The following is a 144,179-nucleotide window of genomic DNA, read 5'->3' on the forward strand; positions in this document are numbered from 1 at the left end:
AGTGATGTTGCTTGTGTAGCCATTCGGGAGTGAAAGATGTTAGGTGCACTTGGCGAGTTTGATTTGCTTCTGGGCGAATCCGTTGAGGCTGCGGCCTTGTTTTCTGTTGCTGCGCAGCCTACACTTATGACTCGAGTGTTAGAGGCATAGAGAGGTGACCTTGAGGTAGAATCCCTTCGAGAGAAGATCTCCAGTGGGAAGGCTGAGAAGGGTTTGACTGTGTATCCCGACCTGAGTGTGAGATACCAAGACCGTCTATTTGTGCTAAAGTCTTGACGAGAGGACGTACTCCGAGAGTTTCACCATTCGCGCCTTGCGGTACATCCGGGAGGCACCAAAATGTATCGTGATCTAGGTCGTCAGTTTTGGTGGCGGCGTATGAAGAAGGATGTGGTTGTTTTCGTGTCTAAGTGCCTTACTTGTCAGCAAGTGAAGGCCGAGCATCAGAAGTCAGCGGGTTTTTTGCAACCCTTGCCTATTGCCGAGTGGAAGTGAGAGCATGTCACTATGGACTTCGTTGTAGGTCTTCCGAGGACTCAGCGGGGTAGTGATGATATTTGGGTGGTTGTGGACCGGTTGACTAAGTCAGCGCACTTTATTCCTATGCGCGTGAGAGATTCGGTAGATCATCTTGCCGACTTGTATATTCGGGACATAGTGAGATTGGACGGGGTCCCAGTGTTGATTGTCTCTGATAGAGATCCTCATTTTACTGCTAGGTTGTGGCAGAGTTTGCAGAGTGCCTTGGGCACTAAACTGACCCTTAGCACAGCTTTCCATTCTCAGACTGACGGACAGTCCGAACGTACTATTAAGATCCTTGAGGATATGCTTCAAGGTTGTGTCCTTGACTTTAGTGGGACGTGGGAGAGGCACTTGCCCTTGGTGAAGTTTCCCTACAACAACAGCTTTCAGTCTAGTATCGGTATGGCGCCGTTTGAGGCCTTGTATGGCCGACCGTGTAGGTCTCCAGTTTGTTAGGCCGAGGTGGGTGATGCACCTTTGTTGGGCCCGAAGTTGGTGAGGGAAACGATGGAGAAAGTTGAGCTTATCCATAAGAGGCTTGTTACAGCCCAGAGTCGCCAAAAGAGTTATGCCGACCGTAGGAGGAGGCCTTTGGCATTTGAGACGGGTGATCACGTTTTCTTGAAAATATCACCTAGGCAGGGTTTGATGAGGTTTGGGAAGAGTGGAAAGTTGTCGCCTTGATTTATCGGTCCCTTTGAGATCCTTGAGAGGATTAGGGAGGTTGCTTACCGTTTAGCTTTGCCACTGCAGTTGTCCGGAGTGCATGATGTGTTTCATGTTATTATGCTATGGAAGTACAAGCTGGATTCATCGCACGTGTTGGATTGGACCGACTTAGAAGTAGATGAGGATGCCTCATATGAGGAGAGACCGGTACGGGTCTTGGATAGGCGGGATCAAGTCTTACAAGGCAAGACCATTCCCTTGATAAAGGTTTTGTGGAAACATCACGAAGTGGAGGAAGCCACTTGGGAACGTGAGGTGGATGTCCGTGAGAAATATCTGGACTTGTTTGTAAATGTTTAACCATGTATTGGGATTTTGTAATATTAATGAACTTTAAGAGCATTAAATATGTCTTAAGTTGTAAAACATTGTGAATGTTTTGGTTTATGGGAATATTGTGGAACTTGCCTTGTAATGGAAGTTTATTTTAACATTGCATATGTTAACTCTGTTTTAGAAATGCAAATATAATTTTGGCATTGAATTTGTTTTATGATGCATGTTGATAATGCATGTGGGAGATTATGTTGGAAGTTTATTTTTTGAATAGAGGTGGAATGACCGGTAATGGGTCAAGTTGTTGAATTTTACATTGTAATAATGCTGGTAATTGAGAAAACATGTTTTTGAAAAACTTGTACTTAATTTCGGGGTCGAAATTCTTTAAGGGGGGAGGTTATAGCGATCCCGGTTTCTCTTCCCTTGATTGTTGTATTCCGGACTTAGGTTCCGTGGAGTTGGTGGTTGTATATCTTGTTGTTGTCCTTTAATTCCGTGTGTTTGAGTTTTAGGATGTATTGGGCGTGTTTCGAACAGGTTGGTTGAGCTTTAGTCCCATTCCTTGTTGTCCATATTTTTGGTGGTATGCTCGAGCGAGTCTCTTTGCGCTCGAGCGGAGTTTGATTTTTGGTCGTTCGCTCGAGCGGGTCTTCTTGCGCTCAAGCGGGGTTTACACACTCTCAGCATTTCGTGCCTCTGCAAAACTTCTGTAGGTGTGTTTTTCACGCTCGAGCAGTTTTCCTTACGCTCGAGCGGGTAGCGCTCGAGCGGGTATCTTGGTGCTCGAGCGGGTAGTTCATTGTCTGTAAAAATTCTAGAAGGGGGAAATCTACGCTCGAGCGACTTTCCCTTTGCGCTCAAGCGGGTGTGTTTTGCAGTTGTGTCTTGGCGCTCGAGCGGGTATCTTTGCACTCGAGCGTGTCCAGTTTTTGTGTCTGACGCTCGAACGTCCTATTATACGCTCGAGTGGGTCATACGTATATCAGTAGACAGCAGCGGGATTACACTTCACTTTTTCATCTCTCTCTTTTCAAAAACCCTAGATTTGAGCTCTCTCTCTCTCTAAACAACTTCTCTCTAGGGATTGATCTACTTCTAGTGAGTTTCCAACCTAGGCTCTTTGTAAGAAAGATAGAGAGTGTTGAGGGCTTCCTTGTAATCTGAAAAATCTTAGATTTGGAGCACTTTGGATTTTGGTCATCTCCTCCATTTGAGCTCTTCAATTTGAAGTAGGGATAACTACTTATTTCTATGGTCTTTGACATAAACTATTGGTCATTTTGATGTAATGTTGAGTTTGGGTGATTTTGGGTGTTAGGGTTTCAAAATGTATAAAAGAGAGGTTTTGTATATTTGAGCCTATACATGTATATTTGAGCCTAGAGATGAGAATATTGGTGTTGTTGATAATATTTGGACCTTTGGGTCAATATTGAGATTAAAAGGAAAAATGTCATATTTGGGTATATTTGGGTCATTAGTGTAATTAATGACATTGGTTATGAAATTGAGTTGGGGATAATGAAACTTGCTAATTATGAGATAGAATGGTGGAGTTGGATTTATAAATCGCTCACTTTTGAAAATGTCAATTATATATTTGTTGAGGCATTTATTATCTGTTTAGAAATAATTGCTTTGGGCTATCGGTGGAGGATAGTCTTGATTGTTGTAGACATTGCATATGATTAGGTGAATTGAAACTAATCAAGTTGTGTATTTGAATACATGGGTGTCGAATCCTACGGATGGAATTTCTGTAAAATGGCCATTTGAATACAATTATACATGGGTGCCAAATCCCGCGGACGCAATTTCCATAAAATGGCAATCCGAATATATCTATACATGGGTGTCGAGTCCCGCAGATGAAATATCTGTAAAATGGCCATAAGAGAATGAAAATACATGGGTGCCGGATCCCGCGGACGCAATTTTCGTAAAATGGCAGTTTGTAGTATTGTTGGCATGAGATGTAGTTTTACTTCAGTTATTTGGCCAGGTTCTGAGCCATGTTTATAAGTTGAATTTTGTTAAGTTAAACATTTATCAAGTGCTAATGTTTTAGTTATTGCCTATAATATGTTTAGCATATCTCTACTAGGCATTGGCTCACCCTATATGGGACATCATTTTTAGGTATAGGCGTTATGCCACCTCCAAGGAAATAGCTTGGGAGGCTTGAGGCCGTAGACTCTTTTTATGTTGTTTTTGTTGTATTACATGTATACCAAGCCAAGGGCTTATTTGTGTAGAGTTAGTACTCTCTTTTGTAACCAAGTGTTGACTTGGAAAGTTGTAAGCCTATAGGGCGTTTACTTTTATTGTCAACATGTAATACCTTTTGTAAGAATACTCTGATGATTATAATATGAGAACTCTTTTATTTATCGTGAATGTATGGGCGTTACAACTATCTATCTAAATCCACAATGTCCATCAGGACTTACATCCTTCACATGCTTAATGTATGGCCTTATACACTGTGGGAATGCATTAATGTATGAAGAATGTTGTACTTGTCTTGTTTGGTACACCTACAGAAAAATGTCATTAATTACATTTGACCAAGTAAATAATATTGAACTTATATTGTATTACAATACCATAAATTCATAAACCTTTTCTTTGGTAGCTTGTTTTTTTTTTTTTTTTTTGTCCATTGATAGAATCTTGTGTACCTTTTCTGTGAATATGATTGTGTGGAGGCACTACCATGTCTAGATTCAACCAATTCAAAAGGACATGGGTTACGTCGAGTGGATACATTAACCTTTCGATGACCACGAGGTCTTGGATTAGGCTTTAACTTTGGTTCAGTGAGAAATGTGCTATCCGAACTCACAATCTCTCTTAATTTCTTCAAAATCTCAAGTCTCACACTAGTTAGATAAAAACTTCTTAATAACCAACTCTATTTCTAGAATACAAGTTAACTCCAATTTATCTTTGTTAGGCAATTTGACAATATCAAGTGTCCTTCAATGTGCATGTATTGTCTCAAGTGGAATAGGAAGTAATTTCTGATGTAATAAGCAATCTCATGTGCACAAAGCAAACCATGGGTATTTCGAATGACACAACCACATGCTGAAGAATCAATTCCAATGGATTTTGCTCTCGTCTTCTCTGCTAATATATGTTCCAAAGCACATATGGATGCATTACCCCGAAGCTGGACAAATTTAGAAGGAGTAAAATTGTGTTGGACAACTGTCAAACTCTTCTAGAATGAAGCCTTGATGGCAGTGTGTTGTAACTCAAGCAAATTATGTATCTTACTCTAACAAGTTTCAAAACTCCCTTGACTAGATTCAAGTTGTTTCTTCAGTGATGAATGTGCACTCTCAACCCTAATCAAATAAAAGTTTTAAAAATCATCAAGTTCATATACAAATAAGTACAAATTGAGTTTACGTAATTGCTAAATTATTTACCTATTCGTTGTAGCATTCCCGTAGTGCATGAATGAATTTGTCCACGATGCAACAAATTTCTCCTTGTATTGCTTCAACCATGTCTGAGTAACATAATCAAGTGCCTTTGGATATGCACTAAACTCTTTGTGTAGTGTGCTAAGGTGTTCACGGTATTCATCTTCAGAAGAAGAGAAGATTAACAAATTCCATGAAGCGTTAAACTTCATGTCTTTACTCTTAAACATCTTCTTACACTTAGTCAACACATTCTCATTTATATGGCATCGACACAACAAGTGTTTGGAACTAGAAAATACCACATCAATGGCATTCATCAATGCAAGCTCTCTATCTGTGACAATAACCTTAGGAAAAATATTCTCATCCATGAGACTACGTAATATATTCAAAGCCCATACATAGTTATCGGTACGCTCAAACTGTAAATATGCTAAAGCTATTAAAAATGTCATATCTGTGGAAGTCACACCTACAATCTCAAGCAAGAGAAGACCATACCTATTGGTCTTATACGTACAGTCCATAATCAAGACACGTGGAAATGCACGAAACAAATCCAAATTGAATGGATGAGCCTAAAGAAGATCAGTGACAACCATGGTATTTTGTTCACATATATGCCATTCAATTTATTCATGCTCTGCTAACTTCCCCAACAGTTGTTGCATCTGTGATCTTCTGGCCTTCTCTTTTACTTTAAATCTGTGACGCACATTATAAATTGTCTTCATTGTCGTTATATTCAACGGATTCCTCTGTTTCAAAGTAACTAAAATATCTTTTGGTCTCAACATACTCTTAGACATATCCACCAACAATTCATATTCTTGGTGTGATAATCTCCCAAAATATGAATGCCCCTTAAGATGATCCGTAGCTGGATGATTATGCACTCCAAATACTACATGCAACATCCAATCGTTGTTAGTGCTTAACTTCTTACCCTTTAGCAAGAATGGACAATCACACTTTTTGGTCCCGGTCATCCTAGCATTTTCATCATGAGAATAAACTTTCACCTTATTTTTTTGTCTATACTTTCCACTCCTCTTACACACTAGTTTAATTCTTGGTGTCCAACGACCGCCACCAGAATCTGAATATTTCACAATTATAACAAAACCATTTTTCTTGCCAACATCACGTGCCCAATCAATCATTGTTTCTCTGCTTTTAAATATCTACATTAAACATATTAGCTTATAGTTAGTACAAATATAAATATAAAGATTGATAAAAGAAGTAATTGGAAATAGTAATCCTACCTCATATGTGGTAAATTCACTAGTGTAGTTTAACACGCATTCAGCATGCTCCACATTCTCCAAAATGGAATTCTATATGAAACCAACAAAGGAACAAAGTTATATTGTTTGGACATACAAGGTCAAAAAAAGGAAAAAAAGTCATATTTTACTCATATTGTTCGGACATACAAAGATGAATAAAGTCACAATGTTTGGATATACAAAGCTGAACATTGTCATGTTGTTCGGCAGTGTACAATTGAACAAATTGTATTTGTTTGGACTTTCATAACCAAATAATAATGACCAAAAATAAGTTGAATATTCACTTTTATGTAAAAAATAAAAAATAAAAAAAATTGATAAAATGAAACCAAATATTAAAATAATAATTACAAACTAATATATAAATTTGAATGCAACAAAAATTGATAGATAAACTTAGTCTCAATGGAAATTATGAGAAAATAGATGTAAATTTTTTTTTAACCTTAACCATTGAAATCCAAAAGGTTGGCAACATATGGAAATGTGTTGTAGCAAAAAATTATCTCAGAAAAAAAAGAGTAACAGGACAGAAAAAAATAAAAAATAAATAAAAATTATTAAAAGGTGCCGCAGCATATAGAATCTCCTATTATATATTTGATCGAAATACCAACCTAGGCTGTTTGGTTTTCATATTGAAATTGAATGCATCTGTTGCGACTTAGAGAAGCTGTAATGCTATTTATACAATTTTGAAAATTGAAAGATTTAACATCGTAATGGGACATGTGAAAAAATATAGAAATTAATAATTATATTTTGATTTTTACATGAATCCTTACCTCGTCTTTGAAGGGTTGCTTCAAAATATTATCGTGATTATCACTTTCGTCCATTGTTTGATTGTTCAAACTTTTTTTTAGGGTTTAGAGTTTCAAAATAATAAAAAACAATGATGTTAATGAGAATGGTGAGTTTTGGTAAGGTGGATTGGAGTTTTAAAGTGAGAAAAAAGAAGAAGAAGAAGACAAACTAACTTTGATCTCTTAAGGAAGAAGATACAGAGATTTGAATAGGAATAATGGATTAGGGTGTACCATGAAAACAAAAAAAAAAATATTTTAGGGTTTAATATGGGTTGTCCTTATTAGTAAATTCACATTAGGATATAATAAGAATTAAAATTTATAAATTTAAATATGGTGATTCTACTTACACAATTAGTTAACCTCTTTGCACCCTCCATCTCATTACACCACTAAAAAAAATGTAATTCTCATTACACCCCCAATATATTACCAAAACTAACCCTAAATTAACTATTTCATCTCTTTACACCACTAATTTTGGTAACACGGTGCTAAACAATTTACATTAGTCCGGTGTTAGGTTACCAAACCAAAACAAACCAAGCCTTAAGTCCCATCAAATGAGGTCGGCTACATGAATCATTCTTCTCCACGCGGCCCTATCAAAGGCCATTTCATTAGTCAAATTAAGTAGATTCATATATCTATTTATAACGCTAGTCAACGTTAATCTAGGCCTACCCCGTCCCCTAACATTTCCATCTACCGTTACAGCATCGCATCTCTTCACTACTACTTCTGTTGGTCTCCACTGAATATGACCAAACCATCTCAAACGATTCTCTCTCAACTTATCTTCTATTGGTGCTACTCCTACCCATTCCCGAATACACTCATTTCTAATCCTGTCCTGTCCAGTCTTACCACACATCCACCTTAGCATCCTCATCTCAGCCACACTCATCTTATCCACATGTTGTTTCTTGGTAGCCCAACACTTCGTCCCATACAACACAGATGGTCTAATAGCCGTTCTATAAAACTTACCTTTTAGTCTAGTGGGTATTCGTTTATCGCACAATACCCCAGACGCACTTCTCCACTTACACTATCCGGCCTTAATCCTATGGGCCACATCTGCATTAATCTCTCCTGCTGTTGTGATAATCAACCCTAAATAACGAAAATGTTCACTCTTAGGCAGTTCTTGGTTCTCAATCTTCACTTCTCCTCTGCTTTCATTGTTACTGTTACTAAATTTACACTCCATGTACTCTGTCTTAGTTCTGCTTATCCGTAATCCTTAAGATTCAAGAGCTTTTCTCCAAATCTCCAACTTTGTGTTAACTCCTTCTCTAGTCTCATCCATTAACACAATATCGTCTGCAAAAAGCATACACCATGGCACGTCATCCTGAATATTTATTGTCAACTCGTCCATAACTAAAGCAAAAAGATAATGACTTAAGGTAGATCCTCGGTGTAACCCTACAGTGATAGGAAATTCATTTGTGTCTCCAGCTGGCGATCTAATAGTGGTCACCACCCCTTCATACATGTCCCTAATCACGTCAATGTAGTCCGGTATTAGGTTGCTAGAAAAAATAGATCTCTCCAGCATTTTGTTGCTGTACATTTACAGAGACACTTTCTTCCAAACATTGATTTTTTAATTTGTGGTGGGCATGTTCAGTAATACAACACTAATTAATTTGAATTACTCCAGTGCCATGTTACCAGACAAATTAAAAAAATGAAATTGAAAATACATAGTAATGAGAAGCCGAACAAATTAAACAAATTCGGTTTGGGGTTACCAGAAATGTGTCTTTTATTCGGTAGTCAGTTACCAGACTTATATTTTTTGTTCAGCAATGTGATGCCGGACTATTTTATTTTGTTCGATTTCGAACCATCGAACGAAAGTCGAACACCAGTCCAGAAAAAACGAAATAAAAACCTACCAAATAAATAAAAAAACTCACAATTTCACTTTTTTATATGGTTCTTCACCACCGTTTCTTCATCCATTGCTTTCTTTAATGATCAAAATACTATGATTCTCACTTTTTGAAAAGAGATGTGTAAGAGAAAAAAACAATTAAGAAAGGAAAAAGAGGAGTAGGGATTGAAGACCAAGGGGTGTAAGGAGATAACAAAATATATTTAATTTTAGTGTTTGGTCCTTAAAGGTAATTTCACGCATGGATAAAATTAGGGAAAAAAAAAACTCATATGGAGGGTGTAAAAAGGTAAAGTAGTGGTGTAAGTAGAATGCTATTAGCACCCTGTGAATTATTTTGAACCCCTCAATTTTTAGCTTTTTTTTTATTACAATAATAACCTCAAATAAAATTACTAAAAAGGACATCATTAATTTTGGGACACACCATCTCACAATTAAACCCACACACCACTACATCATGAATTAAGATTTATGAGAGCACCCACCTCCATCACCACCCATCCATCTTCCCCAAATCTCACATTCAAAACTTACTCACCCTCAAAACCTTGAAAACCCTTTGGCTGCAATATTCTGGCGATAACCGTAGCAACCATTTGATTATCTACACTTCTCCGACAATGATAATGAGCGGAAGTTTTTTCAGTAACCACAACTCCATAAGACGAGAGGAGTATAACAATAAAAGTTTAGAGAAAGCTCATAATTTTAATGGTGTTCTTAGCTTAGAGGAGATTGACCTTGCAAGAGTAAGTTTCTTAAAAAAAAAGGCAAAAATAATAAAATCTGTTTGTCATTTTTTCGGGACTGAACTCCGAAACATATGACCAAAATTCGGAAACTCAGGCCCGAACATTGTTTATTTGTTCGGAAACTGGTAATCGAACATTTATTATTTGTTTGGAAACCGTTAACTAAATATTAAGCACCGAAGAAAAGGATGAACTGAGAAAGAGAGAGAGAGGGGCAGTAATCACACTTAACTCTTCTTTTTCTTCTTTGTGGGTTTTGTTAGGGTTTTTAAAAGAGAAGTTTTTTTAGGGTGTGAGGGGTGTGCATTCAATTGAATGGGTGGAATGTTTTCACAAGGATAATTTTGGTATTATTTGGGGGAAGAAAATAAATTTTATAGGTTTCAAAATTTATAAGTAGGGGTCCAAAAAAATAAAAGATCCAAAATAATAGATGAGTGTTAATAACACCACTCATTTAAATTGAGCTTACTGAGATATTTTTTGGATTCAGATAGTATGCCCCTATAATTTGGCAACGAGTTTGTAACTTTCCTATTTAAAAATCAAATAAAGGCAGTGTTTGGCATTTTTTTTTGGATTAAAATTGTCAATAAAAATAAAAAATAGTATAATGATAAATAAAATAAAATATCAAATTTTATCCATTAATTAATAATTTTTTCTTTCATAATCATCTATTCAAGTATACTTTTTTTTTTATAAATTATTTTAAATAATAATTTTTTATGTTATAAAACAACTAAAAAAAAAAACCAATTAAAAGGGTAAATTACACTGACACCTTCTGAGGTTTGGTTCAATTACATTTCACCCTTTACGTTTTGGAAATTATATTCCCATCTCTGTGGTTAATAATTTCATTTTACAAAGCTCTCTTTATATAAAAGGTAACAAATCTTCATAAAAAATAAAAGAAATTACATTGCAAAAAAAAAAAAAAATGTAAAGAACAGAAAAAAATAGAGAAAATAAAGGAAAATAAGAAAAAAGAGAATGTATAAATTTAATATTTTTATTCTATTTAGTGTAATTACCTAAAGGTCAATGGTGATATACATTAAGCCTATAAGTGTAATTTACCCCAAGTAAAACAATGAAGTTCCAAACAGGCCAAAACGCTCTTCCAAAAAGTACGACAACCGAAACCCCAGAGAGAGAGAGAGAGAGAGAGAGAGGTGAGAAGAAGTGAGAACAAAAATAGAGAAAGCAAAAGCAATGGAAGTAGTACAGGGCGACGGCAATGGCAACTACGACGATGGAAACTACAACAACAATAATGACAACAAAAGCAAAAACTTTTCATGGAGCTCCGCAACAGACTGGACTGTCGTTGGTGGCTCTCTCGACACTTCCGTCGCCTTCGAGACTTCGGACTCTCCAATCGACTCCGAAACCCTTTATTCCAAGGGAAGACCTCCTCTTATTCTGAAACCCCCCTCATCTGATTGTGGCCCGTGCGAGATCAAGTGTGAGTTTTATTCCTCCAATTAAAGTTCAGTTCAATAATTGATCCTTTTTCAAGTGTTGAATTTCATTGAATTAGATTAGGCTCTCTGGGTTACGAATAATTGTGAATATTTAATATGTATTGGTATTTGTGTACGTTTAGGTCTCGATATATATACAGTGGTGCTCCACACACCAATTGCTATAGTGTACCAACATAGTTAAGACATTGTCATTTTAAAACTATGATCCTACCCATTACAAAAACTCAACCTCTCAAATCATGCTACATCATCCGTTAATACACTAATACAATGTTTGTTTGGGTGGACATTTGCTTGGGATTACACTAATATTTCAATAAAATTATTAATCTGATGTTTGGTTTAAAAATTGAAGTAAAGACTAATAATCTATCTAGATATGGTGTCCCACATACTAATAATCTATCCAGATATGGGCCCCGTTTGGTAGAGCTGTGGGAAAGTGATTATAACTTATAGCCTAACAGCTTATAGCCTATAACTGTGAACATAAGCTGATTTTTGACTTATTAATTAAGTTTCTTCTCCCCCACTCAAAGAATAAGTTAATTTTTGACTTACAAAAAGCTATAAGCTGTATTGTTAAGCTGAACCAAACACATCAAAATAGCTTAAATTAAGCTAAAAGCTAAAATAAGCTGGAAATAAGCTGAAAATAAGCCTTACCAAACAGGGCCATGGTGTCCCACATACGATGAACTATTCAATCCCATAGAGGGGGTAGGATATAAATTGGGAGACTAAGCCAAAGTGTGAACTAACTTATCAAATTGATCAAATTAACCCCGACTATATATATATATTTGAAGAAGTTTGATTTTGGCGGAGCTTCGTTTCTACCTTCTCTCATGTGCTATTGTTGTCTTGGGAAATCATAACTAATAGATTTCGTTTTTTACCTCATTTAAATATTTGAAATATTTTAAAAAAAATTCAATAAAATATGTTTTTAATTTGTAAATATTTTAAAAAATTAAGAAATTTTTTAAATATTTAAAATAAAAACCCAAAACAATTTCAAAATGCAACTAAGAATATGATATTGACATATTCTTTGCTGGAGATGATCTAAGAACAATAATATTATTATTTATAACAATTATGAATGGTAGTAATCATTAATGGACACGATAGACTTTTAATTCAACATGTCTACAATTGGTAATTTGTATGTATCTTCTCATAAATATATTTTCTCCACTTTCTATATTTTCTGATATCATTATTTTTCTAAATAGTTATATTTCATAGTTGAATTATTTTTGATATTTTTTTGTTTGAAAAAAAAAGAGTTAAATTTTGTTTAAATAAATGTCTTTTTGAATTTGGGCAGCGAATAGTTGGATGATTAAAATAGTAGTGCATATTTTTTAACGGTTGCTTGTGTATATAAATTTTATAGTTAAATGATTTTTGATGTTTTCTATTAAAAAAAAGGGGTTACATTTTGATCAAATGAATACTTTTTTGAACTTGGGCAATGAATGATTAAAATAGCAGTGCATATTTTTTAATGGTTGCTTGTGTATATATAAATTTTATAGTTGAATGATTTTTGATTTTTCCTATTAAAAAAAAGTGGGGGTTAAATTTTGTTCAAATAAATACTTTTTTTGAATTTGGGGCAATGAATGGTTAGATGATTAAAATAGCAGTGTATTTTTTTAATGGTTGCTTATGTATATATAAATTTTATAGGTGAATGATTTTTGATTTTTTCTATTAAAAAAAGGTGGGTTAAATTTTGTTCAAATAAATCAAATGGGTGTGGAGCAATAATAGGGAAATTTGCTTTTTAAAAATTATAACACATGCTAGTGCAAAGTTTTACAATAATTATAATAGGGTATTATGGTCAATATATTGGATTTCCCATATCCTTTCATGTCTTATCCATTCCAATCCTCTTAAACAAACATCGGATTGGATAATGTGGGTGTTTGGGAATTTGTTATTTTAGTAGGTGAAAATATTTGTGTTTGGGAAGATGGCTAGATTTATTTGTAGTTGGATGTGATGTTTGTGAGAGAAAAAGCGAAATGATTATGAGTTTGATGTGACATTTTGTCTTATTGGCTAGTTTAGCCTATTTTGTTTTTTTGTGTATTTTAGCCTATTTTGTTTTTTTGTGTATTTTAGCCCAAAAAGCAAAAAATAGCCTTTGCCAAACAAGGCCAATATTTTATTCCTCCTTATAATCCTAAGTTAATCCAAACATAAGATATGATACACAATCCAAATAGATTCGTAGTCTTAGGACTATTAGTCATGGGAATGCTAATCCAACTTAATTCAGCCCGCCCAAACAAACATGGCCTAATTGATATGCCAATTGTTGCATATAGTATTATATGTATATATATGTGGTTAATCGAGCTTTTTACTTAAATTTATGCTTAAATCTGAGGTTATTTATTAGATTGTTTCTTATCAAATTAAGTTTTTATTCAAAATTTTACTCAAATGCTAGCAAATGTGTACTGTACTAGTTCCCGTCTGCGTAGTTTGGTATAGAAGGAAAAGTCTACTTGGTGTTCTTCAATATGCCTCTTGCCAAAAGGATTTGTAGCTTTGTAGATCCTTGCTGGCATTTTATTGGTTATTGGTTTGTTCTTCATGGTTTTCACTTCTGAAATATAGAATGAGGATGGTTAGATTTGGGAAGCTTCTAAATGCACACCACAAATTCTCTAATACTGAGTTTGGTTGGGGGATTTGAGGAGAGATTTGGAAAGGGAAATGAAAAAGGTAGGTGAAATGTGAATAAAATATACTTATATTTCACCTAGTTTCACACGCTTTTTCCCTTTCCCTTTTTAAATCTCTCCCCAAATCCTCCAGTCAAACATAGCGCAAGTACACACCATTGTCTCACTTCACACCAAACACAATTTAAACCTTTTGTTTTTTTCTCTCTGATCTTGTGATGGCGGCAGTGCGACTGGGCTAGAAACGGAAAGGGATAAGAGATTCACTACACTTGATCCCATTTATAATCCATGGGAATATATACTTGTGGTGTTCCAGGAAATATACAAGGAAATGTGACTAGAATGGTCACCAGCCAAATCTTTGAACCTGCACATGAGGGGTTGAGTGATCTACCAAGACCAACACATGTCTTTTTTGGAAGGAATAACCAAGTAGAGCCACATGGAGTGGAACCAGTTCCAGTGGCTTCTCTTTTGGGGCCATCAGTTGGTCAAATGGCTATGCCCCCAACACAACGACAACCTGTACAACCAATGGCACAAATGCCTCAAGGCTAGGGGCAAAACCCTCTAATAGAACCTCCGGTGGTGGCCCAGCCTACAGTAGAACTAGTCTCAAAGGACCAAATGAGTCCATTGAGCGGTGCTTACATGACAAATTTCATAAATAACTTAAACTTCATTCATCATTCATAATAATATTTACAACAAACTTGAACTTCGACTTCCATAACATACATAACACATGTTCATCAAGTAACAAAACAAAAGACCAAACAAAAGGTTGACAAAAGCTTGTCTCTGCTGGAGACCAAGCTATGCCCCATCACGGAGGCACTTCTTGTTCAGCTTCTCAAAGGGTGGACTCCCAAAGCAACTCTAAGCTTGTCGATCCACATGCTCACCTACATATATATAAGGGAGAGGAGTGAGCTGGAGCTCACTGAGTAACGTCAATATAAAGGATTTAATGAGTGAAGTCCAACATTTCATAAAACATATCTTTTCAATATCCAAAACAATTCGTATAAACAATCATATATCAAATTCATATCAATCATCTATTTTAACAATATCCAATGCAATTCATTATATGTGGTAACATCCAATAGAGTAACAATAAATCAATATGCCAAAGCCAATAGGACTATTAAGGTCAATTCAATGGGACCACAACGGGTCATTCAATAAAACCACAATGAGTAATTCAATGTGGACAATTAATAAAACCACAATGGGTAATTCAATGTGGACCACTAGGGCCTTAACATCAGAAATCTCTGTGTTTCAATTAATTCATGGGCCATGGTATTATGTCCCCAATGCAAGGGCTTCACTAAAGGATGTCACAAATACATTTTCAAAAAGGGCATTCATTCATAGATACAAAATAAGATTTCATAAACTTCTCTATTAAACAATTTCAAAATACATCTGAACATATCTTTGTAGAGATATTACTTATAGTGGGCTTGAACAAACGCTAGACTTCCGGTGTCCAACCTACACAAAACACATAACAAAAATACCATGTAACATCTACAAACAAACATCTTTGATCTAATACAATTCCAATTCAATTCGATTATAATCTTTAGATGGTTTTCTAACTTATTACTTTCTTAATGAAGCCTTTACAATGCCTAAGAATGCTCAAAAGAACATGGAAGTGAAAATATGCACATGAAAGTGTATTTTGAAAGTTGCTAAAAACAGAGTGTTCGCTTGAGCGGTCCTTTGGTGGCTCGAGCGGTTTGGTTGGTCTGTAAAAGTAGTGGATGGTCGAAATCTATGCTCGATGGTTGCTCGATCCAAGTGTATTAAACGCTGAGGTTGCTCGAATGGACATTTGGTCGCTCGACCGGTATGCAAGACTCTGCAAAACTACTGGATGCTCGCTATGTGCGCTCGAGTGACGACTTCATCGCTTCAGTGATGAGGTCGAATGCTGGGTTTTCCAAAACATAATTTAAGTTCCAAAACACAAGTTCAAAGTTCAAAAGCTTGCATGGCTGGACCAAATGTATGGAAACTCTTTGGAAAACATATAAACATAACCAATTTGTAACCATTTGCTCAAATCATTGTCAATTCCCCAAAATCAAGCTCAAAACTTCATAATCCAACCGTGAATGCAAAGAATTCAACTCTTTTCTTTCACAATGTTTACATATGAAATATCGAGTGTAAATTCATAAAGAACCCTTAAAAATAACAAGTATGAACCTCATGCATGTAAAAATTTTGATAACCAAACTAAAAAATGATGAATTGATGCATGCATGTCTATAACAAACCAATTCCCACCATCTTCAAGTTAATTCTACAATTCCCTTATCAAGTACTGAGATTCATCCTAATTACTTCATTACTTCAACTCTTAAATGAATTATCTACTAGAATTAAGGGTCAATTACTTACCTAGAGCTTGGTTTTGAAGAATTCTAACACAAATTCCTTCAATTCTCTTCCTTTCTTCACAATCCTTCTCAATTCCTCTTCTCTCTCTTTGCCTTCCCTCTCTCTCTAAAATCTCAGCCAAAGTGTTGATTATGAACTTAATTCCCTTCATAAATCATATATATATATATATATATACCTAGGATTAGCTTATGCTAATTAAGTGCACTTAAGGCTAATTAAACAAGCTTAAGGGGTGCCAATTCTACCCAATTTTAATTGTTTAATCCTAATTAATTTTATCTGAATCAAATTTTAATTATACTCCTCAAATGGTTCTAAATATTCCAATAAGCTTATTGAACTTGTTAATTTCTGTTTTTGAATTCGTTAAGACTTTGAATTTCTGATTCAAAGTAAGCATTCTAACAGATATTTCATAATCAAACAGATATAAGCAAAATTAAGCACAGAAACATGCAAATTCACATAATAGCTCAATATGCAATAATGTTATGTTTGTCGGGGTCGTCACATTGTTAGAAGAGGAGCAAGATAGAAACAATTCATCTTACAAGACTCGTTATAGAGATCCTAATTTGGAAATTGATGTTGCAAAAATTATAGGCAAAGAGTCTTATACTTGCACTGTATTGATTGAAAGAAAACAACCATAGACCCGTAGACCATTGACCATCAATTTAAAAGAAAAGGATTTCGTAGAAAGTATTCTTTGATGTGTCTAAGTCACATACAATTTTTGATCATGTTTTAGCAACACAATTGTTGAAGTTGCCCAAGGGGGTTAATGTCCCAACTCCAGAGCAGACTAAAAGGGCAAAGTTTATTGTAAATGGCACAATTATTTGTCTTATGCAACCAAAAATTGTATTATTTTTGAAGTCAAGATTCAAGAGCAAATCAAGAAAGGGAGGTTGCTGTTCCTAGCCAAGGTAGAGAAAGTTATGGGGATTGACGAAGACCCATTCCCTGAGGTGAATGAGGTAGAAGTAAATGTCAGTATGCCAGATTCAATCATTTGAACCATTGAGACAGGCTTGTCTTTGAGAGAAACGGATGTTGATGAGGTGCAGATGAGTGAAATAAAACACAAAATAACACAGAACAAAGCTTTGAAAGCTTAGCAGCGTGTGGAGAATGGCAAGAAGGATGGCCTGGAGCATAGCCAAGGTTCCATTGCTAGGTCCTTGTATGGAGATTCTTTGGAAGCTGCAATCCTTCATAAGATGTGCTCAAAATCTAGGTTGGGATATAAGTGGTTGAAAGGTATCCCAGAGAAGGAGAAGCAATTATATGCTGAGAATCAAGAAAGTAGAAGGGTTGCTAAGAGGACACGAAGGGGTTATGCACCTTACACTTCACTATATCCATCAAGGACAAAGAGAAGCATGGAAGGGGCTCCTTAGCTCTGGTGGTTATGGTCAACATAGACCCTTGACTGCTAGAAGAGAAGCTCTAACTAACAGAAGGCCAGATGTTGGTCTTTTGAGGGTGAATTTGATTAGGTTTTCTGATAGATCTTTTTACGCTTGGGTTCCAAGTGTGCCGGAGTAGTTTGTCATGCAAACAAACCCATGATGATTTCTACTAGTGCAAAGAGGTTGACATCCCATAAAAATAAAAAATGATCAAGCCTCCCTAGGTGTCTTCTAATCATTGGGTCCTATTGAAGGATTCAAAGACAAGGCAACCAGACATGGTTCCAATCTTATCTAGGTCTCAAATCCATGTGATACTGTTAAGTATTATTGTATAAGGGTAGTTAAGGATAGTTATGTCTTTTGTTCCTTTAGTCTTTTATTATAAGTATGTGTAACCCTAATAGGTTTATGAGAGTGAATAATATACAGTTCTCTTCCTTTTCTTTCTTTTATGCAAATCTAACATGGTATCAGAGCATCCTCTTCCTTCTTGAAGATTCGTTTCTTTTTCTTGTTTCTTTCGTTCTTCCTTGTACACAAAAAAAAAAAAAAAAAAAAAAAAAAATCGAAAAAAAAAAAAAAAAATCCTTTATGGTCGAAATTTGATGGGTTTTCACCCTAGATTTTTATTTTAATTTTTTGATGAGTTTTTGAGTGTTTTTCCAATTTTTGTTGATTTTTGGAAAAAACGATTGATTTTTTGGAAGCCCCTGCTGCGGCCTGTTTTTGGCTGTTTTTTCCCTTCCTCCCTCTACCTTGGGAGCCGACTGGGACTGATCTAGGGTTGGGAGGACTGGTTTTGATGATTTGGCAAGCTTTCACTCTATTTTTGTCAATTTTCCTCAGTTTCAGCACGTTTTCTCTCAGTTTCTGACTGGTTTTGGTCTCTCCAGCCCCTGTTTCGGCTCTGTTTTTGTCTCTAGAGGTAACTATTGTCCCTAAGTTGAGTTGGTGGATTGCCTCTGTTGGTTTTTGCTGTTTTTCGACTGGTATTTGCTTTTTTCCTATTGTGGGCATTTAATTTTCAATGGCTGAGGGTGAGACTAAGGATACAATTAGTGATGAGGGTGGCCTCCGTCGTGTTATGACTCTTACCGACAATCCCTCTCTTCAAATTAGTCCTGTTAAATTGGATGGTTCCAACTATTTGATTTGGTCCCGCTCATGTGGTCTTGCTATTGCTGCTCGCCGTTTGACTGGCTACATTACTGGTTCTCTTCCCCTACCGGATGGTGATGCCTCACTCCATACTCAATGGATTTCTGAAAATGCTCTTGTTATGACTTGGCTCATCAACTCTATGCAGCCCACTATTAGTCGGAGTTTCCTTTTATTAGATACTGCTCATAAGATTTGGACAGCTGCAGCCCAAATGTACTCCCAACAAGGTAATGATGCACAGGCGTATGAGTTGAGGAAGAAGCTTCGGAGCTTAGATCAGAAAGATAGATCACTCGCAGTCTACTATGCTGAGTTGAGTAGTTTGTGGCAGGAACTAGACTATTACCAAAGCTTCCAGGCTGTTTGTTCTCAGGATGCCACGTTGTTTCAACAAACCGTTGAGAAAGAGCGTGTGTATGACTTCCTTGCTGGCTTGAACTTGGAGTATGATCAGATTCGCGTCCAGGTGTTGGGTCGTTCACCTTTTCCCACCCTACGCGAGGCTTATGCCCTTGTCCAGCAAGAGGAGAGTCGCCGTAGTGCTATGGTACATTCCTCTATTCAGGATCGTTCTGCTTTAGCTGTTGCTCCTCCTCCTCGGGCTCCTCGGCCTAGTCCAGTTCAGTCTGGGAGTCAGGGTACACTGGTTGATCGAGATCGCTTGAAATGTGATTATTGTGGGAAAGACAGACATGATCGAGAGCATTGTTGGAAACTGAATGGTCGCCCTACTCGGGGTCGAGGTCGTGGTAGTACAGCTCGACCCCAAGCACATGTGTCCGAGATTGCTGTGAGTCCTTCTGAGCCCAACACTCTTTCCCAGGATGAGTTACACACTCTCAGACGTTTGATGGCTCGACTTGACTCTCCTTCTACCACAGTTTCTTCTACTTCTGCTTCTTCCAATTTTGCCAACACAGGTATTCCTGCTAGTGCTCTTAGTACCTTATCATCGCCTTCTTGGATTATTGATTCCGGTGCCACCGATCACATGACAGGTGCCTCTAGTCTTTTCTATTCTTATTCTCCTTGTTCCGGCCGAGACAAGGTTCGAGTGGCTGATGGCACTTTATCCTCTGTCTCTGGCAAGGGTTCAGTTCATTGTTCATCTTTGCTTTCTCTTTCCTCTGTGCTTCATGTTCCTACTTTTTCCACTAATCTGCTTTCTGTTAGTAGTCTTACTACCTCTCTAAATTGCTCAGTGACATTTTTTCCTACTCATTGTGTCTTTCAGGACCTGGCTACGGGGAAAACGATTGGCAATGGTAGAGCACAAGGTGGGCTGTACTTTCTGGATGCCGTTCCTCCTGTCGTCCCATCTCAAGCTCTCAAGTGCACTATTGGCTCCTCTCTTTCTCTCCTTCATCAGTGGCATCGCCGTTTGGGTCATCCTTCCTTTAATGTTTTAGAGAAACTTTTTCCTTCTTTAGTTCGTGATTGTCCTAGGAGTATTTTTGGTTGTGATGCTTGTGAACTTGTAAAGCATAAACGTACTTGTTACCCTTCAATTAATAAAAGAAGTACTTTTCCTTTTATGCTTATTCATACTGATGTGTGGGGCCCTTCCCCTGTGGTTTCTACTTCTGGGTATCGATGGTTTGTTACTTTTATTGATTGTTTTTCCCGTGTGACTTGGATTTACTTGCTTCGAACTAAGAGTGAAGTTTTTTCTTGTTTCCAAACTTTTCATAAAATGATGACCAATCTTTTTAATGCTCAAATCAAAATTCTTCGTAGTGATAATGGGACTGAGTATGTTGATGGAGTTTTTCGGGCATATTTAGAGGAGCATGGCATTCTTTATCAGACTAGTTGTGTTGGTACTCCTCAACAGAATGGGGTTGCCGAACGCAAGAATGGCCATCTTCTTGAAGTTGCTCGCTCTCTCTTGTTTACCATGAATGTCCCTAAGTCTTTTTGGGGTGATGCTGTTCTTACCGCTGCTTACCTTATCAACCGTATGCCTTCCAGTGTCCTCCAATTCCAGATTCCTCTTCAACTGCTTCCTGTCGCATATCCCACCTCATCTCTTCCTCCTCGGGTGTTTGGGTGTGTCTGTTTTGTTCATTTGCAACCTCGTACTCGTGGGAAACTCGATCCTAAGGCTGTGCGTTGTGTCTTTATTGGTTATTCTGCTACTCAGAAGGGTTACAAATGTTATGATCCTCACACTCGCAAAGTGTATGTCAGTATGGATGTCACTTTCCGTGAAGCTGTGTCCTTCTTTCCTTCTCCTCCGCCATCTCCTCTGGGGGAGAGTAGTGGTATGGATGAGATTGCAGATGAGGAGATGGCCTATCAACACGAGTTGTCTTTTTTCCTTCCTAGTCAGCGGACTATTATTTGTGGTGAGGGGGAGCCTAATAGTTCTCTTGATGTGGAGCCTGACATTAGTGGTCGTTTGGACAGGGCTGATTTTAAGACTTATTCTCGACGTCCGAAAGAGCAAGCATCTCTTGTGCCACCAAACCCATCATCATCCCTCATGCCAGTTCCAGGTAATGCATCTCAGTCTATCCCTCTACCTGTAGTTGAGAGTCCTGTTGTCAATGATTCGAGTCTTCCTATTGCTCTTAGAAAGGGGGTTAGGGCATGTACTCAACACCCCATTTCTAAATTTGTGTCATACGATTCATTGTCTTCTACATATCGTGCTTTTGTTTCGTCTTTGTCTTCTGCATGTATTCCCCAGGGTTGGACAGAAGCTATCAATGATCCTAAGTGGAAAGTAGCTATGGTAGAAGAGATGCAAGCTCTAAGCAAGAATAACACTTGGGAGTTGGTTTCTCTTCCTAGTGGAAAAAAGCCTGTAGGGTGTAAATGGGTGTTCACCATCAAGCAGAAAGCAGATGGAACAATTGAACGGTACAAAGCACGGTTAGTGGCCAAGGGATTTACTCAGACATATGGAATTGATTACCAAGAAACCTTTGCTCCTGTGGCGAAGATGAATTCCATTCGAGCTATTCTCTCATGTGCAGCTAATTTGGGATGGCCTTTACAGCAGTTAGACGTGAAGAATGCATTTCTCCATGGTGATTTGGAGGAGGAGGTATATATGGATATACCACCAGGATTCTCATCTCAGTCTACAGTTGGGAAAGTTTGTAGGTTGAAAAAGGCGTTATATGGTTTAAAACAATCTCCTCGGGCTTGGTTTGACAGATTCCTAAAGGCTATGTTGAGGTTCGGGTATAAGCAAAGCAATGCAGATCACACAATGTTTGTCAAACGTCACGCAAATAAGGTAACTGTGCTTATAGTGTATGTGGATGACATAGTTGTGACAGGTAATGATGAGGAAGAAGTGACACATCTTAAGATGCTGTTGGCCAAGGAATTTGAGATCAAAGACCTTGGTTCATTGCGGTACTTTCTTGGGATTGAAGTTGCCAGATCTGACAAAGGCATCTTTCTTTCTCAGCGAAAGTATATTCTAGATCTTCTTGAGGAAACTGGCATGTTAGGCTGCCGACCTGCTGATTCTCCAATTGAGGCTAATCACCATCTTTGTAGTGGTGTTGGTGATCTTGTGGAGAAGGAAAGGTACCAGCGACTTGTTGGAAGACTTATATATTTATCCCACACTCGTCCAGATATTGCCTATGCGGTTGGGATAGTGAGTCAATTTATGCATGAGCCTCGTGCCCCTCATTTGGATGCAGTGTATCGTATTTTGAGGTATCTTAAATCTGCTCCTGGAAAAGGGATTTTATTTTCCAATCATGGTCACTTGAGGTTGGAGGCATTCACAGATGCTGATTGGGCTGGTTCTATAGATGACAGGCGATCTACCTCCGGTTATTGTGCATTTGTGGGGGGAAATTTAGTGACATGGCGTAGTAAGAAACAAACAGTGGTGTCCAGATCTAGTGCAGAGGCAGAATACAGGGCTATGGCGCATGGTACATGTGAATTGATGTGGCTCCAGTCCTTGTTGAATGATATTGGGTTTGTTTGTAGTGAACCATTGACACTGTACTGTGACAACAAAGCTGCCATTAGTATTGCTCACAATCCTGTTCAGCATGATAGAACCAAGCATATTGAGATTGACAGACATTTCATCAAGGAGAAATTGAATAAGGGTTTCATATGTATGCCTTTTGTGAAGTCTGCAAATCAATTGGCTGATGTCTTTACTAAGGGTCTTAGTAGTAAAGTTTTCCATCCTATTTGCTGCAAGTTGGGCATGAGAGATATCTTTGCACCAACTTGAGGGGGAGTGTTAAGTATTATTGTATAAGGGTAGTTAAGGATAGTTATGTCTTTTGTTCCTTTAGTCTTTTATTATAAGTATGTGTAACCCTAATAGGTTTATGAGAGTGAATAATATACAGTTCTCTTCCTTTTCTTTCTTTTATGCAAATCTAACAGATACCCTTGGCCAAGTATGCTAATGGCCAAGGAGAGAAGGATGCTTCAAAACCCAATCCTATGTTCAATTGAGCCAGGTAAAGAGGGAATAGTTGTTGAGATTCATGCTAAATTGAAAGCCATAGAACTTAGAAGAATGTAGCATGGCAAGGTTCGAACAAGCTTTGCTAGAAAGTGATGAAGCTGAAGAAGATTCATTTGCAAGCCAGATAGAAGGGTTGGCTGAAATGAAGGAGGGTTTGTTCGAAGCTATGATGGCTGAGCAAACTACCCGTGAGTTTGGAACCAATTGTTCTAATGGAGTAGGATGAAAGACAAGAAAAACACACCTGAAGCTTCCATGGAGTCTTAGAAGGAGATGGAGCAAGAGGAGCTTGTAATGATCCAGCTTTGGATCTTTGCCATTAATATGGTGTTTGTCTTACCTCAAAAATTCCAGGCAAACCCACAAAACCAAGTTGGCCAAGGAGATGAGACAGTGGAAATATTCAATAGGGAATCTGAAGCAAGTGTGATCCATGATAATGATTCTGGCAATGATTCGGCACATTGTATATCGAGGCTTATTTTGATGGAGTACTAATGAACAGGGTGCTAGTGGAGAATCGGGCAATAGTAAATTTGTTGCCAAAGTCATCTCTAAGGAAATTGGGGAAAAAAAAAGAAGATCTAAGCTCATCCCAATCAGTGCTACCATAGCAGGGTTCACAAGTGAGAAGTAGATGGCGCAGGGAATTTTGCCAATCAACCTAAGTGTAGGATCCAAAAATTGTTTGGTTGCGTTCTTTTTAGTAGTTAGTAATGCCAAGTACAATGCCTTACTTGGTAGATATTGGATTCCCAGCCAAAAGTGTGGCAACTGGAAATTTGTTGCCAAAGTCATCTTTGAGGAAATTGGAAAAAAAGAAATCCGAAACTCATCCCAACCAGTGATGAGGTCGAATGCTGGGTCATGAGTGTACAATAAAATGGGTTAAGATAATAACCCAATAGTCTCTTTCTCCTTCAATAGAGAACTTGCGATGCGCTAGGCTTCTTGGTTGCTGCAACAAAAGGAGATGAAAGGGTTGGTTGCTCGGTGACTAAGGCGCCAGTGATGATGGTTGGTTTGCAACAATATTGGGTTGGGACAAAGGGATAGTCGGAGGGGCAAATGCTACTGTTGATGTTGGAGGGATGCGACTCAATTGATTGCAATTGGAAGATTTTCGATTTGCAACAGTGACGGTTTCACGAAGGGAACAAAGTTTGATTGGAGCTCTTTCGATGCTACCAAAATGATGAACATAATATGAGGACAGGAAAGAAACTCACATGGCAATAGCCTTAAAAAAAATCTCAGTATCATTAATCAAAGTTGTTCAGTACGAGCTTAAAGCCTACATATATAGGCTAAGAAGCACGGACATGTGACATGATACGAACACGCGAACATTTGAATTTTCAAAAAATGCAAGACACGACACGTTGAGACACGTGTAAAACATATAATTTTATATATTTATCATATGTCATATTTTTAAATATTTGATATATCTTATGTCAAATATTTAATTTTATCAAATTTTTTAACTTTAGGTATGTTATTTTAGTAAAAAATTAAAAATTTTATTTTTTATTGAAAAAAAATCCTCAGCGTGTCCCTACGTGTTTGTAGCATGTCCATAGTGTGTCCTAAGTGTCCTAGCATGTCTGACTCTTTTTAGCATGTCTGGAGCGTGTCCTATGCGTGTCTGTGTTCGACACATGTTAGATAGTCGTACATGACCTTTGGAGATGTGTCAAGACCTTCATAGGATATAGGCCAAAACCTTAAAATGAATTAGTCAAACAAATCCTATAGTATTTGGAAACATAACAAAATAACTAACTAATAATTATTTAATTCTTAACTAAATAATAATAATAATAATAATAAACTACCAAGGACATTTATTGGGCCAAAAATTCTTTGGACCCACAAGCTTCACTTTGGATTTCCAAATCCGATGATTGGCTTCCAACCAATCTATGGCTGTGCCATGATCTTGTTTTGCTATTTAATATTTGTTTGAAAGCTTTAATTCATTGTTGTGGCCATGATATCTTTATATAATGGTTTATGGTCCTTGCTCTCATTCATTTCCTCCAACTCTTCATGACGATTAAAGCAAGTATTTGGTTTTTGGGTGTTAACAAACATATTTTGGAATAATTTTCCTTTTCGTTGGCTTTGTAGGTTTCTTTCATCCAAATTCTCGTCCTTGTAATTTGAGCTTGTAGAAGAGATTAAACTTATATTTTTGTTATTAGCTGCATCCATTTTTTGATGACAATAATGTTAGGATGACCATCTTCTCTTTACCATATTTTGCATGCGAACATCTATGGCGCACACATACTTGTTGAAAACATTAGGTCCCACATAAATGTCATTAGTATTTAACTAGTGTGAGTGGGCCACATAAGGTGGTATGCAAAATATGGTAAAAAGAGAGCCATTCTAGCATTATTGTTTTGATGAAAGTTTGTTTGTTTGTTATTTATTTTTTCTTTTGTTTCTTTCTTTTTTCCCTCGTTACATATTTATGAATTCTTAGAATAGGAAATTAAGTTGATAAGAGGGAATACATATTTGAAGTTGGTTCTTTCTGTTTCTACAACAAATTCAACACATAGGTTTATAAATATATGGTTAAATTACACCCCATGTTTCTACAACAAATTCAACACATAGGTTTATAAATATATGGTTAAATTACACCCCATGAGATTTGCTTTCAATGCACCCTACCTAATGATTCTGTCTTCTCAAAATCATGCAACGGATTTTGTGCTCAAAAGTGGCACGAAAATGCGTTTCAGAAACATGCTCCTCATTTCTGACAGGATAGAAGTAGACCCTAAGAAACACTCAAATGCGAAACCCGATGTGCATCTAGTGATTCAATTTTCTCAAAATCGTGTGACGAAACTTGTGCTCAAAAGTGCCATGAAAACTTGTTCTAGAAACATGCGCCCCATTTGTTACAAGATGTAGACCCTGAGAAACCCCCAAATGACAAAGATGAGGTGCATTTAGTTATTCAATCTCCACAAAATGATGCAACAAAACACAATGGACATCTGGTGATTCAATCTCTTAGCATAGATTACCTCCTCACGCCCTGGGGATTACATTGACACCCCTTGTTAGTGTTTGTCAATAACGAGGTCAACAAAAATAGTTGAATGAGGCCTTTTAACCTTTTTATCATTTACCTATTTTCCTCCTCCTTCTCACCTTTGAACTCATATTTACGTTGATGGTTAAAACCAACTGTAGTGGTGCCCAATGAGAAATTTGATTAACGTACACATTTTTATACTTGGAAACCACAATTGGCAGATGGATGCCTAATCTCCTCGACTCTGAAAGTTGCAAGCCCACTTTGATTCAATCAAATTCAACAAAAAAAAAAAAAAAAAGAAGAAAAAGAAAAAAAGAAAAAAAAGGAAAAGAAAAACAGATTTAATCACACTTCAATTTATCTGAAGTCTTCGAGGGGAATGGTAGATTTTTTTTACATCCCCGGATTAATCCAAAACTCCCAAATAAATCACAAATCAAAATGAGCCACTGCCCTCGATAACATATTTAATCATACTACAATTCATCTGGAGTATCCCTTTGTGATTCAAATCACCCATCACTCAATAAATCGCAAAATCAAAGTTACTCCCCACATCACCATCAACCACTACTAGCAAATTATCACCTTTCATCAACCAAAACTCTCAAATCCCATATATATACACATAGTACAGACATATATATAGATAAACCAAACCAAGCCTTAAGTCCCACCAAATGGGTTGGTTTGGTTTATCTATATATATGTCTGTACTATGTGTATATATAGATGTATACATATAAATTTTTATGTAATGAAATAACAAGACCCTCATGACATCCAATTTGGAAGGTAGAGGGAGGGGACTTGGTGGTGATAAGACCATTGTATGGATTTCAAAAGCCCAAAACAGAACAGAGGTGGAAGGTATCGTTTCCCAAATCTCATCAATTAATGATTCAGTAAGTACAAAAAAAAAAAAAAAAATTTCCAATGGAATGCGAAGATATGTAGCGATAGAGAGACAAGCTCGCTTGCTTGAACTGGTGTTGGGACCAAACAGTGAAGGGGCTGATCAGGTTGCCTTTACGAAACTTATTACAAACCAGTGGTGGTGGTATCCAGAGAGTCAATGATGCTATAATGATGGAGTTAGGGTTAAAATAAGCATTTTAGAAAATGTAACTGCTAAGGTTGGGCTAATTTGTTGGTTGACCAAAAAGTTGACTAGTGGAGGGGGAAAATTGTAATGCAAATGTAGATCATAGGGAGGGGAACATAATTTCCAAAACCTCAGGGTACTAAATCTCAGGGGAGGTTAGTGTAATTTATCCTAAAAATATATATACACATGTATATATTTTAAGAAACTTGGGCTTAAAGGTAGTTTGGATTCTTTGCAAATTTAGAACTGAATTTGTGTCTTACTTTTGTGGGTGATGGCAAGTTAGGGTTAAAATAAGCATTTTAGAAAATGTAACTGCTAAGGTTGGGCTAATTTGTTGGTTGACCAAAAAGTTGACTAGTGGAGGGGGAAAATTGTAATGCAAATGTAGATCATATGGAGGGGAACATAATTTCCAAAACCTCAGGGTACTAAATCTCAGGGGAGGTTAGCGTAATTTATCTTAAAAATATATATACACATGTATATATTTTAAGAAACTTGGGCTTAAAGGTAGTTTGGATTCTTTGCAAATTTAGAACTGAATTTGTGTCTTACTTTTGTGGGTGATGGCAAGTATTTTTTTTCTCCCAAACCACGTTTTTCCAATGCAAAGCTGTCTTTCTTAACTAAAATTTCCAAGTTACTCAATACCATTGTTCTTTTGAGTAACTAATTCGAGTTTCCACAACTTCAGTAAGTTTCACACAAAAGCATGAGGTCCGGCAGGTCTATATCCGAAGTACAGCTCGAGTCTTTGAGATTTATTTTGCACCTTCACTGCATGGTGGCAATGAGTATCTCTGTACAGTTCGCTGCGGCATTGCTGCCAGAGATGGTAAAGTACTCCATCCAACTAATACTGAAGAACCTGCTGATGCACAGCCAGATGGGTCTGCTGGAGAACTGGCTAAAGATAAATGCAATGATGATGGGAAGTTTGCCTCCAATGAAGATGACTGGGTAAAGGTGAAAGTCCCTGATCTTTCATTGCAAGATAACCAAAACACTTCAATGCCCAAAAAGATTGATGTCATCCTAGGAACAAGCATTCAGGTATTATGGTTTCTTCAAGTCCTGACTCATTGAAGCTATTGATATCCTGTTTCCTTGATACTTTAGTCTTAAATCTTCTTTCTCATTTATGCACCATCCTTTTGATGTATTTTCTGGCGTGGTCTTGCTCGTCTCCAGTGAATGCTCTATTCTCTAGTGCAATAAAGTGGGTAATTAAGTCTTGCTGGTAATCAGTAATTGGCATTGCTTGACTACGATTATATGGCACATCATTGTTGTCAACTAGCAAATCGAATGTTTTACTAAAATAGTGAGTTATGAATCGTATCAAATCGTAAATTGTAAGATTCACTTTATTTAGCATAATATATAATTTTATATATGTATATGCATATAAAAATATACATTTTAGTATTTATAATTATGAAGCACGGATACTTCAAAAGGATTGACGTATCCGTATTGGATACCAATATTCCTTGGATACTTGTTGATATGTATCAGATACTTATTAAAAGTATCGGATACTTCTTAATTAATTTTTCATTAATTTTGGAGTATCGAAAACTTAATTTTGAAATATTAGACACTCCCAAGTCATTACTTCTTTTACGAAATTAAAATTCTTGCATTTCTTGTATATCATTATAATAGAAATAATTGCAAGGATAAATACAAGAATATTTTTCTAGTACTTTGTTTAGTTATTTGATAAGGAGAACATAGTGAGTTGAAGTTATAGAATTTGTCAAATTGATGTATTCTTATTGTTTCATGCATGTCCTCTATAACTGCATAGAAAGTAAAGATTAACAAGAGAATATAACAATACTAAAATTAAATATGAATAAATAAATAAGCAAGTAAACTTGAATACAACATTTTTTAAAAGAAAAAAGCACAGGGACAAGTAGTGGATTGCTCTATTATTGTAATATAAACATAATAGATAGACTTGATATTAAAATGAAATATTTGCAAGACCTATTGAAAATCTAAGAAGTAAACAAACTATTGACTTAAATTAATACCTAATTCTTAGTATTTTGCGTTATAAAATTACAGTGTAGTTTCTCAACATTCTTTAGCTTATGTGTGACTCGCTACTAATAATTTAAAAAATATAGTTTTTTTTACAAACATATCGTAGCTGTTCCCGTATCCTATTTTTTTAAGTTTTGTCGTATCATCGTATTTGTATCTCATATCCGTATTCTTTTTTGTATCCATGCGTCCTAGGTTTAAAATGAATTAAATATCAATAGAACTAAATTGTATATATGTATATACAAATAAAACCACACATATATCAATACAATTAGTTGATTTCTTTTTCATTTTGCGAAAACAATGTTGTTTCATGCATTATGCAAACAAATTTGAATCATTGGTATCGCAATGAATCGTAATAAATTGCAATGAATCATAAGATTCATTCAATTTAAGATTCAATTGCATGAATCAAATCATTTTGCTTGAAAATCGTATCAAATTGTATGAATCAAATCATGGATTGTAAGATTTTGACAACCATGTGGCACATTGGCAAATATGGTGCATGCTATTCCCTGTTATGTGGACTTGGTGTGCTTTTATTGGTCACTTCACCATTCCAGGGAGTATTGACGTGAGAGGAGATGTGCATTTACTGATTGTCCACGTGTTGTTATTTTGTCCTGTCCATATTTTCATTCCCTTCTTTGGTGGTTGTTGCACTTGAATTATTGAAGTGCATGGCATCGGGAATTAAAACGAAATAACTCTCCAACCAATGCTGATTTTATGCAATTCAAGTTTTAGATGATTTCACCATAATGGTGTAGGCTTTATAGGCCCTGTTTGGTATCACTCTTAAGTTAGGTTTTATGATTATAGCTTGTTCGATTATTAGCTTTAAAAAATCAAATTAAGTTGCAAATTTGTTTGGTGCAGCTTTTGATAATCTATGAAAAAAGTTATACTTGTTTGGTTAAATAAGCTGTCAAATTACTTTTTTGTTGAGTAAAATATCGAGTAATGCTCTCAAAAGTTATAAGGGTTATTTACATGGAGACCCCACTATTGACAAGTATCACTTGGAGGCTAAACTATAAAAGCGTACAAATGGACTCCCTAAACTATTGATAAATTTCACTTTGATCCACTAAACTATAAAAGCGTACAAATAGACCCCCTAAACTATTGGTATGTTTCACTTTGGACCCTTTGCCTATGAAGCACGGACACGGCAAACTCAGTGCCGTAGCAATGTTGGAAATGGGGACACACCATTTGGCGCGTCCCTTTTTGTTTTTTGGGTGTGGGACATAGCGGGACACGACAAAGGACTGGGAAGAGAATAAAGAGAGTAGAGAGGAGTGACCTGGTATTTGCCCTAACTAGATAAGATGATGAAGTCGATGACCTTTGAGGCTCCGAGCTTCGACCTTCGATCGACCTACGACGAGCTCCGATGACCTTTAGTGCCTTCGATCGAGTTTCAATGTCTCTATCTCTCTCTCACTTAGCCTATCTCTCTCTCTTCAAGCTCTGATTCATATATATACATATATATAACCTAGAATATTATATAGCCTTTATAAATTATATATATATATATATATGTATCTATTTTAATTTATATATTATATATTGCCTTTATAACTTTATGTGTATTTATTTATATATTATATTTATTGAATTAATGTTATTATGTTAGTTTTTGTTAACAAATAAAAATATATATATAAAAATTTGCTGTGTCCCCTGTCGTGCTTGTGTTCCCATTTTTTGGAAATGGCCATGTCTTGTGTCCGTGTCCGTGTCCATACCTGTGTTCGTAGCCCCTTATGTTACAGTGAGTTAAACCAAACTTTTGATATTTTTTAGATGAATATACTCTTTAACACTATATAACACACCCAACAACACTTTGTCTCAATTTTCTGCCAGTCCTTCTCCTAAAACCTCTTCCTCTCCATAATTCATCAAACACTAAACAAATAGCATCCAGTAGTAACACAAGCTCAAACAAGAAGGAAATCACATCCAATAGCCAGCAATCACAAAACTTGAGTGATGTGTACTACTAGTGTGGCATGAGAGCTCTTGAGAACTGCATTCACAGAGAATAATACTGGAAGATGTTTGGGATGCATGAACTTCATGATAAGCATTCATCAAACTAACTAATATATATATAATGGGTTTTTTTGTTTTTTGTTTTATTATTTTTTTTATTTTAAAAAATCACGGACACGACAAACTCAGTGCCATAGCAATGTTGGAAACGGGGACACGCCATTTGGGGCGTCCCTTTTTTTTTTTTTTTGGGTGTGGGACATAGTGGGACACGGCAAGGGACACGGAAGAGAAGAAAGAGAGAAGAGAGGAGTGACCTAGTATTTGCCCTAATCAGATGAGACGACGAACTCGACGACCTTCGAGGCTCCGAGCTTTAAGCTTCGACCTTCAGTCGACCTACGACGAGCTTCGATGACCTTTGATGCCTTCGATCAAGTTTCAATGTTTTTATCTCTTTGTCACTTTGCCTATCTCTCTCTCTCTTTCTAGAAGCTTTGAGTCATATATATATATACATATATATAACGTAGAATATTATATAGCCTTTATAGATTATATATATCTATTTTAATTTATATATATTGTAAATTGTATATTTATATTGCCTTTATAAATTTATGTGTATTTATTTATATATTATATTTATTGAATTAATGTTATTATTGCTGGAAATTTGTGTTAATGCATATAATAAGATAGTGGCATATGATAGTGGTGTTGGTGGTAGATAGTGGCATGTATAGAATATGATAGTGGTGTTGGTGGTAGATAGTGGCATGTATAGAATATGATAGTGGTGTTGGTGGTAGATAGTGACATGTATATAATATGATAGTGGTAGATAGTGGTAATATATAATATGTAAGTGGCATATAATGGGTTATAATGATGTTTGTAATATCTCCTATATAAGGAGTGTCATTTGGTCTTGTAAAATAAGAAGTTTTGAATATAACATAAATATATTCCTTCTTCCTCATATTTTCGGAGTTCTTCTTCCTCATATTTTCTAAGTTGGTATCAGAGCTACAAAAAACACAGCAGCCCTAAAACCGTCATAGCCATGTCGGAAGTCACGTCAGAAACCACTTCAACCCCTGCCGCTGCCATTCCGGTGAAAACGTCCAACTCCCACTCTGTCCAAATCACCACCATCCGCCTAAATGGTGATAATTTTCTCCGCTGGTCACAATCTGTCCGGATGTATATCCGTGGGCAAGGAAAGATCGGTTACATCACTGGTGACAAGAAGGCTCCTGCTGTTAATGATCCGCTGTTCGACAGTTGGGACGCTGAAAACTCCATGGTTATGACATGGTTGGTCAATTCCATGGAGGAGGATATAAGCTCTAATTACATGTGCTATCCTACTGCACAAGAATTGTGGGATAATGTTAGTCAGATGTATTCTGACCTAGGAAATCAATCTCAAGTTTTCGAATTAACTTTGAAGTTGGGAGAGATTCGTCAAGGAGATGATTCCGTCACCAAATATTTCAATTCGTTGAAAAGGTTGTGGCAGGATCTTGACATCTTCAACACATACGAATGGAAATCGGTTGACGACTGCAACCACCACAAGAAAACTGTGGAAGACAGCCGTATTTACAAGTTTCTTGCCGGCCTCAACATTGAGTTCGATGAAGTGCGAGGAAGAATTATTGGCAGACCTCCTCTCCCATCCATTGGCGAAGTATTTGCCGAAGTCAGAAGGGAAGAGAGCCGAAGGAGCGTCATGCTTAAGAAAAAAGGTACTGGTGAATCAATTGAAATTTCTGCTTTAATTAGCGATGCTGCGGCCAACAAGGCTGCAAATTACCAGCGCAGGTTTGATGATAAGCCACGGGTTTGGTGTGATTTTTGCAACAAGCCTCGCCATACACGCGAAACGTGTTGGAAGATCCATGGCAAACCTGTCAACTGGAAAAGCAGCAAACAAGGAGAGAAGAATTGTGGCTTTCCTACCGCTAATGAAGCCGATTCAGGTCCCTTCAACAAAGAGCAGATTGATCAACTCTTAAAGCTGATAAAATCCAACTCCTCATCCGGTACTCCTAGTGTTTTGTTGGCACAAACAGGTAGAAATCCTAAAGCCTTCTCTTGCCTAAACTTCTCTCCGTGGATCATAGATTCCGGTGCCTCCGATCACATGACTAGTTTTTCCCATTTATTTAGTACCTATTTCCCTTGTTCTGGTCATGACAAAATCAGAATAGCCGATGGTAGTTTTTCACCTATTGCAGGAAAAGGATTTATTAAACTAACTGAGAAAATTAATCTCAATGCTGTTCTTCACGTCCCCAACTTAGCCTGTAACCTTTTGTCTGTCAGTAAACTATCTAAGGATTCTAATTGTCGTGTTACATTTTTTGAATCCCATTGTGAATTTCAGGACCAGAACTCGGGGATGATGATTGGGCGTGCTAGGATGCTTGAAGGTCTTTACTACTTTGATGAAGTACCTGTTAGTAATAAAAAAGCTCAGAGCTTTAATAGTACTAGTTCAATCTCTGTTCGAGAAAAAATAATGCTATGGCACTATAGGCTAGGACATCCTAGTTTTCTTTATCTGAAACATTTATTTCCAGAATTATTTAAAGGGATTGATTGTTCTTCTTTTCATTGTGAAAGTTGCATTTTTGTAAAATTTCATCGCTCTACTTATTTGCCAAAACCTTACCAGGCTTCCAAACCTTTTTATTTGATTCATAGTGATGTTTGGGGCCCTTCTAAAATCACTACTCTTTCTGGTAAAAGATGGGTTGTTACATTTATTGATGACCATACCCGCTTATGTTGGATTTATTTGATGAATAAAAAATCTGATGTGAAAAATTTATTCACAAATTTTTACAATATGATTGAAAACCAATTTCAAACCAAAATTGGTATTTTACATTCTGATAATGGAACAGAATATTTCAATGAGCAGTTGGGTGAGTTTTTGGAAAAAAATGGGATTTTTCATCAATCTACATGTCGGGATACCCCTCAACAAAATGGCATTGCAGAACGAAAAAATAAACATCTACTTGAAGTAGCACGTGCTATAATGTTTTACATGCATGTTCCTAAATATTTATGGGGTGAAGCAATTTTAACAGCCTCTTATTTGATAAACAGGATGCCTACAAAGGTGTTAACATACAAAACACCTTTCGATTGTCTCAAAACTTTTTTTCCTAACACGAGGTTGTTTTCTGATTTACCCGCCAAAGTTTTTGGATGTACTGCCTATGTTCATGTTCCTAGTCAATTTCGTTCAAAACTTGACCCCCGTGCTATAAAATGTGTTTTTTTGGGTTATTCCTCAAACAAAAAGGGGTATAAGTGTTTCGATCCTCAAACCAAGAAATTTCATGTGAGTATGGATGTGTCATTTGTGGAAACAAAATCCTATTTCCCCAACACTTCTCTTCAGGGGGAGACAAGTGGAGTAGAAGACCGTTTTTGGGATATTTCTATCCCGCTCCCCAATGTCATTTATCCTACACAAAAACCACATCTGTCTGATAATGATCACTTAGGAGAACCAAGTTCTATAGTGCCTAGTCAAGAAGATTCTTGTTTAGGGGGAGAAGTACTACAAAATGATCTAAATCCTGAGCTTCAGGTTTATACTAGGAAGCGATTTCATCTGAGGAATAATGACCCGAATGTCCATCCTAATGACCCGAATGTCCACCCGAGTTCTGGCATCGAAATTTTAGGTAATCCTATTCCTTCTATTTCCGACCTTGATGTTCCTATAGCAATAAGGAAAGGTGTCCGAAATTGCATTAAACATCCTATTGCAAATTACCTCTCCTATCAAAGACTGTCTAAAAACCATAGAGCTTTCACATCTAGGATTTCACACTTGTTTGTTCCAAGGAATATACAGGAAGCATTGGATGATCCGAATTGGAAATTAGCAGTCATGGAGGAGATGAATGCTTTAAGGAGAAGTGGTACTTGGGAGATAGTTGATCTACCCAAAGACAAGAAAACAGTTGGGTGTAAATGGGTGTTTACGATAAAATGTAACGCAGATGGAAGCGTTGAGAGATACAAGGCGAGACTGGTGGCTAAAGGTTTCACTCAAACTTATGGGATCGACTATCAGGAGACGTTTGCTCCTGTTGCTAAAATAAATTCCATCAGAGTACTGTTATCTCTTGCAGTAAATTCAGATTGGCCTCTACATCAACTTGACATTAAAAATGCATTTCTCAATGGTGATCTTGAAGAGGAGGTGTTCATGAGCCTACCGCCGGGATTTGAGCAGAGACTTGGAAGCGACAGAGTATGCAGATTGAACAAGTCATTATACGGACTCAAACAATCACCAAGAGCGTGGTTTGAACGCTTTGGGAAGGCAGTTATCAGTTGTGGCTTCTCGCAGAGTCAAGCAGATCACACAATGTTTTATAAACATTCAAAAAACAGTAAAATTGCAATTTTGATTGTTTATGTTGATGACATCATTTTAACTGGTAATGATGAAGCAGAGTTAGCAGCCCTCAAAGAAAAACTCGCAAAAGAATTTCACATTAAGGATCTGGGAGCCCTCAAGTATTTTCTCGGAATGGAATTTGCAAGATCCAAGGAAGGTATATTCGTTAATCAGAGAAAATATGTTCTTGATCTCCTTGGAGAAACAGGTATGCTTGGTTGTAAGATGGTGGAGACTCCGATCGAGCCTAACTTGAAGTTACAAGCTGCTAAGGCTGAAGAAGTCAAAGAGAGGGAACAATATCAGCGACTTGTCGGGAAATTGATTTACTTGTCTCATACGCGGCCTGATATTGCCTTTGCAGTCAGCATGGTAAGTCAGTTCATGCACTCACCAGGGGCAGAGCACTTTGAGGCCGTTTATAAGATCTTAAGATATTTGAAAGGAACTCCAGGGAGAGGCTTACTGTTCAAGAAACATGGACATCTTCAAGTTGAAGTATACACAGATGCAGACTGGGCAGGAAGTGTTACAGACAGGAGATCAACATCCGGATACTGCTCCTTTGTAGGTGGGAACCTAGTTACATGGCGGAGTAAAAAACAGAATGTGGTAGCTAGAAGTAGTGCAGAAGCAGAGTTCAGAGCTGTTGCCCATGGAATCTGTGAAGTAATGTGGATTAAAAGAATTCTTGAAGAATTAAAGCTTTCTCACCCGACACCTATGAAGGTCTATTGTGACAACAAAGCAGCTATATCTATAGCTCATAATCCAATTCTACATGATCGCACAAAACATATAGAAGTGGATAAACATTTCATCAAGGAGAAAATCAATGCTGGCATAATCTGTATGACCTACCTTCCAACAGGTGAACAATTAGCTGATGTGCTTACGAAGGGACTACACAAGAAGCAATTTGATAAGCTGACTAGCAAGCTGGCTATGGAAGATATCTTCAAACCAGCTTGAGGGGGAGTGCTGGAAATTTGTGTTAATGCATATAATAAGATAGTGGCATATGATAGTGGTGTTGGTGGTAGATAGTGGCATGTATAGAATATGATAGTGGTGTTGGTGGTAGATAGTGGCATGTATAGAATATGATAGTGGTGTTGGTGGTAGATAGTGGCATGTATATAATATGATAGTGGTAGATAGTGGTAATATATAATATGTAAGTGGCATATAATGGGTTATAATGATGTTTGTAATATCTCCTATATAAGGAGTGTCATTTGGTCTTGTAAAATAAGAAGTTTTGAATATAACATAAATATATTCCTTCTTCCTCATATTTTCGGAGTTCTTCTTCCTCATATTTTCTAAGTATTATGTTAGTTTTTGTTAACAAATAAAAATATATGTATAAAAATTTGCCGTGTTCCCTGTCATGCCTGTTTAGAAATGGCCATGTCCTGTGTCCGTGTCCATACCTGTGTCTGTAGCCCCTTACGTTATAGTGAGTTAAACCAAACTTTCAACATTTTTTAGATGAATATGCTCTTTAACACTAAATAACACACCCAACAACACTTCGTCTCAATTTTCTGCCAATCCTTCTCCCAAAACCTCTTCCTCTCCATAATTCATCAAACACTAAACAAATAGCATCCGGTAGTAACACAAGCTCAAACAAGAAGGAAATCACATCCGTAGCCAGCAATCACAAAACTTGAGTGATGTGTACTACTAGTGTGGCATGAGAGCTCTTTCAAGAACTGCATTCACAGAGAATAATACTGGAAGGAGATGTTTGGGATGCGTGAACTTCATGATAAACATTCATCAAACTAACATATATATATATATATATATAATATGAGTTTTTTTTTTTGTTTTATTATTGTTTTTTTTTATTTATAAATATTCTTTTTACAAAAATATATTTACAACGAATATTTAAAAAAAAAAAAATAGTTGATGAATGCTTATATATAAAAAAATTAAAAACAATAATAACGGCATTGTAAATATATAGAGTGTTGACGGGTATTTTCGTTTAAAAAATGTCAAAAGTTTGTTTTAACTCATGATGCAGAAAAGGAAGGGGTCAAAGTGAAAAACACGGATGTAGTTTAGGGATTAAAGTGATACTTCTCAATAGTTTAGGGGGTTTATTTGTACGCTTTTTATAGTTTAGGAGGAGGTCAAAGTGATGTTTCTCAGTAGTTTATAGGGTCTCTGCGTAAATAACCCAAGTAACAATTAAGACAAAGTATTTGGCCTTTTTGTCCATACATATTTAAGATTACAATTTTTAGCTTGAGAAAATCTCACTTTATTGACCATATAAGTTGAAAAGTCAAATAAATTATTGATAATTTAAAATTGCAACCAAACACCATTAATTTTTTTTAAGCAAGTAAGTTAAGTTGACTCATGTGCTACCAAACAGGGCATTGTAATTAAGTGAGGGTACCACTGACACACGAACACACGCATGCACATACAAATTCTTTATTTATGTCTATTTGACTGAAAATTTTCTTCAGGATTTTTATGAGGCTACAGCAGAGATTGCTGATGCAGATGCTTGCATATCCCTTACACTTCGTTTGCTATCACTTGAAAGTAAAGGTTGCCTATATGTTGATGAGATTTATGTATTTGCTGACATTGTTGAGCCAGCTGATTCAGAAACTCAGGCTCCTCAGGTGGGAAACTATGCTGGAAGTTCTCTTATGGCCATGCTTGCCCCTACACTTTTGCAACTGTCTAAAACTGGAATTAACAGAAGAGCAGATGAATATTCTGATACAACAGAAAAAGGAGAGTCCATGGAACTTGGGTCAAGAGTAACTGATTCAAATAATATCGTAGATAAAATTCACCAGGAAGAAAGCATCGCTGCTCAGCAGAATGTGAAATTGCTGGAAGTGACTGAACCCAAGCCTCAATTCCCAATTCTGGCACAAGTTTCAGATCAAAGACATGATCCTGTTGCCAAAAATAATGTGCCAAATGATCACTTTGAGAGAGTCCTGGAACAGATTGTTTCTCGAGTAAGCAGAATAGAAGATGTCTGCTTGAGGTTCGAAGAAAACATGCTAAAGCCCATAAGTAGCATGGAGGCAAGGCTCCAGCGGGTAGAGCAGAAAATGGACATGCTCACCAAGAATTTCCAGTACTCTGGGTCGCGTTCTGGTGCAAGAATTTCTGCTTCTGCATTTTTATGCAACGGATCCAATTCTGTCTCCTTCTGTAATGAGGGAAGTGATTGTTCTGTTTGGGAGGCATTTGAATTGGAAAAGAAGGATATCCCTTGTGATGAGTTATCTAATCCACCTGAAGATATTTCTGTTTCAGTGAATGATACTCAGTTTCTCCCAAGTCTTGTGGTCACTGCCCCAGAGTTCTCATGTGGTGATGATGAGGAAAACAATGATGCTGTGGAACCATTAGATGATCGTCCACAAGAAAAAATGAAGCAAGCTTTGTCAATTGACGATGCTCTAGCTGCTGCACTTGCTGGCTTTTTATCTACGTCTAGTGTCCAGCCTTCTGATTATACCCAAACACTTGCAGTTAAAGCTCCTGATTTTACAATTGAGGAAAATGGTGATGAAGGAGAAGTAACCTCACTTGGTGCTCGAAGCGATGAACCTGTAGTTCCCCCCATCTTTTCCTATGAATCTAATGGACAGTGCATGAATGATTCAATTTCGACCTGCAGCAGCTCTCCTTCAATACTGGGTATGGGGCAAGTGATGGGAAATCCGGATGATGACTGCTTCAAGGAAACATCTCAAGGAGTTCATGGACACGACCAGTTGCATAAAGGGAATGCTAGTTGCAGTTCTCTGGGCACTAGTGCTAACTGTCTCACTTCTCAAGCTGAACATGGGGTACTAGCACAAACAGATGATTGTCAGACAGCTGTGTCAACTGGCAGAGAGGAAGCTAGCAATGGAATTAATATTCCTGTTTCTGAGAAAACTGACATTCTGAGACAGTTCCTTCAAAGTGAGACTAGCAGCAGCTCTGATGCTTTCCATGGAGGTGCTGTTGCGGGTGCTACAGATGTAGTAGAAGGGTCTAAAAAAGATGTGTTGCAAAATATTTTCGAATATCCATCCATTTCTTGTGTATTGGATTTTGAACTTCCTATCCTGGATGTGAAATTTGCTTCCTGGGAAACTTCCAGAATCAAGTCCCCTCTTGGAGGCCTTTTGTCTAGCATTCCTGAATTTGAGGTTGAAGCTCCGTGTGTCCAGCAAAGAGATAATACTGTAATTGGTGAGCAAAGTAACTTAATTCTTGTGGAAGATGGAGACCAAAACTGTCCTGCGACTAGTGACAGTCTTCTAGTGGATTGGGATGGTTACGATGTAAGAGAGATGTCTTCACATGTGGATGGTGAAGCCCTGCAGGATTTTTCTATATGCAACAAGCAAGAAAGGTATGAAAGTCTCATATAAGGCTGCTTTTGTCTATAACATTAACCGTATATCTGTATACAGTACTGGCCTAAAAGATGTTTATTGTTTTGTTCTCTAGTAATGGTTATCTATTTTGACACCAAAAGGATGAACTTCAAATCATTACCCTTTTCTTTTGACCATCCTGTGATCATGATGTTGCTACAAGTTTATGTTTACTCTCGAAGGTATTTGATCTTAAGAGTATTGTACCAAGTCTCAGGCGTTTGATGATGAGGTGTATATACGTGGATTGTATGAACTTTTTTTTTTTTTTTTTAAATTCATATTTTTTTATAATAATAATTATTAATAATTTTGTGTATGATCAGTTTGTGAATAGTAAGCACTTTATTTGACAGAATGAAAATGCACTGATTCAATGTTTACTTTCGAGGGGGGAAAAAAAACAAAAAACAAAATACACTCTACTAGGATGCTATGCTGGTAACGTTCTCTTCTTCCGTCCACATCTGTATTGCTTTATTGATGCGGATTAAGATATGGTCAGTGTCCTGTTCTGATGGTCCTAAAAGCGAGTCCGGATCTCTCCAGCCACTCTTTCCAGTTGTTCATCTGGGTGACGGTTCAAAATAGAGCCACGTCACCTTACAAAAAATGCATGGTTTAATTTGTTTCTTTAAACAAAAAAATTTCAAAACATACCCACACTCTGAATCATTCTCTTTTTCTCTGATCCTTCTCTCTCCCTCACTGCACGCATGGGTCACATCCCACCACACACACACACACACACACACACACACACACACACACACACACACACACACACACACTCTCTCTCTCTCTCTCTTCTAATAAAAAATTAGAAAAATTATTTTAATATTTTTCATTTTATTTTCATAATATATATAATTTTTAATTTTTAATTTTATAACTTAATATCATTGAAAATATACCTTTAAAATGAGATTAATATTAAATATATTTAATAAAAATTTAAAATAAATAAAAACTAATTATGATGTTTAGTTATGTTTTCAAATTATTATTTTTTAAATATAAAAATTAATTTGATAAAATAAACACATAAAAATCATATATTTTTAAAATTTTCAAAAACAATCTTCATTTCAAAAAAAATATATATATATATAAATAATGACTTTTAATTTAATTTTATTAACCAAGCGGGTTTATATTTTTTTTAAAGGAAATAAAAAAAATTTTATATTTGATTTTCACCTGTGCATAGATTAAATTTGTATTTTAAAGAAAGTAAAAAATTTACATCTATGCACAAAAGTCATTATATTCATATATTTTTTTGGAATGAAGATTATTTTTGAGAATTTAAAAAATATATGATTTTTGTGTGTTTATTTTCATCAAAATAATTTTTATATTTTAAAAATAATACTTTGAAAGCATAACTAAATATAGTAATTACTTTTTATTTATTTTAAATTTTTATTAAATATATTTAATATTAGTCTTATTTTAAAAGTATATTTTCAATGATATTAATTTTATAAAAAAGAAAATTTTATATTAAAAATTATATATATATTATGAAAATAAAATGAAAAAGTCAAAATATTTTTTTCATTTTTATTAGAAGTGTGATAGAGAGAGAGTATGTGTGATTTTATTTTATTTTTTTTGTTAGAAATGAGAGAGAGAGAGAGAGAGAGAGAGAGAGAGAGAGAGAGAGAGAGAGAGTGAGTGAGTGAGTGAGTGAGTGTGTGTGTGTGTCAATGAGAAAGGGACAGAGAGAGTGTCTGTGCTGTGAGTGTATGTCTTAGTAGGTGTGTATATTTTTTTTTATTATTATTTATTTAAAAAAACAAATCTGAGCTGTTTATTTATTCTAAGTGACGTGGCTCAATCTGAGCCATCGCCCGGAGTAATGGACGGAGATTCAAGCGGGAGAGCATCCGGACTCCCTAAAAGCAACCGTTTTACATAGTGACCAAACGGACCAAACCTAACCCTCCACTGGATAAGGAAATTGTTGGGTTGGTGATTTCACACATTTTCCAGTGAATGGGAAGTGATGAGGTTTTCAATAGAATACTCTGCTATTTAAGAATTGATAAATACAAATTCACCAAGCCAAATGGTTAATAAAGTATTTTTTTTTGTTTTTTTATTATTATTTTTTTATGAAAAAACTCTATGTGTACATAAAATTTATACACAAATTCTAAAAAATTGATGTGGCAATATTATTGTTATAAATAAAAACATATTTGATGTGTTTTTGTTTGAAATAAAAAGTCTATAATGAGTCATATTATTATATATTAAAATTATATATAATTTTTTTGTTTGTATAATATTATTATTTTTTATTTCGGATACTGGTAATGAAATTGATAAATACAGATTCATGAATTCATCAATTCAAGTGGTCGCGCTACTTTTTCTTTGGAGAGTATCTTTTTTTGGATATATTTTTTGAAAAATGTTTGAGATTTTTAAATGTTAGATTTATTTATTTTGATAATTTATTTAATTATGTTTTAATTTATTTAAAAGAGAAAAATAGAATTCAAAATTTATTTTGATGATTTATTTAATTATATTTTAATTAAAATTTATTTTGATGATTTATTTGAAAGAAAAAAATAAAATTTATTTTGATGATTTATATGAAAAAGAAAAATAGAATCAAAATTTGTTTTGTCTCATTATTTCTCACCTAAACTTTTGTCCTAAATGTTGTTAGAATGTATTTAATATTTGATTAAATCAGGAGTTCAAACAGCCCAAAACAAAGGTTCAAACAGACTAGCACAACAGCATGCCAAAAAGTTCAAAAGGTTCAAGTGGAAGATATTCAAATTAGTAATGATGGAAGTACAACAGCTATAAACGGCTATAAAGGTTCAAAAGGCCAAAAGGTTCAAAAGGTTCAAGTGAAAGATATTCAAATTTGTAATGATGGAGTGGAAGATATTCAAATTGGTAATGATGGAAGTACAACGGCTATAAATTTAAATGAATACAACGGCTATAAACGGCTATAATTTTCATTATATATACCAAAGCCTCTAATGTAAACAAGTTACAAAAAAAACCTGAAAATATTCTTTGATTTATAATCACTCACATCTATTCTCAGAAATTATACACTGAGCCTTATAGCTTTAAGCCCATCTTTCCTGTGTGAGATTTACAGAAAAATCAAAGTTTCATTTTTTGTATCTATCTTTGAGAGATAATTATTGTAAGCTTTCTTTGAAAGTAAAAATACCATTTCATCTTGTAAAAGTGTTGTAAACACTGTGTTCTTGAAATCTTGAGAGTGATTATGAATCACCTAAGATTTGCAAGGGTTTGGGCTTGTGAAGCCTGTGTAAAATCCGTGGAGGATTGCTCTATTTGTAAAGAGGTTGCTAGTACTCCTGTGAAGCTAGAAAATAGTGGCAAATCTCAAATGAAACTTGAGGAGTGGACGTAGGCCGAGTTGAAGCCGAACCACTATAAATTTGTTTGCCTCTCTCTCTCCCTTATCTCTTTATTTTATTTTAAATTGCCATAGCTATATTTTACATTTTTACTGTGTTAAAATCATTAACTCACATAGTTATTAAGACATTTGTTTTAATTATTTTTATTTCATTAATTATATTTATCTATTGTGCTAGTCATAATTTTTATTAGAGTATTATTAATTTTAATTGTAAAAACCTAATTTACCCCCCTCTTAGGTTGTCTTTTGGGTAACAATTGGTTTCAGAGCCTAGACTCTTGCTTTAGATTTAACCATCTGAGAGTTTCGATCCATGACAACCTTAGCTAACACTAGCACTACTGAAGAATAAGCCACCAATAGACCACCATTATTAGACGGAAACAACTATAATCATTGGAAAGATAAGAAGACCCTATTCCTACAAGCCACTGATTATGTTATGTAGATTATTGTCACCAAATGTCCAAAAATTCCTACCAAATTAATAGACATTATTAGTGTACCTAAACTAAAGATGAATGTGATGAGAGGGATCACAAATTATTGCAAGCCAATGTTAAAGGCAAACTCACCCTTGTTTGTGGATTAGACTCTAAGGAGTATAATAGAATTTCAAGTTGTGATTCGGTAAAAGAAATTTGGGACAAACTTGAAGTAACTTATGAAGGTACAAACCAAGTAAAGGAATCTCATATTGATATGCTTGTTCATAGTTATGAATTGTTTAAAATGAATTCTGATGAATCTATTTCAAGTATGTTTACTAAATTTACTGAAATTGTAAACTCTTTGAAATCTCTTGGCAAAACTTATACTAACAATGAGTTAGTAAGAAAAATTCTTAGGTGTTTACCAAAGAATTGGGAAGCAAAGGTCACCGTCATTATAGAAGCCAAAGATCTCTCCACACTTGGATTGGATGAGCTCATGGGTTCCCTTATGACTTATGAGATCACCATGAAAGGACATGAGGATGTTGAAAACAAAAAGAAAAGTGGAATTGCATTCAAAACCTCATAAAATAAAGAAGAACATGAAAACTCCAGTGAGGATGAAAGCTATGCCATATTTAGTAGAAATCTCAAAAAGCACTTCAAGAAAAACAATTATAGAGGAAGAAGATCTGTCAAGACAGAGTACAACAAAGATAACAAGAAAGAGTCTATTATTTGTTGTGAGTGCAAAAATTCTGGACATATGAAGATGGATTGTCCAAAATTGAAAAATCATGAAAAAGATTACAAAAGAAACAAAAAAGCCATGGTAGCAGCTTGGGGAGAAAGTGAAGATGAAAGCTCAAGTGATGAAATTAAAAATGAAGTAGCCAACTTATGTCTCATGGCTCTTGAAGATGAAAACTTTACTTAAGATGAAGTAACTACTCTTTATGAAGAACTTGAAAGTGCATTCCATAAACTGTCAAATGAATTTGGAAAAGTTTGTGCCAAAAATAATGTGCTGAAGAAATCTGTTGCATCTTTAGCTATTAATGTAGAAGAATTAAAGAAAGAAAAAATTGTTTTGAAAAATGATTTTGACACCATCTGCAATGAGAAAACTGCTTTACAAAACAATGTTGATGACTTAACAAAAACACTTGAAAATTTTGTAAAAGGTAGAGATAATCTTTACATGCTTCTTGGAAATCAAAGATGTGTTTTCAATAAGGCAGGCATTGGATATGACCGTATTAAAAAACTAAAGAGTCTTAATACAATTTTTAAAAATGCACCTCTCATGACTCACTCTCATATTACTTGTCATTATTGTAAAAAGAAAAGCCATTATATATCTTCTTGTCCATTCAAAAATAATATAAACATGAGAATTAAAAAGATTTGGATTGTTAAGGGATCTAACAAAATTAACCAAGAAGTACCCAAGAAACTATGGGTACTAAAAACCAACACTTGATTGTCATTTTGTAGGTTTGTTTTAAGTCCAAAGTTAAAGAAGGGAAGTGGTACCTTGATAGTGGATGTTCCAGACACATGACCGGAGATAGATTATTCTTTACTAAACTATCATCGAAAGATGGAGGATTTGTTACTTTTGGAGACAACAAGAAAGGAAAAATCATCGGTTTTGGTAGCATCGGTATTTCTCCTAACCTTTCTATTGAAAATGTTTTACTTGTTGATGGACTTAAGCATAACCTACTTAGAATTAGTTAATTATGTGATAAAGGTAATCGAGTTATTTTTGATAAATCACATTGCACAATTGAAAGCACAAATGATCATAAAGTTTTATTCGTTGGTAATCGTCATGATAATGTTTATGTTTTTCATCTTAATGATCTCTATGCTAGTGATGTTAAATGTTTATGGTTTAATAATGAAAATAGTTGGTTATGGCATAGAAGACTTGGTCATGCTCATATGGATTTAATTGCTAAACTTTTGAGAAAGGATTTGGTCATTGGACTTCTAAAAATTAAATTTGAAAAAGATCATCTTTATAGTGCTTGTCAACAAGGAAAACAAACTAAAACACCATTTAAATCAAAATCTCATATTTCCACAACTAGACCTTTACAACTATTGCATATGAATTTATTTGGTCTCTCAAGAACATCTAGTCTAGGTAGTAAACGTTATTGTCTTGTTATTGTTGATGATTATTCAAGATTTACATGGGTTATGTTTTTAGCACACCAAAATGAAACCTTTTCTTCTTTCACAAAACTCTGTCGTAGAATTTAAAATGAAAAAGGATTTCTTATTACTAATATTCAAACCGACCATGGTAGAGAACTTGAAAATGAGAAATTTGAATTGTTTTGTGATGAGCATGGTATTGGACATAATTTTTCAGCACCTAGAATCCCTCAACAAAATGGTGTAGTAGAAAGGAAGAATAGAACTTTAGAAGAGATGAGTAGAACAATACTTTGCGAAAATAATCTTTCTAAATATTTTTGGGTTGAAATCGTTCACACCGCATGCTATATTTTAAATCGTGCATTAATTAGACATATTCTCAAAAAGACTCCTTATGAACTTTGACATGATAGAAAACCGAACATTAGTCATTTGCATGTTTTTGGTTGTAAATGTTTTGTGCATAATGATGGTAAGGATAACTTAGGTAAATTTGATTCAAAATCTGATGAAACAATTTTTCTCGGCTATTCCTTAACTAGCAAAGCTTATCGTGTTTTTAATAAATGAACTCTTGTTATGGAAGAACCTATATATGTGGCATTTGATAAAACTAATATCTTTGCTCAAAAGCAAATTGTTAGTGATAATATAGATTTGGAACCAAATGTGGAAGATTCAAGTATCTACAAAGAAGAGAACCAACCATGCAAGTTGAGCAAAGAGATTGAACAACCTATTCTCCCACCTCAAAAAGAAGGAGGAAACAATGATGATTTCCCAAGAGAATGGAAGTTTGTTCATAATCATCCTAAGGATTTAATCCTAAGTGACCATATAAAAGGTATTGAAACTCGTTCTTCACTTAGAAATATTTATAGTAACTTGGCTTTTCTTCCACAGATTGAGCCTAAAAACTTTCAAGAAGCCGAATTCGATGAACATTGGATGATAGCTATGCATGAAGAGCTTAATTAATTTGAGAGAAACAAAGTGTGAGAATCTGTGCCAAAACCTAAAGATCATACCATTATCGGTACCAAATGGATCTTTCGAAACAAGCTTGATGAATTCGACACAATTATAAGAAACAAGGCTAGACTTGTTGCACAATGATACAATCAAGAAGAATGTATTGATTTTGACGAAACCTTTGCTCCGGTTGCTAAATTAGAAGCCATCCGTATGTTACTTGCATTTGCATGTTTTAGAGATTTTAAACTTTATCAAATGGATGTAAAAAGTGCATTTCTTAATGGTTTTATAAATGAGGAAGTTTATGTTAAACAACCCCCAGGTTTTGAAGATCATGCTTTTTCAAATCATGTTTTTAAACTATCAAAAGCTTTATATGGTTTGAAACAAGCACCTCGTGCATGGTATGAACGATTAAGTAAATTTTTGATTGATAATAATTTTTCAAGAGGAACGATTGACACAACACTTTTTGTTAAAACTAAAAATGATGATTCACTTATTGTGCAAATATATGTGGATGACATTATATTTGGTGCTACTAATGAAACCTTGTGTAAGGAATTTGCTAAGTGTATGCAAGGTGAGTTTGAGATGAGCATGATGGGAGAGCTAAATTATTTCCTTAGGGTTCAAATCAAACAATGTAAGGAAGAAATTTTTATCAACCAAGCTAAGTACACAAAAAAATTACTCAAAAAGTGTGGTATGTATGACTTAAAAATAGCTGAAACACCTATGAGCACATCCATTAAGCTAGACAAGGATGAAAAAGGTAAGTCCATTCATCAAACAAAATATCAAGGTATGATCGGCTCACTTCTTTATTTAACTGCAACTGACTCGATATTATGTTTAGTGTTTGTATGTGTGCTAGATATCAATCAAATCCTAAGGAATCATATCTCGGTGCTGTTAAAAGAATTTTTAGATATCTTGTTGGCACTCAAAATTTGGGACTGTTTTATCCTAGAGGTGTTGCATTTGATTTAATTAGTTACTCGGATGCCGACTTTGCCAGATGCAAACTTGATAGAAAAAGCACCAGTGGCACTTGTCACTTTCTTGGTAACTCATCAGTATCTTGGTTTAGCAAAAAGTAAAATTATGTTGTTTTATCAACGACCAAAGCTGAATATATAGCTTCCGGAAGTTGTTGTGCCTAAATACTTTGGATGAAACAACAATTGAAGGACTTTGATTTGCATTATGATCATATCCCTATTAAATGTGATAATACTAGTGCCATCAATTGAGCACCCCTTGCTCATCGGATCAAAAGATCAGCCTCTACTAAACCATGATATGATTTTTATTTACTTCATATGTTCATATTCCAATTTATTAATAAATCTTAAAATTTATTATGTGAAGCAAACAAATATAGACTATGTCATTTATTTTGGAACAATTTGATTTCATCATTTGCAAAATGTTTTGAATAGTGTACAAAACACAGTAAAATTGATTTTTACAATCATGAAAATCAATTTTATTCCAAATTAAACAACACAACCTTCACCTACTAGCATGCGTAAAGTTATATCAAATAAGCAAATAGCCTCATAGTTAGGGGCGCTCGTGGTTCGATTATGGCCGGGGAACCTCCAATTCGCTATCCGTTCGCCGGATTGACGGATTGGAAAAAATCAATCTGCATCCGTCTGCCAGATTGGTGGATGCGGATTAGTGGATTGGCAGATGGATACGAATCGGCTTGACGGTTTAAACTTTTACAAGTTTTAAACATAGTACAACAACTGGTCAACATTTTTTTTGGATAACAATCCAACTCAACATAACCAAAAGATTGTCAAGTAAATTGTCAAATACTAATAATAAATACATATAAGAAAACCATGCATTATCAAACCTATTTCATTACTTTTTTTTTTATTCAAAAACTATTTAATTTGATTTTTAAAAAAAATTGACAAAATTAAGCCTTATATTTTTCACAAAAAAATACCAAATATTAACACTTGCCATTTGATAAAAAGATTTTCAAATTGAAAACACAATAGAATATCTAAACTCTTTTTCAATTGAAAACACAAACAAAATAGCTACACAAATTGAAAACTAAAGTCCTACAAATTGCTAAGGGTGCTCGTGGTTTGGAGATTCGGTTGCGGTCAAAGGAATCTAAAGTCCGCCATCCATCCAAAACTAGGTAGATTGGAAAAAAATTAAGCCGCAGTAGTCCGCTCGTCATTGCGCATCTGTCTAAAATGTGGCAGATCGGTTCGGCTCGGATTGGTCGTTTTGAGCGGATCAAAATATTCGTTGAGCACCTCTACTCATGGTAGAATGCTAAGCATAGTAACGAAAAACACACACAAGCGGGATGCTAAAGTACAAAAACCTTACATATTTACTAAGCGGGATGCTAAAGTACAAAAACCTTACATATTTACTAATGTTCTGCGAACAACTACAAAACAAAGTTAGGAAATATTCATGATTTTATATACAATATCCTAATGCAATACATACACAAAATGCGACTAGAGATTTAGTTACTAAAACATGACATGTGAGTAATCTCAAGACATGAGGTGGCGCACAAAATCACAAAAGAATTAATTAAATTCACAGGTGCAAATGAGCCGAATCTAAATGCGTGAAATATAGATACAAAATATGGATATGATGAAAAATAAAATATGATGCTATATGCAAAATATGAAAAGTGAGTAAATAAAAAGGATAGAAAGAAATGGGATTGGAAGGTATACATAAAAAGAGGTAGAAAGATGTGGGGTAGGATTGGAAGATTATTACAACATAAACTGAGTCTAACAAATCAAATGAATAAGATAATTTTTTTTAAAAAAAGTTACTATTTGTTTGCCGATTACTATTCATTCGGCAAAGCACTATTCATCTGCCATAAATTATTCTGTCTGCTGTTGAGTGACTGCTCTATTTCGCCTGAAAAAACTTATTTTACGGGAGCACTATTTATTCGGTGGAGTGTTATTCATTGCCGGCAGTACTATTCACCGCGGCGGTTACTATTCATCATTCTCGGTCATTCTTCATCTTACTTGGCATTTTTCGTTTGCGTTACTATTCATCGTTGGAGGTACTATTCACCGTCAGGGTTGCTATTCACCGTCGGAGGTTACTATTCACTTCTGGTCACTATTCATTCGGGGAGGTCATATTTCTAATAAATTAGGTGGTTTCGATTGACCATTTAAAACAATAAATTACAACAGTCTACGTACAATAGTAAATTACAACGGGGTGATGCATCCTTCCCATTAAAGCAATAAATAAAGTGATAATTAAAGCAGTAAAGGAATTTAAACAAATTATATTACATTTTAAAATTTAAATGAAAGTTTAAAAAATTCATCTTTTTGAGAAATGACGAATTTTTTGATTTACAACCTTTGTTTTGATAATCCTGAAGGTAGTGGAATGTGTTCTCAATTCTCAGTCAAAAATTCAGAATTTCAGTTTTAATGGTGTTTGGTGTATTGGTAAAAAGGCAATAAAAAAAATGAAAAAAAAGGTTTGGTTCAGAAAAATAAAATATTTAAAATTTTCTGTTTCCCTCTTTTAAAAGCTAATTTTTTTCTTCTTTTTTCCTCTCCTTTGAAAACAGATTTTCACTCAATCTTTTTTCCTCTCAATTTTCCCCTCCCAATTCTCTTTTCTGATCCTCTCTTTTTCTTTTTTTTTGATCCGCTCCATCTGTCTGTATTTATAGGAAAAAGAAAAGAGAAAAAAAAAAAAACAAAATTAGTGGGAGGAACTGAATTCAATTGATGCATAGTAAAATTAGAATGAGGATTCTCTCCTTACAGCTCCCATCCTTACGTCCGTCCTTGTAGGCCTTTGAGTCTATTTTTAGGCCCAATTTTGATAATCCGAACCGTTCATATTTTATGATTTATTCAGTATATCATACCTGTAAAAAATCAAGTTGATCGGATATCAGAAAGTATGTGTTCGGAAAACTGTTTATTAAATTCTTTAAAAAATAGTTTTTAGTTCAATTTTTCGAACACATGCTTTCTGATATCCGATCAACTTGATTTTTTACAGGTATGATATACTGAATAAATTATAAAATATGAACGGTTCGGATTATCAAAATTGGGCCTAAAAGTAGATCCGAAAGCCTACAAGGACGGACGCAAGTACGAGGCTGCAAGGAGAGAACCTTGGCTCGTAAAATTACCATGCAATCAACGCCTTGGGTGAGATTTTTCAATAAGCTCCGTTTGGAAAGTTGGTTTAGAGGTTTTTTTTTACTAAAATAATCACAAAAAATAAAATAAGTTTTTTAGCTCAATAAGATAAAATATCACATCCAATCCATAATTATTATATTCTTTCTCTCACAAAAAGTCAAAAAAGTCAAAAGTCCTTCTCAAATCAAGCCTTTTAGTCCTAAGCTAAAATAGTCAAAAAAACTAAAAAGTCAACCCACGTCCCAAACGAAGCTTAGTAACTTTATAATATAGTAATATATAAAATATCTAAAATACATTATTTACATTAATATATGTATAGATATTCACAATATTATAAAAACACACCAAATCATGTAAAATTATAAAATAATAAAAATAAATGGGTTAATAAAATATATTTTGCTGGGTTAAATATGTAAAATTTAGGCTAAAATTGGTTTAAAACAATTTGGCCAAAATGGGTGAAGGTTGGGATTAAAGTTTAAATTCCATCTTTGCACTGAGAATTTTGTGAGATAGTATATTCTTATTTTTATTATTGTGTAATCAAAAGAAAGCGCCAAATTTTTAGGACCGATCAAAATGGGATGTCTACAGCTGGGAGAAACAGGGTCAGTAAGAGGTGGCAACAACGAGAGGATGTGATAGAGGAATTGTTGATGCTAGAAGTAGGATGTAAGAAAAATCGAAAAAACCAACCAAATTGATTGAACCGGACCAATATTTGGTTTTTTTTTTTAAACAAGAATCAATCTGTGCTATTTTTAATTTTTTTTTTCGATTTTCAGTTCGATATTGGTTCAAGCACCTTATGTACCGAACTAAAGCGAAACCAACTGCTTCAACATATATTATATTTATAATATATATAATCTAATAATATAATGATATTAATAATTATAATAAATTATTAACCTTAATTAATTAAGCTTATCATCTGTATAACCTAAATTTGTAAACTTTAATTATATAATTTTAATTCTAACTTATTATTCTTGAAATCTTAGTATTTTTTAACATTTTATTTTATTTTTATTTTTATTAATTTAAGAATTGAAAAATACTTATTAAATGGATGGATTGAATATGTTTGAAATGGTCAGTAAATAACTAATTTAATATTTTCATATAGATTAATAATTATATTTAAAAGTGACTCAAGTTTGAAATGCCCTATATTGATTAAATAGCACCGAATTGAACCGTTTCAATCGATTTGGTTCCGTTCGATTTAGTGCGATTTGATAGGGAAACAGTCTATATTGATGTTTAAAATAATAAAATTGATATTATCGATTCAGTAAATCTTTTTACTTAAATACTGACCGTATTAAACTAATTATATCTCTAGGGCAGAAAAGAGCGAACATGAGAAAAAATAATTGATGAGAGAGGAAATTAAAGGATTTTGGTAATTTCTCAAAGGAAAAAAAAAAATTCTTATTATTTTACCAGCATTTTTAATTATTTTTTTTTTGATTTTCAGTTCGGTATTGATTCAAGGACCTTGTGTACCGAATTAAAGCGAAATTAACTGCTTCAACATATATTATATTTATAATATATATAATCTAATGATATAATGATATTAATAAGTATAACAAATTATTAACTTTAATTAATTAAGCTAACTTTTTATTTTATTTTTATTTTTATTTTTATTAGTTTAAGAATTGAAAAATATTTATGAAATGGATGGATTGAATATGTTTGAAATGGTGGACAAATAACTAATTTAATATTTTTACATAGATTAGTAATTATATTTAAAAGTGACTCAAGTTTAAAATGTCCTTGACCGATTAAATGGCACTGAATTGAACCGTTTCAATCGGTTTGGTTTGATTCAGTGCGGTTTGATAGGAGAAACAGTCTATATTAATGTTTAAAATAATAAAATCGATCCAATAAATCTTTTTATTTATATACTGATCGTACCAAACAAATTACATCTCTAAGGCAAAAAAGAGCGAATATGAGAAAAAATAATTGATGAGAGAGGAAATTAAGGAAAATTATTCAATACTCCCGGAGCACCATGTGTCCATACTCCAAACCAATCACCAATCAGTTAGTCTCATGTTGTCCCCCCATCTCCAACATAAATCGTGGGCCCTTGTGTCTCTCCACCAATCAAAATATTATGGAGCACCACCGTCCATATTCTGGGAGTACTGAATAATCACCCGGAAATTAAAGGATTTTGGTAATTTCACCCCAAAAAAAAAAAAAATCTCATTATTTTACCACCATTTTTGTGTAATTCTCGCAAATTAAAACATTGAAATGCACGAAAGAACAAAAGGGGGAAAGTTGACTTGGTCTTCTCTCTGTTCCACACATTTCAATGAAAGTTTAAGAAGATAAAAAATGCGTAGAAGACGAAAAGTTATTGGTTAGAAGGGGAAGAGGACACACACGACGGCGAAGACGAAGACGAAGTCAAGAGTTTTAGAGAGAGAAGACTGACGCTGATAAGAAATATGCCTTTCTTCGCAACATTACAAACAGATGACTCTCCATTCTCCCTCTCTCTCTCTCTCTTTCTCTCTAAAAGAAATTGCAGGCATTGCATCTATACTTTGACTCTGTGTATATGAAAAGATACCAGCAATGCTACATACCCCCAGTTGGGGTGACCCCCCAGTGACCCCCAGTGCCACGTGTCGGCCTGGGGTTGGTTGAAAACTCAAAAAAAAAAAAAAAAAAAAACTGTTTTTTTGGACCAATGGGAGAGGACCCCAGTACCCCCACTGGGGGTCCAAAGCTTTATTCTTTAGTACCTTGGTTTTCACGTTAATACAGATAAGACACCAGGTAAAATACAAGAAACACCATCGTCTTCATCGTCCCTCCCTCAGTTGTTTCTTCTCTTTATATATAAATATATTTATATATGATTTATTTTGAAAAGATAATTATAATCTGTTTTTTTGGTTAAAAATTACTTAAAAATTATTTTTTTTTGAGAGAGGAAGTGATTATAATCCGGGAAGTAACCTACTTTCAAAAGGAGCCTAATATTTCTTCTCTAAAACGAAGAATTGGTTTGGAAAAAACTAGTTCTCTTTTAATCAAAAAAAATTAAAAAATAATTTTAAATATATTAATTTTTTTTAATTTATATTTTAACTAAATAATTAAAATATTACTAAATTAACATGTTCCAGCCGAGTCTCAGTTCTCTCTAATTAGTCGCTTGTATCGGGTCGTAAATTTGTTATTCTTTGATTTATATATATATATATATATATGTAAGTAAGACAGTCTTTCTTTATAAGCGTGAACACCTCTTTCTTACTAGGAAAACCAACAATCTCTCTCCCTCTCTCTCTCTATATATCTTACTCTTTGTGTGAAAACATGGACAATAGAAGCTTTGTTTCGGACACAGTAACGTCTTATGAGGCAAAAGACTCTGAAATGGAAAGCGAGAGCTTCACCGAATTATCTGTTTTCATAGAGAAATTGAGTTCAATTCTGAGTGAATTGAAGGAAAACAAGCTGATAAAGAACTCTCCAATTGGAAAAGCGATTGAATCGCTTGAAACTGAACTCGGGCAAGCCAAGGACTTGATGATGATGATGAGAAACGACCCCAATTGTAGTAGGACACCGTTGGAGAAGCAGATCGAAGAGGTGACCCACGATCTGGGTCGGTCCTTGGGCCTTGTTCTATTTGCTAGTCACGATGTGTCTTTAATTGCTAGGGCTAGCAAAGAAAAGATTGAGGCTCTGCGCCGAGAATTGATGAGTGTCAGGCTCAATTTGAGTTCTGAATCGGAATTTGTGAATGATGTCGAAACTGAGGAAACAGAAGAAACAGATGAGGCTGAGGCTGAGGCTGAGGCTGAGATAGAGATAGAGACAGAGACAGAGATAGAGGAGGTTGAGGCTGAGGCTGAGATAGAGACAGAGACAGAGACAGAGGAGGCTGAGGCAGAGATAGAGGAGGCTGAGGCTGAGATAGAGATAGAGACAGAGATAGAGGAGGCTGAGGCTGAGGCTGAGGCTGAGATAGAGAAGGAGGAGGAGGAGGAGGAGGAGGAGGAGGAAAATGAAACTTTTAGAATTATTCTGGATATTGATGATGTTGTTTTGCAGCTCAAGTATGGCAATGATGATGAATTTAAGTCGGCACTTTTGGGGTTAAATGCGTTGATTATGGATAATACCATCACGAGTGAGCAGATTAGCAATGAAGGGGTAATCCCAATTCTTTTTAATCGATTGGGTTCGAGTAAGCCCAATAATCGACTGACTATAATTCAGATACTAAGAAAGCTCACATTACAGGATGCTGAAAACAAGGTATATTGGAATTTGGATATGCCAATATTCAATTAGTAGTAAGTACAACTAGTTAGTTAGTTAGTCAGTTAGATTGTTTCGGTGTCTTACATTGTTTTGTAGTTTTTGTGTGCAGGAGAAGATGGCAGATGCTGGGTGTTTGTTGACTTTGGTGAAATCCTTGGCACGGGATGTGGAGGAGCAGAGGGAAACCGTGGGATTGCTGTTGAATCTCTCAGATGTTGCTGCGGTTAGAAGAAGGATTGGAAGAATTCAAGGGTGTATAGTTATGTTGGTTGCGATTTTAAATGGCGATGATTTGGTTGCTTCGCATGATGCAGGAAAGTTGTTAAATGACTTGTCAAAAAATACTCAAAATGCTCTTCATATGGCGGAAGCTGGTTATTTCATGCCCCTAGTACAATATCTCAAGGAAGGTAATTCCAACAAGTTTTATTTCATTTGTTGACCGTGCTTTGGTGTGACTATTCATCATGATATACACAAATTCCTTTGTATAATTTAGGTACTAAATCTAACTGTATGCATGAAGTTTAGGTAATGAACTAGTTGCTAGATTTGGAGGTGCTTCTTCTGGTTAGAGTTTAAACCATCTGGATTTTAGAAGTTGTTTGTTTTGGGTAATAATTATTTTGTTGATGAATACAAGCAACAATGATACACTTCTCTTTTCTTTTTTTTTTCAAAAAAAAAATATTAATAAAGCATGATATTACTGGACCATAAATTTTGTGATCACAAAGCAATGAAGCATTACAAGTGAAACACCAATCCCTACCTTCCTAATAATTCTTTTGTCAATCTTGGTGATATAATTCAGAACTACATGATAGTTGCTTCCATGAATTGAAGAGGCTGTAGGTTTTCACTTGCTTGTTTACAAAATAACTCCATGTGATGGACGAAGATTGTAAATTAAATTACTAGGTAAAATTGCCTACTTTATCACTGCTCCCAGATCCTGCTGTAAACTGGAGAAATGTTTAATTTATCCACCTTTTTATTAATAAAAAATTAAAAAAAATTCTTAATCAACAATGCTCTCTATTAAAAATCAGATTACAAGTTCTTTTGCCTCAGACCACTGCAAATTCCAAGTTCATTGTTCACCAATTAAATTTGCAATGCTTTTGTTTTGTATTTGCAGGTTCAGACATGAGTAAAATTCTCATGGCGACTGCACTTTCAAGGATGGAGCTTACAGATCAAAGTAAAGCTTCCCTTGGAGAAGATGGGGCAATTGAACCCCTTGTGAAAATGTTTAACGGTGGGAAGCTTGAGGCGAAATTATCGGCTCTTAGCGCATTGCAAAACTTATCCAGTTTTGAAGAAAACATCCAACGTTTGATGAGTACAGGCATTGTGGCATCTCTACTTCAGCTCCTTTTCTCTGTGACATCTGTTCTCATGACACTCAGGGAACCAGCATCGGCCATCCTTGCACGGATTGCCCAGTCTGAATCTATTCTTGTTAACCAAGATGTTGCTCAGCAGATGCTCTCACTTCTAAACCTTTCAAGTCCAGTGATTCAATTACACCTCTTACATGCACTTAATAGCATTGCTATGCATCCTAGTGCATCCAAAGTTAGAGTGAAAATGAAGGAAAATGGTGCAATCCAGCTTCTCCTACCCTTTCTGACTGAAAATAACACCAAAATCAGGACTGGTGCTTTAGAATTGATCTACACCCTATCTAAAGACTTGCCGGGAGAACTGACAGAACAGCTAGGAGAAACCCATCTCAACCTTCTTATTAGTATTATATCATCAGCAACATCTGAGACCGAAAAGGCCGCTGCTGTTGGCATATTAAGTAATCTCCCGGTTAGTGACAAGAAATCTAGAGATATACTCAAGAGGGCAAACTTAGTTCCCATTTTGATCCCTATGTTAAGTTCAGCCCTTGTAACTTCAGCAACACCCACAACTTGCTGGTTAGCAGAGAGCATTGCAGGTGTATTCATTCGGCTTACAGTTCCTTCTGATAGGAAACTACAACTACTTTCTGCTGAACAAGGGATGATACCTTTGCTTGTGAAGTTACTCTCAAATGGGTCACCAATGGCTAAATCCAGAGCTGCAATTTCACTGGCTCAATTATCACAAAATTCATTCTCTCTCAGAAAGTCCAGAACAACTTCGAGGTGGTTGTGTGTCCCTCCTTCTGCCGATGCATTTTGTGACGTTCATGATGGCCACTGCTCTGTCAAGGGCACATTTTGTTTGGTGAAGGCTGGTGCTGTTTCTGTACTAGTTCAAATTTTGCAAGGTAATGACAGGGAAGCAGATGAAGGAGTTCTCAGTGCTCTTTCTACTCTTTTGCAAGACGAAATTTGGGAAAATGGAAGCAATTGCATAGCCAAAACATCGGGTGTTCAAGCCATTGTAAAAGTACTGGAACAGGGGACCGTGAAGTCTCAAGAGAGAGCACTATGGATCTTGGAAAGAATTTTCAGAGTTGAGGCTCACCGAGTTCGGTATGGGGCATCTGCTCAGGCAGTGCTTATCGATCTAGCACAAAATGGTGATCCTAAATTAAAACCAATTATTGCTAAGTTGTTAGCACAACTTGAGCTCTTGCAACTTCAATCCAGTTACTTCTGAGATTATTCCATAATCAGAGAGGTTTGTTAATTATTTTCTTTTAATTTTTCAAATTAAATTACCAAGTGTAAATGACAGGAATCTAGAACAACTGATGTAAATTTAAATAAATAAATAAATATATATATATAGATAATCACATGGAATGGTTCTATAATCCAACACGAAAGATTGCACAAATGAATGTAATCTTTTTTCTACCACCGTCAATATCTCAACCTTAGGGAAGATTAGTGCAATTTTCCCTTTTCGATTTTAGAATTAGATCTTTGTGCCTGTCCTTCTAACTTCTCTTTTTCATGCGACACCAAAGGGAAAGAAGGGAAAAAAAAAGAAGAAAAGGAATAGAAAAACCAGAAAAAAGAAATGAGTAAGAGTTGGATTTAATTGTCATCAAGTTCTATTGAAAATAAGGCTTAGAAAAATCATCGGTAAAGCTAATTTTTTATGGTGGTTTTCTGCATGTCGCTAAAATTTGACGATTAATATTTTTTTATCACAGTTTTTATAAATTGTTGTTAAAACTTACAATTAGTGATATTTTTTCTGTAACGAATGTTTTAAACTGTCACTAAAATTTATAATTAGTGATATTTTTTATGATAATTTTTAACAATTAATAATATTTTTTTAATAATATTTAATAAAAAATATAATTAATTCTGACGAGACTTAATAGAATCCATTTATTAGGATGTATACATAACTTCTACGCAAAAAATTATTGATTTGTCCCTTTACATATGAGATATTTTAAGCCATAATGCCCACAATTTTGTACTTCCCATCTTGTTCATTTTTTACCGTGTAAACTCATTTGTTTTGCAAAATTTTCTTGTCCGTTGGTAATTGAGTCAACTTCCACGCCTGATTTGTCATTTGTTCATCTCATCGTGCATAATTGACTCCTAAATGGGCGTACCTTCAACTTGCAAAATATAGTCATCTCTATCTCACCTTCGTCAGACAAGAAGTGACATGATGGAGAATAACATCGTGTAGGACCAGACACTCTAGAATATCATTTTAAATTATTTAGTCAGAAATGATAGAGACGTCATTTTTCTTTGACCCCATAATTCTCGCAGACATATGTTAGTGAGTGATAGGAAGAAAAAAATAAAAATAAAAAAAATAAAATAAAAAGTTAACCAATTCAAATACATTAAGGATGATGGGGTCAGTTTTTATGTGTTTCCACATGTGAAATAATATTTGCGGGATTGTTTTTCGTTTCAATAATTTTTTCTAATTCAACATACTCACAAGAAGTATCATAGTTCATTGCAAACTTGTTCATATATATTACTTTCTTATTAAATATAGCATCTTTACTTCTGATTATTTTTCAAATCTTGTCATCCCAAAATCAATAACCAAACTCATCAATGTCGTACCCAATTATATTTAACAGATTTAGGATGAAGCATGCTTCTATATGTAGATTTAGCACACTGAAATACAAGCAAAAGCTGTTAATTGGGAAAGATTTGACTCTTTCTTGCTCCGGCCTCCGGTGTTCTCCATCCATAGAAATAAAAGTAACCATAATTTATTAGATATGTTGTACTGAAAATTGCATCTCACTACAAGAATTAACACTTTTGATAACAAAAAAATTGGTCGCTAAAAGTCTATTTTTGATCGGCAAAAGTTATCCGTGACCAAATTTTTTGGTCGCTACTTTGGTCGCCAATTGAGGGTCGGCAAAAGTAATTCGCGACCAAAATTTTGGTTGGTCGGCAAAAGTTGGATTTGCCGACTAAATTTTTGGTCGCTAAATATTAAATTACCACGACTAATTCATTTTGTCGCTAAAACACTTTGGTCGCGAAAAGTGATATTTTCCTGACCAAATTTCTTAGTCGCCAATTGTCACATTTCGCGACCAAAAAGTTTGGTCACCAATTATCACATTTTGCGACAAAAAAGTTTGGTCACCAATTATCACATTTTGCGACCAAAAAGTTTAGTTGGCAAAAGTGAGTTTCCACGACCAAGAGCTATTTTGGTCGGCAATAGATGTATTTTTTGCGACCAAAATTCTTGGTCGGCAATTGTCATTTTTTGCGAAAAAAAATTATTTATTTGTCGCGACTAATAAATTGGTCGCCAAAGCAGGAAAACAATACACCTGTAATTCCTAATAATTCATTCAATCCATAATAAACCTATAATTTTAAAGCATCATTCAAATTAACTGAATCATTAACATTCGACACAATACATAATTCATTAACATTCGACACAATACAATTATTCTAAGTTTTCATTCACAAGTCACATCCATCTAGCATAACAATTTGAAACATAACAATTTGTTATCCATGCGCAGCTATCAACAAATAAAACTACTAATATTTGTTATCCATACACATACATCAAAAAATATTTAATCCTCCAAAAAATGCTTATACTGCCAAGTAGTCTTGTACAATTTAGCTTCGTGAACTTGTTAAGAAATATGTTGGGGAGGGTGCTCGTCTGGTTCATGAACTTTTGATCCACTTTTCCCAACTTCTCTGTGTATTCTGGTACTTTAGAATGGTCCAGTCAAATACATAATCGAAGTCAAAGCCTGCCAGACAAGGTAGAACAAGTGAATCATACAGCAAAGACACATTCACACTAATTTATGCCCAGTCAACACTTCTCCACTGAAGCCAGCCAACTTACCATGTTCCTTATTTTTGTACCATGAGTTAAAATAAAAGTAAGTTGATGTCCAAGAAGCATAAGGGGGATTTTAGTGAGGAAAACATGCCAAGCCAGAGTGTTCATGTCATACCCAGGTGGAGAGTTGCTGAGCCAACAGAGCAACCTCCTCCAGATACAATAATTTGGCAAGTTTTTACGAAGGCTCAAAACATTAAGACTAACTAGACAAAATATAGTGTTGGTCAGGCTGTGAATATTAAAGGCTTAGTCATTTCATTGACTGATTATTACAATTGTTCACAATTTTGACACTATAGCAGGATTCTTTGAAAAACTGAGTTGCTGACCTAAAAACAGGTACACACTTTCAATGGAAGCAATCACAACTTAAGTATCAAGGACGTAGAGCACACAATTTGGTTCATATTTACCTCGAGTAACTAGACAAAAGCAATTGTTCAATTCATATTGTCAATGTCACCAACATAAAATCCTGAATAGGCAATTTGTCATTTTTCTTAATTTTAGAACTTAAAATTATTATCCTACAGCAACGTGGACAAGGATTCTCAAAAGCAAGCAACAAATTCAGGTTTAATGCAAAAGGCAATGAACAGTGGGCCCATATTTTCAGTTGTGAACATAAGCCAAGCATGCATCAGGAACTCTTACACATATAATGGGAGGAAAGATGCATCAGGAACTCTTACACATATAATGGGAGGAAAGAACAAAGAGATAGAGAGTTAAACAGTGCTCTTGTGTCAGCTATCTGTTGTTTCAGATATATTGGCACAACAAAATATCCGTCTGTTTGTGGTGGGTATATATATGTATATATAGATTCTTGTGATGGTCACCATTCCTAGTTAAAAATGTGGATCACCATACTTATTCTTTTTCCAGATTGCTCTACTAAGGAAGATGTTCACTCTTAAAACATCCATTATTTATAAAAGAAAACAGGGGAAGGAGGCAGATTTATCCCAAACGAAGCAAGAGTTACCAGTCCCTAATGCATAAAAGCAGCAGGTACAAGGATGTCTTTGAAATAAGTGAGCCAATATAAAAATTAAGAATAAACAATTTATGGAACCTCTGACCCAAGTATTTAAACAAAAATAGATTGCATGGAACATAGACAACTAAACAAATAAACAACATACAATGTCCAAAACAAAAAGGATAGAACACCAAAGAACCATGAAATTTAAGCATGAACTTGGTTATCGGAAGTATACCTGTAAGGAATATGGCGGCTTGTGGTAGGGTCACGATATCTTTTTGCCAATCCAAAATCAATAATATATACCTAATCAACATGACAAGATTGAGATTATGACAATAATATATCTAAAATGAAGGAATCACAACGAAAACAGATATTATGACAATCCATGCATGCTAGATGTCAAAGAAGAGCATACAGCAATGGCCATTACCTGATTTGCTTTTCTGCCAAGACCCATGAGGAAGTTATCCGGTTTGATGTCTCGATGCAAAAATCCTTTAGAATGCACATACTCTATTCTCACAATCTGTAATTTCATATATCAAAAACCAAAAAAAAAAAGTGTAATAATTATTACCTATTTGGCTTTAGTCACACTCATCATCTTAAGCATATAACAATTCAAGCAACAACCACAAGGGCAACCAGTAAACAAGAAAATTGCAAAATTAATTGGATATTTTGTCAAACTTGGTCATTTACAATCTACATATCACTGACCACTTGTGTCTATATACATAATACTCTTTGCAACATGAAAGACAATAAAGACTAAAAACTGTGTGAAGTGAATGAATATTTACAGTACGTCTTGACAAATAAAATGATTTTGGATGCCAAAGAGTCCCTTTACGTCATGACAAATAAAATGATTTTGAATGCTAAGGAGTCCCTTTCCAACTAATGTAATATGCTGAAGCAGACAATAATAACCACAAAATGAAATTATCAGGGTGAACAGAGCTATGGGAGCCTTATTACCCTGGCTACCCTTCCCGAGGCATATGCCTGCTTATCAACAATTGCTATATAGACTAATTGCTAATTGCTATATAGATGATCTACCTGCTTAATTTTTGCAATTGTCATTATTGAATTTAGTACCTACTTCCTCATTACAGTTCTCATTACCATTGTCCATTAATATACCTGGACCTGGTTCATTGATGCACTAAAGCTGGTGTAAGTCTGGGAATAAGACAAATAAATTGGATAAACAATGCTTGTCAGTTTAGTCATTTATGTTAGCAACCCGTAGTGGACAACTGTCAAGTTCATTGAGTAGAGACATTCATGTGTAAACTCTTGCATTTTAGTATGAGATTTGGTCTTTGGTAACCCATTCCTTTAGTATGATCTACCAAGAACCTTGTTATAGTACAAGTTGCTTATTCATGGAGTAGCGATATGGTTGCTCTCTAGTGACTTGGGCATCATGAGTTCAAATCAGCCTTATATAATGCGAAAAGCCCTCCAATTTTGTGAGGCATTGCAGAACCCTCAAACCCAGACACAAATTGTCAACCAAAAAGACATATTTAAAAAACAACGAATGAATCAGAGCTCCAATGCTAGAAACATAAAATGCTAGCCAGAGCCCCAAATACACTGCTCCTTTAATCTCCAAAGAATCAGACTCATATCATAAACAACAACGACCACAACAACACATCAGACCAAGCTAAGGATAGATATCAGAAATTCAAGAAATACCCGTTTGAAATCAATCCCTTCACTGCAAAACCCATTAATAAAAAAGAACCCAAAATCAGCGAGAACCCAACATTACCAATGTATGAACCACAAACCTATAAAATGCAAAACCCACAAATGGAATGACCCATTTTTCGCCAAAGCTCACAAATACAGTATCAAGCCATGGACTATGAAAAGGAGAAGAAAGATTATGAGGGAAAAAGGCTTGCTTTTGTGATTTTGAAATCGAAAAGGCTGATTTTTCACAAAGAAAAGAGATGTTTGGCAAATATATATGCAGATTAATCATCTGTAGTCTTCCTTCTAATCACGTAGTAGATATATATATATGCAGTTTGTGACAAAATTGAAGGAGAGAGAGAATGATGCAGTTCAGTGAATCAATTTCCTCCAAACCATTGTTCGATCAAATATGAAATTGCTATCTCATTTCTCTCTAGAAGTACGAATTAGTTACCTGGTGAATGAGAGAGGAGAGATCAGAATGGGCGAGAAGGAGGCGATCGATGTCGTCGTTTTCGATTGATCTTCGTTCATAGGAAGAAAATTGATGCCGATGGAGAGAAAGGAAAGAGAGAGAGAGACATCCAATCTGGGTTCTTTCTCAACAAAGGAAATTGATTACTAGGGATCCAATATTAGGAGAAACTTATTACATATCACCATATTAAACCAAATTACCCCAATCTGGGTTCGATTGATGCATCAACAGTATGAAGTAGAAAATTATTGGCGATGGCGATTTGCAGCGGTGGCGACGTGCGACCGACGTGAGCAATGGTGGTGAGGGACTTCGGTGAGCTAGAGAGAGTGGGCACCGATTGAGAGAGAGAACACAGAAAGAGGAAGGGGCGAGCCAACATAGGGAGACACAGATTAGGGCTTTTTTTAGATAGAGACAAGGAGATCAGGGCTTTAATTTTTTTTTTTCTGAAATTCAATTCCCGCCCCACGTTTCAAATTTCCCCCTAAACTTTTGGCGACCAAAAGATCAAATTAGTCGCAAAAACAGGTTCTTTCACCGACAAATTTTTTTAGTCGCCAAATCTCAATCAACGGCGACTAAAATATTAGTCGCTAAAAGTATTAATTTGGCGACTAATTTTTTTTGGTTGCTGAAAATAAGTTTTTCGCGACCAAATTTTTGGTTGCCAAAAAATATGTGACCTTCTGCGACCAAATTTGTAGTTGGTCGGCAAAAGTATACCACTTTCTGCGACCAGCTCATTTTTTGGTCGCCAAAATATAACCTTCTGCAACCAATAATATTTGGTCGCCAAAAATAATGATCATTCGCGACTAATTAATATTTGGTCGCCAAATGTCATTTTTTTGCGACCAAAATTTTTTTAGTCGGCAAAAGTGGTCGCAAAATGTGTAAATTCTTGTAGTGTCTACTAAGAACATTTTTGACAATCCAACGTGTATCCTCATATTTGTAGCATATTCATTTAAAATTTTATTCATACTGTATTGTTAGTAAAAATATTGTTTCGCACAAATTGACAGGCGAGATAGTTGACAAACAAAACTAAACTTTTTACATGAGTGAAAGATCAAACAATTGTGGTTGAGTTCTTCAAGGACTTCTTTGGAGGTAATTGACAAAGAATAAACAAACTCAAACTGAATTTTTATTAGAGATAAGGATTGAACTTGTCACTTGATTAGAAAATCTATCAACAAGAACAAGGAAGTCACAAGATTACAAGTTATGAAACTAAGTACTATTCCTAAAAGATGACTACTCCTAAGATATGTTACTGTTACTCCTTATTGTGGGAATTGAACTACGGGTGTTCAGCGGATATTCCGAACTGATTTGCTGCATTTCGGACGGATGCGTGATGACTAGCAGACAGTTGCAAATTGATTTTTTTTTTTTCTAATCTGCCTAATTTTGGATGGATGGCTGATTTGAAGTTCTTTTGACCGCAACTGAACCGTTAAACCGCAAGTACCCCTAGTAATTTGTAAGACTTTATGTTTTTAATTTGTTTAGATATTCTGTTTGTGTTTTCAATTGAAAATAAGTTTAGATATTTTGTTATGTTTTCAATTTATTTTCAATTTGAAAATCTTTTTATCAAATGATAAGTGTTGATATTTGATATTTTTATGTGGAAAATATAAGGCTTAATTTTATTTTATTTTTTTTTTAAAAATCAAATTAAATAATTTTTGAATAAAAAACAATAATGAAATAGCTTTGATAATACATGGTTTTCTTGTATGTATTTATTATTGGTATTTGACAATTTACTTGATAATCTTTTGATTATGTTGAGTTGAATTGTTATATAAAAAAAAAAAAGAAGAAATGTTGACAAGTTGTTATATTATGTTCAAAGTTTGTAAAAGTTTAAACTGTCAAACTGATTTGCATCCATCTGCCAACCCGAAAATCCACTCAATTCGCATCCGCCAATCTAGCAGACAGATGGCGGATTGGAGGTTCGCCGGCCACAATCAAACTGCGAACATCCCTAAATTGAACAATAATTTCTCTAAATCATTTTTCCAAAATAATGATATTAAATAAAACAGATTGTGAAAATAAGTTTTATACAATTTGATATATTACAACAAAAAAGGGTTTTTACGGCACCAAATGCATACCGTGGATACGATTCTACGACGCCCAAGGCAAAGTCGTATTATGACCAATCATGGAAAGTCATTCACTTTCAACGACATGTTATAACATGCAATTAAAAATTTTTAACAGTGCATCTTATACGTCATGTTTAATTTTTCTACGATTACTTTTGTAGGTCGTTAATTCAAGCAACAAACCACGACACACAATGCTTGTCATTAAATATTTAACACAGTGACCTATTTTGCCCGTCGTAGAATATGTATAATTTTTTTATAAAAATTTAGTAGGTTCTATTTCACCTGGTTCAGTATAATCTTAAAAAACATTACAAACAAATTTTACAAATATATATATATATATATATATATATATAAAAGAGTATCAATCAACCACCAAAATATTATTTCAAACATCAAAAACACTATTCATAAGTTTCGAACATCCAAAAACTATCTGTACATCCCAAACTATTCAAAAACTATGCTTCTAAACATCAAAAATTTTCGCCAACTTCAAAACCATCCAAAAGGTTCTAAATTATAGATATTTAAGATACTAAATTTTCAATTTTGACATCACTCTCTTGAAGGTGAGAAGAGTGCATAAATATGTTGAGACTCTTGATATGTTCAAGATCAACAACTCAATGCCAAAGAGCAATGGAAGTCAAATCCCACAGTCACAATCCCATTTCAATAGCAACAGGCAAGGTGTTGAGTTGGCCATTTGTGACGTCGAGATGCTATGGTTGTTTGCCAATACGAGTGCATCAAATATCAACTTGTATCTGATTTTGAGGTTGGGTAATTTGCTATGAACCACTGTCAGCAATCGAAGTGGAAGAGCTAAAGTTGTTCTTTGTGACAGCAGCATCCCCCAAGCCAAGTCCATAAAATTTTAGTGTTACCAAAAATAAAAATAATCATTAGTGGATGTTTGTTACAATGAAAATTAAGTTATACTAATAATATGTAGACATTTAAAGCCAAAGCAAGCATATATTTACGTGCAAAGTAAATAATAGTGATAATAGACCATACAAAGGCTTCAATACACTAAATTCATTTTAGATACCTTATTTGCAATTTCAACATATAAATATTCATCAATGAATGGTGGTGCCATATGTATTCTACATAAGTAATCAACTTTACAACATAAGAAACCAAATATATATATATATATATCTATATAATAAGGCAGCTCAGTTTTTGAATTTTGACGTGACTCTTATACCTGTGTCAAAATTTGGATCATTAGATTGAGTTAATCTAAGGGCTCAAAATATCCCACACCATTTGTCTCTCATTTTGGACAGACAGCCTCTCAGTCTCACTCACTCCCATTTGTCTCTCCCATTCATCTGTTTTTGATTTCAAATTTTGAAAACACGTAGCCCCTCTTTCTCTCTCTCTCTCTCTCTCTCTCTCTCTCTCTCTCTCTCTCTCTCTCTTCTCCATCAGAGCCCAACCTTCCCTGTCGGAGCCCATTCCCTCTCATCATCTTCTCTCTTCCTCCCTCTCTCTCTCAATCTTCATCAGCAATGGCAGCCCCAAACCCCATTGACGACGGAGCCGTTGCAAAAGAGGAACAAGGGGGCTGCAAAGAAGATGATGAGATGATGAGATGATGAGGCAAAAGGGAACAATGGCGTTACATACGGTTCAGGTGAGCAAACCTGGGCTTTTTCTTTAGTATTTATATTTCTGTCACAAGTTTAATTTGGGAATCCATTAGATAAACAAGTCTGTGTTTCATCAATGCTTTCTTTTTTTGATCAATGATTGTTTATCGGGGTTTAATAAGAGAACTCTGCTCATAGTTGTTTTTGTTTACTGGTTTGTTCTTCAGTTGGGTTTCTTTGATTTTGCATTAAAATGTGAAATTGGTCCAGGTAAGGAGTGTTGAAGACGGGTTTCGGGGGTCATGGCACTCTGGAACTGTGATTGCCTGTGAAAATCAGGCTCGAAGAGTCCAATACGACCATCTTTTGTGCGACGACGGTTTGCAACCTCTCATTGATTGTATAAAAGTCCCTCCTGTCATTGATGGCATTGTTCCGGCCATCAGGGTAATGTGTAACCATCGGGGTTTGATAAGGCCATTGCCACCACCGATTGATTTTACGAAATGGTCTTTCCACTACGGACAGTGTGTTGACGTCTATTATAATGCCAAACTGTATTCAGATGAATATTCCTTTGAGAATGATAATTTTCTTTTTCTTATCCAGTTCTGGATTGTTGAGGTGTGATTTGTTTGTTGATGAACAAATTTGATGATTAAATATTGTCACCATAACTAGGCTACCTAATTGCCAAACTGTAGGTTGTGATTCTGGGGTCAGATATTAAAACTCCACAAATTGGTTTGCAAGCCCTTGCTAGGGCCCTATCTCAAAGAGGCATCGCAAAGAAGATACAGGTGTGCCTCATTTGACAATTAAAAAATAATTATTATTAACTATTAACATCTAACATGTGTTTTGTTTAACTTTTCAGGTTATTGCTAAGGCACGTGTGCCAATCGTCAAATTTGTAGAGAAGAGAAGTGGCGTTGCATTTGATATAAGGTTCAATCAAAATTTATCATTTTCATTGTATTCAACAAATTTCCTGCTAAAGCATTCATGAGTGTGTTTGCATTTAGGCTACCCATTTACTTCACCCATTTTTTTGTTTATTTTGTTTTATTATTATTATTATTATTATTATTATTATTATTATTATTTTTTGTCTTTACAATTTATTTTTTCTGTCTTAAAATTTTTGTATGCACCGAATTGATTGGATATATAAAATCATTGAAGGGTTCTGTGTGGGTATTTCAAGTTTCGAAAAATACTATATTGGTGATTTCTTGAATGCCATGTAGCTTAGAAAGGTCTTTAGGCAGCCTGCTAGGACGTTTCTTGAGTTTTTCCCTTGGCACTTTTTAATCTATGTTCTTTTGACAGTAAATGTTGATCTTATTATATATTTGTTGTATCTTTTTTGTTATAGTTTTGATTTGCAAAACGGACCAAAAGCTGCTGAGTTCATAAAGGTTTGTTTTGATGTCTCTCCCTATGATATAATCTTTTGATTATTCTCATGATTGATGTATATAGACACCCACACATAATAGTTGGGTAAATAGTTGATTAGTTATGAACACATAGTAAATGTAAATGCACGAGTTCCTTTGATTTGGTTTTTGCAATTTCTAATATATATGTGGTTCTCTTTTCAGAATGCTGTATCTAAGATGCCCCCATTACGGCCATTGTGTTTGATCTTAAAAGTTTTTCTGCAGCAAAGAGAGTTAAATGAGGTGTGGATTTATTTATTTTATTGTGATCAGTTTTACTACTAACTTTTTCTTCTGATTTGACTAATTTTAGAGTCTTCAATATACAGGTGTATACTGGTGGAATTGGTTCTTATGCACTCCTTGCAATGCTCATAGCAATGTTGCGGGTAATTATTGGAATCTGTTTTAGCATGTAGAATGTTATGATGTGGGAATCAGATCGATCAAGTATCAACCGCAATTTGATTAAAGGACCAAAATGAACTATTATAACCATGAGTTTATAACTACCATATTCTTGCACATTTGTATTGAATTATCATCTAAAATTATCATTTCAGTTGTCAAATGACTGTAGCATGTTATAGAGGAAACCTCATATTGTTACTCAGTTGATCTAAAGGGTTTTATTTATTTATTCTATTACCTGTTATCAAGAGATGTGTTGTTATTTGCATTGTCTCAAAGTAAATACTGTGTTGATCAAATAATGCTTAATACTAACTGTTTTACTAAATCTGTATTTTTATTAATTTTATTTTGTTTTCTCGATTTGTTGCTTCCCTTATGATACATTTGATTATGCAGAGCCTCAGTGAGCAGCAAGCTTATCCAGAACATAACTTGGGAATCCTTTTGGTATGCCCTTTTTTCTTTTTTTCCTCTTTTTTTTTTTTTTTTTTTTTTTTTTTTTTTTTTTTGTGGTTCCCAGTAAATATACTGTGTATGCTCTCACTTCTCCTGGAGTGATTCAGATTTTCAACAGATGACCATGTTAAGATGAAATTCCTGTCAAAGTGAATTTGCATTGGGATTGTTTGAGCACCTTAATATTTTAGCTATAGGTGCTATAACAGAGATATGCTAAAAAGTAACCCACCTATGTTTAACTACTAGAGCTCTATAAGATGACGTGCAATCATAATATTTCAGATATAGGTGTGCTATAAATAAAGATACTGGTAAAAAGTAACCCGCCAATGTAAAAATACTAGAGCTATAAGATCACATGCAATAGAAAATTGGTTTTTTATTTTATTTTGTTTATAAATTTGCAGATGATACCATGCATGCATAAATTTGAGCAAGAGTGGCCACTTCAAGTTTCTGTGAGGCAAATTTGGTATGAAGTGAGGGTAAAGAAGGCTTTTCAGAACCTTGTGGAGTGGACTTCTACACTCAAGGGTGTCTGGAAAAATTTGGTGCGGGAAGTTATTTTTGATAATTGTAAGCTTGCTTTAAATCACTTTTTACATGAATTGAATTCATCAGGGGACTTGGGCATAGGATGCCCATGGCCTGCCACCATCGTCCGAAACTCATCTTGATGTAATATCGAGGCCTGAAGCTAGGGTCTGCAATTTAACAAAAAAATTTAATAGTATTTTAACTTACAGACCCTAGCTTTTTGTTAAATTTTTTGTTAAATTACAGACTCTCTTTTCTCACCCTCCTTCGCTGACGCCCTGTCCCGTCGCCTCCGAAAATGAAGTTGTTCTTCAACGAAGTTGTTCTTCATAAGGTAAAAAGCCCCAATAATAGATTTGAAGAAAGTTAGAAGATTGTTAACTGTTAAATTACAGAAAATTAGAAAGTTGATAAATTTATTTTAACAAGTTGAATTTGTTAAATTACAGACCCTAGCTTTCTGTAATCACAAGTTAAATTACAACAAGTTAAATTTGAATTTGTAGTTTAACTTTGTAATTTGAATTTGAATTTGTTAAAAGGTAATTTGAGTGAGTGAGCTGTAATGTATTGATGGATATTTGATGGATTGAACAGCATGAAACTTGAATTGATGGATATTTCATTATGAAACTTGAATAGCAAAGCTCACTCAAATGTAATTTAATGTAATTTGAGTGAATTTGTTAAAAGGTAATTTTATATTGAAAAAAAAAAACTATAATATGGATACTATAGAATTTATAATATTTATTTAGTTATTAATGTATTACAGTTTATTGAGCTTCACCACTTTTAAATCATTAGATTAAAAATTTGATATGAAAAACAATAATGTTGTATGAAACTTGAACAGCAAAGCTCACTCAAATGTATTAATGGAGACATATATAATAGAATATAGAGTATAAGCTCACAACAAAGCTCACTTAAATTACAGACCCTAGCTTTCTGTAATTTGAATTTGTTAATGAAGTTAGAAAGTTAGAAGGTTGTTAACTGCTAAATTAACGAAGAAAGAAAGTTTGAAGAAAGTTAGAAAGTTAGAAGGTTGTCGCAGAAAAGTTAGAAGAAACACCATATGTTGTTAACTGCTAAATTACAGAGAGAAGGGAGAGAAGGTTGAGAAGCATTTGATTCCATGTGGGAAAAATATGAAACTTCGAGGAAATGAGTTATATTGGCATTCTGGAATTATTAGGAGTAATTTAAAACTTTATGACTTTAGAGATTTGAGTAAAAATTCAGGTAGTCCTCCAAAATTATAACTCATATACCCTTAGTTAGTTTCCTTTTATTTAATTTGTTCTTTATTACTTTCTAATTTTTCCTTGATACATTAAATTCATTTATAGAGTTCCAAAATACATTACTTTTTGAGTTATAGATTGTTCATTTCACTATTGGATATAGTTTGAAAGTTGAAAACATTTCAAACCCATTTCACTCTCCCTTCACCGCCCAAAACCCATTTCATCAACATTGTTTCTCTCTCTTTCTTTGCCACAATGGTTGTATTCAAACCGATTCATCATCATTGCTTCGGTGGTTCTTTGTTGCTTCATCGGCCCTTCGTTGATTCGGTGGTCGTCATCGTATTCAGGTAACACCTCTCTCTTCCCCTCAAGGTCTCAGTCTCCCCACTCTCACTCTCTTCATGTTTTTTAATCATTTATGGAAATTTTCTGAGTTGTTTTCTGTCATCTCATGAATAATCCGGTATACATACTGTTTAGGTGAGCAAACCTGGGCTTTTTCCTTAGTATTTATATTTCTATCTTTGGGTAATCTTTGGATAATCTGTACTCTAATCTTTAATTTTTGGATAATCTTTACTCTAATCTTTAGTCTTTACTCTAAACTAAATGTGCACTTTGTGCATACTTTGTCTAAAATATTGAAAGAGTGGCAATCTTGAGTGAGCAACAAATTGTGCATATTTTGTTCAATTTGTTTGAAAAGATATGATAATGTCTGGAAGTACAGTTGTCTTAGTAGTTTAAATGAATTTTAATGTGTACTATTTGGGTGTTGTTTTTATATATTTTTTAAGGGTGACACTTTTGCTAAGTAAATTTTAAATTTTCTACTTTTTTTCCAAGAAAATATGTGATGTTCCTAAATACTTCTATCTAGATTTTATATTCTTAAGTAATTTTTTGAAATATGTCATGTGATGTTCTTTTTTTCTTTCTTTCTTTCTTCTTCTTCTTATCCTCTCATTTTTTATTTTACTTTCAAAGTGAGGATTGTAAGTTGTGATAAAAAAAAAAAGAGGGTAAATTACAAACACACCCCTTAAGGTTTACTTAAATTATAAATTACCTCTGTGGTTTTAGAAATTACATTATATCCTCTAAGGTTTCTAATTTCACAACAAATAGGTCCTTTTATTGGTAAATTATCAAGTTAATTAATAGTTTTTAATAATGTTAAAATTTTATTTCAATTAATAATTTAAATAATTTTATTATTGTATAGGTGAACAGTTAGAAATTTCACTTTTTCAATTATTTTTGTTAAATAAAAAATTCTGACAGGGATGTATTTGTAATTTTCCAAATTACAGGAGACAATTTGTATTTTAATCAAACCTCAGGAGTGTATTTGTAATTTATCCAAAAAATTATACTTTTAGCTTTGCCAATTAGTTTGTAAGACTTATAAACAATGTTGAGATTGGCTCAATGAGGTCTAGAAAGAATTTGTAAAAGAAAAACAGTAAAGAAGTCTAGATTAACAGAATCCAGTTAAACGCCAATTGGTTGTTTCTTTTTTTTTCTTCAAATATTTGGTTTTGGAACTAAATTAATTCAGTAGACCATCTATGTTATTAGTTAGTCATCCTGGAGTAATAAGTGATGGCATAAACTTACTTTATACTTGAAGTACTCCCTCCGTCCCAAAATATTAGTCCCTTATTCCATTTTTCATTGTCCCAAAGAAAAATGCTTGGGAGCACTAATTAGTGCTCCCACTAATTAGGTGGCAGTGGGTCCTGCCATTAATGATGTGATGTTTTGGTCTTGGAGTTGTATTTTATTTTATTTTTTTTAACTTTTTTAATGCATTAGTGCTATTAGTGGTGATATTTTTAGTGGGATGAATCATTGTTGTTGTCCCAAAATATTAGTCCCTCTTCAAAAATTAAGTACAAAAATAATATAAATTTCCTCTTTTGCCCTTCTTTTAAATTAATAAACAATATAAAAAGTACAATTATCACATTGATATTCCCAAAAAATGTACTATCAAAAGGATAATTTTGGAAAATTAACTTTTTTCAAATGCAATAATTGTACTACCAAAAAAAGTTGGATTCCCCAAAAGGGACCATTATTTTGGGATGGAGGGAGTAGTTTAAACATACTTTATACTTTTAATTGGATGATTATGCATAATGGTACCTCATAAGTGAAGAAGAAGGTTGTTTCACTTTCAATCCTTAATGTTGGTAAAGTGCCCTCTTAAATGTTGTGGGCAAATTTTTGGTGATTGATTTGGAATATACAACATGTTATCAATCACCTAGAAAGTGAAAAGTATGTAATCCCCCCCTTTTTTTTTAGTAAGCAGGTTAATTGATTGGTTTGAGACAAATGTGGTGTTGGGTATAAGGTGAGAAAAAGCCATGAATTTCATGTAATGATTTTTTGAAATGGTTTAGATTTTAGAAACCCATTGTCATGTAATGATTTTTTTAAATGGGTTAGATTTAAATGTGTTTATGAATGGTTTTGATTCCAAAAATATTAAAATGATAAATGAACCAGCACAATTATTAAAATGGGTTTTTGAATGGGTTCTAAAATCAATTTTCATGTATTGAATTTCAGAAACTTATCTTTATTTTGTTTAATTTAGTTCCTCTATGTAACTATTTTGTTTATATCATTTGGAGTATTAATTATGTGTTTCTCATTATATTTTTAACTGTTCCGTTTCTCTACTTAATTATGTTTAATTCAGTTTCATTCTCTCTCTTTCGTTTTTCAGTTGTGGTAAGTATCTTTTATAAGTATTTGGTTGTAATCTTTGCTTAAAAAAATAGTACACTTAATTTTATTTAATGAACCTTGGGTTTAATTTTAGTTAGATTCATGCCCATTAACATTGATTTCAAATTTGATTATTTTTTTGTTGCCTACTAATTGTTATACATAATGCTTCAACTAGAAAATGAGTTATGTATTATCACAGGGATGGAAACTCAAAGGAGCATGATCATCCAAAAATGGATACTTCACACAAGGTAAGCTTTAATTGTTTAAAATTTTAATTTTGTTTGGTTTTATAGCCTTCAAAAATTCTTCTTCCTTATAACAAGACTCTCTAAGTCTTAATAAAGAAAATTATTCGCTCCCCTTACAAAATTTGAGTTTAATTCTATTTGGAGGTTTGTATGATCTATCGGCATTCTCAATTGATCTATCTATACTATTATTTGCTTTTCTATTCATTTGTTTACTTTAGTAATGCATACATATGTCTATTCTCACTTCGCCATTGAATGACATAATTCAATTGACCATAATAATTATGTTCAATTCTTCTTAATTCATAGCTATTGATTTTCCTATTTCTCATATGTATTTTGATGTGATTTTTCATGTTACAGTTTCTTTTGATGCAATTATTCTTCATTACAATTTCTTCCGATTTCTCATATGCATTTTGATGTGATTTTTCATAGCTATTGATTTTTTGAAGCGAATTTAAGCGAGTGATTTTGTTGCAGATCATTGATCCATATTAGAAACATTGGATTACGTTGCTTCTACCGGTGTGTCGTTGGTTGGCTCTCTCATGTTAAATTATTTATTTATTTATTTATTTTTGGGTTAGCTAGAGTGATTCTTTTGTATCAAAATGTTCACTGACCTGCATTTGAAGGAATTTAAACCTGATAAAGCAAAAGGTTTACCAGTTATGATACTAATTCAATAACATTCTTTTATTGAAAGTTATCCCATTATGATGTGGATAAAAATCTAAAATTTGTTATTTGGACTTTAAATTTAGCAAATATTTCTAAATTCTTTGCATATGTTACATTCAAATATATAATTCATTTTTTGGACTTTCATTTTGAAATTTATAAATGCTTTCGCTTATTCAATATGTAGAAGCAATTTCAGTTTCTTACATGTGAAGTTTTAAGTCGGAATGATATTACCATTTTGAATTTGATTTATTACCATTGAGTTTCGTAGCACATGATACTAAAAAAATTATTAGCAGTGCCTTCAGGCACGGGTCATCCCTACAGTAAAAGCAATATTTACAATAATATACACTTACGATTCACATATTCTTACTGTTAATGTTTTTCATTACAATATATAATGCCTAGAAAGACCTGGAGGACATTTCATGTCCAAGTTTGACATTGAATTTTTAGGTTCCTGTAGGCTGCCTAGAAAAACATGAAAAACATATTCATCCCAATCACACGTAATAAAAATTCAATATCAAGCTTGGGCATGCACATTCAGTTTCACCAGTCATGATTTATTTTCATTTTATAGTGTTAGATTTGATTTGTTTGGAATTGTAGAGTATAGTCTGTTAAATATATTTTTATAACTGCATTTTAATCTTAATATTATTTACACCGTGCCTTTAGGCACGGGCATACGCTAGTATATATATATAACAGAGCACATATTATCATGGAATGGAAGCAAATATGGTAAGGAACACTAGAAAACAAATTTTATATAGGTTAACTAAAAAAAAAGAAAAAATTATGTGTAACTCAAAGAAGCCTCACCTTCTTTCCATAGAACTTAGCTATAACCAAGGAAGCATAACATATTCAAAAATTAACCCTTAAAATACTGTACCTATCTTCAATCAACCAAAACAAGAGTACACCGATAAATCGTTGATCAATAATGAATGATATCTTCCTGTTCTAATCTGCATCCGCTGATAACATTTAACCATTAATTACAAGTAACAATGGCACAGGAATATCAACTATAACATCTATTTTCAAAACTCATAAATTAAAAGGGAGATTTGGTGATAGACCCCTCATTGTCTAATTTGTCTTTCAAAAGGACAATAATTACATAGATCATTTGAAAACCCCCTAATATTTAAAACTTGTTTCTTTTATTATACTACCCTCATATATATATATATATATATGTATGTATGTATCAGTCTTCCTGTAAAGTCATCCTCACAATATATTTCAGAGTAAAATTTTCCTCCGAATCAGAGTAAAATTTATTATGACTCAAAATAAAATTTTATATCGTTAAGCACATATATTGCCTTAGAGGTAAAATTTTACTCTCATTTTATCAAACAAAAACAGAGCATGCACCAGAGTAAAATTTTACTCTCATTTTATCAAACAAAAACAGAGCACATACCATAGTAAAATTTTACTCTCATTCTATCAAATAAAAATAGAGCACATACCAGAGAAAAAAAAATAAAGAAATAGAGAGATAGAGAGAGCATATATATTGCCTTAGATTTGGTTCAAACTAGAGTAAAATTTTACTGTCTAAAAAACAGAGCATGAAGGGGAGACAAAGAGAAAAAAAAAGGGAGAGAATATAGATATGAGATGATGGATCTCAAATCTGCCGTCATCAATCTCAGATATGAAGTTTTGGCTACTAAGGATGACGATGGTGGCATCGAATGGCGCTGGTGGTTGAGATGCTAGTGGTAAAACAACATCGATGGTTGAGATGGTGTTGGTGGAGACAACGGAGGTGGTGGAAACGATGACAGTCATGGTAGTCGTGGTAGTAGAGATGGTGATGGTGGTGGTGGTGGTGGTGGTGGTGGAGAGAGCTCGTAGAAAGAGATAGAGGAGAAAGATGGAAAGTTTGTGTGTGAAGGGTTAAATTTGTCACACAAAATATAAATTTGAAAATTTTTGTCCTTTACACAAGACTTTATAATTATGGAGAGGGGGGGGAGGGTTTGAAAGTATAATTTTTTTTTTTGGGTCCTTTTAATAAGAAAAGGAAGCTAAGAGGAGTTTATGGCCAAATTTTCCTAAATTAAAATTGTACCATGAGAAATATCAAAGGAAAAATCGAAAAGAAGTTTCCCTTGCCCGTTTATCTAAAATATTAGATAAAATCACCCTTAAAATATGAATGCAATATTAATCTACCATGCTATCTTCACCACTTTTAGAGGTTTTATGATACCAAGACCGTCAATTCAAAGCAAATGGAAATCCTAACTAATAAAACCAACTGACAATGAACTATGTATAACCATTACAAAAAAGTGACAAATGGCTCATAAACAATGCAAACCCACTTCTAAAATTTGCATAATTGAATTATTTAATACCAAGCAATAATATCAAAGAAATTGTACATTGCAGATGCATTTTTAAAGGATAAAACAAATACCTGCTACAAGAAAACCTCCTTTTTAGCAGTCGTAAAGTCTAGCCTACAAATAGAACATATATGCCAAATAAGGAATTTTAAATTCTCTTTAACAACAAGTTCATGTATGTAGCACTCTAGAATTTTTCTCTCTGCTCGAGCGCAAGAATTGACGCTCGAGCGGTCTTGTGAGGCTCCCAATACTTTTGCAGGTCTGTCCGAGATTTTAAGAGTGGTTCATTTACTCTTGAGCACAGGAATTGTTGCTCGAGCGGTCTGTCTTGTTCGTGTCTATTCGCTTGAGTGTAGTGTGACACTTTGTACTTTTGGGACTAGTGTGCTTTCTCTTAACATTCTAATTATTGTGTTTGGAGCCTTCTTATTTTATTTTGGGATATTGATCAAAGTGGTAACATAATGGCAAAGTAAGTTTGGACCAAAAACTTTGATTTGGATAATTTTCCTATGAACAACCATCACTCTTTTGTCATTTTCTTTCTCCACACTTTGAATTTGGATGTAAGGCTAGAACCATTGGAAAGATTTGTTCTGGGGCTTCGATTTGGAAACAAGAACGACTTAAAACGAAGTCCAGACGAGAGAGGTATGCCCGTTTGAAGTTTTCGTATCTATGTTGGAAGTAAGTGCGCTCAAGAGCAGGAAGTTGCGCTCGAGCGAACTGTGCGAATTCAGCAGTTTAAAAAGTGCTTTTCTAGATCATTCTCTCCACTTTTCTTTTCTCTCTTCCTTCCTCTCATCCTAAGTTCAAAAACCCTAGATTTCTTGACCCAAATACCTTCTATTTCTCAAAGATTTGGCCAAGATCTCTCACCAAAAAGTGAAGAATATATGAAGATCTCATTTTGCTACCGATTGGGTTTTGGTTTTATGAAGGAATCTCATCAAAGCCTTGTTTTCTTGCTTGATCCTTGAGGTAGGGATTTCTAGTTCTTCATCAATACACTCATTTATAGATAAATTTGTGGTATTTTCCTTATACAAATACAAAAAGTTACATTTTTAAGCATATTGTGAAAAAGGATGAGATTGGGGGTTAGGGTTTTAAGTGTTGTGGTTTACTTGTTAGGTTATGATTTTGGGTTATGAATCTGGGTGTATAACCAATAGAAGAGTTGGAATAAAAAGTGTTTTTGTAAAAAGTTTTAATTTCTCCTAAAAACCCTAATTTGGTTCATGAGGATAGATTATGGTTTTGCTTAAATTGAAAGTAGTATTATGAAATTGAAGTGTTAAATTACACATATATAAGTTTAATTGAATTTTGGAAGTGGTTGAAAATTTATATAAAAGTTGCGATTGAACTCTTATTGTTGATCTTTCAAATTATGTTATAATATGAAACCAAATTTGGGTAAATGAATTGTTAAGGGTATGGATGATATGAGATTTGTGATAAAATGATGAAGTGAATATTTAAAAATTTTATTGTGTTATGTTGAATTGCATTGAGTTTTGTTAAATTGTGTTAAGTCTAGGTTAGGTTAAGATGAGTGTGAGTAATGATAAATGGGAGATTGTGAAATATGATGGTGTTATATGAAGGAGTTGTATCAAAGAAATTAATGTTGAAAATTTAATTTATAGCCTTGAGTAGTAATTGATAATCAATGTGTTATGAAAATTGAATTTGAAGACTTGATAATAAAATAAAAAAGTAAAGAAATAGTTTTAACCCAAGAATTGTGAACACTTTAAAGAAGAATCTTTATGTCTCTATGGATGTGCCGTTATATTTTTGTAACAAAAACACTGAACAACTTGATGGATAATAGACAAGGTGGTGAAACATATTATGTACTTGTTATGTAAATGGAATTTTAATATGTGGTGGATGTGTATTGAACTAACGTGTTACGGGAATAATGGAATGAATGTGTTACAGGTATAATGGATGATGTGTCGGCTTTGCCCACTAATCATAATGACTGATGACTCGAGAAAAATTATGGAATGTAATGTTGTTTTGGGGTCCGTTTTCCACCGTATTTTGAGCCAGTAAAGCGTGAGGCTCTGCGTTCCTTCTGGCTTGTGACCGGTAAAGCTTGAGGTTCCACTTTCCTTCCAGCTTGTGATTGGTAAATCATGTGACTCATGGAGTTGACTTGTTAATGGATTCGGTAATTTATATGAAATTATTTGAAAGAATGGAAAATGAAATGATAATTGGATTAGGAGTTGATGATGATGAACTCACTGAATTGCTTGTGACTATAAGGGAAGATTATGAGTTTTGTTTTATAAATAATTGAGAAATTGAATTAAAAAGGGTTTCTTATTCTTGTGTTATGTTTGAAGTCTAATTGATAATGCAAACGTTAATGTGATGTAATTGTTAGACAAGTGGGAGTTGAATGTATGAGGATTGTCTTTTTGAATATAAAGGAAATTTGGATTTTAATGTTATGGAGTTATAGTAATTGGAAATAGTATAAGCGGAAAACGGAAATGAAATGAGGAATATTAAAATGTAAATGAAATGTGGAACAATTTGGAATCAGGTTAGGAAATTTAAGATGATATTCTTTCTTAAGTTCACTTGTTTTCAAAGAGAATTTATGGCTTTCTAATGACGAGAGACAACATTTATGGTAGGGAGTTTTCTTAAATGTTCAAATGAAATTTTAAGAAAAAGATACTCTACGTAAAATATTTTTAACTTACAAAACGTCACCTTACTATATGGTATCACCCTGCATGCATGATCATTTCTATCTATGTGATAGTTATTGCTTTAGAACTATGAGATTTCCTACTGGGCATTAGTGTTCATCTCTTCTTGTTTTATTTTTATTTTTTTTTTAGGAAAAGAATTCGGATTCATTAGTTGAGGAGTCCATGAATCTCTTATGTGTAATCTCATTGAAGATGTGAAGGATGTACATTGATGTTTGTAATTATTTATGTGTAGCTCCGTAGCGGAAGTTTGGTATGTATTATTGTTATTGTTGTATTCATTGAGAAAAAGAACACGTATTATTATGTTTCTATTACTCAAGGGTAATAGATAATTGAAAAACAAAAATGGACCTAAATTAAAGGCTTTTGATAATGTTTTGAGCAATTAAAATTTTGGGGCGTAACAACTTGGTATCAGAGCTAACCGGGTTTGAAAACCTGGAGCTCGTGGGAAGTGGTTTTTACCACAATGGGTTGGCTTCACTTGGTCAGGACGTTTGCATGTAGGAAGTTGGAGGTGTAGGACATTATGTGTTGCTTTGTGTGAGCATGAGTTGAGTTTCAAGTATAGTGCTTGTAGCTGGCTAACTTACTTTGAGATCTTATTGGAAACGCGTTTGATCAACGTGGTTTCCGATGAGAGTTCCTTGGAAGTTCCAGGACAAGTGGTCATCCTTATAGACTTGACTCGATTATGTGGTTTGTTGCTTAAAATTTGTTTTTGTGCTGTGTGATTATATGATAGGTTGGTTTCTTGTTTTGGCAGGAAGAGTAAGTGTCTCACGAAAGGGTTAGAGTTTGTTGGCTTTTTGGCTTTTCGAAGGGTATTTTTGTGAATGTGAGCGTGCCAGCAAGGATCAATCAGTCCTTACAGAAATTATAATTGCCAACCAATTATCAGACGATTGTGTTTTAGTTCTTTTCAGCCTCAATGAAGAGGACTTTTACTGGTGGCTTGACTTAGGAGAAATTAAGAGAAATAACAGTAATATGAAGAACAATTGAAGTATTTCATAAAAATGAACACTTACAACGGTCCGAACTCAGCCTCGGAGAGGTTTACAACAGCAATCTACTTGAATCTACTTGAAGCTACTCCTATGAATCGAAGTGCAGTGCGAGTATTTAAAGTGCAGGTATTTAAAGAACAGGTATTTAAGGACTGGAAATGTAAATGACTGGAAAGAAAATATATGAAGTAAATGACTGGTTTGTATGGTCTGAGTCCGTCCCTCTTTCTGGGGGCTACCCTGCTATTTATACTCGTCAGTGATGACCTTCGAACTGCACTTCGAACTGTCGAACTGCTCCTCCATGATCGCTGGTCATGCTTCCTTACAAGTAGCTCCATTACGCCATTACTGGCAGTTGAGCTTCCCTCTTGTACTTAGATTTGAATATGAGTAACCGTTTGAAGACACGTCATCTTGCATCCCGTTTATTTGATCTAGTGTTACTCGGATCATGTGAGGACCAATGTTTATTGTCACGTGTACGATCAGGATTAAAGGCTTGAATAACCTTCCTTTATTACCCTTACTATGCCACGTGTCGAACTGTAACTGGCTTTTACAAAATATGTAGCCAACATTACCCCCCGCACTAATATACCCAATACTTGGTGATATTAGTGGATTGCAATTTTCCCGCGCTTCCAGAACGTGTATGAAGTCCATATTCTGGAAATACAACCGTCATTCATTTGGAGATCATCTACATTAACTCGTCGAACATCCCAATACCTTAGTATTCGAACAGGTTATGGCTGCATCAACTTCCCTTTCTATTGATCAAGCATATGAAGAGCCTTTGAGTGATGTTGTTCCCCCTCGAAAGAACCTCCACGCATTCATTAGCCACCTTTACCCGCCCTTCTATATTCAGGTAATGGAGGCTTTTGTAGATTATAAACCTCTGGACTATGAACACATTGCTTTTAATCCCTTGGTTTACAAACTTACAGATACAAAGAATTCTTCCCCTAAGCTCCCTTTGTATTCTGACCGAACTACCCTCGAGCCTTTGCTTCGACAAGTTGAAAATATGGATCTAGGAAACTCTTCTTCACAGACCTCTGCATGGGATGAAATTGTGACCTCTTCATCCTCTGGAGCTTCTGGCTGGACAATCTGGTCCTCTCCTGAGACTTATGATCTAAGGGAGCGAATCAATCATCATTTTGTTGAGTTTACTGACCCTTTGGAGTTTCCCTCCTACGCTCGAAGCTCAGTGGTCTACCCTTACGCGCCCATTGACCTTCGACGTAGCTTGGAGGAGAATCTGCTTGTGGCTTGGTATACTTCTTCCATGCCTACGAAGATAATGCATCCTGCCCAACGTTCAGAAGAAGCACAAGGGTATACCCCTTCATTTTTAGCCAAAAAGGCGAAGATTTGTTCTTCTGATTGGCTTGACTATATTAATGCTTTTGCTCCTTCTGTTCCCGTGCCATCTCCCATAATAGAAGCATCCACACCTTCTTCTGCATCTGCATCCTCTGAGATAGAAACACCTGCTCCTTCCCCTTCGTCTTCTGAAGCAGAATCATCTTCTCCTTCTCCTCCTCCCATCCTTTCCTGGACAGAAAAACTAAGACTTGCCCTTCCAATGGACAAAGTCTTTCCACCTTACCAACCTCCGTCACCCCCTTCTCCAGCCGAGCGAAAGCAAGCTCAACTTTTGCTTGCGGCTTTCTCCCACCTGCCCTTCAATGTTCTTGAGGATGATATTCCTCTTAAGAATTTCCAATGGGCTTGTGATATCCTCACTAGGGGTCATGTCCTCAACCCTCTTGCTCAAGCAGAGCTCCATTTGTTTTTGGACCAACTCCCAGTGCTCCTCTACTGGCATCAGAATTCTAAGATCACCATCCAAAATCTGGATGAACTTTTATCTCTCCGAATTCATGCCCAATATGAAGCAGAGAATCTCATCGAAGAGCTCGATGACTTCAGGAATAAAGATTCTACGTACTGGGATGGTTTGGTTATGGATGACTTGGAACAAAAATCGAGGGAAGAGGCCTTCGAAGCAAAGGCTGAAGAACTCTATTATGAAGTGAGGGCTCATCAGCTTATGCAATCGACTTTAGAAGAAATAGAAGAAATAATAAAGAAAGAACAGAAATTTATTGACCATTGCTGGACAAAATTTCATGACCTTGTTATTTATTCTATTCCTTATTTTTATGAGCTTGAATTTGTACCGAGATAGAGTTACTTAATGTAATAAACAAAGTCTTTCTGTACTTAACACTGTTTGACTCTGTTTCCTTTTATCTCTAAAAGCTAACTCATAACTTTGAATTGAACAATTTCATACTTCGAATCAACTGTTTAATGAAGTACTAAAAGAACCAATCATGTCTTCTTCCAATTCATGGAGTAAAATTGACAATTCTGGCAGATATCATTTTAGTACTTTGATTTTAATGACTTTATATTAACTGTAACCAATATATGGTCATAGTTGATATAGCCAATCAATTTGAAACTGATCTCTTTTGGCTTCGAAGGGCAAACTATGGTAATTCCTTCTTGCTCAAACCAATAACTGGTTTGGATGTTCCGAACAATGCCCTTTTTTCCTTAAAGAGTTCTAGGGCTTGCTTCGAATGTTATCACTTCGAACAGGTCTTTAGATTTTTTGAAGTAGACCAATACTTTGAATATTCAGACATTTTTAAGCATGCAGTATGCTTCGAAGTCGGCTCCTGCATTTCGAAGCCGTTTTTGTTTGAAATTTTAGCGCAAAAATGTGGCTTCGAAGCTGGCATCAATGTGCTTTTCCCTCCAGAAATTATCGATGTTGAAAGAGATTCCTTGTTTTCGCACGTTTTAGTACTTAATGACTTACGAGATGTATCCCCGCACACAAAAGTTATTTAAAACCTTTTCACTCTGTGCCCCGGAATTGCTTACACATTCAAATCCCCTTTGGATTTCCATTTCTCTCTACTCCCTTCTATATTTTCCGAAAACCCACGATCAATGGCTTCTTCCCCATCAAAAGTTCCGACCATAGAGCGCGTAAGCTCATCTGTGGCTTTGAAGCGGCTTATTGATGCTGAATGTGAGAAATACAAGGGTGATGAGAAAAGTGCTATCGATGGGCGTTTCTTTATCCCTCGTCGCCATGTGCAGCGAGAGTACGTGCTAGGACCTATTTTCAAGGAGATCCCTTCCGAGCTTCCCGCCCTATATCCTCGCTTGGAGAATCAATGCCTTCTGTATGAAGGTGGTCTCGACTGGCAAGGCTGGAAAGTCAATCGTCCTCACCGATGCTGGCCCACGATGAGACCAGAGTGGCAAGAATGGTACGACCGAGTTGTCCCTGCTAGGACATTGGACCTTCAAGAACTCTGCCTTCTTGATGCTCTTCGACTATCTAGGGTAACTATCCCAGAAGACCCTTTTCTAATCCCCGCTGCTTTATGTTTCTGGAACCCTATTTTCAATTTCTTTCAGTTTAGGTGTGGGATGATGGCTCCCACTGTTCTTGATATTTGCCACCTATTAGGAGTATCCCCCATTGGTACCCCCATCACACCAGATTTTCCTGACTTAGTAGTCCCTTTCTCCCTCCCCTCTCTTAATGTATCTTACAGTGATTTTGTTAGAGTCGAGAACAAAAGAATGGGTCCAGTAACTGATAGGGAATTCTTTTCCTTTTTATTATATTGGCTTTGCAAATTTCTTTTCTGCACCTCCTCCCAAAGAATCATGCTCGAATTTGCTCCTCTTGCCAAAGCCTTGGTTTTGCAGAAAAGAATAGCCTTAGCCCCATACATTCTGGGTCATGTATATAGAGTTTGTTCCCTCTTTTGTGAGAAACCCCTAGATGCCAATCAAGGGGGACCATTTTGGATTCTTCAGCTTTGGCTCTTTGCCTATTTTTCTGAACTACAATCCAAATGTCTTAAATTTTCTGGGCTACACTCCCTCACTCATGGCATAAAACTGGCCAATGCTTCACTTTATCCAGCTACTTTTGCCTTTTATTTCTCCTTCTTTCATCAACTACCAGCTGCTCTTCCTGATCATCGTTTCCGTCCCTTCGAAGCTAGCATAGGTCCAACCTGGTTAAATCACTTCCTTAGTGATAGGCTCTGTGCTTTGCCTATTCATAAAGATATGTGGGCTTCCCTACTGATCCCTAGGGAACTGTTTATTGGGACCACCAACCCCAGAGCCTATAAATGCATAGCTGAGCCTTATTGTCCTGCTCAATTTGCTAGACAATTTGGCCTCACACAAGGAGTTCCAATACCTCTTTGCAGCAACACCAATCTGAGTCTTACTAAGAGGGATTTGAAGGTTCGAAAATCGAGATTAGAAGAGGCAACCTTCAAGTTTATGGATGATTTGGCCAGTTTTGAGTTCATCCCTTTCTCCCCTCATGGTACTGCATTGAAGAGATATCAAAATTGGTGGGTGAGCAACATGGAAGTTTATTTGGCCATCTCCTCTCAAAACCTATTGGAGGTGCTGGATGTGCCCAAGCCCAAAGAAGCTGAGACTGTCATTTCTTCCACTATTCCAATTACAGTAACTGCTACAACTCAGTTTACTTCTGCTGCTTCAATTCCTCCCAGGGTCACTCGAAGTATGTACCCCTTTCTCCTTTTCTCTAACCTCTTCATATAATGCTTGCTATCTTATCTCTAATCCTTCTTTTATGAAGGTGGTCAACAACAAAAGAAGAAGAGACTCCTTGAGCTAGAAAGGGAAAAAACTGAACTTCCAGAGATGGAGGAAGAAGAAAATGATCAAGAACAGGAGTCTCCCTTGAAAAGAAACAAAAGAGACCCTCAATTGGCTCAAGAGGGGATAGCCGCTAGGGAAGAAGAGGAGAAGCTCACTTTTGAAGAGTCTGGACCCCAACCTAAAAAGGTCGAGAAGACAATGGAGGAGCGAATGATTCCAACTCAAAGGAAAAGGAGAAGAAAAATTACCGTTTCTCCTTCCGATTTTACCGAAGATTCTGATTCCGAGACAATTGCTCAAGTAATAAAAAAGAGGAGGAAGATCACTGTTCTAGCTACCAGCTCGTTTGAAGATCCCATCCATGAGGTTGTAGAACAAGAATATCCCAAAGCCATAGTTGTTCTTGAAAGAGCTGAGGAGAGGCAGCAGCAACAATTCCTTGGGACAAGTAAGTTTCTGCATGCCTTTATTCTTTTCTTGTCGACTTTTCAAGACTAAGACTTGACATTACCTCACATTTTCTTCTTTTTACAGCAACGACCACTGCATTAATCTTCCCAACGGAAACTTCCCCAATTTCAGTCGAAGTTGATCAGATGCAACGCGTGAAAACCATTCAAATCACGCTCCCACTTCCTAAGCCTATATTCGATACGTCTTTACCGAGGCCGAGTATCCCTGCATCTCTTTTCCTTGGCTTAGAGCCATACCTCCCTTTCTTGACTCTTGATCTGCCTCAGTTTGTTTCTTCGATCCTCACTCTTCCTCCTACTGCTACTTCATCTCGCATGGCAGTTGATTCTCCTTCAGGGGATGCCGATAATTTTCCAATTCATGACTCATCACCAATGCCTACTTCCAGCCCTTCCTCACTTGATTTGCTGGTGGCCAAGACCATAGAGGCTGCCAAAGATGCTCCATCTGTTTCTCCCATCCCTATGCAGCCCTTTGTGTCTTCCACCACAACACTCTCTATGCCCTTCATGTCAAGGGATGAGGTAGACATTTTTGAAGAAAGACTAGCTAGTCTTTTTGACATTCCTTCTACCTCTCCTACTTCTACTACTGAAGCTGAGCCATTAGCCTTGGCTAACTCCCTTTTGGAAATCTTCGAGAGTTCTCCTTCCTCCAGCAACAAGCCTTTTGTACCTTTAGTAGATTTGGACACATGCTTGCAACTGTTGACTTCCTTTTCGAGGATCCCCTTCGAGGCTCTACAAAGGCCTATCATCAGGAACGGGTTCCTTCAATGCTGTAACATTGCTGAGCAGTCTGCCATGAGTGTTTCAAGTCATCTATCTCAGGCTGCAGCTACTATTGATTTCTATCTCAACATTTGCCATGCTGCTAAAGCTGCGGATGATAAGCTGGTTAAGGACCAGAGTTTTGTTTCTCAGGTGCATACTGAAGTATCAACTCTGAAAGAACAACACTCTTCTGCCTCCCACTTTCGAGTCCAACTTCTGGAGAAGAAAGCTCAGCTCGAAGAGGAGTTAGCTGCAGTAAACCAAGCCTTGGTTCGAACTGATAAGAAATTGCACATCACCAATCAAGGACTGGCTGATCGAAAAGAAAACATGGCTGCAGCTATTCAATTATTTCCTTCCCTTAGTAATAGGAAAGCTATTGTACAAAAACAATTAAAGCATTGTAATGATTTTTGGGCCAACTTGTGGCATAATGTACTTGATTCTTTATGAAAGCACACTATTTTGAATATAATTTGAACAAGCTTTGTGTTTTTGCATATGGTGTTTACTCTATCCCTTGTGTCTCCCAAACAGTTGGAAAATAAGGTTTTAGATATCTGCCATTAATCTTTTTGGGATGTACATAACCATTCAAATTTCTTAAATGGTATGCTCCGAAAGGCAGAACCCTATGAATTTGATATGGTCCTTCCCAATTAGGTGACCATTTGCCAAACTTATGGCTTTTAATCCCAATTGGGAGTATTGTCTTCCATACCAAATCACCTTCATCAAAGCCAATGTGTTTGACTTTCTTATTATAATTCTCGGCTGCTTTCTTCTTTTGGAAAAGAATGCTATTTAATGCCAAAATTCTGGCTTCATCTATGCCTTCTAATTCTAAGCACATACTTTGATGGTATTGTTCAGGATTCAATTGATCTTGACATCTTACTCTCAAAGATTTGACATTAATCTCCACTGGTAAGACTGCGTCATGTCCATACACCAAGGCATAAGGAGTGACCCCTGTGCTTGACCTCGGTGAGGTTCTATATGCCCACAGAACATCCAACAATAGGTTATGCCAATCCCTGGGATTGTCATCCACAACCTTTTGTATTCCTTTTTTCAAGGACTTATTGGATGACTCAGCTTGACCATTAGCTTGTGCATAATAGGGTGTGGAATTAACAAGGCTAATTCCAAATTCTGCCGCAAAAGCCTTCACCATCTTCCCATCAAACACAGTTCCATTATCAACTGTTATGGTTTGCGGGATTCCAAATCTATGGATCAAATCTTTAATAAAACCAATAACCTCTGTTTGGTCTACAGCCTTGTATGGCTTAGCTTCGACCCATTTAGTGAAGTAGTCAGTAGCCACTAGAATGAAACAATGATGTTTCGAAGAAGGTGGGTGTATTTTTCCCATCATATCCATGGCCCACCCTCTGAATGGCCAAGGCTTTACTACTGCATGTAGGTCAGTTATGGGCACGTGCCTTATTGTGCCATGCTTTTGACATGCCTGACACCCCTTTGCATATTCTATGCAGTCTTTAAGAATGGTTGGCCAATAATAGGAATGCCTTCGAAGCAACCATCTCATTTTTACACCAGGTTGATGAGCACCACAGATGCCTTCATGAACCTCAGCCATGGCTGTTAATGCTTCTTTAGGGCCTAGACATTCCAACAATAAGCCATCTCCCCCCCTTTTGTAGAGAGCATTACCATATATCATATATTGCATAGACTGCAATTTAACTTTTCTACTGGCCTTCGAAGATGGACCAGCCAAGTACTGCATTATTGGATGCCTCCAATCTTGTTCTTGTAAGTCATTATGATTGACTTCCAAGATCACATTCCTTTTATTCAAAGGTTGAATTAATCTCTGATATGTTGTTTGGCTTATGTCCCTTTGGGTATTATCCCTTCTCTTGAAGTTCGAAGCCTTTTGAGCCACATCATTGGCTCTATTGTTCAAGAATCTTGGAACATGGGTTACATTTGCTATTTGAAACTGAGAAAGCAAATGTAATGCAACAACATAATATGGCAAGATACTTATGCTTTGACACTTGAAAATTCCTTTCACTTGGTTAATCACCAATTGAGAATCCCCAAATATGTCAACTGCATGTACTTGTAATCCAATAAGAATCTCTAGTCCCACAATTAAGGCTTCATATTCAGCCTGGTTATTGGAACAGGTAGCTTCATCCACTCTAAAACCATGGGTAGTTTCTGTCCCCTGTGGAGACTTGATTACAATACCAATTCCAATTAACCCATTTGCTTTCGACCCATCGAACCACATTTGCCATGGCTCAACACTGGTCATACCAAGTTCCATGATCTCCTGGTTCTCAGTTTGAGATGGATGGTCTGCCAAGAAATTGGCTAAAACCTGCCCTTTTACTGCCCTTTGAGGGACATATTCTAGATGAAATTCTGATAAGGCAAGTATCCATTTGCCAATTCTTCCCCTCAACATTGGTCTAGATAACATATATTTAACCAAATCTGTGGTTGCAATTACCAAGACAGTTGTAGGCAAAAGATAATATCTTAATTTTATTGCAGCAAAATACAAAGCAAGACACAGCTTTTCAACAGCTGAGTATTTACATTCACACGAACTTAAAAACCTACTAAGGTAATAAATAGCTTGCTCCTTGCCTTCTTCATTATCTTGGGCTAAGAAAGCTCCCAATGAATCCTCTGCTGCAGCTATGTATAACTTCAAGGGCTTGTTCCCCTTTGGTGGCATCAGCACTGGAGGTTTAGCCAAATAGGCCTTGATACCTTCGAAAGCAATCTGATGCTCTGCTGTCCACACAAATTCCTCTTCATCTTTCAGCCTTAACAAGGAAGAAAATATTTTAGTTTTCCCTGCAGTGTTAGAAATGAACCTTCGAAGAAAGTTAACCTGCCCAAGGAACCTTTGTAATTCTTTCTTACTTGATGGGGGTTTGGCTTCGATGATTGCTTTGGCTTTATTCTGATCAATCTGTATTCCTTTCTTGTGAACAACATAGCCCAAGAAATTTCCAGATGATACCCCAAAAGCACATTTAAGAGGATTGAGCTTTAACTTGAACTTCCTCATCCTTTCAAAAGCTGCTTCTAAGTGAAACAGGTGCTCTTTCATGGATTGGGATTTAACTACAATATCATCAATATAACATTCCAGATATCCTCCAATAAGATCATGAAAGATAGTGTTCATGGCTCTTTGGTATGTAGCTCCAGCATTCTTTAGACCAAATGGCATTTTAACCCACTCAAAGGTGCCAATATTCCCAGGACATCTGAACGCTGTCTTGTGGATATCTTCCTCTGCAATGCATATTTGGTTGTAGCCGGAATGCCCATCCATCATTGACAAGACTTGGTGACCTGCTGAACTATCTACCAGCAAGTCCACTATAGGCATAGGGTACTCATCTTTGGGAGTTGCTAGATTTAAATTTCTGAAATCGATACATACCCTCATTTTGCCATTCTTCTTGACTACAGGCACAATATTAGATAGCCACTCAACATACCTGGCTGTTCTAATAAAACCTGCCTTGAGGAGTCTAAGGATCTCTTCCTTGACCTTCTGAATTACTTCTGGACTCATCCTTCTTGGTCTCTGCTTATAGGGCCTGAAATTAGGCTTCATAGGGAGCCTATGTTCCACTAATGACCTGTCCAATCCTGGTAGTTCATTATAAGACCATGCAAAGCAATCTTTGTATTTCTTCAGAACAACCAAAAGCTGGTTTCTGTCCAGATCATTCAAACAAGCACTTACATAAGTGGGCTGTTGTACAGAACCTTCCCCTAGATTTACTTCTTCTAAAGGATCTTGTGCATGAGAACTCCCTCTAGTTTCTGCTGCCTTTGAAGTGATCTTCGAGCTTGGTTCTGCCCCTAAGTTCTTCAGTTCAATATCTCTGCCCTCCTCCTCATAGACAAAATCTGTCCACAAGGCTTCCTCTTCCTGTATTTCTTGGACTTTTGTTTCAATGTCCAAGGCACAGTACTTACCAAGAGTCAAGACTCTAGCCTGTTGCTGCTGCTGTTTGCAGCCAATTATCATGGCCTCTCTCTCTTGCTCCTGAACTTTCTGGACTATTGCTTTTATGTCCAATGCTGAAAACTTGATCAAAGCCAAGGACTTGGCTTCTGGTGATTCCTCTCTTTGCCTATAACCAGGCATCATTGTCATCTCTAAGGACAACCTCTTCACCAGCACTTTTTTGGACTAAGTGCTTCAGGTGTGTCACCTCTTCATCAGCCGTCACTTCGGCTGAATTGTCATCTTTCAACAGTATACTGAGAGGTGTCACTCCCTCAATATACAATTTAGCCTCCGCAAAGTCTGCACAGGCTATGAAGGGTTGAGGATCTGCGTCGATCTCCTCTGTCTCTCCATTGCCCAAGGCCATCATGATTTTCTGATGTAAAGAAGAAGGCACACACTTGTTAGTGTGGATCCAGTCCCTTCCAAGCAAAGCATTGTATTTAGCATTACTGTCGATTACGAAAAATGCTGTCATACAATCCCTGGTTCCCACACTTAAATTAATGGGTAGAATCCCCTGAGCCATTTGTTTATCTCCAGCAAATCCAGCAATGGTTGTGCTGGTTGGTATCAACCTGGGATTCTTTTTCCCTAGTTTCTTCAAAGAAGATTTCGGGAGAAGGTTCACTGCTGCCCCATTGTCTACTAGGACTCGGTTCAGCTGTACCCCATCAAAGAAAGCTTTGATGTACAAGGGCCTGACGTGCTGTGTCATCGAATCCGAGGGGTACTCAAATGGATATGATAGATTGATGCTTACCACCTCTTCACTCTCATATCCATCTTCCATCGGGATGACCATTTCGAAGTTATCTTGCACCATACTTGCTTGTGAATCTTCACTGGAGATCTGAACTGGGTCAGCTTCCTGCCCCTCTTGATTCTCATCTCCAGCTTGAAATTCTTGTGGCAATATGTGCACCATGTTTACTGATACTGGGGGAAACGAGCCAAACTGGATGGCTGGCTGTACTTGTTTCCCCTCTTGGTTACTTTGGTTGACTCCCTCAGAAACATCCTGCATGATGCATTCTGGTATTTCATCACTAACTGATCCCTTCGAAGGATTTTTTTCAACTGGCTCTTTAGTCAGAAACGTTTGCTCAGCCATGAAGGCTTCAAACATCTCTTCCTCCACAACTTCTTTCTTCTGACTCACGCTAATCTCTTCTTCAGTCTCACTATCTGTTTCCATCAGAGCTTTCTCCAACCCTACCAAACTGGCCTTTTCTCTGGTTTTCAGTTCAGAATGAACCTTGGCCAACTGTTCTCGGCTGCAAACCACTGTGCTCTGTGGAACTGGCTTTGGAGCATGGTCTGATTTTAGGTTCTTCCTCCCTTCCGTTTTGACTGATGAAGAATTTTCTCCACCTTCCTTCAGATCCTTTTGGTACTGGGTGTACCTGCGCTGAATTTTTCTCCTCTGTGATCTTGAGATGACTGGGATCATGTCGGGTTCCCTCGTCTTTGGGTGTTTAAGTAGTACCCAGTTGTTCGGAGCCACCATAGGAGGCTTGATCATCCTGCCTTGGTTTACAGTATCTCCATAAGCCCGTACCTCCCTAGGTTTGTTTTGCATTACAAACCAATCCGGGACCCCAGGTACCCATGAGCTTACTGATTCAGAAGCTGACCTGCCTTTTTCCACCTTCGAAGCCATCTTCGAAACTGGCCGTGAAGGTAAGTGCTTGGTTTTGTCCTCATGTTTTGAATCTGGTTCAGACCTTCGATAAGGGTGACCATTTTCTGACCTGCGTGAAACTGATCTAGGGAGCCAATCTCTGGCTTTGATTCCATGGACTGAACTCCTCTCCAGCTTTCTTTCAGAATGGCTACTCTGCATTCTATAATAGTTATGTGGTCTGGATTCATGCAAGAGTTCCTTGCCTTTGTCATGCATTCTGTTTACCACAGGCTCAACCACTGGTGGTCTCTGCCTATCACTAGCCGGATACGGCCTTTTGTTGTAAGCATTGGTTGATTTAGGACGTCTCTGAACATCCCTGTAGTATTGCTTCCCATCAGTTGGAAGCCCCTTCAACCACTTGTAACTGAGTCTGCACCTGGGGCACATTCTCTGCATCACTGCTGCTTCTAAAGAATCATCATCCAGTGACTCTTCATCAGAACATTCCATCTGGTGTGAGGAACCTTGTTCAATAACTGGTAGTCTTCTAGTATTCTTCTTGACGTTGGTTTGATTAGCAACATGCATCTGCACATTGACTTCCTCCAATTCTGTCAGGGACAAGTTCTGGAAATCTGATGTAATGACATTGGCTGCTGCCTCTCCAACTTCTGGAAAGGGATCACTGTCAATTCCCATGGCTTTTTCTGTTTTAGCTGAGAACTTCAAACTTCCTTTCCGAATCTGTTCTTGGATCCTGTCTCGAAAAACAATGCAGTTTTTAGTCGAGTGAGACCAAGAATTATGCCATTTACAGTATACTTTTCCTTTCAGTTCATCCGGAGATGGTAGTTTTACTCCTTTAGGCAACTTAAGGAAATTAGCCGCGAGCAAATGATCAAAGATGTCATCTGCTTTTGTTAAATCGAAAGAGTATTTTCTGTGAAAGTCTTTCTTTTTAAACTGCTGGTCTATAGTTGTATCCTTACGAATTAATGCTTCACAGATTACAGGTTCTTTGCCTACAATCTCTGCTGCATCTATTTCATAATTAGGATCTCTATAATATGTCTTATATGATGCATTATTTCGATCTTGTTCCTCTTCTAATAATGTTTCATATCGAGACACCTTATAGGTCAGTTCGACCAAATCTCTGAATTCAGTTGAATCAAACTTCTTTCGAAGCCTGAATTCTAAACCATTTTGAGCCAATCTGACGAATTCTGGCTCTGGCAGGATGACTCTACATTTATTTCGAGCCCTTTTAAATCTGGCAATAAACTGAGTAGCCTTTTCTTCAGGCCTTTGACTCAACCTAGCCAAATCTGCCATAGATACTTCTGGTTCTGATTGGAAGAATTGGGCATGAAATGCCTCTTCCATTTGTTGCCAATTTTGAATGGAGCCAGGTGTAAGGTTGATGTACCATACAAATGCTCCTCCCGTTAGGGAATTTGGAAATAATCTCAATTTCATATAATCATGGTTAGTGAATTCACCGCATTGAGCAGCAAATCTAGCAATATGTTCTATCGTTGATTGATTTCCAGTCCCATAAAAAAGGGTAAAATCTGGTATCCTGAATCCCCTTGGGTATTCATGTACCCTATCTACCCATTCTGGGTATGGTTTTCTGTATATAGGAGTCTGGACCCCCCGAGCCATTGGTCCACATATCTCCCTAACAATATCAACAATCTGGTCTCTAGGGACCATATTTTGTGCCTGCTGAACCACTACTGGAGGAGCAAACACAGGATTTGGTGGATAAACTTGTGCTTGTGGTCCTCTTGGTCCATAAGGTGGTAAATTTGGGGCTGGTTGTCCTTGCGGTGCAGGTTGCTGTTGAGGGTATGGGTAACCTCTTTGAGCATGACCTGCGAAAGGACCTGCAACAGGTGCTGGGACAGGTGTCGTGTCTCTACCATTTGTAGGAAAACCCTCCAACCCCCCGGGTGTAAATTCGAATAAGGGATTGGTGTACCCTCTTGTGCCAGGTATGGCTTCGAACATAGGATTTGTAACCATTCTTACACCAATTTCTTGTACTTGGCCAGATCCACCAACTTGTGTGGCTTCATTATTAAGTGCTGAGGTATTTTGGCCTGCTATAGGCCTTGAAATGGGTTCATACCAAGACTGAGGTGATGGTCTTTCAAAGTTTTGGGTACTAGTTTGACCATTAACTTGCATAGGCTGTTTTTCTCTAGCCAATCTTTGTTGGGGGACATTTACAACTTCCTCCGTTTGTCTTGTGTTTGTTGGTTGGTGGTTATTCATTCGATCCAAAAAGGATGTTGCCCACCTTTCCATTGTGTTCATTAGTTGTTGTCCCATGGCATTCACTAAACCATCCCATGGATTTGTTGGCATAGTGGACGGTCCAATTCCTTGGTTTTGTCCAATAATATGAACATATGGTTCTTGTCCAGAAGTACTGGTCTGCTCGACCATGGGTTCTGACAATATAGGAGTTTCCACAGGATGTGTTACCACATTATCCTCTGGATTTGGTATTTCTACCTCTCCTTCCACGCCTTCTTCGAAGCGTTCATTTTCTCCTTGTCGTCTTCTTCTAGCCATTTTTAATTAAGTCCCACTGGGCGTGCCAAAAATATATGTTGGCTTTTTGGCTTTTCGAAGGGTATTTTTGTGAATGTGAGCGTGCCAGCAAGGATCAATCAGTCCTTACAGAAATTATAATTGCCAACCAATTATCAGACGATTGTGTTTTAGTTCTTTTCAGCCTCAATGAAGAGGACTTTTACTGGTGGCTTGACTTAGGAGAAATTAAGAGAAATAACAGTAATATGAAGAACAATTGAAGTATTTCATAAAAATGAACACTTACAACGGTCCGAACTCAGCCTCGGAGAGGTTTACAACAGCAATCTACTTGAATCTACTTGAAGCTACTCCTATGAATCGAAGTGCAGTGCGAGTATTTAAAGTGCAGGTATTTAAAGAACAGGTATTTAAGGACTGGAAATGTAAATGACTGGAAAGAAAATATATGAAGTAAATGACTGGTTTGTATGGTCTGAGTCCGTCCCTCTTTCTGGGGGCTACCCTGCTATTTATACTCGTCAGTGATGACCTTCGAACTGCACTTCGAACTGTCGAACTGCTCCTCCATGATCGCTGGTCATGCTTCCTTACAAGTAGCTCCATTACGCCATTACTGGCAGTTGAGCTTCCCTCTTGTACTTAGATTTGAATATGAGTAACCGTTTGAAGACACGTCATCTTGCATCCCGTTTATTTGATCTAGTGTTACTCGGATCATGTGAGGACCAATGTTTATTGTCACGTGTACGATCAGGATTAAAGGCTTGAATAACCTTCCTTTATTACCCTTACTATGCCACGTGTCGAACTGTAACTGGCTTTTACAAAATATGTAGCCAACAGAGTTCGGTCGATTGATGTTAGATATTGTTATTGAGATAATAAGAGCTGTAAGGGAGTATAGTTGAGATAAGGCAAACTCTTAGGATGGTGTAAGGTTAGTTTGAGTTATGTAGAATATTGTGAAAGGTTTAGAAAGGGAGTGTGAGAATTGTGTTTCATAATGATGAGGGTAAAAATGGAGGTTTGTGGTATTTAAGTATTGAGTGACATGATTAAGGCTTGTATAGAGTTCATGAGTATGAAGGAAACTTAATAGTTAAATGCTAGAAGTGGTTCTTGAGAAGGAATGTGGGTGTTGTGCGGGTGATGATTGTTTAGTGTGATTCGAAAATAGGTGTTATCATATCAGCTCAAGAATGATGGGACTATTGGGAATGGTGCTAGTGCAACGCATATTTGAGAAGTCCAGTGAGATTCTAGAAATGTATATGAGGGTGTATGAAACTCCATCTCGGAGTAGACGAAGTGAGGTAACATGTAAGTTCGAGTCTGGGGGCGGAGTGTTATGAACTTCTTGGCTCTGTTTGTGTGAGAATAATAGGTGATGATGATTATGATGATTATGAATTGTGAGATGTGAAATGATGTGCGTGTCAATATTTGAACCATGAGAGTGGATAATTGGTAATTTGGACTAAGTTGCGTAGAGAAGATGAATTCTTGTAGTCGCTCCCTTTTTGTGGGACTTAAGGATTGGTTTGGGTTAGTCTATTTTGGTTTGACTTGCAATTGGTGGTTTCAATAAATGCTATTTGAATTTAATTGATGCTATTCAATAAATGCTATTTAATCTTGGGATTTGCTTTGTTTCAGATAAATAGAGATATGGTTGGGTAGTGCCTTAGGTAGTATTGGAAGACATTAGGTCTTCCTAGTATATATATATATATATATATGTATGTTGTTGATGTGAAATTGTGAAACGACTCTAATTGAGTTAAAAATGTTTGAATGTAAATTGTTGTAAGCACACTTGTGCCAATGTATATATCGATTGCTAGTGTTGATAGTTGTAATGATCGGGAGACTTCCAACTTGTGGGAAACAGCATGTGCTATGTTACTTTTTGGATGCACTGTAATTGTTTCTATTCATTGTTAACGCAAGTGTGTATGGAATATGGGTTGTGATGTCACCTGGATGGGTGGCGGGGGTTATTTGGTGATGATTGGAATTTACCGAAAGGATGTTGAGATTGATGTGGAAAATGAAAATTTCTTTTCCTTGTGTGTGGTCTAGGAAGGCACGGTTAAACAAAATGTTAAGAACTTAACCCGAGTATATTAATGAATGATTTTCACTGTTCTACTTTTATATGCTAAGTTGAATAAAGAATTGATAATGTTGCTAGTTGAGATGCAATTGAGAATTGTGGTATTGGACTATACAATGTAATGTGTCATTTGTTTTAACTTGTGTTGACCTAATATTTGGTTTAATAGTGGTATCCTTTCCTTTGAAATTGAGTTTTAGCCATTCGATAGTCATTCTCCGCGCTGTTGTTGGTTGGGGAGTTATTATGGACTTTGGGATTATAAGTGATTGGCATCGCTCCTTGTTCAGTGAAGCCTAGCTTTTGGTTGCTGGTGATGTCTTATCATTGGGTCTGAGTAGCTTTTGTTTCGCCTCTTGTTTCAAATTCGAGAATTGTTGAAAATTGGGATGGGTATTGGACCCGGATTTGGGTGCCCATGTGGCATGACCCATTCCCCATTCAAATTATCCATGTAATTTGAATTTGAATCTTGATGACTATCCTATTTGGATAACCCACTATCGCTATCTATATATATCATATCTTATCAAGAGATATGGATAGATGGTTAGAATCTGGCCTATATATCTGATATGGTATATGGAATGTGGGATGAATCGAATAACGAATGATTTTTCCTATACTCTCTCTAACTCTCTCCCATTAGAATAGCGATCAAGTCTTTGCACTGTGACTAGTGTGGGTAATACTCATACTGTAGTATTATTTCATTGCTGGGTGTTTTTACTTCGTAGTTGTGAAGCACGTGATTTACCCATAAGGTTCTTCGTTTCGGATTCTATCACATAAGGTATGGTTTGAATCTTTTTACCCGCTGCGTTATCTGTATCTTACATTGGTATCAGAGCCTCATATAGGGTATTTTCGTGCTTATTTTTATGCATTAAAATATGTATATAATTATATATACATGATATATGCATGAAAATTAATATTTTTTCGAACTTTCTTCGATCAACCTGAAATTTACACATGTTGTAGTACATTTCATGTAGAACATATCTGCAAAGTTTCATGAAAATCCAACGATTAGATTTCAAGAAAAATGGAGACCCATTTTGTATTCCCGAAACTTTATATGCATGATGGTTTTACATGCTTTAATTTCAGTTTATAAATCTTATATATTTAGAATCCTAGTTTCGAGACTTTCGAAACCATATATTATTTGTTAGATTTGGACTTACGCTTGATGAGAAAAATCAAACCCTAAATTGGGTTTGTTTTGAGTTTTTGGTGGCTTAAGGAAGAAGATGAAGTGTAGAGTTTTTGCATTTCCACTCTTATTAGAGAGAGAGTGTGATACACCTCATTATTTGTGTTTGTTAAATGTCATTTTTGAGACCACCATTGTTTTTATTTTGGAAAATGGAATCTGGCAGTAGCAAAATTGGACCAGAAAACACCTCGGAAGGTGGCGCATGAGCCATATGCGCTAGATGATGCTGTCAGCGCTGCCCACGCGCACACCACGCATCACTGCTAGCCCGCACGCGCCAGGCGGACTTCCTATGAGCGCGCCTTTCGCCCTGCGCCAAGCCACCTCGCACCGTTTTTCACGTCGACTTAACTGGCTTGGCTATTGGATATAAGGCTCTGTTTGTTTATTTTAAAAATTTAGAATTGCTTTAAATGGTCATAAGTAATTCATTATAACTTTGTTTTAAGCGTAGTTGGTACTGTTAGACTAAGAATTAAATTTTTTTATCTAATATAAAATTTTCAAAATTTTATGAAATAAAAAATATTTTTTCTGAGATAATAATTTATTATTTTTTCTTTAAAATGCTTCTGGTGTTGCATGACTAAGTTTTTAGGGGTGGAATTTTTACTGTAGACTATTGTAATGGTTTACTATTTACTAGTATGATTGTTGCATTTTCTCAGATTCTGGAATACTTATTTTTGATTTTATGTATGTTTATTAATTATTTAAAATTCCAGAAAATACTAAAAAATTTCAGAAGTGATGTACTTTATGTTATGACATAATCTGAATATTAAACACAACATATTGCTATTTTTTACCTAGAGTTTGTAATATGTTGTAATTATAGAAGCATGATTAGTTTTTATTTATTTATTTTAATTCCATTATTAAATGAAATATAACATGAGTTGATTGTGAATTCACATTGAAATGCTATTATATGGAATTAATATTTTATCATACTTTAGACATGTCATAGTTTGTGAGAGGTTATTCAGTTGAGAGAAATCTTTGTAGATTTATTCTCGAAAACTAATGTTTTGCGTATGAATTAAATTAAATTTTGGATAATTGTCACTTGTGGCTCAAGAAATGTTTTGCTTATGTTCGGTTAATATCATCCCCTACGGGGCTTGCGATTAGCACCACCTACGATTTACACGGTCCCTTGTGGGGTTGGCAATTAACACCACCCTCGGTTAATACCGCCCCGTGCGTGGGTTGGTGGTTAACACCATCATTTCCTTCTCCATGTCGCAGTATGTTTGGAGTGTGTTGTGGAGTTCCTTGTTGCTGTGGCTGCTAGTCACATGCGGGTTTGGCTATGGCCATCATGTTCTCTTTCCCTCTCGTGCCGCGGCTTGGGTGGGTGTTGCATTTCTTTCATACATTGCATGCTTGTTTGTGTTGTGCATCGTTCTTCAAATTTTTTGCAGTTGTTGGCTTGCTTTGTATACCATTTGTATGGGGTCCTACTCTTTCTTTTTCCATCTTTGCAGCTTTATCTATTTGTTCCACCTCGTCACCCTCTGTGGCATTCGCATCATCAAAATTTTTAAAACTCTGGCAGTGTGATACACATAAGCCCAATTATCAAACTCTAGTAGTGCGCACCGCGTACGCCCACATTTTCAAAATATGTTTTAAGCATAGCATTTGCATTCTGTCCCTGAACTACGCTGGTTTGATTCTTTGCAAAGGGATATGTAGGCAAACCTCAAGTTGAACCAAGTTTTATCTGCATTTCGTTTGTTTGCCTAAGTCTTACGGCCTTATCAAAAAGGGTCGTCTTTGGGTTTTGACATTCATTCATGTCATGCAATAACACACCGAACTCTGTAAAAGAGGGATAACTATAGACATCCCATTTTTTACTAGCCTTAAGACTTGGTGCTCCCTTTTAAGCTTTTGATGATGAAAGTGAGTGGTGTTAATTTGTGCAATTTCTATGACATGAGTTCTAAGGATCAAGCTTTAAGCCCTCTAACAACTTTTTTGGACAAAATGTTTTTCGACCAAAATGGAAATATTTTTCAAAATGAGTTTTAGGAGGTGCAACTCCAGACGTTACCACAATGTCTGAGGCTCATATTTTCAATATCCTAAACATAGTATTCTTTCAAACAAACCGAGCAAAGAATAGTGGAAGTGAATGGAAAAGGTGAAATCCTCTAAAATACTTATTTCTCTCTTCAATTCAGGCTAACCAACTCTTGTGTGATCTGACGATGTGCCCATTGACTAGCCGGACACCATATGATGGCCAGCCACAAAAGCAGTCAGCCAATCACCAGGAAGCTCAGTTGGGTGAATGTTTTGGGTACAAAGCATTTTTGGGAATTTCAGCTTGTTTGTCCTACCTACCACAAATATTTCAAATATTTGTGACATGGGCTCTATATATAAGAGCTTGACAGGTCTTTTAAAGAGGTTAGAAACTTTTTCCAAAGGCTCCTAAGAGCTTCTTAACTCCTCTTCTCAACCACACTTTTTATCTACCACCCTCTTGACTTTGGACACCAACACTCCATGAAAGCTTGATCCTAAGCACCTTGCTCAGACTCGTGGACATTAAACAATCTATCCAAAGTGAATTAAGGGAATTAACAAGGGAGTTTGTGAATCAAAGTGACCTATCCTCTTAGGAGGTGATTTTCTCATAATCTAAATCACTTTTCTATCTCCCTTTCTTCAGTTTTAAGCTTTATTTTCATTATATGATTGTTCTAAGTCCTCATGGATGTAGAGGGAATAACTTTAGCCACCTATTCATTGAGTTGATAGTTATTTTCTTTGTTTATTTGTTTTTCATAGCTTCAACTATCTAACTCTTGTATATTTTGGATTCTTGTGGATGTGTTTGGGAGTAATTTTAGCCATCCATTCACAAGTTTAATAAGCAGAATAACTCTTCTCCTTATTACACCACTTATCTTCATCTATTATATCTCTCAAGTATGCCAATCTATGTGTTTTGACCCTTGACTCAATAAGAATGAGTGTTAGGAGTTGTTTCATGAGGTTGCTTGAGTGATTCATGGGATTTAGTATTGGCAAGTGTTGTTCTCTCTTTTTTTCATTGAGTATTTTGGAAATAAACAAGAGATTTTGGGTCAAAGAAAGCGAAAACTCTCGTCTCGATAATTTGTGAACATAGAAAAGGATGTTATCATCCTTATTCTATGACTAGATGATGAGTTTTCAATGAGTTTGATGAATCCCTTGTTTTAATAAGCAAAACTTCTGCCAAGAAATGATTTGCACTAATCTACGCTCTCCACTTAATCGCATGGATTTGGGTATTAACTTGCCTTCATTCACAAAGAAAAGATGTAGGTTCCTATCTATTTCTTAGGCTTGAATTTGTTTTGATTTTGATCCATTTAATTTGTTTCTTTGGGCAAAATATCTGTTGTATATATCTGTTTGTGTTGTTGTTAAGGGTTTTTGCCCATCTATCTCCTCTCTAAGTGATCCCTGTCAACAGAGGAGGTGGAACGTGTGAGAACCACCCATAAAGCCTCATTTTGGCCATTGTCTTGAGGTTCTGCACTAACCTAATCCCTAGTCGGAAAGCGAATTTAACTGATTCATTTCTACTTCGGCTGGCTCATCTAGTGTCTGGCTGGTCATTTCCTCCAAGAACAGAATAGACAATTTCTAGGAAATGCTCACTTGAGCAGTACTAGAGCCCCTGGATTGCTTCTTTTCATTATGTGATTTCTTAGATTCAGCAATAGCTAAGCTGAGACAATTCATTATTGTAATAATTTCTCTCTTCCCTTTTTGTTATTCGAATTGTTGTAATAATCTTCCAACCCCGCATCTTTTTAATCCTTTTATTTATCTACTTTCAGTATTTCATCATGTTTTCTTTATCATGCCTGTATATTGCATCCACTTTTCCATGCATTTGGGTCCGAATCATCCCCTTTAATATGACGTGTTATGTTAAAAAATGAATACATGCGCAAATCTATGTATTTTGGTGATACTCATGCTACATCTTCACAATCCGAACTCCTAGGGACATGGTCTGTATGTATTGCATTAGGAACTTGTATATAGGATCATCCATATCTATACATATCTGTATATATCATGACTCGTCTTGGAGTACTAGGTGAGCATTTTGAACTTTAGCATATTGCATGTGTATGTTCCTTACCACATCTGTTGCTATTACATAAGACTAAATGCTTAAGTGAGATATTGGTTTGAATGCTAGTAGATGGAGGTTGTGTTATTTATTTTGGACTGTGAATGATTCTTATAATGTGGATTTTATTTGAGAAAACCCCTTTTCAAATAAAGCATTAAGTTAGAGCATAACCAAAATTTACGACACAATCTATATTTGAATGCCTCAAATAGTAATGATAGCATTATTAATAATCAAAATATGGATTTACATTGATTATAGAAAACTACATTATGACTTAGTAGAGGGCGATCCTTGATCAGGTGAGTGAGGTTCTCAATTAATGCCCTTCTCCTCCCATACTTATGTTCTCGAGTCAAGACACTTTGGTTATGACAGATGATGGCCTTTGATACGAGTCACGGGTTTTCTAATTTTCTCAAAAGATTAAGTGGCGACTCTGAAATCTAGTGATGTAATCTATTTCTGGCAATATTTTGCAATAAAATGGATGTTTTACAAAAATTGCCGGATTTGGACTCTCATTCTTCTATGTCATATTGCACTAGTAAGACTAGATCAGGAGGTTGGGAGTCCGAACTATATGGCGCGCATGGTAACCCCGAGAGGCATCCCACAGTCGGGTCTTAACCTGAGCCGCTATAGTCTAAATTAAAATGCTAAGGTTTAAAGTAAAAAATGTGTGAAACTTCGGGATTCTTTTTGTAGTTAACCCTATTTCTTTTATTCATTGTCTTTTCGTTTATTAATTATTGGATTATTCACATGGGTCGGATCTTAAAATTCGGGGTGTGACATTCAATCAATGTGATTTTTTGCAGAGATAAAATAATCGACGAGCTCCACATATTGAATTATTCGAATTATCGATATGGGCTTCGTATTGAACCCATGGAGGCCTAACAGCACTCTCCAGTTTGATATGGACTGGAGAGAAGCTTTTCCTTTCATTAATTAATTCTTCCAACAATTGGCCAAAGAAATGTAATTATTTTTTATGTTAAAATCAAAGGGCATTTTCAATTTTGAAACAATTTTTTAATTTATATATATATATTTTCATTGGTTATTCAAAATTATATATTTTATGGGTCGCGTTAACAAGTTCTCTAAGAACACGTGCTAAGGATATATTAAATCATCTTAACTATCTTTACCATCATAGAAGATAGGAAAAGCTATAAATGTGGCTTCTAGAGACTAAAATACCATTTTCTCCAATTCTCTCTATTTTAATATTATATACTTTTGATATGTAATTTATTTATTTTTTTAAATAGTTTTTATCATAAAACTAAATGCATTTATTTTTAAATGAAATTTCAATTTTTTTTTTTAAATTTTAAATGTCCTCCATTTTCAATCATAATTAAATTATATGGGGTAAAGAAAATGAATCTAAAAATTAAAAAAAATAGAGAAAAGTGAATTTAAAAAATAAAAAAGGAAAATGAATCTAAAAATTTTAAAAATAAAATAAAACAAAGGAAAATGAATCTTAAAAAAATGAAGGTCATATAATTTTTTATATTTGTTATTAAAATAAAGGGCATTTAAATTTTTTTTTTAAAAAAAAACCTCAAAATTTCATTTGAAAATAAATGCATTTAGTTTTATGATAAATTTTTTTTTAGAAAATAAATGAACTCTATTTGAAAAGTTTATTATGTTGAAATATAAGGAATTGGAGAAAAAGGTACTTTAGTCTCTAGAACGACACATTTATAGATTTTCCTATCTTTTATAATAGTTGAGGTGTTGAGATGATTTAATGCATTCTTAACATTTGCCCTAGGAGCACTTCTTAACAAAACCCATATTTTATTGTAAAAGTTGCCATAAACTAAGCAAAAGTAGTTTTTAACTCTCAATAACTAAAGCTATGTCATCTCACGAAAGGAAATTCTTCGATGTCTAATGCACACCGTATATAACATTCACATATAAAATTACATAAATTTTTACAAATTTATATTTCCAGGAACATTTGGAACATTTCGTTTTTGAACAGAAGATTCGTTTTCAAGTAATGATCTCACAAAAATATGTAAGTTGAGCATAAATTCGTGTACATTCACAAAATCATGTAAGTTTTCACGAACTAATACAAATTTGTGTTCAACTTATACATTTTCGTGAGATCACTTATATAAATTCGTAAAAACCTATATAATTTTGTGTTAAGATTGCATACGGTGTGCATTGCACACCGGAGCATTTCCCAATCCACAAACAATAATCTTCCATTTCTTCCCCCAAATTTTATTATTGTTTCCCAATAACAAAGAAAGTTGGATCAAATTAACTGATTTTTATTTTTATAGCCATTAATAGTAATGTGGAGTTCAATAACAAGTTACAACAATCAACAAAATAAGTTCATCTACAGCTCAATCCCTTTTACATCCAAGCAATTTGTTTTATATACCTTTTGATCATACTTTCAATCTCATGGACAATGGCATACTATTATTAGAAAAGATGACAAGTTTTTCATCTCTAGCTAGATAAGTCTACTTGAGTCTGACTACTTGAATCCCTGCAATAATTAAGAAGATTATATAATTGAACTACACATTAAAAGAATGAATTAACTCTTCATATGTCAAATGGATAGGATAGGATTCATTGCTTGAGGAAAAGAGAGTTGAAAATTTTGTTGAATAACTTAACAAGTAGTCATATTAAAGCTTACCATTTCATCGATCTTCCCCCAACAGTGAGTCTAAAGATGAGGCAAATTAATTATATCTCTAGAACAATAACTGCAACCAGAAAATTGATATATAGTTACCGTACAATCAATCAACATCCTGCAAAATTTCCATACACCGCCAACCAACCAAGTTCCAACCAACCAATCAATAAAATTGTCTGAAACTCAACCAAAGACACCATGTATATATGTCAATTAGTCAGTTATACAGTTTAAGATAGATGCATGATTAAAAAACAACTACCATATATATACTAGCGTAGAATTAGAAACAACTTACATTCAGAATCCGTCTTGACCCATTTACTCTCATCATTTGCAGTAGTATCAAGCATTTCACCTTCATTGTTGTCAGAGTTGTGCATATGAGAAATAGTCTCCAAGTATTTCTTTGCAGTAGCCTTTGGATTTGAACTAGAATTCTGGGGATATATTTTCTTGTGTAGTATAGCTCTCAAAATCTGTAGACATGCCATGGGATTAAAGACAAAATGGAATGAATTATTACAAGAATGCATAGAAGGAATTAATAACTGGAAGGCAAAACATTCTTCCCATTCAAATCCCCATAGGCAATAAGAATGCATAGAAGATAATAAGCAAATGAACGAACCAACCAACTAAAGCTCAGTTCAACTGGTTCAGTAGTTGGTTTTTGAGTAACTTGAGATGAGAACAAATTATGTTTACCTTCTCCATTCTGGACTTCTCTGGAATTGAAAACACAATGAGGTTCTCCCAATAGCATTCTTACTGTGATCCGCACGAATATCTTTCCCTCTATTGAGAATTACGCTGGTACTACAAATACTACGCTCGAGTCGATCACTTTTTTTGTCAGCTGAATCATCCCAAACTGTATCTATATTACTATTTTTATCATCCTCCAAGCTTGTAGGGAAGTTGAAATTGTCCAATTGAAGATTGTGAGTAATTTCTACTAATTCCTCCGTTGAACTTCTTCTTGATTCAGTAGAGACTTGTTTACTCAATAATATCGCCAACTCTTTCTCAAATTGTCCAACTTCTTCAGGAGGTAAGTCATTGTCATGTAGGTGATGATGATTTTGGGAGGAAGACTCTAGAATATTGCATCTCTCAGGATCTTCTCTCAAACTGTTATTTCCAAATGTGCCGATTGCAAGAAATCCATGGGGCCAGTCATTGAACTCTTCTTTGCGAGGTTCTTGTAGCATGTGATCTATATATATATATATATATAGTGTAATAGCATGATCAAAAATAGGCCTTTTCAATGGCATGATCAATCTTATTTTTACTATGCTTTCAATTGTTTAGATATTAACTACGGAATGAAAACCAAGTTTGATATTTGATATACAAACATTATTGTTTATTCGGTAGTTGATATCCAAATGACACAATTGATGTAAACTAAGGAAAAAAAAAAAATAGAGATGTGCAAATAGAAGCTATTCAGTTTCAATCTTAACCAAATCTCACCACTTATACGAAGAAGAGTTTAACTTTTTTACCGTCCATCGGTAAATCCATTTTTTACTGTCAACCAATGAAACAGTGCCACCTCATGACGGAATTGAATTTTATCAAACTTTAACACTCACACATATACCGAATCATCTCCCTCCCCCCTTCTCTCTCTATCTCTCTGCAAATTTACTCCTCGATCTCTTATTTCTTCCTGCAACCAGCAACTGCCCACCACTGAAAATCTCCGTGCCACCGCTTTCCGGCCCCCAGGCCAACGACCCATCACCTCCCTCCCCACTCATTTCTCCTATTCCCACTCACGCCCAACCTCCATTAGTCAGACCACTGCTACTCTCTCTATACACATTGTACAGGCATGTGCATGATTGAAGTCCTAAACCAATAAAATAGCAGATATTGAACAAGAGCACCCTCCATCAATGAAGAAATAGGACGAGTGGTGTTTGATTTTGGTTGCTAAAAGGTGCTTGTGAACACAATCAATGGAAAAATGGATTCCTTGGTGATGATGGTTACGGCGGTGACCGTTGAGAACGGAGAAGGGAAGTGAAGGGAAGGGAAGGAAAGGCAGATCCATCCATGGCGAGAAAAAAGGTTGGTATTTATTACTTAAATGTCTAATTTTATTATTAAAAATATAACAATAATACTTTTGACAATTAAAATATTTCGTCTTTAGAAATTAATTATAACTCTAAATTTGTCTTTAAAGATTTAATTTTTTGTAGTGACATAACAATTATTGTAAGAGAGTTTATTTTCTATCGATCCACACCAACTGTTATATATTTGTTTCATTAGGCTAGATTACTTTTTTCTTTTTTTTTTTCCTTGAGCGGCAAGAAAAATAATTTTATTAACACTGATAAAAGTACAAAATGCTTGGGAAAAAATTGTATCATTGTTGAAACTAAGCATCTCCATGACATGGAATTACCAATCCCTTTGAGTTACATATTATCTCACATGTTTGGACTGTTCCTAGATATTAGGAAGGAAATTAGTAGAATCCTATCGAATTTCATGTTTGTTTGGAATTGAACATGAATTTTATGGTGCAATTGACCATAATGATAAAATATGATTAATATTTTGGTCTTTTAATATATAATACAAACCCTATTAATCCCTTTATTTTATATCTTATCTCCCATGAGACTCAATTGTCCCCATATGGGAGTTGTCAATCCAGAGATCTATTTTGGTATCTGTAGAAAAATTTAATGTATAAAGAGAAATAGAGAATTGTATAGATATTGATTGTATTATTGATAGATATATTGAATGTTACAATGATTCCTATATATAGAAGAGTAGGTGGTAGTAGGTGGTAGATGGAGTAGGTAAAGTGGAGGTGGTAGTGGTGTAGTGGGTTAGGTTTAGTGGAGTAGGTGAGGTGGTAGTGGTGTAGTGGGTTAGGTTTAGTGGGTGAAGTAGGTGATAGGTTTTAACAGCCCCCGCAAACTCAAGGGGGATAGGAACTAACCAACTTGAGTTTGGAGAGAGTAACAAAACAAGAAAAATACATAAAAATAAAAGAGGATAGGAGACACTGTATGGTCGTGTCAGACCATTGGTGAAGACACTGTATGGTGGTGTCATAACGTTGTAGAGGACACTGGATGATTGTGTCAGACCGATGTAGAAGACAGTTTATGGGGTCATGTCGGACCGTTGTAGCAGACAATGTTGTGACAGTTGTTGTGACAGTTTACGGAGTCTTGCTGGACCCTTGTAGAAACTAATCGGAATCAATGTCGGGACAGTTTACAGAGTCTTGTCGGACCCATGAAGGAGCTAACCGGAATCAATGTCGGGACAGTTTACAGAGTCTTGTCGGACCCATAAAGGAGCTAACCGGAATCAATGTCGGGACAGTTTACAGAGTCTTGTCGGACCCATGAAGGAGCTAATCGGAATCAATGTCGGGACAGTTTACAGAGTCTTGTCGGACCCCTAAAAAGTCGCACCCTCAAAAAGTGTGCCCAATCTTTCAAAAGGCGTGCCATCAAAAGGCGTGCCCAATCCATAAAAAGGCGTGCCATCAAAAGGCGCGCCAGACACGCGGCGATGCACGTGACAGACAGAACGCGTGTCGGCCTCTTCGTCAGGGTCTTTATAAACCGAAGCGGAGGCTGAGGCTTGGAAGCATAACAAACCAGTTGAAACCTCTGCATTCTCAGAGAGCTTGTCTCGAAGAGCTGCAAATCTTGAAACACTCTGTAACCAATCCTGTCTGACAGTACCAATCGGTAATCGCTGCTTCTCTGAAACACTTAGCAACCCAAAAACATGGCCTCTTCTTCCCGTCCAGCTACCCAGAACATGGCCTCTTCTTCCCGTGATCTGCTTACTCTCTTTCCCGACCTCAACGAGTCCACAAGAGAGATAACCGGTGCGGTTGCCCTTGAACCTCAACCAAACGCCCCTGAGTTTGCTCCATTGACCTTTCCTATGCGGTCTGTGGAGCAAAGAATGGCAGCGCAATCAGATATTGAGGCGAATCAGTATACTTTGAAGTCATGTGTGGAAACCATGACTGCGGTCACAAACTTGTCGCACCGGCTGCAGAGTAGGACAAATGAGGTGCAGCAGTTAAACGCCCAACTGGCTCTGCTCCAACGCATGTATAAGGATGCGCGAGCAGAGATAAGTGTGCTAAAGGCGGAAAATAAGGAACTGAAGCGGAAGGCCACCGTTATGTTCCGATTTGGAGGTCCGCCATATGTTGCAGTGGAGGAGCAGGGAGTAGTGATCGTGCCCAGTGGAGTGGGTGCGGGAAACACAGAGGCAGCACCGGCAAGGGCCGCCCAGGACGGAGGCAAGAAAAAGCGAACCGCAGCAGAGTAGAGAAGCAAAATCCCGCCTGTGGATGTGGTTGTTTTGTGTGTGTGTGTTTTTTTTTTGTTTTTTTTTGTTTTTTGGTGTAAAATGCTGATCGGGGTTGATCCCCGGCATGAAGAAATGACAAGTTTGTAAAATGTTTTTTTTTTGTTTTTTTTTTTTTGGGAGTGTTGTGTTGAAAAAATAAAAATAAAATGAAAGAAAACAAGGGAGAAAGAAAATAGATAAAAAAATATGTATAGATGGATTATATGAAAAATATCAGGGTGATTGTTTCAAAAATAAAGTGGGGGTATGTAAAAAGGAGGAAAAGTGATTTGGAAAAAATAAATAAAAAATAAGTGATTTTAAAATCAAATGGAGGAGAGTTTGAGTAATAGAATATAATAAAAAGAGATATATATATATATATATATATATATATATAAAGTAAAGAAGGTGGGGAACAACATGATAAGGGTGTATTTTAAAATGATAAATAAAAGAAAGTTGAAGACAACATGATACCGGTGTGTATGGATGTGATAATGAGAGTGAAACAAACTTGGTGAGTGTGATTAAATAAATAAAAGAAGAATGGGTGTGCTTTCCTTAGTGCTCCTCTCTCTGCCTTCAAAGTCGAGATTGGTCTATCCAAACGAAGGCTCAACATTCAAATCATTGTAGTCCTCTGAAAAGGTTCTAACCATGTGCCACAAAATTGGCCCTACCATTATTTGCCTGATAGATAGATGGCTGGAAGCCCTTGACAACACCAGCACCACATATGGACAAATGCATACACACACAATCACAGCGCTGGCACCACCGATGAGTATGGTGGATAGCCTCCTGTGGGCCATCTCTAACACCTCATCATCTCTATAACCAGATACTGATATTAAACAGAATGTTAATATAAATATCAGCAGCCCATAATCGTATCTTGCTTTCATTCTTGGAAAAAATCTTATGAATGTCACTACTGCAGCTAGTATGAAGACGAAAAGCCCAAGTAGTATGGGCTCACATATTTCTCCAGAAAAACTAGCAATTCGATGAGCTCCAACGCCAAGAGTACCAGCAAGCAGTGTTGCAAAACCCCTATTTACACCCCTTCCAAGTGTTGTACCCACAGAGAAGTCAAAGACAACAACAATAGTAAGAACAGCCCACATTGCAGAGACATCAAAACCATCATAGAGAGGGTCACAGTAGTAGAACTAAAAGGTTGAGAAGGTGGTGTAGAGAGAAACCGAAGAGAGAGTTGCCGAGAGAGAGAGGTTGGCCTCTTCATCTCAGAGAGAGATGAGAATGGTTGATCTTTGTATGTAGAGAAGTCGCCTCTGGTGGCGGCGAACTGGAAGCTATATGTATTGATAGAGATGACAGCGGAATAGGTTGAGGTCCGGCGGGCGGCTAAGGTGAGGTTGCCGCCCGCCGGGGAAGCGAAAATACTAGGTTCTAAACCTGCTCTGATACCATGTAGAAAAATTTAATGTATAAAGAGAAATAGAGAATTGTATAGAGTATCCACCAAACCGGAGATTCAAAATTAAACCAAACCAAACCCAACCAAACAGAACTTTATAATAAAAAAAGTTCTAACATTATTTATTAAACAAAAAAGTCATTATATTTCAAATAACATATAAGTTAACAACACAAAATAGGTTGTATGACAACTTTATCCTTAAAATAGAGTAACAATGTCTTCAATTATCTTTATGTGAAACGAGATTCAAAATTTAGAATCAAATGTATCATAACTAAAAGGTCAGAAATTAAAATGACACAAATCTCAAATTATAGAGACTATTAATATAATTCACCCATAATTCAATTCTTTGAACTTATACCTCCAAACAAACACAGTGACTGAATGAGAATGGAATATACTTACTGGAGAATGATAAAGTTGCAATGCAACAAACAAGTAATCAATCCCATAACATTTTGATAGATACAACTAGAACTTTGAGCTACAATTCCTGATCTATAAAGTAACATCTATGAAGCGCGGATACTTCAAAAAGGGTGACGTATCCGTATCGGATACTTATCGGATACCGATACTCTTCTGATACTCGCGGATACATATCCGATACTTCTTAAAAGTATCGGATACTTCTTAATTAATTTTTTATTAATTTTGAAGTATCGGATACTTTATTTTGAAATATCGGGTACTCGAAGTTACATATTACTTATAATATTTTGTTTAGTTCTTTGATAAGAGGAATATAGTGAGAGTTAAAGTAATAGAATTTGTCAAATTGATGTATTCTTGTTGTCCCTCTCACTTCTCTCTCGCTTTCTCACTCTCTTACGTTTTTTTTCTCTGCTCTCATTCTTTTTTTGGTGTTGGTATGTAAGGATGATGTTTAATTTGCATTTGCATTTGCATTTGCTTTTAGTTTTGGATGCTTTATGAATGTTTGAGCATTTTTAGGTTAATAGGAATCCCTCTCTTTATTTATTAATTTACTTTAAGTTTTATTTTCATGCATATTACATTATTAAAATTATAATTTTTTTTTTTACGAATGTATCCCCGTTGTACCCGTATCATACTTTTTCAAATTTTGACATATCGCTATATCCACATCCCCATATCACCATATCTGTATCCGTGCTTCCTAGGCTATCATTGATGACTTAAAAAAGTATATTTGCTGAAATTTTCATTTAAGAATGATTTTTTGGCTTTAGCTAAGGTCTTGTGATATTCACTGATGAAGGCGAACAAGTTGAAGCTATTGACCTTGAAGAGTCTTAGTTTTATAGGAATCTTTCTTCTTTATCAAGTTGTCTTTTGCTTTAGGTTTTATTTTTATGCATACTGTATTACTAAAAATTGTTAAAATAATATTTTTTACTAACGTATCCCCGCCGTACCCGTATCCTAATTTTTCAAATTTTGTCGTATCGCCGTATCCGTATCGTATCATATCCGTATCCCGTATCTGTATCCGTGCTTCCTAGAGTAACATCAACACCAATACCAGCAAGCAAACCAACATATTCTAGAATCATTATTCACAAAGATTTAAACATCCAGAATGCACTTTAAATAAGAAATTTCTTATTTAATCAGAAACCACAGTTTTGTAAAAGGAAACAAGTAGTAATACAGTATAGTGTTTGGTTAAATAAAATAGAATAATCATTCTATCAGAATATTTATTTTCATGTTTGATTTATTAAAAAAATAAGAAAAAAGATAAATTACGATGGTAGTTTTTGTATTTTGATATTTGTGTCATTTTAATCTTTTGTAATTTTAATTAGTTCAATTTTGACCATAAATTTATGACATTGTCTCAATTTGGACTAATTGGTTATAATTTTTAGCATTTTTTTTAATGAAAAATAAGTACATAAATGCTATGTACCATATTGTTAAGGGCAAAATTATAAATTTATCCAACTCAGTAAGTTAATCTCAACTAATTTAGTAATATTTTTTTTTCTTAAAAAACATTAATTATTAATTGCACTAAATTGACGGGAAATCTAAAATTAAAAATAAAAATAGAGTCAATTGAAAATATAGGGACCAAATTGATATAAGAGATAAAATATAAGAATCACCAGTATAATTTACCCTAATAAAAATAATTGTTGTAAATGAAATTATTATTTACTATTAGAAAGGAATGATAGATTCGATATAAAGGCTAATTAAGAAATGAATATTCAATTTCATCCCACTTTCTCTTCAGTGAACTAAATGCAGAATAAAAGTTTAGCAGATTACGATTAGCTGATATTGAATTTGGGTTTTTGGATCCTTGTTTCCCATTAAGCTTGGTTTGCATCCAACTAAAAATCTGCAACGAAGAGGAGTTACTGAGTGAGTAGTGACATAGACATGTAGGTATTGTGTGTATGTATATTATTATAAACACCACAAGGACACCATTACCTTCATTTTGAACAGCGGAGGTAGATTTGAGAGCACTCTGAAATGGCTAGAGACTAGAGATGAGAGAGAGCTATGTAATATATGGTGGGGGTGGGGGTGGGGGTGGGGGTGTGGTGTGGGGAGCTTAGCAAGAGAAATCAAGGCCAGATCCCATAAGCCAATGAAAAGCTGCGTTTTGCAAGCATTAAATAGAGGGAGGTGTAGTGTAGTATAGTGTAGTGTAGGGTAAGGTTGTGAGAAATTCCACAGCCAAGCTGTTACCATGGGTTCAAGTTCCCAAAACCCGGCCTCATGCTGCCTATTTTATCTTTCTCATCTCCGTCACTTTTTTTATTTTTTTATTTTTTAATTTTTATTTCCAGCTACTATGACTTTTTCATAGATTTTCACATGCCTTCTATTTTAATAAAATAAGATCAGTAAGTATTACTTGATTATTACATATGAAGCACTTGAACAAATTGGATAAACTCACGTTCTCTCTCATGCAATTATCCATGCATTAATATGTATTTGCAAAACCCTCGTCACTTTCTGCCTCAAGCTTCTGTACCAGTGCTATTATTTATACAACACCACTCTACTTTACCTACCTATGTAATCATACTTATAACTATATGGTGGTAATACGGAGGGAAATTAGTTTCAATCGCCAAGTTTGCAGTTACCTATGGGGATATCATTTTATTTTTATTTTTTAATTGGCCAAAGTTAGTAATTAGTTGTCAGATTAGTATATTGAGAAAGTTAAACTCTCACCCTATCCTTATAAATACTTAAGTCTTGTCCCCCATTCTGCACCTAAGAGTAGAAGTCAAGACTTTCCTTTAATGTTATATTTGATTGGGAGATTTGAGGATGGATTTGAAAAGTGAAAATGAAAAAGTTAAGTGAAATATAAATAAAATATACATATATTTCACTTAATTTTACACACTTTTTTCATTTCTCTTTTCAAATCTATCCCTAAATCCCTTAATCAAATACAGCGTAAGAGACTTGGTAGTTAAAAAGACTAGCCACACTTGCTAGACCCCTTGGCGGCCTATGAGGATATCATTAATGGCCAGAAACTGTGATCATCCTATCAAATGCATAGGAGGGAATCACAAATTCATTTAGGAGGTGCTAAGTGATTTCCCCTCCAGCATCCTTCCAATCCTCCTTATTCATGTATTGAATATGGATCAAATTTCAAATAATTGCATTTCATATATTCCTTCCGTCTTAAAATATTAGTCTCTTTTTGTGATAACCCAACCTGTATTTTGCCTAATTATACATATATTTATGTGTTTGATATGAATTTGCAAGTTTAAGTATGTGAAATATGTGATTTTGGATTTATATCTGTTGAACGTAGGAATATCTGTTGCAATTACAACTTTGAACTGAAATTGAAAGCTTTAGAGGCGCCAAAAACCAAAATCGACTTTATATTTGTGATTAGCATGATTTTTAGAGCCTACAATGAAATTTTGTAAAATTACGATTTGTAATGTTTTAATTAGTCTAAATTACATATATTTAGTTTCTTGGGTTCTTCATTTTGTTGAGAGACTTACTAGAGAGTAAGGAAGAGGAGAAGCTAGGATTTTTCAAGAGATTCAAGGGGGCAAACCCTAGATTTGAACTAAGGTATGATAATCTACTTATAATCTTTGCATATAGTTTATCTTTTGCTTAAAATCAATAATCAATTGGAAATTTTGAGCTAGGGTTTTGGATTGACTCCAATCTTATGATTAATGCATGAAATGAGCTCTAGATTGTACATACAACAAAGATTTGTTGAAGGATCATCCATGTTTTTTTATGTGTTTGAGCTTGATCATTAAATTCATGAAGTTATGAAAAAGATGAGACCTTAATTTTGCTATTGACTCAAGGTTAATGTGTTTGAGATGTAATTACCCTTGAATCATGTTAGTATATCATGTTTTTGAGTCATTTTTGCATCAAATTGGGCTTGGAAATGAATATGGAAGATCACAATTAGAGCTATTTTCGGACTGGTCTGAATTGCCCAGAACCACACATATAGCCAAGAGTCCCGCACGTGCGGAACACAATGTTGATCAAAGGCTCACACACTGCTTTAATTGCATGTGCGGCTGTAGGTGCGACACCTTCCGTACGTGCGGTGAGGGGTTTTCGTACATGCAGAAATTAGGAAAAAAATCTATCTTTTTCTATTACTTTCCCCGACCCTCTGAATTCATTTATGAGCATGTTTTGACCCTCTACAATGCCTAAAGATGGATGAAAAATGAATGAATCGTAAAACGAATTAATGAAAGAAAGTGTACGAATTGAAACAAATGATTTATCGAATATGTGAGTGAAATGTTTGTATAGGTCGTATGCTGGAGGAAACGCCACTAGATCAAATGCACTATGTGTAATAGTATTGTAAAGATATATTCTTAATTGATTAGTTTGAGCCATGAAGGGTGAATTGTGCTAACATGTGTTTTGATCGAAATGAATGAAGTTCGTAAATGTTATACGACATGTGCAATATGGACCTAAGGTCGTTTCGTTTATGTTATGATATGTTTGGGCCTGAGGCCGTTCTGTGGGCCTGAGGCTATTTTGTATCATACATGGGCTCGAGGCCGTTCTGTTAATAACATGATAATATGTGATTGGATGTAAGGTTGTTTTGAATGACTGTTAATATGTGGGCTCAAGGCCGTTTTGTACCTTATGTGGGCCTAAGGCCGTTTTGATATTGATGGGCCTAAGGCCGTTCTGTTTATATGATGGGCCTAAGGCAATTCTGTTTATGTAATGGGCCTAAAGCCATTATATATTATGATTATGGATATTGTGAGAACTTTATGCTCATTTATTTACATTGCTTTACTGTATTATTACTCATTGAGTTTCGCTCACCCAATATTATTTATGCACATGTAGGTGATTCGCATCATGGAACCCACCATTGAGTCAACTTTAGGAGCTATTTTGTGAACCTGTCGAGTCACGCCTCCAAGATGGAGTTTTGCCTTTGACTCACATTATGCTTTGGCTTTATTTGGTTTTTGCTAATATGGTCTTGGGATATGTAAACGATATGTATAAATTTCTTGTGGTACCTTATTTTTGCATGGATATGTAAATGTGTATAATTTTGCTCATATTGTCATAGCTCAATGGACTCTTTCATTTGTTGCATGCTTCAGCTTATGGCCCCATGATTATAATTATTTTGTATGTTTGTATAAGGCCGAAGGTAATATCTCATATACGAGTCCATTTGAGCAATAAGAAGTCTAGAAAAAGGTTAAGTTGTATTCATAATCAGGTATGAAATGAAGATGTGCAATTGTATATGTGACTTATATGCATACTATCTGTGAATGTTATAATGTATATTCCTATAGATCATGGTGAGAGCAAGGGCACAAGATGGGGAGGAGTCAACCTCCGCACGACTTGATAGAATAGAGCAAATGATCATGAAAATGGTAGAGGCTTTTAGACAGCAACAACAACAATAGCAATAACAACCACCACCACCACCACCACCACCACCAATGCCTGTGCCACCACCTGCAGTGCAAGACCACCAAGCTAATGTTCGGACTATTGCACTCACAAAGGAATTTAAAAAGATGAAACCGCCATTGTTCAAAGGAGGAATTGACCCACTGAAGGCGGAGGCATGGGTGCTTGGCATAGAAAAACTGTTTGAAGTCTTTTCATGTACGGAGGCACAGAAAGTTTTGCTTGCTACTTTTGTACTAGAAGATAAAGCACGCCGTTGGTGGATGCTTATTTGGAATGAACATCAGGGAATCAATTGGGCTCAATTTTTGGAGGTCTTTTATGAAAAGTATTTTCCACAATGCATTAGAGACAAGAAGGTGAAAACTCTTTGAATAATAGATAAACATAACCAATTTGAAACCAATTGCTCAAAATCATTCTCAAATTTCAAAATCAATCTCAAAACTCCATACTTTAGCCATGCATGTAGTGAATTCAATTTTTTTTTTTTTTTAAAAAAAGCGTGTTCATATGAGATGTTTAGTGTAAAACCATGGAGAACCTTCAATGATAGCTTGCAAAACATCATGCATATAAGGTTTTGTTGAGAATTAAGCTAGAAAATGATGAATTATGCACGCATGTACCCAATTAGCTCAAACTCACTAAATTCATGGTGTTTTTAACTCTTTCCTTTCGAATTCATACAAATGGTTCTACAAACTCAGTGAATTCAACTTCTACATGGATAATTTACAAGAATTGTAGGTGATAATCATACCTAGAGCTTGAATTAAGGTGTTGACAGCTTAAGTTCCTCAATCCTTCTTCAAATTCTCTACAATCTCTCTAATCTCACCCTAGTAGTTGATTTCTCCCACTCTCTTACTCTAAAATTCTGCCACGCTTGATGTATATTATGAGTTCAAAGCATAATCAAGGTATTTATATGGGTAGATTATGTTATACTAATCAAACTAGATTAGAGAAAATTAATTAAACTTAATTCTAATCAAGTCTAAGTAATTTAGTCTAATTATTTTGATCCGAATCAAATTTTAATTAAACTTACCATATGATTCTAAATATTCTAATTAGCTTATATTGCTGTCAATTTTGGTTATTGAATCCATTTCGGCTTCCAATTTCTAATTCAAAGTAAGCACTTAGACAGATTTTCTATAAACAAATAGATAAGAACAAATTAAACACATAATTATGAAAATATGCTCAATGAAATAATATATAAAAATAATATGCATGTTAGGGGTCGTCACAGTCTCTCCCCATTAGAAAGTTTGGTCCTCCAAATTTAAGTTACCTCAATTCGGAAACAAATATGGGTACCGTTGTTGCATTTCATCATCTTTTTTTCCACGTAGCCTTTTTTCCATAATGTTCTTTCTACTCTACCTTCACCATTGAGATTGATTTGTTCCTTAGTTGCTTTACTTGTCGGTCAATGATCTGTACCGGCTATTCCTCATACTTCATATCTTCGTCAATGACTATTTGGTGGTAGTCAATGACATGAAATAGATCCCTGAGATCCCACAAAGCATTGACACGTGAAACACATTATGTATCTGTTCCATTCTTGATGAAAACAATATGATAAGCAACAAAGCCAAGTCTTTCTAAAATTTGGAACGCCCGATGTAATGTGGAGTCAACTTCCCTTTTTTGCCAAATCTTGTTTGCCCTGTTATCGATGTTATTTTGATAAACACGTGATCTCCCACTTAGTATTTCAAATCCCTTATTCTCTGATCAGCATAGTTTTTCTATAGGCTCTGAGCAGTCTTGAGCCTCTATTGGATGATTTTTTATCTTTTCCATTGTTTCTTGCACAAGTTCGGACCCATATAATGCCCTATCACCAACCTCACTCCAGTAAATTAGAGAACTACATTTTCCTCCATACAACGTCTCATATGGTGCTATACCGATACTAGCATGGAAACCGTTGCTATATGCAAATTCTGCCAACGGCAAGTAAGTTTCCCAACTTCCTTGAAATTCAAGAACACACGTACGAAGCATATCTTCCAACATTTGGATAGTCGTCTCGATCTGCCTATCGGTTTATGGGTGAAAGGCAGTGATGAATCGCAACTCTGTGCCCATTGCCTATTGCGAACTTTTCCAAAATCTAGAAACGGATTTAGGATCTCTATCTAAAATATAGACACCAGAACTCCATGAAATCGAATAATTTAATCAATATAGATTGTGGCAAGTCTACAAGCATTGCACGAATTTTTCACAGCAAGGAAATGAGCAAACTTTGTCAATCTATCTACTACAACTGTCACGACCCCAAACAGCCCCTAGTAGTTTGGTGCCGTGATGGCCAGTAATTCGAGATTACCGGAGGCCAACTTGCAAGATTCACACACACATTCAAAGCATAAACATATGGGGCTCACAAGTGCGGAAGCAAAATTTAAAATACAAGTGGTCCATAAGAGCTGTGCTTAAGTCAAACGAGATGGCAACCATTTACATATGGGTTATAACTTAATTACAAACAAAGCAGAATGCAAGTTACATCTTTCGTATTAGCAAAGGGCTCCTCAAGCCGACATAACCAAATTGTACGAATTACAGGTATAAGAATACAGCCTGCCAGGTTGCCGACATCTTCTTTGCCGCCATAACAATCATACAAAAACATATATCTTGATCAAAAGGCTTCTCAGTCGACGTGTTCGAAGTACAAATATTATAAGTCGAGAAGCATGATTTTCAAGACTGCCGACATAATATGTAGGTTAATCCGACATAATCAAAACCCAAAACAAGCTCCAGAAATCACACCTAGGCGTCACCGCCTTCTTGTTCATCACCTACATATATATAGAGAGGGTGAGCTTGGATACTCAGTGAATGGTATAAATAATAAAGGGGTTTGCATGAATAATAGCCGAAATCCTTTCAAAACAATACAAGACAAAAACTCTATATATAACCAGGAATAGACCTTGCCCATCTAACAAATCTCCAAAGTTTCAAGGGATACTTACTAGCACCCCATGTTATAAATAATAACATTTCGGCAAATATGTCCACGCAGTAACCGTCCGTGGTAAAACAAGACAAAGTAAGATAGGCATCTCAAACAAGGGTGCTACGAAAGTTTAGAGTCCTCTAGCACAAGGGACCTTCAAGACAAGAGGTGCTGCGAAAGTTTAGAGTCCTCCAGCACGAGGGACCTTCAAGACAAGATGTGCTGCGAAAGTTTAGAGTCCTCCAGCACAAGGGACTTTCAAACGAGATGTGCTGCGAAAATTTAGAGTCCTCCAGCACAAGGGACTTTCCACGAAGGTCATCAAGACAAACTCATACTTGATATACAAAACAGGGACGATTATTCATGCTTTACAAACACTTTCAAAACAAGAAAAAGCAAAGACTTTATCAAATGTATAACATAGCTTTATTAAAAATACCACTCACCTTGTTCTTCAAACGTCGGGGTCAGGGAAAGTCCAAGTCCCGACAACACATGGCAAAGTCTATTGAATGCACTACTCAGAACAAATCTAGCACACATGCAAATGACCTCGGCATTCTTCAAAAACTAAGTCAATCAAGTTGAAACACAGTTTCCTCTCCTTGGAAAAAAACATGATGGGTAACTACCAGGTCTAGGCCGAGGTCCCACACCTCTTTGCCGAGGTGTAGCCTCAATGGCCACATTCAAAAGTGAAGTCGGGAAAAGTCTGGGTTTCCCTCTTGATAAACATGAAGAACATGAGCATGAAGAACTTGAAGAACATGAACATGAGGAAGATGAATGCAAAGATCAAAACTTGTTATACAAAAGCTGAGATTTCATGCTATAACTACAAAAACGTGGACCTGGGTACCCACACTCAATGATCTTATCAAAACAAACACAAATGCAAGAGCTTCGATGCAAACTTTCGGATCAAACGAGGCTTTTCTTCAAAAACACATGAAAACCATTTTCTCTTTCTAAAACCAACTTTAAATCGATGAAGGATGTGTAAAACAGGTTTGATCGTGCAATGCAACTAGATGATGAATAAGAACAACAAGAATAGGTTAAGATTCTAGCCTCAAAACTCGAATCTCACGGCTCAAGCTCTAACGATCAAGCTTGGAAGTCACCTTCTCTAGCTCAAACTTCTCCTCCTTCTAACTAGAGCTTCTCTCTCTAAAAAGGCAAGATTGATACAAAATGAAATGCCTCACACGACAAACACTGAATTAATCCCTCTGTCGGGACACGTGGCATCGGCTGATTCGCTCAACTCAAAAAGGTGACTGACTTGACAAGACAAGACCAAGACAAAGCGTACTCAGCAAGCTAGGCGGCACGAACACACCGGCAAGTAACGACATCGGCTAACAACAAGACTCCGACAATCAAGGGGTAAGGACACAGCTTGGAAGGACAACACTTGACTAAACTGTGCCACACCCTGGCCTAGGTGTGCCACACCTCGATCTAGGTCATACCATTCCAGGAACAAAATCACTCATGCAAGGATCAAGGATCTAGAACGCCTAGATATTAACATCTCGGCCTGGCAATGCGCACCTCGGCCTAGATGGTGACATCTCGGCCAATATGCCAGGGCGAAGATGGAGGTCAACCAACGGGGTTCCAAGATAGTTCTAAGTGACCAAGGTCTCGAAGGTGTCTAGACTTGAGATGACCTCGGCAACGCAGCAGATGAGAACAAAACATGTAAGCAATCATTCAAGCAAAACAAGACAAGATTGCAATGGCACATATTAAAACAAGATCATCCATAAATGTATGCAAGTATGACTAAGTCAAAATGAGGGTTGTTACATCCTACCCCCCTTAAAGAAGTTTGGTTCCCAAACTTGAGTTACCTTATTCTAAAACAATTCTGGATGTCGAACTTTCATTTCCTCTTCCATTTCCCATGTAGCATCCTCTCCGTAATGCTCATTCCATTCAACTTTCACTATTGGTATCGACTTGCTTCTCAACTGCTTCACTTGTTTATCGATAATCCGTATCGACTTCTCTTCGTAGCCTAAATATTCATTAATTATAATTCCAAAATAGTTGATCATATGTAGCGGATCCCGAATATACTTCCTCAGCATCGAAACATGAAATACATTATGGACTTGGCTTAATCCTGGCGGCAAGGCAAGTCTGTAGGCAGCGAGGTTAATCTTTTCAAGAATTTCAAAAGGCCCGATGTAACGGGGTGCTAACTTACCCTTCTTCCCAAATCTTGTAACTCCTTTCATCAGCGAAATCTTGAGGAACACGTGGTCCCCGACTTCAAATTCTAATTCCCTTCTTCGTTGGTCGACATAACTCTTCTGTCGACTCTGTGCAGTTTTGATCCTTTGTTGAACGAGCTTAATATTCTTGGTTGTTACTTGAATTAACTCGGGACCAAGCAGGGCTTTGTCTCCTACCTCGGTCCAATATATCGGCGACCTGCACTTTCTTCCATACAATGCCTCATATGGCGCCATGCCAATGCTAGCTTGATAGCTGTTGTTGTAGGTAAATTCCACCAAAGGCAAATGCACTCCCCAACTTCCTTGGAGGTCCAATACACATAGTCTAAGCATATCTTCAAGTGTCTGAATCGTCCTCTCTATTTGTCCATCAGTCTGGAGATGGAAAGCTGTGCTGAACTTTAACTCGACTCCTAAAGCTCGTTGTAGACTCTGCCAAAATCTGGAAACCAACTTCGGATCTCGGTCTGACACAATTGAGATCGGCACTCCATGAAGTCTAACAATCTCATTCACATACAATAGAGCAAGCTTATCGGCGTTGAAGGTGGTCTTAACAGGCAAGAAGTGCGCTGACTTAGTTAGCCTATCCACGATAACCCAAATCGAATCCATACCCTTTTGTGTCTTCGGCAAACCAACCACAAAGTCCATGGAGATGTGCTCCCATTTCCACTCAGGAATTGGCAAAGGTTGAAGAAGTACTGCTGGCCTTTGATGTTCTGCTTTCACTTGTTGACAATACAGGCACTGCGACACGAACTCGGCTATCTCTCCCTTCATGTTTGGCCACCAAAACGTCTGCGTCACATCCTGATACATCTTGGTGTTCCCGGGGTGGACAACAAACTTAGAACCATGAGCCTCCCGCAAAATTTTTCTTTTCAAATCTGGGATGTCGGCCACACACAATCTTCCTTCAAACTTGAGCACTTGATTTTCTATGGTATACCCCGATTTCGGCTTTGTGATAATCTCATTGGCTACTTTCTTCAAGAATCCATCCTCCATCTGACTTGTCTTTACTTCCTCAACAATAGTCGGCTCCACTAAGATTGCGGTTAAACACGCCAAATTTCCAACCATCTTTCTGCTTAAAGCGTCGGCCACAGTGTTAGCTTTACCTGGATGATATTGGATTTGCATATCGTAATCTTTCAACAACTCAAGCCATCTTCTCTGCCTCATATTCAATTCCTTCTGAGTGAACAAGTACTTCAAGCTTTTATGATCTGTGTAAACCTGACAAGAAGCTCCATACAAATAGTGGCGCCAAATCTTCAAAGCAAATACCACGGCTGCTAACTCTAAATCATGGGTGGGATAGTTCCTTTCATGTGGCTTCAACTGACGAGAGGCATATGCTATAACCTTACCTCTTTGCATTAATACACAACCCAGACCCTTATGCGAAACATCACTATAGACATGAAACTCTTCATTACCTGATGGTAGTACAAGAATTGGTGCTGCGACCAGCCTCGTCTTCAACTCTTGGAAGGCCGTTTCCCTATCCTTAGTCCAGTCGTAAGCTACTCCCTTCTTAGTCAGTTGTGTCAACGGAATCGCAATTCTTGAGAAATCCTTTACGAATTTTCTGTAATAACCAGCCAAACCCAGAAAACTACAGACCTCGGACACATTAGTCGGTCTCAGCCAATTTACCACGGCTTCAATTTTACTAGGATCGACCGAAATACCCTCCTCATCAATTACATGCCCCAAAAATGAAACAATGGAAAGTCAAAATTCACATTTGTTAAATTTAGCATACAATTTCTGATCCCTCAAAGTCTGTAAGGTAAGCCTCAAATGCTCCTCGTGTTCGGCTTTACTCCTAGAGTAGATCAATATGTCATCGATGAAGACTACTACAAACTCATCTAGGTATGGCTTAAAGACTCTATTCATCAAATCCATAAAGGCCGCAGGGGCATTGGTCACTCCAAAAGGCATCGCTAAAAACTCGTAGTGGCCATACCTCGTCCGAAAAGCGGTCTTCTCAACATCCTCGGCTCTGACTTTAAGCTGATGGTAGCCCGATCTAAGGTCAATTTTGGAAAATACTCGTGCTCCTTGCAACTGATCGAACAAATCGTCTATCCTCGGTAACGGGTACTTATTCTTAATGGTTGCCTTATTCAGTTCCCGGTAATCAATACAAAGACGGAGTGTGCCATCCTTCTTCTTAACAAACAAGACGGGTGCTCCCCAGGGTGAAGTGCTCGGCCTAATAAAACCCTTATCGAGCAACTCTTGTAGTTGAAGTTTCAATTCCTTAAGCTCGACGGGGGCCATCCTATAGGGTGTTTTAGAGATGGGCTGGGTACCCGGCATGATGTCAACAGTAAACTCTACCTCTCTATCAACTAAGTGTCCAGGCAAATCATCTGGAAAGACGTCGGGGAATTCTCTAACTACTGGGACGTCGGCTAACTCAACGCTTCCATTCAAATTACTTATTATGCTACACAAATAACCTTGACACCCTTTTTGGATCAATCTATAGGCTTTTATGGATGAAACCAAGTAAGGTGGGGACACTACTCCTTTTCCCTGAAACATGACCTCGGCTAAGTTTGGGGGTTTTAACGCGACACTCTTAGAAACACAATCTATGGATGCGTGATTTGCCACTAACCAATCCATCCCCAATATAACATCAAAATGAGTTATGTCCAAAGGCATTAAGTCAGCTAACAGTTCGACATTCCCAATCATAACAACACATGCTCGATAGATGGAGGTAGCTTTCATAGATCTCCCAAATGGAGTAGACACAGACAATACAAAATCAAGGGGCTCTACTTTCCTATTGATCTTCTCGGCAAACTTAGAAGAAATAAATGAATGCGTAGAACCCGAATCAATCAATACATATGCATTTTGAGAGCAAATTGGAAGTGTACCTGACATTACTGCCTCAGCATTTTGAGTGTCCCCTGGTACCAGTGCAAAAACTCTGCCTTGTCTCATCGGTCCTTTCCCAGCGTTACCTTTCTGCACGAAGCCCAAAGTATTCTCATCTTTCTTACTTTCCCCAGCCTTCGTTTTTGGACAGTCCCTCACAAAATGACCTACTTCACCACATTCGTAACAAGCCCTAGACGCTCGGCGACAGACCCCGAAATGTGGCTTCCCACAACTGGAACATATCGGCTTAGTACCACTCTCTTGTCTTGGGTTGCTTGAACTGTCAACGCTCGCCTTCTTCTTGGTACCAAACTGCACTCGACGATTGTCATAACTTTGCCTTTTCCTCTGGTTCTCTCCCGAACCCTGGTATCTGTTCAAGTTAGCTTCGGCCAGAATAGCTTTGTCCAACACTCCGGCATAAGTCGGCATGTTGAGCATGTTGACCTGGTCTTGTATCGGCCCACGGAGTCCACTTTCGAACTTCCTAGCCTCCATATATTCATCATTGACCATCTGGGGTGCGTACCTTGCCAACTCTGTAAAGGCACGGTCATGTTCAGCTACTGTCCTACTGCCTTGCGTAAGAGTCTAAAATTCGGTAGCCTTGCGATTCCGAACACTTAAGGGAAAATGCTTGGTGTAGAACAATTCTAAAAATCGGGTCTAGGTCAAGCCTGGATTACTTTCTCGAACCATCATCCACCATCTGCGGGCGTCGTCATCTAGTGTAAAAGCTGCTAACGTCACCTTCTGGGTGTTAGTGCTGGGAAAGATCTCGAATAGCTTTTCCATCTCCAAAACCCAAGCCTCGGCCTTCATCGGTTCTATGCCTCCTTGAAATCTCGGCGGTTTCATTTTCTTAAACTCTCTAATCAAAGCTATCGTGCCGTCCCCATATAAAGTTGGCTGTGGGGGCACTTGCGGTACTGGAGGGGGTAGAGGTGAGACTGCATTCCGGCCGTTTGTCTGCTCGGCCTGAGTCGATGTAGCACTAGCGTACTGCTGTCTTGTCTGCCTTAATTTGCGGGCCAAACGTTCAACTAGCCTTTCCAGCCTGTCTATTCTGTCCTCCGATTGATCTCGGCCAACTGGGGGTCTTCCTCTCCTCATGATGCTATGAGTATGCAAAATGTGGCTTTAAAACAAAATGAGCAAGTAATTACGTAGGCAAGTAACAGTTAAGCATGCCGAGACAATGTACACCTTGTTCACATAGCAAGCAATATGATGCGCTTCTAACTTCCTTCTAAGGGGAAATCCTATGCTTTTTAGGACTCAAAGTGTGTGAATAACGTATACCAAGGAACTTGTGCTCTGATACCATTCTGTCACGACCCCAAACAGTCCCTAGTAGTTTGGTGCCGTGATGGCCAGTAATCCGAGATTACCGGAGGCCAACTTGCAAGATTCACACACACATTCAAAGTATAAACATATGGGGCTCACAAGTGCAGAAGCAAAATTTAAAATACAAGTGGTCCATGAGAGCTGTGCTTAAGTCAAATGAGATGGCAACCATTTACATATGGGTTATAACTTAATTACAAACAAAGTAGAATGCAAGTTACATCTTTCGTATTAGCAAAGGGCTCCTCAAGCCGACATAACCAAATTGTACGAATTACAGGTATAAGAATATAGTCTGCCAGGTTGCCGACATCTTCTTTGCCGCCATAACAATCATACAAAAACATATATCTTGATCAAAAGGCTTCTCAGCCGACGTGTTCGAAGTACAAATATTATAAGTCGAGAAGTATGATTTTCAAGACTGCCGACATAATATGCAGGTTAAGCCGACATAATCAAAACCCAAAACAAGCTCCAGAAATCACACCTAGGCATCATCGCCTTCTTGTTCATCACCTACATATATATAGAGAGGGTGAGCTTGGATACTCAGTGAATGGTATAAATAATAAAGGGGTTTGCATGAATAATAGCCGAAATCCTTTCAAAACAATACAAGACAAAAACTCTATATATAACCAGGAATAGACCTTGCCCATCTAACAAATCTCCAAAGTTTCAAGGGATACTTACTAGCACCCCATATTATAAATAATAACATTTCGGCAAATATGTCCACGCAGTAACCGTCCGTGGTAAAACAAGACAAAGTAAGATAGGCATCTCAAACAAGGGTGCTACGAAAGTTTAGAGTTCTCTAGCACAAGGGACCTTCAAGACAAGAGGTGCTGCGAAAGTTTAGAGTCCTCCAGCACGAGGGACCTTCAAGACAAGATGTGCTGCGAAAGTTTAGAGTCCTCCAGCACAAGGGACTTTCAAACGAGGTGTGCTGCGAAAATTTAGAGTCCTCCAGCACAAGGGACTTTCCACGAAGGTCATCAAGACAAACTCATACTTGATATACAAAACAGGGACGATTATTCATGCTTTACAAACACTTTCAAAACAAGACAAAGCAAAGACTTTATCAAACGTATAACATAGCTTTATTAAAAACACCACTCACCTTGTTCTTCAAACGTCGGGGTCAGGGCAAGTCCAAGTCCTGACAACACATGGCAAAATCTATTGAATGCACTACTCAGAACAAATCTAGCACACATGCAAATGACCTCGGCATTCTTCAAAAACTAAGTCAATCAAGTTGAAACACAGTTTCCTATCCTTGGAAAAAAACACGCTGGGCAACTACCAGGTCTAGGCCGATGTCCTACACCTCCTTGCCGAGGTGTAGCCTCAATGGCCACATTCAAAAGTGAAGTCGGGAAAAGTCTGGGTTTCCCTCTTGATAAACATGAAGAACATGAGCATGAAGAACTTGAAGAACATGAACATGAGGAAGATGAATGCAAAGATCAAAACTTGTTATACAAAAGCTGAGATTTCATGCTATAACTACAAAAACGTGGACCTGGGTACCCACACTCAATGATCTTATCAAAACAAACAAAAATGCAAGAGCTTCGATGCAAACTTTCGGATCAAACGAGGCTTTTCTTCAAAAACACATGAAAATCATTTTCTCTTTCTAAAACCAACTTTAAATCGATGAATGGTGTGTAAAACAGGTTTGATCGTGCAATGCAGCTAGATGATGAATAAGAACAACAAGAATAGGTTAAGATTCTAGCCTCAAAACTCGAATCTCACGGCTCAAGCTCTAACGATCAAGCTTGGAAGTCACCTTCTCTAGCTCAAACTTCTCCTCCTTCTAACTAGAGCTTCTCTCTCTAAAAAGGCAAGATTGATACGAAATTAAATGCCTCACACAAAAAACACTGACTTAATCCCTCTGTCGGGACACGTGGCATCGGCTGATTCGCTCAACTCAAAAAGGTGACTGACTTGACAAGACAAGACCAAGACAAAGCGTACTCAGCAAGCTAGGCGGCACGAACACACCGGCAAGTAACGACATCGGCTAACAACAAGACTCCGGCAATCAAGGGGCAAGGACACGGCTTGGAAGGACAACACTTGACTAAACTGTGCCACACCCTGGCCTAGGTGTGCCACACCCTGGCCTAGGTGTGCCACACCTCGGTCTAGGTCATACCATTCCAGGAACAAAATCACTCATGCAAGGATCAAGGATCTAGAACGCCTAGATATTAACATCTCGGCCCAGATGATGCACATCTCGGCCTGGCAACAAGCACCTCGGCCTAGATGGTGACATCTCGGCCAATATGCCAGGGCGAAGATGGAGGTCAACCAACGGGGTTCCAAGATAGTTCTAAGTGACCAAGGTCTCGAAGGTGTCTAGATTGAGATGACCTCGGCAACGCAGCAGATGAGAACAAAACATGTAAGCAATCATTCAAGCAAAACAAGACAAGATTGCAATTGCACATATTAAAACAAGATCATCCATAAATGTATGTAAGTATGACTAAGTCAAAATGAGGGTTGTTACAACAACCTGTAGACGTCCCCAAATGCCCCGGGAGGGTGAGTCCCGTTCTGTTCATTTGGGGTTCACTACAGTTCGGACTCTCAATTTGTCACTGTTCTAAATCTGAACCAAAGAGTCCAAATCCGGCAAATCGTTTTGAGAAAACAAATTTTGAAAGAAGTGCCAAACATGGACTGCTTTGCCAGATACAGAGTCGCCACCTAAATATTTTATTTTGGGGAAATTTAGGAAACCCTGACTCGTTGCCTAAGGCCACATGTCCGTCATCACCAAAGTTGCCTCGGCTCGGGAACTTGGGTACGATTGGGGAAGGTCACTTCGTGAGCACCCCCGCTCGCCCGATCAAAGATCGGCCTCTACTAACCATGATATCTATTTTTGAAAAACATTGTGTGTTCTTATTCCGGTTGTTAGCCTAGATTTACTATGTGATGTGCATAGCATACAAGTATAGACCGGGTCGCCTGAATTGGAGCAAAACGTTTCATGTTTGTTTATTTTGAAAATGGTTTGATGGTGCTACTCGCAAGTAGGCTATGACGTGGTTTTGCCACCCTTGGGTGGGCTTAAGAAGACATGATTTTGCCACTATCTAGTGGGCTTAAAACATACATTTTAACGAATTGCTCCAATTCAAATAACCCAACCTTCACCCACAGGCACTCAAGCAGTTACATCACATAAGCATTTAGCCTCATGGTAAGCATGCTATTCATGGCAGTCACTCACACACATGCAAGGATGCTAAAGCATAAAACTCACCGAGTACTCCAAGCCAAAACAGAAGCTCATTAGAAATCCATGCATGATCCTAAATATGCTGAAATGTCTAATGCAACACATGCAAAAATACAACTATAGCAGGCTCGGCTATTCTAAACATGGCATATGAAATGCTACAGCTAACATGTATTCAACTTGGAATTGAAAATACAATGCAGTTAGTATGATGCGCCGAGCCCGGTGCATGTAATACAGATGAATGAATGCAAACATGCTATCATACTGTATGCTAATTGAAACATGCCCTAATCTAACCATCATAAGTGGATAAATAAACGGGAGAAAGACGTGGGGTTGGAAGACATACATCATACACACGCACACTTATTACAGTTTTGCCCTCGCGCAGAGGATCCGAATAAATAATATACAGTCCCAAATGAATAAATAATACAGTCCCGGATAAATACAAAAATCCTAATTAATTTACAAATTAATCTAAGAAAGCTATAAACTGGCATGCAAGCCAGGGACTGCCTCGACTCTGATGAATGATGTATGTTTGGGCTGCCTTGCGCGGAAATCCACTGGGATGCCCCAATTAGCCTCTGTTTTGCAATTATTCTTGGAAAGCGTGCCAAGCTCCGGAAGGTTGCTAATTCTTGATTTGCTACAACAGAGAGCAGGAAAGGGGCATAGCAATGTATTTTCACATATGTATGCATGTCTCGATCCTCATGCCACCAATCACGCATCTTGATGCATGATGGCCGAGAAGTCGAATTGCACAACTCACTATGGAATGAATGCACATGAAAACACAATGAAACCTAGACTCCATCATGGATAATCCAGAGTGTCGGTGACTGCGAATTGAGACACATTTCGTCACTCGGAGTACGAAATGTACCTCGTTTCCCGTGCCCGGGCTAACTCCTACCCCAAGCACAATGCAATATGCATGAGATGCATGAATGCAAATAATATATAACCTAGCATGTACAATGCTATGAAATGGCATACACGATGCACGAGGTAACATGGCATACACAATGCGCTAACATACAACCTAGCATACACAATGCTATGAAATGAAATGGCATACACAATGCACAATGGACTTACACTAACATGAGTGGACCTCAGCCACGCTCACATAAGAGGCCATGAGATGAAAATGAGACAACTCGGAATGCGTGCACACATGCACGCAAACCGATGACCGACCCTAAGGCACAAATGCCACTCTACCAAAGCATGGCAAGGCATGGAACATGATATGCGAACATGAAAATTTCAGCGCTAAAATATGACCCAAAACAGCCCCGAATCATGGGAATATGGCACCCGATGCATGGAATGGGACCCGAAATGCAAAACTAGGCATGCGCAATGGCCTATAGCTATACAAAACATGCACTATTTGATCATGAAATGTGAATACAGATTCAAGGAAGCCCCAAAACAAGCATGTTTACAGTTTTAAGCAGGGCCAAACAATGAACACAAACGGGGCTAAGCTAGCATGCGAAAATGGCCCTAAATGTGAGATAAAGAAGCAAGTCACAGCTGCTGACCCCAAAAAGAGAAGGACCCTTCTACAATGTTGAAGAGGGGCCCAAAATAAGCTACTTTTCAGTTCATGATCAAACCCAAAACAGTGCACAAGCATGCTCAAAATACTATGCAAAACAAGGCCAAAAAGAGAGCTATAACACAAAGTATAAAAAAGATGCCTCAAATAGTAAAAGACCCTTAATTAAACATGAATAGGGGGTTAAAATAAGGTCATTTATAGTTCGGACCAAAGCCCAAAAACAGAAGCATAAGAGGCTAACAAATCATGAAAAAATGGAGCCAAAAGAGAGATATAAAGGCAAGTGGCACATGGATGCCTCAAACGGTGATCAGACCTCAACAGTGTTGAAGAAGAGCTCAAAATAAGCTACTTTTCAGTTCATGACAGAGCTCAAAACAGTTTACACATAGGCCAAAAATAATGTGCAAGAGAATAGCATACAAGAGGGGTAATGAAGCAAGTGCAACAAGGAGGCCTTAAACAGGTAAATACCCTAAAACAAACATGAAGAAGAGCTCAAAATAATGTTACTTCCAGTTAGGGTCGGAGCCCAAAACAGCAAGAAAGTATGGCTTAGATAGGATGCAAAAATAAGCTTAAAAAGAGGGGAAATGTTGCTCACCCTGTAGACCAAACTTCAACACTTCTTGGCTTGAGAAAAGATGCCTCCTAAGCTCTAAGAAGATCCTCCAAGCTGCTGGAATGGAGTGGTGGTGTGGTGCTAGGTGATGGTGTAGAAATGGGTGTAGGGACTTAAGAGTTTTTGTGTTTTGAAGAGAAGGAGAGGGAGATTAATGCAAGAGGCTTGAACCAATTTTTGTAACCCTCAAATATGCAGCTGGAGGGCCTGTTATACAGGCCAAAGAAGGGGGAAAAGGGGGGAAAAATGGAGGGAAATGAAGCCAAGTTTCCCTCCAAAAGTTGGCCCCCTCGGATACAGAATCTGGAGGGAAAAGGAGGGTGTATCTACACTGTACTTGATGCAAGGATTCTGGCCGGCCAGTTATCTAGGGTTTAGGTGGCCGGCCAGCTACTTCCCATGGCCGGTCGGCTAGGGGTCAAAAGGGTCAAGAAGCATTAGTGGCCGGCCACCCCAAAAAGAGAGCCTCTGATGTGTGCACAACACAACCCTGTGGTTAAAAACTAGAGACAATGAACCAGGAGAGAGAACAACCCAATTTTCAAAGGGGTTCAAAAGGTTCAAAAGCAATTACTGGCCGGCCACCAAATATTGGTGAACTCCCAGATGTGTACATCACAAATATGGGGTTTAGGGTGCAAGAAAATGGCCTAAGGGTGGTCAACATTGGCTTTGAAGTGAGGAAAAACGGGCGACGGAGGGCGATGGAGGAATAAAACTGGTTGCCTGAACAATTGTTGGCCTCCCACCCTTCTACGACCTTCTTACCAATTAAACAGAGGTCCCTGCAAAAAACGAACCAAAACCGATGCAAAATGAAGGTTCGGGGGCCGAAACGCGCAGCCTGAGGCCCCGAAAACTGACTGTTAGGCACCGGGAGTGGTGTTCGACCACGAAGTCGGTTTCTCAGACCACAGTGTCCCTCAAAAGGTAGGATATAAGACATATGCCAAGAATCGGAGCAAACGGAGATGGTTAAGCGGTCCCGAACCGAGGCACACGGCCAACGGCTCTGAAAAACCGGAAACCAGACTCCAAACGGGCAAAATGGCCTACGACCACGAAACGTAGCCTACGGCCACTGAGAGATGATCTACGAGACCTCTCCCTCCCTTCGGGAAGAGAAAACAGAGAAAACAGAGCCTGGTTCGCAAACCGAGGCAAAGTGAGAAAGAGTCCGGAAGTCTAGAGGCAAGGCTCGCAGCCGAGACTCCGAAACTTCTGAACGAGCACGATATGCACCATCACCGAGTGCTCAATCGGTGACGTCTGAGTCTTAAGATCGGTCAAAAATGGGGTGTCTACAGTTGCCCCTCTTTGACAGAACTCGAAAGTCACACGTGACGGGAGTGAATGTCAAAGCCTAGAGACGACCCATTTTTGACAAGGCCGAAGACTTAGACAAACATACAAAATAACAAAGACATGCCCATAGGCATGCCCGCAGGCAGGGGCAAAATGCAAAATGATATGCACAAAGCCGAACGTAGCCCATGATCAATGCAAATGCAGCAAGCTGTAATGAAGCACATATTCACAATAGATGCAATAGTTTTAAGCAAGAATGCGAAGCGAAACTACATTTCATGCAGTTGAAGAGTGCGGAGAATCATTGAATTTTCGCCACGTCTCACACGGAGAAGATACAATACATGCGCGGTTCGTCTGGTCACACCAGCCTCAAATGAACCGTACACACAATATCGTGCCTCATGGTGCTGGGGATCTCTCGCTTCTTCTTGGTTGAACCACAGGTACTACGTTTCTCCCTGACTATGGTTGCAGCTTTCCCTATTCTCCAACAGGGTGACAGACTAGGTTGGATCAGTATACAGAATTGAGGCGCATACAGATGCTATCTCAATCTATGGGGCGGCCATACAGATTTCAAGCCGAGGATATACCCCTGGGTATTTAAACCAGACTTTAGTCTCGGAAATCCCGAACCTTTGTGTTCTAGGTATAAGCCATTCGAACTCTAGTTTCCACCGTCTCAGTTGGTCTCCTAGGAACTCACCGCAAACACAGGTAGGTGGCTATACCAGACCACCAGAAGTCGTTCGGGCACTGTAGACACCCCATTTTTGACCGTCCTCGAGACTTGGACGTCACCGCTTGGAACACTCGGTGATTATTCATGTATGTGTTCGTTTAGAGTTCCCGGAGGTTTCGGCTCGCGCGCCCTACCTCAGGATCTCCGAACTTGACCGTTTAGTGTCTGGTTTCATACCAAACACTTGTGTTTAGCCTTGGAAGGGCAGGGAATGCCTTGTGAGGCATCTCCACACACCATCGGCAGTGGCTAAAGGCCACCGGCTGGTCTTTTGCTTCCATCGGCACCATTTGTTGCCGGTCGGCACATTTTATTGCCGGTCGGCATAGTTTGTTGCCGGTCGGCACCTTTTTTTGTCGAAACAACTTTTTTGGGCAGCCGACCACTGTTCATCCACTTTATGGAGATATTTTGTGCCAGCTGTGATAGCTGGCACCAACTCTGCCTCCCTCCATACACGTGTATGGAGGGATCTCCCTCTAAGCAAGCTTGTTGTATAAGCTTTGCAAGAGGGAGTCTTATAAGAGGAAGGGCCTTCCTCTTTGATCTAGGTTAGAGAGTTAGAAGCAAAAACCAGAGCTTAGAGATATAGATACATTCTATCTCTATATCTCCCTCTCTCCCTCCTTTTGTGTGTGTTTTCTTGGCCTAAAGGTGGATTTTACCTTACTTTTGCACCATTACACACACTATTACACCTTACTCCGAGATTGAGGGACTTGGAGGGTTGATTCTTGAGTTTTTGGACTGGTTTTGATCAAAAGAAGAGGGCTAGACCATTTGTTCTTCAAGGGTTCTTCAAGGGTGAGCATCTTGCTTTATATTCCCCAAACTTGCAATAGTTTTTTACCTATCTTGCTTGCTTTTTTAGCTTTTGTGTATAACATAAAAAGGGCTTGTATTTTCATGCTTTAGAACTTTCATTAAGGTCGTTTTGTGGTTTGAGTTCAAACTCACCCTTCTAGGCCTTGTTTGGTCCATTTTGGTGCCTCTTTGGTAAGGCTTTGTTCACTTCAGTGTTTTGGTCATTTCACCACTAAAAACCAGTTGATTTTCAGTGTTAAAAAAGGTGGTTTGAAGTCTTGCATAGGGGAGGGACACCCCTCTCCCTTCATTGTTTTGTTTCCTTGCTTTTTGGCTTAAAAGGGTAGCATGTATGCTTGATCATTCTTGGCCTCATTTCAGAAGTTTTTTAGGTGTTTTAGGTCGTATGTAACCTCTGTTTTGGGCCGGATTTGTGCCTCCTTGTATGCTTGTAGTACTTGCTTTGTATTGCTCCATTTTGCTTAGAAGTGCACCTCATGATTAGACCATGATTCTTGCGTGTGTTGGCTTAGTTCCATGAAGCTTTTAGTATTGTTTTTCCATGCTTAAAGTCTGTTGGTTATCCATTTGGTCATGCTTGACATGTTTGTTATGGGTGCTATGTATTTTGGCTTGAACGCTTTGAGCATGTTGACCTCTAGCATGCATGGTTGTGATCACCCCCATGATTTAACATCATTTAGGACTACATTTTAGTCCAAGAATCATGTTTGTATGTGTGCATGCATGACCTCTTTTATGCCTTGAGGGTGTACCCTCTTATGCCTAGGAATGAGCCTTGGTGCATATGCCTCTTGGGAGTCACCTTAGCTGCCATATTAGGAGGGTTTGGAGTCCTATCTTGGTCTGTAAAATTCTGTTTTTACTTGTTTTAATCATGCCATGAGAGGTCATGTTGGTGGGGGTAAAATGTCTCCTTTTTGTGCCTTAACCTTGGGACCATTAATTTGCTTGTTAGCATGAGTATTGGTCCACCTTTTAGACATCTTTTGGCCACTGTTTTGGGGCGGATCAAGGTCTGTCCCTTTATGGCTTAAGGCCCCATTGCATGCTTGTTCCATGTTTGTCGCATGGTTGCTTCATTAAGCCTCGTAGCATGTTAATCCCATTCCCAAATTGGTCCATGTTTGTATCATATTTGCACCTTGTATGCTTGGCATTACACATTTGTCATGTTGGTTGCATAATGCTTGTTGTGCCTTGCATCTTGGTATCATGTTGCATTTTGAGCCATGTTTGCATAACATGCATTGCATTTACTTGGTTTGGGGTGTCAAACCACGTGTGGGAATAAAGGAACATTCATACTTCAAGTGATGTAATGTGCCTCGATTCCCGGTCACCAGGGCCTTTAACTCCAACTTGATAAGGCTTCGGTTTTCATTTTGTTTGTTGCATGCATCTTTATATTAAATGGCAAATTTGATTCTTTGATCCACCATGCACCATTGATGGTTCGAGGATCGAGGGACATGCTTCCTTGAGTTCAAAACATGATAGGAAGTATGACCATGCTTACATGTGCCTGAAAACCCTATGCCATGCACTGTCTATTCTCTGTTTGCTGTCAAAACTGTCTCTGCAGGCAGTTTCTGCCGACCGGCAGAATTCGGTGCCGGCCGGCAATATTTTAAGTGCCGATTATCAACTCAATAGCCGATGGAAATTCTGGAGTGCCGGTAAGAATTCTGTCTGGCCGGTGGTGCTCTGCAGTGTGTAAGGAACCTGCTCCAGGACTTGGGAAATTTTCAGAGAGACAAGGCAGTACAAACAGAAGTGGCAGGGGTACGGTACGGGTTTTTCGGGCGAGCTGAGTTCCGAGCATGCATCATCTGCGCACCCCGAGGCAGAGGCTGTGGCCACCCTCTTCTTTCTTTTGCATCCTTTCTTTTAATTAATTAGAAATTCTGTAATAATTTTATTTGTTTACTATTTGGGACTGTAATATTTATTTGGGCCCTCCGAGTGAGGGCAAATCTGTAATAAGTGTGCGTGAGTGTGTGTATGTCTTCCAACCTCACGTCTTTCTTCCCTTTTATTTACCTGCTTACGATGGTAGATTAGGGCATGTTTAATTTAGCATACCTTATGCTATGCATGCGTGCATTCATGCATTTGTACTGCATATATTAGGCTCGGTACATCACGCTAAACTGCATTTGTACTTCAATTTACAAATCGAATATGTGATAATTGATCGCATTACATATGCCATGCTTAGGTTAACCGAGCCTATCTAAATTACATCCTGTATGTGTTGCATTAGGCAATTTAACATGAACTAGGACACGCACATTTTGCTAACTAGTTTACTGTTTTGGCACGGAGTACTAGGTAAGCTTTTATGCTTTAGCATATCGCATGCGTGTGAATGTTGTCATGATAGCATGATTACCATGAGGCTAGCTGCTTATGTGATATAACTGCTTAAATGCCTGCGGATGGAGGTTGAATTACCTAAATTGGAATAATGCATTAAAACTGTGAGTTTTAAGCCCACTAGATAGTGGCAAAATCATCTTTTCTAAAAGCCCACTTGAGGGTGGCAAAATATGCATTTTAGCCTACTTGCGAGTAACAAACCATTTTCAAAACAAACATGAAATGTTTTGTTCCAATTTGGGCGATTTGGTCTATACTTGTTTGATGCACGTATAACATAGTAATTCTAGGCTAACAATCGGTTTAAGAACACATAAAGTTTTCAAAAACGGATATCACGGTTAGTAGAGGCCGGTCTTCGGACTGGACGAAAGGGGGTGCTCATAGCTGACCTTCCCCGATCGTACCCAAGCTCCCGAGCCGAGACAACTCCGGTGATGACGGACATGTGGCCTTCGGCACCGAGTCAGGGTTTCCTAAATTTCCCAAAATAAAATATTTAGGTGGCGACTCTGTATCTGGCAAAGCAGTCCATGTTTGGCACTTCTTTCAAAAATCTTTTTTCTCAAAAACGATTTGCCGGATTTGGACTCTTTGGTTCAGATTTAGAACCGTGACACAAATTGAGTCCGAACTGTAGTAGTGAGGCCCTCGCGGGCTTGCTACAGTTTCTGGCGACTCTGCTGGGGATTTTTTAGAGAACTTGACTCAAACTCGTGATATCCTGTTTTGATCTCATATATGTGTTTCTTTGCATTGCATGTGCATTGGTGCACCTAGGAACACAGTGTTTGCCATCTGCCATTCCTGAACGGTTTGCCGGAGGCTTGTCTTGTCAAGACATGTCCATAAGGCTGACCGGCTATGGGCTCTGACAGCATGGGAACACAAACCCCGGTTTACTGGGGCACCCTTTCTGACCACTCTACCTAGTACATTTTCGGATCCATAGTGACCATTCCAAATTAGGACAGGCTGCTTACCCGATGTTAGGTTGTTTGAGAACCGCTGCGTGCGTAGTGAAACCCTAGCTCCTGACAAAATAGGACAGGGAAACCCTACCCCAACATAGGGGTGTTTTTGGTTCTCTTTACCTGCTATGTGCTTTTAGAGTGTTGCTCTACAGGAACGTGCATATCAGTTTGCAAGATTGAGTATTAGGCCTGAGGGTATCAGCATCAGTTTATGAGAATCAGTTATCCGCGGATATCAGGGTTCAGTTTTGGGAACAGAGATTTCGGGAAACAGTGATCAGTATCGAGGAACAGAGTGTTCGGCTTATCGAACTGTGCATTGTGAATGCCCAACTGCATGTTGTATGTGTTTATTTTAAAGCAGTTATGCCGTCCGATTGCTTGTTTATTTACTGCTTTATTTATCTTTTGCTAGGTAGTTTAGCATCATTGCTTCCAACCCAGTAGACATCCCCCAAGCACTCTGGGTCAGAGGTCGCCGACTCCATCGATCTGAGGATCTGATAGCAGGACAACCGGTGTACCACTCTCTACCCCCGGTTACTAAACGGAAGGCAACTAGGCAGAGGGCATCGGTTCAGCACTCAGTTCAGAGGGCCTTATCTACCCCACCTGAGTTCAGTAGGGATCAGGGTCCTGTTTCACCTACAGAAAGAGAACATATACCAGTAATTCAACCAGGGCAGAATAGTATGGCCAGCTTAGAGGAGATGGTGCGCCAACTTCAAGAAAGCATGAAAATGATGCAGCAGGATGCTGTCCGACAAGCAGAATTCACGAAACAACAAGCCACAGTTATGGGTGAGCAAGCGGAGTTAATTGTGAGATTGCAGCAGCAAACTGGGACGTCAGCTTCACAGCAAGTCCCTCCCCCACTAAGGGTTCCGATACCCGAAGAGACTCCAAATGCCCGGAACGTCCAAGAAGATACGAACATCCCAACGGGGCCAGCTCCACCCCCGATCCTGCCTCAGCAATCCAAGGCACCCACTCCTATCAATCTATCGGATTCTCCCTTCGAGTCCGAGGTGGACCCCGTGGCATTGAAAATGCACAAGCTTGAAAAGCTGTTCAAAAAGTCTCAGGGTGCGAAGTCCATTCCGGACATTGGAGACGGATACACTGATACAGCCGTGACGCTGCCAGATCGGTTTAAGATGCCACAAATCGATCGTTTTGACGGATCTGAGGATCCCATGGTACACCTGCGACTATTTTCAGACGTCCTAAGGCCAATGGGCCTCACTGGATTGCAGAAGCTGTCTTTATTCGGCCGGACCCTATCGGGTGTAGTGGCCGCATGGTATGCAAAATTGGAAGATGACGTCAAGAGAAGTTGGGACGAGATGGCTGAGGCCTTCATCCTGCAGTACTCGTATAACACACAAATCGAGATCACGACCCGGGATCTCGAGACAACGAGACAAGAAACCAAAGAGAGTTTCTCAGAATTCGTAACCAGATGGCGGGCTAAGGCTTCGATGATGACCTTAAGACCCACGGACAAGGACCAGATTCGGATGATTGTGCGCAATCTTCAGTCGAAATTAATGCAGAAGATGATTGTAATCCCCTTTCCTACTTTTGCTGATCTACATGAAATGGGGGTGCAGATCGAGGATGCCTTAAAACAAGGCCCGATTGATAATGACCGGGAGCAACCCCGCAGAACTTTCAATCGAAATACTACCGCAGGCCCGAGTGGCGCTACAACTGCCAGGACCTCTGAAGTGAGTATGGTCACCACCAACCCTTCCCCAAGAACTACAGCAGCCACACCATTCTCCGGTGCGTCTGGAAGCAACCCTCAAACAACCAAATACCCTCCCAGAAATACCAGAACCTTCGCTCCACTTTATATGCCCCTATCCAAAGCTTTGGGGGTTTTGATCAGAAAAGGGCATCTGAAGCCCCTAGAGCCGCGACCCTTACCCGAAAGACTCCCCGCCACCTACAATCCAGCCAAGTATTGTGCATTCCACCAGCAGCACGGTCACGACACCGACCTGTGCTTTCGATTGCGTCATGAAATCCAAGATCTCATTGATAACGAGGTGATTTTACCCCCTGAAAAACCCAATGTTACTACAAATCCTCTCCCCACACATAACCAAGTTCCACCACCCAAAAGAGTCAATTTCATCCACACTGGGGTCACATCCTACGATCCTAGTATTTATATCACACCTTCCTACCTGCCTAAGCCGGAGGTTTTCCTTCCTGATAGCACCGATTTGTGCATGATGGATGTCTCCATAACCCAACCCAAGCCAGTGGTGGTGACCATCGAGAACAGGAAAGAGATTGTCGAGCCAGAGTCTACGGAATCTGGAAGTGATGTTGGGAACGCTTATAGTCCAAGTGACTACATTTCACCAATGGGCCAAAATAGACCAGATGTCGAATTTCCAGTCGGGGGAGAGCTGTGTGCAATCCAAAGGGACAGTCCAGGACAGGGAACGGATGATTTGACAGCTGTGAAAGAGGATCTTGCCAAGTTCCAGTTTCAAGATAACCAAGACCCAGAAGACCCAACCGTCAACTGGTTCGATTATGAGGAATCGGCTGAGGCCACGGGATGGTTGGACGATCAGCCAGATGTGGTAGGAGGATTTCAGTCAGAACAAGGCCCGGCAGGGGCAGAAGCGTCAATAACAGCCGGGAAGGTCGAAGAACAGAGTACATCGCTGGAGAGCGCCGGTGTCGAGAGTTTCGCTCGGGAATGGAGCATTTTGAGTACAGGGATCTTTGAGCAATCTACTGCGTTGACACAGTCAGAACAGGAAAGATTCGAAGATTCTGAGAGGATCAGGAAGGCAAAAGGCCATGTGGGGGTTGAGACTGCCACAAGTACAGAAATGGAGAATGCTGCGAGCATAGGGATAAAAGAGACTGCAAGTATCGGCACAGTTATGCCAGAACCAGACAGATGCCTGTCGGCTGCAGATGGTATGTGGTGGGAAGACGACGATCTATGTCTTGCCCACACGGACGAAGATTGGGAAGATAAGCAGCCAGATGATACCTGGTATATCGGCGAAGTCGATCACATGACTAGGAGTGGACGGTACTTCAAGCCTCCACACCTAGATCAACCGGAAGCGTCGGGAAAAGATAAGGAGGCAGAGAAGCAAAAAGAAAAGCAACTTGAAGATGAGGCCGTATTGAGACAATTGAAAAAGATACAAGCAGACATCTCCATCTGGGGACTGCTTATGGCTTCTCGAGTACATAGACAAACCGTCCTTACAGCCATGGACAAGGCCAAGCTGTCCATAGACACCACGCCCGAACAGCTGGTGGGCTTAGTCTTTTCGGGAGGAAGTTCCCCAGCATTGAGTTTTTCTGACAAAGAACTGCGACCCGAGGGTGTGAACCATAACAAGCCACTCTACATCTCTGTGGAGTGCAGGGATAAATGGATACCTGTGGTGCTTGTCGACACGGGGTCCGCCATCAACGTCTGCCCGGCAAGGACAGCTTATGCGATTGGTTTGAAAGTCGCGGATTTCGTGCCAACGGCCCAGGTAATTCGAGCATATGACAACACAAGCCGGGAAGTAATGGGAACAGTTAAGATTCAAACAAAGGTTGGGCCGGGACAGCACGAGATAGATTTCCATGTCTTGGAGGTTCCTGCAACGTTCAACCTGCTTTTGGGGCGGCCGTGGCTGCATCAGGTAAAAGCGGTCTCCTCTACCCTACATCAAGTGGTGAAATACCCCTATGGGAAGGGAGTAGCCATTGTCTTCGGAAATTCATCAATTCATCTGCCACCAGAAGTATCCACGCATGTCCTAGAAATTGAACACGGTATGGAAGATGTGTTCATATCAGGCTTTACCTTGGCTGAGGCTCGGGTTATACAGGACATCATGGCAGCTAATGAAGGGGTATATGTCAGTGCCCAAGCAGTCTATCTCATGAACAAACTCCAGCACATCCCCGGGATGGGACTAGGCAAAAGCGGCCGAAAAGGTGTCGCAACATTGGCCGAAGTGCCGCATAACCCTCATACCTTTGGTTTGGGCTACCTTCCCACCAAAGAGGATTGGATAAGGAAAGGAAAGGAAATCGCCGGTAGGGCCAGGGCGAAACAGATGGGGAAGCCCTTTGACTTGATGCACCAGCCCATTCGGGGGACCCTAAACGGACGCTTCGTCCGGGAGGGGGAGGACTTTCCGTTCTGTGGCTTCCCAGAGCCGCGGCTCAACGCGGAAAAGAAGCGCGTACCGGGGTTTGAGATCTTCTTTGATTTACAGTTACCTGAGGATGACATCGCCAAAGGGCAGGCAGATCTATCGGCTGAGGCTGAGCAAAGTAAGGAAGTGCAGTCTGAGGACGATGAAAATGAAATGGGGGCAGCGCTGGCGTGTCTGCTTTCAGATCCTCAGATCGAACAGAGGTGCTTGGGGGATAGCTCCTCGGTATGTGTGATTGGGAATGAAGCGGCTGCGGGCCTACCATCAGCTATTTTGGATGCGTCCATCGCACCTTCTCTCATCTGGCAATATGAAGAAGGCTTTTTATCTAGCAGCACCGGGTCAGGTAATGAGCCGGAATCTGATTCCACTGAATCTTGTGCGTCGGAATCAGATTCCAGCTCAACTGAGTCTGAGTCCGGTATTCCTGGAGGTGATA

At 37.1% G+C, this 144,179-nt stretch overlaps 5 protein-coding genes, 1 long non-coding RNA gene and 1 pseudogene across 11 annotated transcripts; 4 read left to right on the forward strand and 3 right to left on the reverse strand.

Moving 5' to 3' along the window:
• Positions 1-5,602: 5,602 nt before the first annotated feature.
• Positions 5,603-7,104, reverse strand: LOC114280152 (uncharacterized). The gene is made up of 3 exons (XM_028222490.2): positions 7,051-7,104; positions 6,239-6,310; positions 5,603-6,154 (listed from the first exon to the last, which is right to left on the reverse strand). The coding sequence occupies exons 1-3, from the start codon at positions 7,102-7,104 to the stop codon at positions 5,603-5,605; spliced, it is 678 nt and encodes a 225-aa protein (XP_028078291.2).
• Positions 7,105-10,821: 3,717 nt separating this feature from the next.
• LOC114280143 (40S ribosomal protein S27) lies at positions 10,822-40,728 on the forward strand. Its single transcript, XM_028222485.2, has 3 exons — positions 10,822-11,206; positions 28,274-28,632; positions 38,587-40,728. Exons 1-3 carry the CDS (start codon positions 10,954-10,956, stop codon positions 40,510-40,512), a joined length of 2,538 nt encoding a protein of 845 aa, XP_028078286.2. The 5' UTR covers positions 10,822-10,953; the 3' UTR covers positions 40,513-40,728.
• Positions 40,729-54,540: 13,812 nt separating this feature from the next.
• On the forward strand, positions 54,541-58,800 carry LOC114280333 (U-box domain-containing protein 44). Its single transcript, XM_082869108.1, has 3 exons — positions 54,541-56,054; positions 56,170-56,470; positions 57,202-58,800. Exons 1-3 carry the CDS (start codon positions 55,107-55,109, stop codon positions 58,659-58,661), a joined length of 2,709 nt encoding a protein of 902 aa, XP_082725234.1. The 5' UTR covers positions 54,541-55,106; the 3' UTR covers positions 58,662-58,800.
• A 1,996-nt stretch (positions 58,801-60,796) lies between these two features.
• Positions 60,797-63,095, reverse strand: LOC114280340 (uncharacterized). The gene is made up of 3 exons (XR_003635533.2): positions 62,762-63,095; positions 62,561-62,631; positions 60,797-61,239 (listed from the first exon to the last, which is right to left on the reverse strand). It is a non-coding gene; the product is annotated as an uncharacterized LOC114280340 (long non-coding RNA).
• A 4,984-nt stretch (positions 63,096-68,079) lies between these two features.
• LOC145790698 (poly(A) RNA polymerase protein 2-like) lies at positions 68,080-76,145 on the forward strand. Of its 6 annotated transcripts, none has more exons than XM_082869109.1 (11): positions 68,080-68,317; positions 68,544-68,897; positions 68,978-69,073; positions 69,151-69,221; positions 69,652-69,694; positions 69,881-69,961; positions 70,048-70,107; positions 70,529-70,579; positions 70,999-71,167; positions 75,329-75,380; positions 75,867-76,145. In XM_082869109.1, exons 1-11 carry the CDS (start codon positions 68,276-68,278, stop codon positions 76,006-76,008), a joined length of 1,161 nt encoding a protein of 386 aa, XP_082725235.1. In that variant the 5' UTR covers positions 68,080-68,275; the 3' UTR covers positions 76,009-76,145. The 6 variants fall into 6 exon arrangements, with proteins under 6 accessions (XP_082725235.1, XP_082725238.1, XP_082725236.1 ...); XM_082869112.1 differs by having other exon boundaries at positions 68,081-68,317; positions 68,544-68,720; XM_082869114.1 differs by having other exon boundaries at positions 68,082-68,317; positions 70,999-71,142.
• Positions 76,146-86,930: 10,785 nt separating this feature from the next.
• On the forward strand, positions 86,931-88,620 carry LOC145790127 (uncharacterized). The gene is made up of 2 exons (XM_082867961.1): positions 86,931-87,351; positions 87,438-88,620. The coding sequence occupies exons 1-2, from the start codon at positions 86,946-86,948 to the stop codon at positions 88,601-88,603; spliced, it is 1,572 nt and encodes a 523-aa protein (XP_082724087.1). The 5' UTR covers positions 86,931-86,945; the 3' UTR covers positions 88,604-88,620.
• Positions 88,621-106,608: 17,988 nt separating this feature from the next.
• Positions 106,609-107,775, reverse strand: LOC114280332 (protein DEEPER ROOTING 1-like; annotated as a pseudogene).
• Positions 107,776-144,179: the final 36,404 nt, after the last annotated feature.

The sequence above is a fragment of the Camellia sinensis genome, chromosome 5 (genome assembly GCF_055761805.1).
Source record: "Camellia sinensis isolate YWXY chromosome 5, ASM5576180v1, whole genome shotgun sequence".
Classification (NCBI taxonomy): Eukaryota; Viridiplantae; Streptophyta; class Magnoliopsida; order Ericales; family Theaceae; genus Camellia; species Camellia sinensis.

Excerpts from the sequence above, each read along its gene's own strand:
- LOC145790698 (XM_082869109.1), top strand. The coding sequence starts at position 68,276 with ATGATGAGGCAAAAGGGAACAATGGCGTTACATACGGTTCAG. Across the intron at positions 68,318-68,543 it reads TGGCGTTACATACGGTTCAG|GTAAGGAGTGTTGAAGACGG; the intron begins GTGAGCAAACCT and ends AAATTGGTCCAG. Across the intron at positions 69,074-69,150 it reads GCATCGCAAAGAAGATACAG|GTTATTGCTAAGGCACGTGT; the intron begins GTGTGCCTCATT and ends TTAACTTTTCAG.
- LOC114280143 (XM_028222485.2), top strand. The coding sequence starts at position 10,954 with ATGGAAGTAGTACAGGGCGACGGCAATGGCAACTACGACGATGGAAAC. Across the intron at positions 11,207-28,273 it reads TGGCCCGTGCGAGATCAAGT|TAAGTTTCACACAAAAGCAT; the intron begins GTGAGTTTTATT and ends CCACAACTTCAG. Across the intron at positions 28,633-38,586 it reads TCCTAGGAACAAGCATTCAG|GATTTTTATGAGGCTACAGC; the intron begins GTATTATGGTTT and ends AATTTTCTTCAG.
- LOC114280333 (XM_082869108.1), top strand. The coding sequence starts at position 55,107 with ATGGACAATAGAAGCTTTGTTTCGGACACAGTAACGTCTTATGAGGCA. Across the intron at positions 56,055-56,169 it reads TACAGGATGCTGAAAACAAG|GAGAAGATGGCAGATGCTGG; the intron begins GTATATTGGAAT and ends TTTTGTGTGCAG. Across the intron at positions 56,471-57,201 it reads AGTACAATATCTCAAGGAAG|GTTCAGACATGAGTAAAATT; the intron begins GTAATTCCAACA and ends TTGTATTTGCAG.
- LOC114280152 (XM_028222490.2), bottom strand. The coding sequence starts at position 7,104 with ATGGACGAAAGTGATAATCACGATAATATTTTGAAGCAACCCTTCAAA. Across the intron at positions 6,311-7,050 it reads AGCAACCCTTCAAAGACGAG|AATTCCATTTTGGAGAATGT; the intron begins GTAAGGATTCAT and ends GGTTTCATATAG. Across the intron at positions 6,155-6,238 it reads GTGAATTTACCACATATGAG|ATATTTAAAAGCAGAGAAAC; the intron begins GTAGGATTACTA and ends TGTTTAATGTAG.
- LOC145790127 (XM_082867961.1), top strand. The coding sequence starts at position 86,946 with ATGGAGGAAGAAGAAAATGATCAAGAACAGGAGTCTCCCTTGAAAAGA. Across the intron at positions 87,352-87,437 it reads GCAACAATTCCTTGGGACAA|CAACGACCACTGCATTAATC; the intron begins GTAAGTTTCTGC and ends TTCTTTTTACAG.